The sequence below is a fragment of the Vanacampus margaritifer genome, chromosome 18 (genome assembly GCF_051991255.1).
Source record: "Vanacampus margaritifer isolate UIUO_Vmar chromosome 18, RoL_Vmar_1.0, whole genome shotgun sequence".
In the NCBI taxonomy this organism is placed as follows: Eukaryota; Metazoa; Chordata; class Actinopteri; order Syngnathiformes; family Syngnathidae; genus Vanacampus; species Vanacampus margaritifer.
In genome coordinates this window covers 15,798,878-15,943,056 of record NC_135449.1, presented here as the reverse complement: position 1 = coordinate 15,943,056, position 144,179 = coordinate 15,798,878, and the positions used below count along the sequence as shown (strand labels likewise).

The 144,179-nt window shown below is 39.1% G+C and overlaps 3 protein-coding genes and 2 long non-coding RNA genes across 7 annotated transcripts; 2 read left to right on the top strand and 3 right to left on the bottom strand.

Annotated features, from left to right (window-relative positions):
- The first annotated feature begins 24,622 nt into the window (after positions 1-24,622).
- LOC144038746 (uncharacterized) lies at positions 24,623-35,085 on the top strand. The gene is made up of 6 exons (XR_013289278.1): positions 24,623-24,785; positions 31,359-31,415; positions 31,494-31,637; positions 32,043-32,108; positions 34,208-34,364; positions 34,470-35,085. It is a non-coding gene; the product is annotated as an uncharacterized LOC144038746 (long non-coding RNA).
- On the bottom strand, positions 32,897-37,299 carry cyp26a1 (cytochrome P450, family 26, subfamily A, polypeptide 1). 2 transcript variants are annotated; one of them, XM_077551458.1, is made up of 7 exons: positions 35,680-37,292; positions 35,366-35,590; positions 34,392-34,673; positions 34,154-34,303; positions 33,942-34,076; positions 33,720-33,866; positions 32,897-33,651 (listed from the first exon to the last, which is right to left on the bottom strand). In XM_077551458.1, exons 1-7 carry the CDS (start codon positions 35,866-35,868, stop codon positions 33,313-33,315), a joined length of 1,467 nt encoding a protein of 488 aa, XP_077407584.1. In that variant the 5' UTR covers positions 35,869-37,292; the 3' UTR covers positions 32,897-33,312. The 2 variants fall into 2 exon arrangements, with proteins under 2 accessions (XP_077407584.1, XP_077407583.1); XM_077551457.1 differs by having other exon boundaries at positions 33,720-34,076; positions 35,680-37,299.
- A 22,745-nt stretch (positions 37,300-60,044) lies between these two features.
- exoc6 (exocyst complex component 6) lies at positions 60,045-105,557 on the bottom strand. 2 transcript variants are annotated; one of them, XM_077550493.1, is made up of 25 exons: positions 105,457-105,557; positions 104,275-104,435; positions 100,116-100,287; positions 97,871-97,918; positions 96,837-96,927; positions 95,684-95,729; positions 91,860-91,913; positions 91,271-91,421; positions 91,042-91,197; positions 90,742-90,810; positions 90,507-90,590; positions 89,167-89,213; positions 88,883-89,003; positions 86,901-86,972; positions 86,721-86,818; positions 85,930-86,035; positions 84,999-85,108; positions 84,765-84,876; positions 84,552-84,686; positions 84,191-84,370; positions 83,507-83,536; positions 79,044-79,185; positions 77,821-77,894; positions 66,117-66,229; positions 60,045-64,158 (listed from the first exon to the last, which is right to left on the bottom strand). In XM_077550493.1, exons 2-25 carry the CDS (start codon positions 104,370-104,372, stop codon positions 64,032-64,034), a joined length of 2,436 nt encoding a protein of 811 aa, XP_077406619.1. In that variant the 5' UTR covers positions 104,373-104,435; positions 105,457-105,557; the 3' UTR covers positions 60,045-64,031. The 2 variants fall into 2 exon arrangements, with proteins under 2 accessions (XP_077406619.1, XP_077406620.1); XM_077550494.1 differs by lacking the exon at positions 83,507-83,536.
- Positions 105,558-106,195: 638 nt separating this feature from the next.
- On the top strand, positions 106,196-107,681 carry LOC144038489 (uncharacterized). Its single transcript, XR_013289231.1, has 2 exons — positions 106,196-106,301; positions 107,161-107,681. It is a non-coding gene; the product is annotated as an uncharacterized LOC144038489 (long non-coding RNA).
- Positions 107,682-135,812: 28,131 nt separating this feature from the next.
- hhex (hematopoietically expressed homeobox) lies at positions 135,813-143,041 on the bottom strand. Its single transcript, XM_077551030.1, has 4 exons — positions 142,489-143,041; positions 137,757-137,935; positions 136,572-136,622; positions 135,813-136,462 (listed from the first exon to the last, which is right to left on the bottom strand). Exons 1-4 carry the CDS (start codon positions 142,892-142,894, stop codon positions 136,190-136,192), a joined length of 909 nt encoding a protein of 302 aa, XP_077407156.1. The 5' UTR covers positions 142,895-143,041; the 3' UTR covers positions 135,813-136,189.
- Positions 143,042-144,179: the final 1,138 nt, after the last annotated feature.

Sequence of the window (144,179 nt, the reverse complement as noted above, 5' to 3'; positions counted from 1 at the left end):
GTTTGTAAAAGTAACTAATCCCAACTAAAATTTTAGCAAAAATGTTCATTACCAAAATGTCCTTCAATTTCGTCTTTGTCAATTAGTATCAAAAAGCTTTTAGGGTTCATTTTAAATGTGTTTTTTCCTGGACACTCGTACAGAAGAAGGAAGGTCAAACAAACCTTTGAGAATGTAGTTTACTTTATCATGCAATACTTAGTGACATCAAACAATATTTATAATAATAATAATAATGATAATGATAATAATAAAATAAAATAAAATAAAATAAAATAAAATAAAATAAAATAAAATAAAATAAAATAAAATAAAATAATAATCAATCCATCCATCCATTTTCTTAACCGCTAGTCCTCACAAGGGTCGCAGGGCGTGCTGGAGCCTATCCCAGCTGGCTTCGGTCAGTAGGCGGGGTACACCCTGAACTGGTTGCCAGCTAATCGCAGGGCTCACAGAGACGAAGAACCATCCACACTCACAATCACACCTATAGATAACTTGGAGAGTTAAATTAACCTGACATGCATTTCTTTGGAATGTGGGAGGAAACCGGAGTACCCGGAGAAAACCCACGCAAACACAAGGAGAACACGCAAACTCCACCCAGGAAGGCCGAAGCCCGGACTCAATCTCACGTCCTCTGCACTGGGAGACGGACGTGCTAACCAGTCATCCACAATGCCGTCCCAATAATAATAATAATAATAATAATAATAAGACCTATATAAACTCAACTAAAATTAAGCATTTTTTATGAACAATTAATTAAAAACTACTACTATCAAAAAACTTGCTCTAAAAACTAGTTAAACTAACTGAATTTAAATAACAAAAGTCAAAATTATATGAAAACTAACTACAGTACAATGAAAAATCTAAAACTCTTACTTGTATAATCCTGTTGTTGATGTCAGCGCGACAGCTAGAATTCCTTTCAACACAAAGGATGTGGAAGGAAAGTGACAATGTTAGCTTGGTTAGCATGTATCCATGTGGAAAAAGACATGAAAATGAGGTGGGTTATGTCACTACCGTTCAAAAGTTTGGGGTACCAAGAAATGTCCTTGTTCCATCGACTCTTCGTGCACAACATCTGCAACCCACTGCCTTGACTGTTAGATATTTAGTTATCTGTTTGGGGTTGCTGTTTAGTTTTACTCCTGATGAACTGACTTCTGCTTCCGGTAGAGACAATAGAGACATCCTGTTTTGTGTTAGAAAGCATTACTCTTGTTGCTGTACTGACCTGGATCAACGGACATAAACCTGCTTCTCTTGGTGCTCAATTTGTGTATTTATTTTAACTCTGATTCTGAAGCTTGGACGCTTGCGCGAGATGCTGTGACTATCGCGAGACCTACAGCGAGACCGGGAAACCCCAACATGGCGGCGCCCTGCTGCTAAGATAGAACTAGCTCTATTATACTAAACTAATCCGAATTTAACCATCATATAAACAGTCTTTCTTTTTTTTCTTCTCTTTTTCATCCGACAGATTTGGAATACCACCCAACGTGGAGGACCTCGAATGCTTCATCGACGGATATTTTTACAGCTGCGCGATGGAGAATCCTTCCGTCGAGAAAACCTTCGAAAAAGAGGAAAAATGATTCAGCGACGGACACGGACAACCTAGCCACTACGGAGGTTTCGGTCAGTATGCTGGAGTCCATAAATAAAAAATTAGAGGTCCTCTCCCTAATCAGCGAGGACGTCAAAGAATTAAGGGTAAGCATGGAATTCGTCAGCCAACAGGTAAGTGACCTCCAACGCGATAATGCCGATTTACGCTCTTCACTCGCGGCTGCTTCAGCCGAGATGGAAACCGTTAAAAAGGAGAATAAAACACTAAAAGAAGCTGTTCTGGATGTTCAATCCCGTAGCATGCGGGAGAATTTAATATTCTCAGGAATATCCAAAAATACCTCTGACAATCCAGAGGTTGAGATAAAAAAAATTATGACGACGTCGTTAAAAATGCCTCAGGAGTCGGTAAATAACATCTCTTTTCACCGGGTACATCGGCTTGGAGTCCGTAGGGGCAACAGACCCCGTCCTATTATTGCCAAGTTTGAGCATTTTAAACAGAAAGAATTTGTTAAAAGTAAAGGACGGGAGCTTAAAAGGACCTCATTTGGAATGAATGACCAATTCCCGAGAGAGATTAATGAGCGGCGAAAGGTACTGTTTCCTATAATGAAACAAAATAGGCAGGAGGGTAAACGGACTGCGATGGTCGTCGATAAGCTATACATCGATGGCCAACTATTCCGGAACCCCAACTCCACTCCCTGGCTGTTCTAAATGGCATTGGTGGAACTAAACTTTGTTTGATTATTAGATGTATACATATACTGTATATGTGGTTATAAAACCTAAAATATGAATACTCATTATGTTTAGGCTATACTATAAATATATTATTAAATACATAACTATATCTAAAGTATATTTAAACAAAAAATCTCGCTTAGGTTACCAGTTACTGGTGTATTTTTATGTTTAATCCCCCGCTAACTTCCTTCACTTTCACCTCCCTACCCGTTTTTTCACTGTTATATTTACTTACACGTCACCTCATATTTTACACAAATAACATAAACCACCTAACCACTTTGATTCTATCCTATAACATGCCAATATTGACAAATGGCCTATGCAGATATATACACAGGACTGAGTCCATATTGTTTGTATGCATAAATTAGTTCTGGTTTCCTGGAATGTTTGTGGCGCTCGCTCACAAGCAAAAAGAATAAAAACTTTAGACCGTCTCTTAAAATTAAAAGCACATATTTGCCTCCTACAAGAAATCCACCTCCAAAAATCTGAAGAAAAATTACTTATTGATAAGAATTTTAGCCAAGCGTACTCTGCCCCTTATAACAGTAGACAAAGAGGAGTCTGTATACTCATACATAAGAATTTACTCTTTACTCTAAATAATACAATAACAGACCCAGAGGGCCGATACATTATTATTCAGGTGACTATATTTAATAAAATATATACACTTGGTAATTTATATGCCCCTAATAATGATGATCCAGCCTTTTTCCATGAATTTTTCTCTCAGCTGTTTGATTTAGCAGCGAACTCTACTATTATTATTGGAGGAGACTTTAACACAGTCTTAAATCCATTAATTGACCGTTCTAATAATACAACATGTATAAGGCGATTACAATCTACTAATGTAAGGTGTCAGTATTATATGATTCTCCTAAAGCTACAGTTACTACTAATGGGATTATATCTCAGAGCTTTACTTTACAGAGAGGCACAAGACAGGGATGCCCACTATCCCCTTTATTATTTGCAATATTTATTGAGACACTTGCATTAGCCATACGCCAGGAAAGAAGGATTCAAGGAATTTACTCTGGGGTAACAGAACATAAAATTAATCTATATGCCGATGATATCTTACTTTATTTAGAAAAGCTACTTCGTTAGGGGAAGTATTTAACTTAATAACTAAATTCTCACAGTTATCAGATTATTCTATTAACTGGACAAAATCAACACTTCTACCTATTACAGAAAGTTCATGGAACCCTGCAAGCCAGGACCCACACTACTCATTTCCTATAGGTAATTTAAAATACTTAGGCATAAAAATCTCACCTAAATTAACTGATTTAATTCATTTAAACTTTTCTCCACTTCTGGATAACATTTATAGTGACTTGGAGCGCTGGAATAATCTTCCTATTTCTCTAATAGGACGAATAGCCACCATTAAAATGAAAGTTTTACCCAAAATAAACTATTTTTTCTCAATGATTCCATTTAAACCTACGGCTAAATGGTTCCAGTTGTTGGACTCAGCCGTTACAAAATTTTACTGGAATAAAAAAAAAAGCAAAGATTAGTCTATCTACTCTTCAGAAAAGTAAATCCAAAGGTGGTCGAGAGGCACCAAATTTTATGTACTACTATATAGCTAACCAGCTACAATATATCGTTCTATGGGCACAACCCAACAGAAGACACTAACTGTTGGCTGGAACTAGAACAGAAGGATTGTAATAACCTCAGACTTCTAGATTTACTCTTTATTACAACATCGATTAAGCGACACAATTGTTTTAAAAACCCAAAAATTTCCGCCACCCTGACTGCCTGGTGGAAGGCACTAGAAATTACAAAAGCCCAAGTGGAGCCCTGTGGGCTTTCTCCCCTATGGCATAACCCCGACTTTCAACTTAACAACCAACCGTTTTATTTAGGTGTGTGGGAGCAGAAAGGAATTACACATCTCCACCATTTCTTCTCAGATAATATGTTTATATCATATACATCCTTGCTCCAAAAATACAAAATAAAAAACGGAAATTTTTTACATTATCTACAAGTTAAAAAATGATAAAGAAAAAAATTCCAACACTTCGGGGTACGCTCCAACCGCCTGTTTTAGCTAAAGATATTAACAAGCTTTCTCCGACAACAACAACAAAAACTTTCAAATATATAAGTTACTTTCATCTACTGATAAAATGTCTTTACCCATCTCGAAATGGGAGACAGACTTGTCTATAGCACCGGAATCTGACTTTTGGATTCAAGTTTGTGAAAACGTATTTAAAATGACAAAACACACAAATTTACAACTTATCCAATATAAAATTATTCATAGAACATACATTACTCAATATATGATGAAGAAAATGGGACTCTCAGACTCCGACATTTGTCTCCAATGTTTACAAAACACTACAGACACTTATGTTCATGCTTTATGGTTATGTATCCGGTTATGTATTTCAGGACTAAAGTCTTAGAAAAACTTTCCGCTATTTTGGACTGTAGGATACCTTTATCTCCAAACTTGTGTTTGCTAGGTGACCTAACAACAATTGACTTACCACATAAACAATTTCAATCTACACTTGTAGCCCTTACTGTCGCAAAAAAAACAATTCTTGTTAGCTGGAAAAATAAACAACTCTGAATATCGACCAATGGTCTAACCTCCTCATAAATCACATTTTAATGGAAAAAAGATCTGCCTCAAATAAAAAACAAATATCAAAATTTATAGAAACATGGTCTACGTATATAGAATTTTTTAACCTAATTCTGGTTACTTAATTCTGTCTGTTAGCGAGAGCCACCACATCGTGATAACTTACATTGATGTTTCTGCATTTGGCAATTTATTATTATCTTATATTATTAGTATGGGAATTTTTTTAATAGGCTTTAGGTGAACTGATGAATACACACACGCTCGCACGCACGCACGCACGCACACACACACGCACATACACATACTCACCCACATACCAAAAAAATATATAAATATATATATATATATATATATATATATATATATATATATATATATGTATAAAAAATTTTTTTTTAAAAAACAATTAATTTTTTTATTTTTTATTATTATTATTTTTTAAATAAAATAAATAAATAAATAAATGAAAAAATTGTGTATTTATTCAAGCCTTCGCGTCATTAGCATTCACCAAAGATGCGGAAGCACTCACCGAAAGGTGGGAATCCGTCATGACAGGCCGATGCCCACCTCTGCTCATACACTAACGGCATTGGCATTTGCGGCTCTTCTCCATTGATGGTTTTTGGATCAGTATCCATTTGTTTCATTTACTACACAGCCTGTTGTCGTATGCATTTGAAAATGACAGCTAACAGAAGTTTTCATTTTATGTGAGGTTTTAGAGCCCAAGTCTGAAATTAAGCGAATGCAGCTGCGATCAAGTTTGATATGCAGGAAAGAAAAAAAAACCTGAATACAACCGCAATGTCAACAATGTAATTTCTCTCTCAATCTCTCTCTCTCTCTCAATCTCTCTCTCTCTCTCACACACAGGTTGCCATCTCATTGACATAATTTTTTTAATTTCTTAGCCCCTTCCCCTAACCCCAACCATTAAAAATGATTGCCTACCCCTATTCCTTACCCTAGCCTCAACCATAACCCAATTGAAACCTAAACTCTAAAACCAACTCTTGACCCTCAAAAAGAGGTCTAAACTTGTGGGGCCCAGCAAAATGGCCCCACATGGACGGGTCGGCCCCACAACTCTGTGAAATCCCCGATTGTTGGCCCCATTATGTAACAAAAATAAGACCACAAACACACGCACACACTCACAAGCCGATGTATGTTGCATGCTATGTCAGGCTAACCCTAACCCTTACCCTAACCCTAACCCATAGCCTTGAACAAAGGTAACAGAGGGACAGAAGTAAACTACAGGACAGAGAAAGCGACGGATGGACGAATAGAGAACTGAGGCATGAAATCAGGAGGAGGTGTGGAAGGGAAAAAAGAAAGGAACACTCAGCACTGTTTTAAAATGTAATCTCGAGAAAATGTTGATGTCATCTATCTGTTGAAGTGAACACTGTGAATTACCAAAATACACTTCTTCCATGCTACGTCGTTTGGAATCATCACATCAGGCAAGCAAACAAGCAATTCCTAGGAATTTAATTACTGGGAACTCTCCAAAGTAGATGGTCAGTCTCATTTTGACCTAAATTGGATTATTTTTTTAAGCAACTGTTTTTAGAGTGTGAAAAGTGATGCTTTGGGAGATCAGATTATTTCCGCCCAATTGCCACAATAAATACAAAAAAAATCTTCTCTCAGTTTGGTTATGAATTTATTTACTCAGTGTGTAGCGCCATGACCAATTTCCTTTTACGAATGGCAATAGTGGGATATGCAGACAAATTATGGACTTTGTGCCATCTAGTGGGAAAGCATTAAATTGTCCTGCCAGTCACTGTAAATCGCTGGCATAGACAGTGTTATGTGACACGTGGGGTTGAGGTCCCACATGCATTAAATCAGTGAGGCGAGGCAGGAGTGCAAGGATGTTGTCAAACAAAAAATAGTTTATTTTCAAAGAAAAACTGAAAGGCAAACAAGATTATTTGAATCCAAACTAAGACCCCAAAAAAATTGATTCAAAGTAACAAACAAAACACACTAAACTTCCCCTAAAGAGCATACGTGAATGTCGTCATTGAGTCTGGACACTGAAGACATTTAACATTAAATGTCTTCAACACCAGCAAATGTTTGTCATCCAAGTTTCAATGTTTACCTTCTAAACCTTCCGCGTACATCTTCTTTACACAAGTAACGTTAGAGGAAGCTGAGGATGACATTATCAACGTTTGGTGTAATCACAACGAGAGCACGGCTGAGAACGCTGTAAACTAGACACACCATTTGGAGTTGACTCTCAAGATCACGTCAACACGTGATGTCAGCGAATACTATCTATAGCAGTGTTTCTTAACCACTGTGCTGCAGCACACTAGTGTGCCGTGCGATACTGTCTGGTGTGCCTTGGGAAATTGTCAACTCCTACCTAATTGGTAACAACAAATTAATTATTATATACAAATAGCGTCGTTGTCAAGTAACTCAAGAAAATCCAGCGAAATCTCAATCATACGCAATCGAAATGGCTCCGTGGACGGTAGACAAAAGTCCTCACATCAATGCTGAACTCACGAAGAAGAAAGCTACACGTTACATCCTGTTTTAGACGCTAGCAAACATTGATATCTATGCTAGTGAATCTGTTGACATTTACAGCAGAGAAAATGTGAAGCTTTTACCATCTAAAAGCTACGACCCTCGTGAGGATAAACGGTTTGGAAAATAGATGGATGAAATCACGGCAAATGAAATGACCGTACATGCCAATATTCAGACTTTGCGGTGGTGAACTATAAGTCGTCCTTCGGCAAGCGTTTCACGAGTGCTAAATACATAAAAAGTGTTGAAAGAAATATACAGTCTCGGCAAATCACACTTAAGAAGCCATGGAGTCGAGGTCTGTCGGGAGCATTGAACAAATTAAGGTGAGAAACGCTGCAGTTATATAACATTTGTATGTGCAATTGTGAATGATGCATTTTAAGCCTGGAGTTGTGCAGTTTCCTGATGTAAATCAATCATTAAACATTTCTTTAAATGTGTAGAATTATAAACTGAAGATATAGCACCATACTCTCTTAATTGAAAGTGTACAAAAGTATGTTTTTCAGAGAGATCAAGTGGAAGTTGATGATTTTGAGGAGGAAATTGAGTAGTAGTTATAGCAATTTTGGCCATGATAGAATTAAGCACCGTATATTTCTTAGCATTGGCAATTTCTTTTAAATAGTTTGATTATATTGTGCATAATGCACCTATAAGAATATTTGCGATATTTATATGGATTCCAATACAGCTTATCGATTAGATTCTTTAAAGATTGCGTTATGGGTTTTTATTAGTTGAGGGAGACACTACCTGAGTTAATTGATATCATTGTTGTTATTTATATAATTACTGATATGATCATACAAAATATGTTTCTACATAGTTTTGTGCACTATAACCCAAATGTTATTTCTGTCAAATGTGATTTGTGCGGATGCCAGAAATGCAGACACAGATTAATGGTTTACACAAATTTATTAACAAAAAGTACAAACAATGACAACGTGTAAACAGAAAACGCTTACCAAAATGGCAAAGGGCAAAAATGCGGAATTGTCAGAATAAAACAAAAAAAGGGCTTGCAAAAAAGAACAAGGATGACTCAACCACAAAAAGTAAATCCAAAGAATCAAAACCAGGTAAAGCGAAGCGAGGTATTGAGGAGCGGAGTTAAGACTAACGTTTTCCTTGAAGTTTCCTTTTAAATTGATGGCCGTTTTCTCTCATCTTATCTTCATTTATATACAAAAGACATATTTTCTATTGAAAAACAAAGATGGGTTCTCTCTGCATCGAAAGGTGCCAGATCAGATGAAGTGGCCCGGGCGTCTGTTTAAAATGCCTCCCGGACGTGTTGAGGCATTACAGGCATGTCCAACTGAACTGAGACGAGGTCCTGGAGACAACCCAGGACACGCTACAAAGACAATGTTTTTCAGTTTTCTGGATATCTTGGAATGCCCTCAGACTGGATGAAAAGGCTGGAAAAAGCAGAGTCTGGGTTTCTCTGAGTGAGTTGCTGCCCCCAACAACACGACCCGATGATAAGCAAAAGAAAATCGATGGATAGAGGAACTTTTAGATGCTTTTATTATCTAGCAGTCAACTTTTGATAACATTTTTATTTTTGGCTCTTTTTTTTTGATAGGACATTTGCGTTTTTTCAATGGTTCGGATTGATTTCCCATCTTCTCCTACTTTCATAATTTCATGTATACCATCCAGAAACAGCTCTTTGGTTATCATGTCGGTTACACCTCCAACTAGTACAAATCTTCACCTATCCTCCAAACTCTGTGTTTTTCGAGCTCTTCACATGTGCGAAGGGCGTAAAATCACTTCCCGGGTTGAATCGGTTTTGACCCTGTCATCTCAGTAGGAGGTAGGACTGAGGCTCGAGCCGTTCCCCGGGCTAAAAGGTGAGCGCTGTCTCACGGAGACAGGCATGGACAGATGAGATGAGGAGAATGAACTGTTGAAGGATCCAGCTGGGAAACCAGTCAGAAAATAATAGTGTTACTCAAATGAAACAATCTATTTGCAGAGGGTAGATAAAAAATATTAAATCTTATAAATACATTCTCACCGTGGTGCAGATATGATTAGATTATCACAGTTTCTGGCATTGTATTGCTGTCATTCTATTAATGAGGCCAGTAAAACACGCACTACTGCACAAACACTCAAGAGACCTGTGGTCAACCTCTGTCCTGCTAACCTGTATTTATTGGTCATTAAAGGCCAATAGTTCATTCTCACTCTGACAAGTTTGATTAATTAGGTAGATTCATCACACCCTTTTACGACAACTCACACACTTTTTGCCCCTTGCTGCCACCAACAACATGGATGGATAGATGGAAAGGTGCACATAAGGATCATAGATAAATAGACCCAGTGAATGTTGCCGTCTTAATGTATCAACACACAATATCACACACATCAAAAATAATTACATCAATAATACAGGCGTATATATTTGACAGTTGGCAGTGGCTTATAACAGCTGAAAATACAGACACATGCAAATACAGAGAAATTGGACTACTTGGCATCGCTGACATTTGCAGCCTCAAACTTCCAAATGACCATATGCTGTTTTTGTTAGGGATTAAAGCCTCTAACTCTCCTTCTCATTCTGCTGAAGCCATTTCAAAACACGTTAATGTTACAAATCACAAAGTGCACGTCTCATTGGTTAGCGTAACATGGCCAGGAATAGCACATCGCATCTCATTGATGAGCATGGCAGGATGGTAGGGTGACAACATAGGTCTGTAAAATTTTAATGTTTTATTTGATTATTTTTATTTTCGGCTTTTTATGATAGGACATCTGCAAAAAAAACTGGTATAACAGATCCTGGGTTAGTAAGGAGCGCTGCAAAAATCTGCAGCTTTGATCATAATCTCCATCCATCCATCCATCCATCCATCCATCCATCCATCCATCCATCCATTTTTCCGCTTATCTGGGGTCAGGTCGCGGAGACAGAAGCTTTAGCAGTGAAGCCCAGACTTCCCTCTTCCCAGCCATTTTCTCCAGCTCTTCCAGGGGAATCCTTGGACATTCCCAGGCCAACCAGGAGACGAATAACAGGGACGCACTATTGTGGTGATATTTATTTTCATTTTATCTTGAAGATCTTAGTATTGAAGTAATCCAAAAGTAATCCAAAGTAATCAAATTACATTACAGACGCTCCCCACCTTACGAACGATCGTCCGGAACGTAACTCGTTCGTAAGGTGAATTTGTTCGTAAGTTGCTTCAGTGCTATATTTTGTATTATAATTTATGTTTAAAGCCTATATAAGTATATTGAAGGTTTATATAAGTATGTTTAAGGCTTGTACAAGTAACCTGCATTGGTTTGTACTGAAAAAAACTTACTAAAATGGAGAGAATACGTACAGTACTGTACTGTACTACGTATGTTAGAGAGAGAGAGCGAGACACACACACACAGTATGTACATGTACGTAATAAGATAAATAAAATGAAGTTTAACTTACTTTTGGAAGATGTACTCGATGCTTAAGGAGATGATGGAGGAGGAGGAAGAGGTGGATTTTATATCATGAGAGATTCTTCGTCGTCGCTGGAATCGGCTTCAAAAGTTATTTCCTGCTTCATGGGGACCGGCGTTTTTTTCCTCCTCCTCCTCGCCACGTTGCTCAGCCTCCAATGAGCTCTCACAGCGCCAATCGTCGGTATTAGCGACGGAAAGAAGCACTACGCGCAATACAAAATCTAACTTACAGCATTTCTTTCCAAACATTTTTCGACATACTGTACGCGCAGAAATGTTCGTATGTACCGTTGTTTGCAACTCGAATGTTCGTAAGTAGGGGAGCGTCTGTACTTTAATATTATGGTACTTGGATTATATTACTAACTAAATTTTTAAGCAGGTAAATTGTAACTGTAACGGAATACATTTGAAAAGTAGCCCTCCCAACCCTGTCCCAAGGACAAGTCCAGTATTTTTCCCAAAATTACATGGGACTTATACTGTGATGACAAAGGACGATGCATTAATCTTGCAAGTAAAGAGCAGCCAGGTAAAAGCAACATTAGCGCACCATCATCCACAGACAGACTTTGGTGCAAAAGATGTACATTCTTCGACTTAATCCATCACTGGGGAACTGGGTCCTAGACTTCCTGAGCTACAGTACACATGCTGTCAGGATCCACAACACTGTCTCCATTACCCCAAGGTCTGTGTGCTGAGCCCTCTCCTGTTCACACTACTTTTTTTCTTCTTTTTTTTCTTGAGAGATCTCAGTATTGTTCATTCGGTAATCTTACACTCCCATCCACCTGCTTCCCAGAGAAGTGTTGGTGAGTGCATGTGGTGTTATGTGCCCTATGTGTCTATTTAAAAAGTGTATTGTGCAAAACTAGTGAAGTGAGTTGAGAGGAGCGACCAGCGTGGTGGACTTCAGGAAGAGCAGTAACAGAAAACGTCAACCATCTTCCAGGGCCCTCTTATGCTTGGTGCCTTTGGTATATGCCTGGCTTCTTTTGCAGCGCATCTACATACACACACGCACGTATATTATACACACTTGTGGCCCTTAGAGGTAAAATGAGCCAAGTTCATTTGCAGGCAAACCCATCAGAGAAATGGAGAGAGGGGCTAATGGCTTCTGCTCATGTCAGAATTTAGTCACACAAATGTGGACGCTTGGTGCTGATAATTGGGTATTCCTCACTAAAACATGCAAATTAGGTAAAGTGAAAATCCTAATTTCCCAATTGGTGTGAATGTCCTCATGTGATATACTGGCAAATATTCAAGGATGTAGCCATCACTCATCCAGTCACGTGGTTTGATCCTCAACCCTGGTGACCATGTTGAAGTGTCCTTAAGCAAGACATTGAACCCTGGTTTGCTCCCAGTGGGTGTGGCAGCAGCCGACCACTGCTGTGAGTGAATGGGTGAATGTGAGGCAATGTAAATAGAAGTCCATTCCATAGATATTTTTAACCAGATCAGTTCTTCATATTCTCCTTATGACTCTGTCTCTCGTCATCTTAAGGAGCTTTTTTTCCCAACGATAAAGATATCAATTGTAGTTATTATTTACAGCAGCCTGTCATCTGATTTTGTTTCCCAAACCTTTATACACGTTTAACCCCTGTTTAATAGCCCTGGCCCCAATCCAATGTTAGACCCATTTCATTTGAAAAAAACTGGAAAAAAAAGCTTTGTATGCTCAGTTAAAGACATTAGTGGAAGCATTGGATTGGTTTAAACTAACTGGCAGACAGAAATAAGTGTCCACTGTCTTCAACAAGGTTACATTTTTGGGGCCGCTGCTTTTCTAATTGTATTTACTGGCTCGGGTTCCTTCCTGAGAAAGCATGGGAATTCCTTACATTGCTACGATGGCGATAGTCAAATGTAGGGTGACATGACTCAGTGATAGAAGTTGTGCATTCCATCCTCAACCCTTGTGACCATGTTGACGTGTCCTTGAGCAAGACAATGAACCCTAATTTGCTCCCAATAGACCCGCTTGGTGTATGAATATGTGCGTGATTGGGTGAATGTGAGGCTTTGTTTTAACTGCAATTGTCCAAATCTGGAATACTTGACTCTAATGTTACTGTGAAAGGCTGCCTGTGTTGACCTTAAGTTCGTCATTCCACAAACTGTAGCTATGTCAAATTTTGTGGTGGGTTGGAGGGCTACTGGGAACATTCAGTACAACTAGAAATACACTTGCTTTTGCTCCAATGTTTCATCCACATTACGTTATCATCAAAATGATGATTAAAGAATGTGAATATTGTGCAGTTGCTTTTTAAATTTGTCAAAATAAAAGACCTCTCTAAAAACCTTTTTTCCTAAAACATTTTTTTATTAGAAAACTGACCTAAAGGGTCACATAGGGCGCTGCACAGTTCCCTCCCTCCTCGCCTCTCCCCGCCCGTCCTCGGCCTCCCTGTCCCTTCTCCCTCGTCACCCTTCCTCCTCCTCTCCCCCTCTCTCTGCGGCCCTGCCGCCGCCCCTTGCCCTTCTTGTCGTCTCCTTTCCCCGTCCCTTCCCCCTCCCCTGTCCCCCCCCCCCCCCCCTGGGCCGGGGGCTCCATCCATGGCCCGGGTCTCGGGGCTCCGGTGGCCGGGCTGGTGGGTGGTGGTGTTGTGCCTGCCCCGCTCCGGTGGGCCTCCTGGCACCTCGGGCGGGCGCCAGTATCCGGGGGCGAGCCCTATTGCCCCGCCGGGCTGGTCCCATATGCCCGTCGGGGTCCCAGTGGGGTGGGTGCTGGTGGTGTGGCGGTGTCTGGGGGTTTGGGAGCCCGGGGGCGGCTGGAGCTGGGTTGTAGTGGATGGCGGGGTGGATCGGGGGCGGGGTCTGTGAGCCGGTGGGGTGCCTGGCGGGCCTGCCGTGCCCCGTCATGCTGCGTTGGGTCGGGGGCGCGGGCCGTGGTGGGGTGGGGGGCGCTCCTGGCTCCTGGGTTTGCTCTCCGGCCGGTGGCCCCTGCGGGGCCCGGGGGTTTCCCTTGGGGCTGCCGTGGCCTGGGGGGCCCTGGGGGGTTGTGCTTCCTCTGTCCTGGCCGGGGTCAACGGCTCCCCTCTTTGGTGGAGGTTTTCATGTATGCCAGATCCACCACACCAGCATCTATCGAAATTCAAACACAATCTGCTTCTTCCTCTGGTCATTGAATCGGTAGAGGCTGATGTCTGTGGATCTCACTCTGCTTCATCTATCCTTCCTTCCTTTCCTTAGTCTCTCCTTTGGTCTCTTGAAGTCTCCCTAATTTGTTGGAATTTAGATGTTTCTGGGGTTGGTGAAAGACTCTGGTTGGTAACCCGGTGGGTAGTAGGTAATGTCTGGTCGGTGCTGGATTTCACTTTCCTTTCTTTTCTTAGATCCTTTCTCGGGTCTCCTGACAACCTCACGACTCAAGTTGGATTCTGAAGTATTCGACTTAGGTGAACGGTATGGGATTTTTAGGTGAACTAATGAGTACACACTCACACGCACGCACACATATACAAACATACACACGCACATGTACATACTCACGCACATACAAAATAAAAAAATAAAAAAGAGCAATGATGATGACATGTCAAATCGGTAAAATTACCGAATGAACAATACCGAGCTCTCAAAAAAAAAAGAAAAAAAAAAGAAGTAAAAAATATTTAACAAATGAAAATAAAGAGTTGACCAGGTAATTGACTGTGCCACTTTGGCCTGCAAATTTGTGTCTGCTTCTTCCTACACACCAGGATGCAGGCCAAAATGTCATCTTCCTGAAGTAATTTAAAATAGCAAGCTTTTGTAGTGGTCTATTGATAGTGCAATCATAAATGATCATGTCATCACTCATCAATGATAGAACACTACTGCACACTTAGATTCTGGTGTGTCTTTTCGTGTGTGAATGATCTGGAAACTATCCTCCTATGGCCTCATGTGCCACACCCCTACAGTATATCCCAGACAGGAAAGCACCTTCAGTGCCCTGCATTGAACGACCAGGACAGAAAAAAATATTGGCAAATTCCTACTACTGCCAATAACACAAGACCTGACACCTGATTTTGAGGGTGACAGTGACAAGCACAAACTTGTAAAGATGATTAATCATGGGAATACACTAAGTCAACAGAGGAAAAATGTGTTTGCACAAATGGAAATTTTTATAAGTGGGTGGGTGGGTGGTTTTTCATGTATATGTGACTCTGGGTGCGAGTGTGTGTGTAAGAAACTGTGACTAAGCCAGGTCACACCTATAACCAGAATATGTCTCCACTGAATGCTTGTGGTTGGGGTTCCCTTCCTCCTAGTATGAGGGGGCGGTACCACAAAGTGAAAAAAAAATTGGCGGGTGCAAAGGAAGAAAACATATTGTGCCAGCACTGAAAGTCTCCAATGTCTGGACCACACATTTTCATTTAAAAAAGAAGGAAAAAATAATAATAATAATAATAAAAAATCACATTTTAATGAAATAAATTTAAAATTTTTACTTGGAGACAGTAATGTCATCACCTTCACTTTAAGGTTTTGAAAAAAAAAAAAATTCTCACTTTTTGCATTTCATGAATCCAAGTTGCTAGCGATACGTAACTTTATAAATAATATATATATATATATATATATATATATATATATATATATATATATATATATATATATATATATATATATATATAAATGTTTAATTTTAAATAATTAAAAATAATTAAATGAATAAATAAATGACAAAAAAAAAACGAATATAAAAAATATCCAACCATGTCCTCCATATAAAGCTCATCGTTCATTCCGCTGTAACTCTTCTGAACTGTAAACTTACAGCAGACTTGTTTTCCATCTAAGTGTGTGTCACCAGCCTGCCCTTCCACGCTGAGTAGCAAGTCTTTGTCGAGGCTAACCTCTAAATACATTCCAGGCCTCTGCATTCTTTCACGCCTACTCTTGTGTTTTCTCCCATACTTTGCTTTGGTTTATTTGACCCTTACAGATTGGCCCACTAAGCCATTTTACTCCATCTTTTTACTATCTTGCTGTCCTATTTCTGCAGTGATTCGGAGGGTTCGATGCACGCTGTTGTCAAGTTTATGAATGAAATACAAATACATCCTCTACACATATGAACGGAGAGTGCAGAATCTGTCAGCCTGCATCTGGATCAAATCCAGCAAAATTGTATTATACCCCTTGCGCCACAACCTGACCTGCTTTTAGCTGGTCTAAATTGTAGTCTACCTTTTGTCATGAAATTAGTCAGGTGTGTCAGGGCTGTTATGCCCTTGGTCAGCTAGAACTCCCGACGAGGTGCAACACAAACTGCCTAATTCCCAGAAATAATAAACTAGACTTGCCCGAGCACAAAATATAGTTCTGCCAGATTTAATGCTGAGTGCACGTAAGCCTGTCAACAAAAATATAGGCCCAATATGTGTAGGTGTAAATGTTGACCGATTGGAAAATGGAAAGCTTTGTTTGTGTTTTCGTGTAATTTAAGGTTAAACCCCTGTAACCTTAAACACTCAATTAAACCATAATTTTGACTGATTTCACTGTAAAATATCTGTTCCGTGCTTCAGTAACGTCAATATATTTGTGTAAATATGTTTTAACCTAGTATCTGTTAAAAGCTGATAGAAACATAAATTGCGGGCTTGTGGCTTGCCTTCCTCTATGCTGAACTTTCAAAGACCAACAGGCGCATGTTTCTGTGGTAACCTGTAAAAATGTGGTGTGAACACAGGCAGTAAGTATTTCAAGCTCCATCTTGAAAACTGTTACCACGTAAAAAAAAAACAACAAAACAAAAAAAACTATTACATGTTTATTGCATCTACAGTTTGCTAGTTTCAAGTTTCCCATCAACTAGGATTCCATGGACTTGGCCTTTGGCCCCCACTGTTGAATAATTAATGATAAAAATGAGATTTTAACAAGCCACAAACCTTCTGGGAGAATGTCCTATGCACATATGAGACAAAAGTGGAACTTTTTGAAAAGACAGCTTAGTTAAAGTTAATTGACGCAAAAATGAAGCATACCAAAAAAAGAACACAATTCCTACTTGGGCTGCTTTACTGCATCTGGCACAGGATGGATTGAATTGTGCAGGGTACAATGTATTGTAGAGCGGAAAACATCCATGGCGGGTGATTCAAGTACAACACTGCTTGTTGAAACGTGGGAATAAAAAGCAAAATATTTTATGTCCTCTGCCTCATCCGCGAGGACGTTAAAGAATTAAAGGTAAGCTTGGAATTCGTCAGCCAACAGGTAAGTGACCTCCAACGAGATAATGCCGAGTTACGCTCTTTACTCGCGGCTGCTTCAGCCGAGTTGGAAACCATTAAAAAGGACTAAAAGAAGCTGTTCTGGATGTCCAATCCCGTAGCATGCGGGAGAATTTAATATTTTCAGGCATATCCGGGAATACCTCTGGGTACAATCCAGAGGTCGAGATAAAAAAAATGATGACGACGTCGTTAAAAATTCCTCAGGAGACGGTAAATAATATCTCTTTTCACCGGGTACATCATCTTGGAGCCCGTAGGGGCAACAAACCCCGTCCTATTATCGCCAAGTTTGAGTATTTTAAACAGAAAGAATTTGTTAAAAGTAAAGGACGGGATCTTAAAGGGACCTCATTTGGAATGAATGACCAATTCCCGAGAGAGACTAATGAGCGGCGTAAGGTACTGTTTCCGATAATGAGACAAAATAGGCAGGAGGGTAAACGGACTGCGATAGTCGTTGATAAGCTATAACATCGATGGCCTACTATTCCGGAACCCCAACTCCACTCCCTGGCTGTTCTAATTGGCATTGGTGGAACTAAACTTTGTTTGATTATTAGATGTATACATACTGTATATGTGGTTAGAAAACCTAAAATATGAATACTCATTATGTTTAGGCTATATTATAAATATCATATTAATACATAATTATATCTAAAGTATATTTAAACAAAAAATCTCGCTTAGGTTACCAGTTACTGGTGTATTGTTATGTTTAATCCCCCGCTAATTTCCTTCATTTTCCCCTCCACCTTATATTTACTTACACGTTACCTCATATTTTATACAAATTACATAAACCACCTAACCACTTTGATTCTATCTTATAACATGCCAATATTGACAAATGGCCTATGCAGATATATACACAGGACTGAGTCTATATTGTTTGTATGCATAAATTAGTTCTGGTTTCCTGGAATGTTTGTGGCGCTCGCTCACAGGCAAAAAGAATAAAAAATTTAGACCATCTCTTAAAATTAAAAGCAGATATTTGCTTCCTACAAGAAACCCACCTACAAAAATCTGAAGAAAAATTACTTATTGATAAGAATTTTAGCCAAGCGTACTCTGCCCCTTATAACAGTAGACAAAGAGGAGTCTGTATACTCATACATAAGAATTTATTTTTTACTCTAAATAATACAATAACAGACCCAGAGGGCCGATACATTATTATTCAGGTGACTATATTTAATAAAATATATACATTTGGTAATTTATATGCCTCTAATAATGATGATCCGGCCTTTTTCCATGAATTTTTCTCTCAGCTGTTTGAATTAGCAGCGAACTCTACTATTATTATTGGAGGAGACTTTAACACAGTCTTAAATCCATTAATAGATCGTTCTAATAATACAACATGTATAAGGCGACTACAATCTAATAAAGTAATAGGGGAATATATGGATGATTTTGGCCTCGTCGACAGCTGGAGACTTAAAAGCCCAAATAAGAAGGAATTTACCTTATTTTCCGCTGTGCACCGGTCTTTTTCAAGAATTGATTTTTTTCTTACAAATAACTCTATTGCTGATAAAACTGTTACAAAAATACATCCTATTATTTTTAGCGACCATGCACCAGTCTCCCTTTGCCTGCAAGTTGATTATACCTTTAAACCACCCCCGACATGGTGTTTTAACATCTCACTGCTAAACGACGCAGAGTTTGACAAAATTATAAGAAAAGAATGGGCAGACTTTTTGGAAATAAATGACTCTCTAGACTTATCTCCATCTCTTCTCTGGGAAGCTGGGAAAGCAGTAATTAGACGTAAAATTATATCATATTCATCTTATAAAAAGAAACAGGAGCAAAAATTAGAAAAAGACTTGGAAGATAAATTTAACTCTTTGACTGCCAGACGTTTTCAGAAACGGGATGTCGCCAGTGCCAGCCAATTTAAGCATTTTGACTGATCTTTCAAGGTCCACAGAAAATGTTGTGTTTGGACTATGGAAACACACATACTACCAAATGAAATATTGAACTCTTATCTTTCATCAGAAAAAAAAGTTTGTTTCTACCTTATTCCGTTCTTCAGTAATCAACAATAGAAAATGGTGAGTTTCACCGAAATGCTCTGTTTTGAAACAAAAAGCGGAGAAAAAGAGCTTTTTGTGAAACGATGTTATTTCATGCACTCTAGTGAATTCTACACTTCTTTTTGTCCATGAATGATGCCACAAACACCTAAATAGTGCTTTACTTCTGTAAAACGCTATCACCAACAATGAAAAAGTGTTTTTAGATTGCAAAATACGTTTATTTCCATTCAACAGTGTAACAATTTGACAAAACAATTTCGCAAACTATTTACAAATGTGTGCAACTGTGGTACTATTTACAATTATGTGGATGTTTCAAATACAGTTTTTCTTTTTGTAACACTCCCCTGCGTGCAAGGAGAGGGAGCAGGATTTGCACAACAGAGTAGTTTCACTGCAAATTGTCCCTTTCGCGTGCAGACGTTACACTTTCTTGACGGCTTTTTTTTCCGGGGAATAGCATGTAGCAGACTGTACCCATTCCAACGATGAATATGCATTGGACTCGGGGTACTCTTCGCGGTCCGATTGAACGTCCGCCTGTGCAAAAATGCTCGGTTGTGCTCCGCGTTTTCCGGTGTTAGCATCGCTAGCCGGTGAACCTTTATGATGTCGTCATAGCCGCCGCGTAAGCGCTTGCAACTTCAGCGTCAACCTCGGAGTCACCATCAGCATCATCGATGATGATCATCATCGTCATCAATGTGCTCTTTAGCGTTGGTCGATGCCTTTCGTCTTTGAAAAAAAATCCCAAGTGTGAGCTGCTTGCAACCGGTCGCCATTGTTCGCTTCCTCGGCCATCTAGCTCCGCCTCACGTCTTCTACTGCCGCGTCAATGCTTCCAACCTCTGAGTCACCATTATCATCATCGATGATGATCATCGTCGTCATCAATGTGCTCTTTAGCGTTGGTCGATGCTTTTCGTCTTTGAAAAAAACTGCTCGAGCGTGAGCTGCTTGCAACCGGTCGCCATGTTCTCTTCCCTTCCCCAGCCATTGTCCCCTCTAGCTCCGCCTCACGTCTTCTACTGACGCCTACCCAATCTTGTCAAAAGAGAGTCATTGCTGCCATCTAGGGGCCAAAAATTGTCATTAGGCTAACTAGATCTGCTGGCCAAGGCTTTCCTCCACCCGTTTAAAAAAAATTGGATGACGTCTCTTAACGTCATTGGCGGCCCTCCGTAGGTTTTTACTTGATGTCTTTTAACGTCCATGGCAGTCAAAGAGTTAAACAACTGATGGACGAGTACGAAATAAACCCAAATAACCAAATATGGACTGAATTACAAAATACAAAAATACAGTTCGACGATATGCTATCTAAAAAAACAGAGTTTATAATACATCAATTGAGATACAACAACTTTGAATATAATAACAAATCAGGTAAATTTCTTGCAAACCAACTTCAACGCAATCGGGAAAAATCTCTTATAACGGCTATTAAAGGGACAACTGGTGAATGCACACAATCACCAGAAGAAATTAATCACATTTTTTATAACTATTATCGCATTATTATTATTATACCTATACTCAGAAACTAACAAGCCTAACCCTGAGCATATTGAGGCATTCCTCAGTAGCTTAAATATACCTCAGTTAACTACTGAATATAAAGATAAATTAGATGTGCCACTTACTATAAACGAGTTGTACAGTGCTCTAGATAGTATGCCTAATGGCAGAGCACCTGGCCCGGATGGTTATCCGGCTATATTTTTTAAGCACTTCTGGTTAATGCTTGCTGCACTATTCTTAAGAGTAGTAACAGAAATTAAAACTAATGGTTACATACGCCCACACATGAATACAGCAGCAATTAAACTTTTATTGAAGCCAGAAAAAGACCCCACCCTTCCATCAAGTTACCGTCAAATTTCACTAATTAACACTGGTATTAAAATTATCACTAAGGCATCTAGACTAGAAACAGTAATCTCGACAATCATTTATAGCGATCACTCTACTAATTATATTAGGAGGCTCTTTAACCTTATTAGCATGTCACAGCGGCATGATAAAAAGGCAGTTATTATATCATTGGATGCAGAAAAAGCTTTTGACAAAGTTAACTGGTCCTTCCTCTTTGCTGTTTTAAATAAATTTGGCTTTGGGAAGTCATTTATTCACTGGGTGTCAGTATTATATGATTCTCCTAAAGCTACAGTTACTACTAATGGGATTATATCTCAGAGTTTTACTCTACAGAGAGGCACAAGACAGGGATGCCCACTGTCCCCTTTATTATTTGCAATATTTATTGAGCCGCTTGCATTAGCCATACGCCAGGAAAGAAGGATTCAAGGAATTCACTCTGGGCTAACAGAACATAACATTTATCTATATGCCGATGATATTTTACTTTATTTAGAAAAGCCTGCTATTTCGTTAGGGGAAGTATTTAACTTAATAACTAAATTCTCACAGTTATCAGATTATTCTATTAACTGGACAAAATCAACACTACTTCCTATTACAGAAAATTCATGGAACCCTGCAAGCCAGGACCCACACTACTCATTTCCTATAGGTAATTTAAAATACTTAGGCATACAAATCTCACCTAAATTAACTGATTTAATTCATTTAAACTTTACTCCACTTCTGGATAGCATTTATAGTGACTTGGAGCGCTGGAATAATCTTCCTATTTCTCTAATAGGACGAATAGTCACCATAAAAATGAAAGTTTTACCCAAAATAAACTATTTTTTCTCAAGGATTCCATTTAAACCTACGGCTAACTGGTTCCAGATTTTGGACTCGGCCGTTACAAAATTTTACTGGAATAAAAAAAAAGCAAAGATTCGTCTATCTACTCTTCAGAAAAGTAAATCCAAAGGTGGTCTAGAGGCACCAAATTTTATGCACATAGCATATAGCTAACCAGCTACAATATATCATTCTATGGGCACAACCCAACAGAGATACTAACTGTTGGCTGGAACTAGAACAGAAGGATTGTAATAACCTCAGACTTCTAGATTTACTCTTTATTACAACATCGATAAAGCGACATAATTGTTTTAAAAACCCAATGATTTCTGCCACCCTGACTGCCTGGTGGGAGGCACTAGAAATTACAAAAGCCCAAGTGGAGCCCTGTGGGCTTTCTCCCCTATGGCATAACACCGACTTTCAACTTAACAACCAATCATTTTATTTAGGTGTGTGGGAGCAGAAAGGAATTACACATCTACACCATCTCTTCTCAGATAATATGTTTATATCATATACATCCTTGCTCCAAAAATACAAAATAAAAAACTGAATTTTTTTTACATTATCTGCAAGTTAAAAGTATGATAAAGAAACAAATTCCAACACTTCGGGGTACGCTCCAACCGCCTGTTTTAGCTAAAGATATTACCAAGCTTTCTCCGACAACAACAAAAAAATTCTCAAAAATATATAAGTTACTTTCATATACTGATAAAATGGCTTTACCCATCTCGAAATGGGAGACAGTCTTGTCTATAGCTCCGGAATCTGACTTTTGAATTCAAGATTGTGAAAACGTATTTAAAATGATAAAACACACAAATTTACAACTTATCTAATATAAAATTATTCATAGAACATACATTACTCAATATATGATGAAGAAAATGGGACTTTCAGACCCCGACATTTGTCTCCAGTGTTTACAAAACACTACAGACACTTATTTTCATGCTTTATGGTTATGCACTCCGGTTATGTATTTCTGGACTAAAGTCTTAGAAAAACTTTCCGCTATCTTGGACTGTAGGATACCTTTATCTCCAAACTTGTGTTTGCTAGGTGACCTAACAACAACTGACTTACCACATAAACAATTTCAATCTACACTTGTAGCCCTTACTGTCGCAAAAAAAACAATTCTTGTTAGCTGGAAAAATAAACAAACTCTGAATATCGACCAATGGTCTAACCTCCTCATAAATCACATTTTAATGGAAAAAAGATCTGCCTCAAATAAAAAACAAATATCAAAATTTATAGAAACATGGTCTACGTATATAGAATTTTTTAACCTAATTCTGGTTACTTAATTCTGTCTGTTAGCGAGAGCCACCACATCGTGATAACTTACATTGAGCAGCCCCGTCCTGCTGCGTTGGGTTGGGAGCGCGGGCTGTGTTGGGGTGGGGGGCGCTCCTGCTCCTGGGTTTGCTCTCCGGCCGGTGACCCCTGCGGGTCCCGGGGGTCGTCCCCTGGCGCTGCCGTGGCCTGGGGGGCCCTGAGGTGTTGCGCTTGCTCTGTCTTGGCAGGGGTCGACGGCTCCCCTCTTTGGTAGAGATTTTCATGCATGCCAGATCCACCACACCATCATCTATCGAAACTCAGACACAATCTGCTTCTTCCTCTGGTCGTTGAATCAGTGGAAGCTGGGGTCTGTGGATCTCACTCTGCTTCGTCTGTCCTTCCTTCCTTTCCTCAGTCTCTCCTTTGGTCTCTTGAGGTCTCCCTGATTTGTTGGAATTTGGATGTTTCTGGGGTTGGTGAAGGACTCTGGTTGGTGGCCCGGTGGGTGATGAGTGGTGTCTGGTCGGTCCTGGATTTCACTTTCCTTTCTTTTCTTTGGTCCTTCCTCACGGCTCTGGCTGGGTAATGAAGTGTTCAGTTTAGGTAAACGGTATGGGATTTTTTAATAGGTTTTAGGTGAACTAATACATACACACTCACACACGCATATGCACATACACAATAAAAAATAAAAATTTATTAAAAAAATATATATATTTAAAAAAATAATAATAGTAAAAAAAGAGAGAGCAATGATGATGACATGTCAAATCGCTAATGAATGAACAATACTGAGCTCTCCAGAAAAAAAAGATACAAGACAAGACACACCTGGAAGACACAAGCGGCTGAGGGCACTGATAGGTTGACACACAGGGGAAGGGAAGACACACAGGCGGACGTGGTTATGCATAACGAGACGAGGGGAAAGACAAGGGCCGTTTCTCAATATGCATTTTTGTCCGTACTTACTTCCTTGTGATGTCTTGAAACGTCAACAGTTTGCGACCCAAGTACTGTTCCAATTGCAAGTACGCACAAAGCCATAAGGGTCGAGCAAAAGTTGTACTTTACACGATGAATATTTATTATTATTTACGCTCATAAAAGGGGAGGAATACTGTACTTACAAACGTGATGCTGGTGGGGAGCAGCAATGCACATGCCGTGCTTAGTCTGCCGGAAATGAAAGAAGAAAAAAGAAGAACAACAACAAATATGATGCTCCTCCGCTGCCATTTGTTCCTTGAAGTACGAAATGCATCTTGGGATATTTTCTCAGCCTAGCCTTCACCAAGCAACAACCGATTGATCCTTGGTTTAAGTTTGCAAAAAAGAACGACGTCCGGGAATTCCGTGTGGTCTTGGCTTATGCATACTTCCGATTGGAACGTTACTTGATAATCCACTGATGACGTCTCACGAAATCACAAGGACGTAAGTAAGGTTTTTAACCGATGTATGTTGTACAAGTATTTTGAAACATCAACATAGTAGTACAAATTAATTGAAAGCTAGTAACATGATAAAACTGTGATGAATTACGTAAATACGCCAGCGAGATATGCGTGCTTGGGAAGTATGTTCATGAGACTGGGCTTCTGTGTTCTTGATATTGAGAAACAGCCATGGAACACAAAACAAAACACTGAACACACAGACAAAAAGGAACATGAACACCCAAAATCAAACAAAACCCCAACCCCACAGAACTAAAACGTGACAACTTTTCATTGCGTCAAAGTGTCATTTCTTCAGTGTTGTCCCATGAAAATATATAAATAGCTGCAGAAATGATAGGGGTGCCCTCACTTTTGTGAGATATCATCATATATCGCACAACAAAGTCACCTATTCATCTATTTTATATGCTAATTGTGAGCTGGAGTCTGTCCCTGCTGACTTTGAGACAAAGGTGAGGTTGCCAGCCAAACATAGGTCACTTGTATTGCACAGCTCGCTGTACCTTATACTGTAAGTAGTGTCAGGGAGTGGCCATAAGATTGAAAGCGTGTGTATATATTTTTTTCTTTTGTCAGTCACTCAGGCTGATGGACTGTTAAATTGGGGTGAGCTCTGAGACAAAGGCCTTTTTTCTTCCTTTTGCCCGCATCAAAGCATTGAAATGTGACATAGACATGTTAGATCCTCTGGCCTCTCTGTGGCCTTGCAGCACACTATCAGATAATATACAGTAAGTACAAGTTGATGCATGTGTACATATGTTACACCAAAAAAGAAACAAGTTGGACTGGGAAATAATCATATATGGTGTGATAATAGACTCTTGGTTGAGCTTTATGGAAGAGCTTTTGAGTGGATCTGAGTGGCCTTAATAAGACATCAGGCGTGCATGCTGACCTATCAGTGTTTATGAGGCAGGGAGTGGCATTTGGATGTAAATGGCTTTGAGGAGACGTTAACAGCGGCAATTGTTGTCTGTCTTTTTTTCGTTTTATTGTCTTTTAGATGTTTGACGGTGCCATGGCACAATAAAGTGAGGAAAGCTTGTAAAGGTTCAGTGACATGACCTCTATGACCTTATCACCTGCTCAGACAAGCCTTATCAGCTTTTGTCAGCCAAGATTACGTTTTAAATGCAAGGATGCAAAATTATTCAGTTGGTGAAACACGGACTTAATATTTTTTTAGTTGGGATTTATTTTGTGTTGTAGATAACACATTATATCGTATTTATGAAATCAGGAGATAAAATGCATTGAGAAACTAATAGTACAACTAATTTTAAAGTACAACATTAAAAAACATAAATTAATGCAAGATATTTGTAGTATAAGTATAAGTCTGAGAAGCAGTTGGTGTGAATGCATTTTCAATCATTTTTCTACATTCTTGTGAAAGGAGATCATTTAGATTTTTTGTCATCAACACATTAAACTTTTTAAATACTGAATTTTTATTTCATTTATACTCTGATTGACTGATTGTCAATGTAATGTACGATAAACACACTACACAATCGCACCTAGGGACAATTTTGAGTGTTCAATCAACCTGCCAAGCATGTCTTTTGGATCCTGGGAGGAAACCGGAGTACACAGAGAAAACCTACGCAGGCACGGGGAGAATATGCAAATTCCACCCAGGAAGGCCAAATCCTGGACTCGATGCACACGTTCAGGAGAGGAATTTCATTCGGAAATTAAAAAAGATAAATTAACACAAGATATTTGGAGGATTGCTAAGTCCGAGACAGTTTGTGTGAATGTATGTAAACTTTCCTGGCAAAGTGCCATCCATCGCCCACTATAGACCTGGCATGAGTATTACAGAAAAGAAAAACCATAGGAGCATTCTCAATCGTTTTTCTACATTCTGGTGAATGGAGATCATTTAGATATTTTGTCATCAACACATTCAACTTTTCAAATACCGAAAGATACATTTTATGTCATTTATACTCGATTATTGGCAGTGTAATATATGATAATTTTCCAAGAATTATTTTAGGCGGGACCCCTCAAATTTTGTACCATTTGGATTAATGTGTTAATCAAGATTGAAGTATGTTTAATTAACTTAATATTGTGGGAAGTTATCTTTATAGTATCCATAATTTCCCAGAGAATAATGCATTAAACCCAATTACACAATTGTATATTTTACTTTTGTTCTGAGAGCACCTGCATTGTCCTCCAAACAAAATGATCTACCTCACAAGCCATTGAGAAATGTGTTATGCACTTTGCACATGTATGACCTTAATTTATTGCCCTGGTGAGGTGTGCATGAGTTATTTTCACTGCCTCCCTGATGATCTCTTTATCAGCTCATTCATATTATCCTGAGCAAGATCTCAGTCTGAACTACTTCCGTTTTCCAAGAATTGTCTCTTGGCCTCCTCAGCTTGCTTCTAGGCTCACTGACATGAGTTCAGGTTTGTGGTGAACTTTTGAACTTGGCACAGTATGTTTGAGGGCAATAGGCAGTCAGGAAAATCTGCACCCTGCACCTAATCGATTTTTTTAAATTCATTTTCCACCGTAATCAGAAGCTGTTTCAGATTTTCCCCAGAGCAATAGAGAGTTGTGTTTATTTTTAGATTAATCACACTATTAATTTTGACCACAGATGATCCTATAGTTTGACAGCAGATGGTTACATTAAAAGTAGCACAGGTTGTGTTGTGAGCAATAAACATAACTACATCAAGCATTTAATAAATCTTTACGTATGACATTCAGAATATTTGTTCATGTCAAACTATTGGGGTAATTTTTTCCCCATTTTAAATTAAGTAGTAATTAACTAATTAAAAAAGAGGAGGATGAGATTGCGCAGTGGATAAAATAGAACGCTTTGAAGACGTCCTTATTGTGATTAATCACAATTCGGAGTATCAGTGCCAATACCAGCCCTATTTTCGAGTATTTTACACACAAAGTAGTATCCCTCATATTAAAATATTAAGTTAAATATTAAGATCATGCTTGGGGGGGCCGGGGGGCATGTCTGGAATTTACCCCCCAACACACACACACAAGCGCTCCCGGCACACACGTGCGCACACACAGCCATTGGACAGCCAAGTGTGACTTGTCACAAAGGACTTTTGCAGGGCCTCCAATTTTAATATTGTGACATCTATATTGAACATTAAAAACACCACAAAAATCTTCCAATACATTATATTCTATTTTACAATTTTTAATACGTTTGAACATGTGCAAAAGGTTCGCTATGTCACCAAAAAACAATAAAGTAATTTGCTATAGATTTGAATCCCACTAACTGCACTTCATAACAAAAATAATTTATAGCTATAATCACTCATTCGCACTCAGCGAAGTCATTTACGACGCTCCTATAAGTCCAAAGTATAGCATTTGTCAGAAAAACACCTGTTTCCTTGTTTATTGTATCTGGAGAATGATCCAGAGCGCCTGAGCCAAATGCGATATTTGCTTTTTTCATTTGGCGTCAAATTCATCCCCTGAGGCTGCGTAGGCGGCGGGAACACGGAGAAGCCGCTTTTTGACCGCCGGGAGAAGCGACACGCGGCTGGAGGGTTGCTTCTGCGATGGAGCTAGCTGCCGGCAAATTAGATTTTGCTAATGGCCTGGACTCAAACCACGCCTATCACATCTCGTCCAATAGCTTTAACATCATGTTTTTTTTTGTCTTTTCTTTTTTGCGCGCCGCTTTAAAAAATATATAATTGTTTGCAAAGCATGACAGCGACGATGGCACGCACACTAGCTACCACTTTATTTTCAACTCGCATCACGTCATCGAGACTCATCGTGACTGACAGACTTCGGCATCTGTCAGTCATGATGAGTGAATAAATGATCATTTCCAACATCGTATTTACAAAATTACTCTGGCCGTTTATTTCCCCGTTTTTGTTCTTTCTTTCTTTTTTCTTTTTTCTTTCTTTCATGGGCCCCTGCGCTGTCTCTGGGCCCCGGTGCAACCCACCGGCTGCACCATCGATATTTACGCCACTGAGTGAGGCCTCCCTCCAGGGTGCTGACCTCCAGCTGACCTCGTGAACTTGTCAACAGACAACTCTCAGCTCTTCAATTATGAATAATCACAGTGAGATACTAACAACCATGCTAAGGACCCAATTAGCATCTCTTATCGAGCACTCATATTAGTCCACAGCAGGGACCAGTGAGCCAGCAAAACACCATGTTAAAAAATGCGCTTTTAGGCATTGACACTCCAACTGAATTACAATGGCTTCGCCATTACATATGCTGTAAGTTGATTGACTCTCAATGGCCTTGCTTATTCGATCAGATACCTTCCACTTACATTTATGTTGATTATCATTGAGACTGATAAAGTACCATCACCACTGAGGCAGCAAACTCATCACTCATCACTTAATTAGATTTTTTCTGATTTATGTAAACAGACACGCTTGGTGAAATATGAGCATGTAAACAGTTAACACAAAATTATCCATAGCCTGGCCAACTTAGTTAATGTTACTTTATTTTGTGTCTTGGGAGTGAAAATTGAAAAATAATGAAGACAGTGAGAAGTTATGTTAGAATACAAGTGAACAATATTTTCATAATCCTTCGCAGAGAATTATTCATATTCCAAATTTTATTGGACAGCTTCATGGAAACAAAAACATTTAAGATATTGTAGGACATCCTGATAAAATAAAACATAATCTTGTGCATTCCATTCTACTGTGTACTATATATGTGGAATTGCTGTCTTCTCCTATTGTTAGCCTCCTATTGTCCATAGTAACTGAGTGGTTCACCATAAATATGCATGGTGTATAGTAACAATTAACAAAACTCCTTTACCTGCACTATATTTACAATGATTTACTGTGGACCTTATGACCTAATACAAGGAGAGCTACTCTTGCTGGTCTTTCACACTATGTTGTAAATTCATGACAATAGTCACAAATTTTGACAAAAATGGTCTTGCCCTGCAAATTTTTGTCTTCACCGAGTGATAGAGAACAATGGAAGGAAAGTGATGTGCTTTAGAGTGAAAATTAGAGGCAAAGTTCAGAAAAGTTCACTCACATCGTTCAAGGACAGGACCTCCGGGGATAGGATAGCAGGACATAAAGGTGTCAGCTGCAATTTACTGTCACAATTTTGGCATTAAGCTGAAACTTGTATCCACAATGACTCGCAAAAGTACAAGAGTTCAACATTGGTGGATCCAATCATTGCAAGAAGCACAGTAATAAACATGGGCCAGGGACAAGAGTACAATGCTGGGTAGTCGTCATGGAGTGGAAGGAGGCTGGGGGTAAATCACAATGGCACCAGAAAGAAAAACAACTTGAGAATAAGGCCAAAGCACATCTTCCAGTGAGGATGCCTTTGGTGTGCCTGGATATGTGGCAAAGTAAGACAGAAACTGAAATAATTTACACTTTTGAAATTAAATATTCTGAAATAATGATAATTTGTAGATTTATATCCAGGAGATATCTTGAATTCATGAATGTGTCTATGGAAATATTATATGGCATTCCAGGTTAAATATTTATGACAACATATTAGGGCCACGTATAAATATATATTTTTTAGAGCGTGGGGGTAATATTCAGAGAAAAAATCTTGTAAATTTGCCACCTTTCTTGGAATATTGTATATATTTATGAAGTGGCAACCTCAGAAACTTACGAGAAATACACATAGCGTACTACTCTGATGTTTGTGCCAATATTTTTCGGTTGGGTTTTCAAATAAGGAGATAGTAATTGCTTTAGCAGAGATTAAACAAATCATGTTAAGCATTCGCTCTTTGGAGCATTGGGTACGGCCAGCGATAAAGACGCCTCGCTTTGCGAAGGTCCACACCCTAAGGATTAAGCATTTCAATTAATTTGTTAAAATGTATATTTATTAGTACATTTATGTTTTCAGAATTATTATTTACACTTTCATACATTTTAGTATTTTTTGTGTGTAAGTAGCTAAGTTGATGTGTCGAATTTTCTGCTCTCCATCATTCACTTGCATTTATCTAAAGTAGGCTAGCTACTGATTGGTATGTGTTAGTCAGCTGATTGGGGATCAGGAAGTGTTGTCACTGTAGCTGTTGTGTATTTGTTGTAAATTTACGATTTTTTTCCTCGCAAATCTACCACTTAATACAGTCCCAAATTTGCCACTTTATGAACTCACAAATTTGCCACTTTATAAAAAAAAAATCTGTAAATATTGTCCCCATCCTCTAAAAAAAATCTATTTATACGTGTCACTAATACGCCTTTGTAAATATTTAAGTCCAGTAATATGTTTATTTTTATTTAATTTAGTTTGTTTTAGTGATACTGGACTAATCTCGGCCAGTGTTTACATAACGGACAGCTATGAGTTTGGTCTTGCTCGTTTGATCTCTCTGAGAAAGAAAGAAAACAGCGGAAGTAAAATAACTGCCACTTTAAGTAAACTGTGGAACATCTTTGTTTGATCAGATCATGATTTGACACCGGTGTATTACATTTGCTGTCTTTCAAGTGATAATACACTTTTATGCCTGACCATCCAGGACACATAAAGTGCTGTACATCCAAGCTGCTGGACTCTTCCTGCCGTTGCACTGGAGGTCTGTATTGGTTCAGTGGCCTGAAAGTGAACTGATCAGTCTGAACTCTGTTTCACCCTCGGTCTGATCATCTGCCAGGGTCATCAGCCCCTCTGCTTTGCTTTATCTTCTTCTTCTATGGATTCCAGATTTTGCCACGATTTTTGTTTTCCTCTCAGTTTATTGATAATGGGATGCATGGTGTGAGGACCACCCATCCTCTGTGCAGGCAGGTTAAATATGGTGAGTATGCTCAAACATCTGATTTAGATGTTGAACAACAATATGAATTTTATTTCAATAAACAACTGGGCTACCTATTCTTTCACAATAATTATATGCAACCACATCCTGTTTTCATTTTGGTCTAGCTGATTAGTGTTTTCTATCACTCATTATGCTAATCTAAGACAAAGCCGTCACCTTTTATCAACAAAAATTGTACACCGTACATAATACCTACAGTTTGTAAATGTTTAACTGAGCAATTGTTAGGGATGTTCAATAAACTTTTTTCAGACTGATACTATTATAAGTATTCACTTTTTGAGTACTCACCAATACAGAATATCTCTAGTACTTTTGATATATAAAATTTCATTCAACACGACAAAAAATTGTGAACTAAGACTTTTCTTTCTGACGCAGATGAAAATTCACTGATGTGTCAATGTGCTGCAGCAGAGTGCCATCGACTGCCGAGGAGGACTTGAGGTCAGATTGTTGGCTGGTATCGGCAACCTCCAGGAGTATCCGATACCTTAAAATAAGGCCGGCATCTACTGAAACTCAAGCAGAATTTGCTTCTCCTAATGGTCGCTGAATAAGTGGAGGCTGGTGTCTGTGGATCTCACTCTGCTTCATCTATCCTTCCTTCCTTCCTTGACTCTTTCCTCTGGTCTATTGAGGTCTTCCTAATTTGTTGGAATTTAGATGTTTGTGGGGTTGGTGAAAGATTCTGGTTTTGTAACTCTGTGGGTGGTGTGGGATTCCATTTTGTTTCATCTTTCTTTTGATCCTTCCTCCGGTCTCCTGACAACTTCACGACTTTGGCGGGACTCTGAAGTATCAGGTTAAGGTGAAGGGTCTGGGATTTATAACAGGTTTCAGGTGAATTAAAGAGCACAAACTCACACGCACGCCAAAAAAGAAAGAAAAGAAAAAGAGAGTGATGACGTTGACTCGGAAAGGCTGGCAAATGAATAATACAGAGCTCTCAAAAAACTAAAAATAAAATAAGGCCAGTATTGGTCCAATGCCATACTACTAATTATTACCTTTCTTCACAGATTCTTCTGGGTGTATGATTCTTAATTCAAAGTTTGATTCTATCAAATATAATTTCTTGCTCTTTGAAGTGTTAAACCGTAGAAACAGCACCAAGAACCTCCTTGACTGAGGAAACATGTTCCTCATAACTTTTGTTCTCAACACTCACAAAATAAATACATCAGTGTATTAAGTCTTCTAACAGCAATTTCTCATTTGGAACGCCACAAAAGTATCCACAAAAGGTTTTTATTAAATAAAAAGCCAATACAATATAGCATCACTTAAATAAGTTGTCGTTAAGATACACAATTATATAACAAACTCTACATACATTATGTACATAAACCTAAAGATACACCACTGAGCTGATTAAAGTGTTCCAATGTGTAAATAGTGCCTCTTGTTTAGTTTGATCTCACATAAAAAAAATATACAGACACAAAAAAAAAAAAAAGTACAAATCCACCATATAATATAAAATGTTTTCTAGATATTTACAGTATATACAGGCCATTATAAAAATTAAAAAAAATCATGGGGTCAACTTTAAAATACGTTCCTTGCAACACCTGAGTGCTTCCAAATTGTTTGTTTTTCAGTAAAAACAATGATTTGTGACTACTGAATATTTAAACTAAAATCTTGTTTAATTTTGAACATAGTGGGTAAACTTGGTTGGTAGATTGTCCACAGGATAAACAGTAGGTCCTGTTTTCATCATGGGTGGCCCATTCAATAGAGTACAGTGACACTTTGTGACCACTTCTACCAGAAAGATCTTCAGCAGGACTTTGGCGAACTCCTTCCCGACGCACATTCTTGAGCCGCCACCAAAGGGAATGTACTGAAACCTCGATGAGTCTGTCGAAGCTTTTGTCATGAAGCGCTCTGGCTGGAAGTCTTCTTTGTTGGGGAAGATATCTGCCACATCATGGGTGTCACAGATACTGTAAATGACATTCCAACCTTTGGGAATTTGATATCCCTGTAAAAGGGAATTGGTGAGTAGCAGAAGACAGAATGAGATAGAAGCGTCAATGAGCTTGAACTTACGTTGAGTTCAAATGTCTTCAGTGCCACTCGAAAGCCTCCGGGGATTGGAGGGTTAATCCTTAGTGTCTCTTTAATCACACAACCAGTATACTTCAACTGCTCCAAAGACTCAATGTTCAAACTCTGGAGTTGCATTCCTTGCTCCTCCTGAACACAAAGGAGACAGTTGGGAATTAGACGCGATGACAGAAATTCAATGAGTTTACAACAACACGACATTACCTTGTCAATCAGTTCCTGCCTCAGTTTTTTCACCACTTCTGGGTTCAGGCCCAGGAACATAATCAGAGACGTGGCTGTGCTGGCGGTGGTTTCATGACCCCCAAATAGTAGTTCTGTAGCAGACTCCTTAATAGCCTGTGAAAGAAATGTGGGTTTGTTTTTCAAATGCCAAACAAGAGGAGAGAAAAAAAAACCCGTCAGTGTTGTGTTACCTGCATGCTAAATGTCTCCCCGCTCTTATTGCTGCTGTCTATGAGTTGCTGCAGGGCATCTCCATGTTTGGACTCTTTCTGAGACTCCTGTATCTTCTTCTTGATGTTCTCCTCTATCTTGGAATGGATGAAGTTTCGAGCTTTAAGGCCCTGAAGAATAAGACACAGGAGGGAATAAGAATATAAAATAGCACTCTATTGTAGGGTAAAGGTAAGAAGCAAAACTTGTTTTTCTTACCCTGTACAATCCACTGAATGGAACATCAATGGGCAGAGAAAACAAATTTTTGATCATCTCCTCAAATGCCTCCACCAGCTGCCGCTCGTCGGTCCTAATCTGCTCCGGTTCGAAGCCGAGAAGGATCCTCATAGCAATGCGGAACATCAGACACTTCATTTCTGGGTACACCAGCACACAAGAATCCCTCGCCAGCCACTCTTTCACTGCAGCTCGAACCTCCTCCTGGATGATTGGGATGTAGAGCTCCAATGCCTCCCTGGAGAATGCCCGCATTATGGCCTGGAGAGGAGCCAAGATTGTTGACAAATTTGTGATCAATTTTATTGTAACCTGTGCTTATATTTTTATTCAGTTAATTTCTGATTGACAGTTAAGAAAAGCAGTACAGTACTAAGTTTTAGTTTTATTTTTTTTTTAACAATATGTTGTAAAATATAACTCCAGGTTGAATTTAGTTTAATATTTTATCACTAAAACAAATATGTAGCCCAACATATTGTACCATTTATTACTTTAGTGTTTATTATTAATATTATTTAACAATATAAGACATGGGATGCTTATAGATATTTTTTTATAAAACAGCAATTCAGTTAACTTAAACCGCATTCCATTAATGAAATCCACCATTATTTTGGTTGTAAATCATTTAAGTCTATGTTGAAAATAAAACGTACATTTGATTATTGCATTTTGAACAATTACATTAATGTTAGTTAATATGGCTGACATTGATAACGTGAAAACAAGTAAAATTATGCTTTTAGGTCCTATATAGTTTCCATGAAATAAAAATAAAAATAAAAAATTATAAAAAGGTAACTTTTTTTAAATTAAGAAAAAGCAGTACTACTTTTCTTCTTCTTTTTCAACAATGTGTTGTTGAAGTTAAAATAACTCCAATAACCAAGTATTTTAATAGCTTATCACTGAAACAAATATGTAGCCTATGCAAAATGAGCCTGTCTTACCTTTTTTTTGGTTTTGTGCTGGGCTCCGTGCACGTTTGACAGCGTGTCCGAGCCCAGAATGGTGCGTACGGACGCAGGCCACTGGACGGACACGAGCTTGTGCTCTCCCAGGAGAATCTGCCTCACGTTGTCGCCCCCGGTCACGCGCACAGTGGGGTTCCCAAATAGGTGAGTTCGGTATATGTAGCCGTACTTCTGCCGCTTCATGCGAAGAAACTTCCTCCGCTGGACACCAGAAAAATGTACGCATTTTTAATCAGTGCAAGTTGGTGAACTTTTCGTATTGATGCAAGCATCTTTGAATGTTGCTTTACCTGCAGGATGAGCTGCAGCGTCTCCCCAAAGAAAGGCAAACCCATGGAGCCAGGAGGCAGCGGGCTGCTGCAGCTCGGATCTCTGCCCCTGGTCATGTAAACCTCCCACAATTTGACAGCCACCAGAAAGAGCAGAATCGGAAGCACGATGGTGCACAGCAAGGTAGCCAGCAGTGTGCTGATAGCCATGATGTCAGTCCAGGTAACGATCCGCTCAGGTGAATGTCTGTCGACCAAGTGAAGCTCTCGGATGCTCCTTCGGCGCCTTTTATAGGCTAACCGGGAAGTCCGCGCAGCCTGTCACCTTCTCCTCCCGCAGATAAATTAGTTCACTCAAAGTTCATCTTTAATTGTGGGTGTCGCTCGGCCCCGCCCCCGGCCCGTCCTGGCTGGCTGGCTTGACTCGCCATTTGTTCCGAGTGCCAGCACACATCTTTTAATCCTTACCTCCTGTTGCACGCAGACAATCCTCGGCAGATTTCACTGAGAAAAGGTGACGATTCCCCGCGAGACAAAAGAAGCGCGTCCCCAAGACGCCTTTGTTAGCAGGAAGGCAACTCGTTTACACACTCATTAAGTTGGGTTTAAGCCCTGCTTGTAGGATCAGCGATCTTGCCTGCTGGGTGAGCTGCATTCAAGAGCAAAGTACATTTTCAGACGCTTCACAAAATAAAAAAGAGGCTAAAGGTTTGAAGAATGTCTTAATCCTTCTCCGTGGGTGTTATTCACAGCCTAGATGTGTGTGTTTTTTTTGTCTTATGGTACTGTCATTTATCCACTTGTTTTGATTTCCTTCATCATAATGTAGACTGCAACAAGGCAAGGTGACTTTATAGCACACTTCATACACAAGGAAATTCAATGTGATTCACACAACCAAAAGTGCAACACAGAAAAGCATATACAAACAGAACAGCGCAAGACATTCTCAAAGTAAAGAGAACAAAAATAGCTGATTACAACTACTAAAAAAGTACATTGGCAACATTTAAACACACCTAAAAACAAATAAACAAAAAATTCATTTACACGCAAAGAAAATAAAAGATCATAGAGTGAAAATTATTTTTCTTCTGTTTCTTCCATTTGCAAGCAGCATAACAACTAAAAGCTATTCACCCATGTTTGCTTTGAAACCTGGGCTCCACTATTTGACCTGAGCCTGCAAGACCTCACAGTCCCACTGGGTTGATATTCAATTAGCTTTTCCTTCATGAGTTCAGGACCCAAACCATTCAGTGATTTATAGACAGGGTTGAGGAATCCAGAGCCATAAAGTAAAAACCGTGAAACAGTTTGGGTTTAGTCACAGGTGCTTCTACTCAAGAGGTGGAGACAACCTCGTTTACCTGCCAGTTAAGTAGAAGCACCTTTGGCCAGGTGCGGGCGGGCGGGCTGGCACATGGGGGAGCCGGGGATTTCCCTGCTTGGCCGGCTGGTCAGGTGGTCCAAAAGGGTAACTTTTTTCTTAGCTAGATACGTCTTTTAGCATGTACTCAACATGAGCTGAATTTAAATGAAAATACCTAGAATTATCCGTGGAAATTGTTAACTCTTTTATTGCCAAAGACGTTAAATGAGTTCTGCAAAAACCTACGGAGGAGCGCCAAAGACGTTAAAAGACGTCCACCCATTTTTTATTTTTATTTTTGAAACGGGTGGAGTAAAGCCTTGCCCAGCTGTGGTGAAAGTTTCAAGCAGGTCTAGTGAGCCTAATGACTATTTTTGGCCCCTAGAGGGCAGCGATGACTCTCTTTTGACAAGATTGGGTAGGCGTCAGTAGAAGACGTGAGGCGGAGCTAGAGGGGACAATGGCTGGGGAAGGGAAGAGAACATGGCGACCGGTTTGCAAGTAGCTCACATTTTTTTTCAAAGTCGAAAAACATCGGCCAACGCTAAAGAGCACATTGATGACGACGATGATCATCATCGATGATGATGATGGTGACTCCGAGGTTGGAAGCGTTGAGGCGGCAGTAGAAGACGTGAGGCGGAGCTAGATGGCTGAGGAAGCGAACAGTGGCGGTTGCAAGCAGCTCACACTTGGGAATTTTTTTCAAAGACGAAAGGCATCGACCAACGCTAAAGAGCACATTGATGACGACGATGATCATCATCGATGATGATGATGGTGACTCCGAGGTTGACGCCGAAGTTGGAAGCGCTGACGCGGCGGCTATGACGACGTCATAAAGGTTCACGGGCTAGCGATGCTAACACCGGAAAACGCGGAGCACAACCGAGCACGCTCAGGCGGACGTTCAATCGGACGACGAAGAGTACCCCGAGTCCAATGCATATTCATCGGAGGAGTGGGTACAGTCTGCTACTTGCTATTCCCCGGAAAAAAAGGCCGTCAAGAAAGTGTAACGTCTGCACGCGAAACGGACAATCGAAGTGAAACGTATCTGTTGTGCAAATCCTGCTCCCTCTCCTTGCACGCAGGGCAGTGTTACAAAAAGAAAAACTGTATTTGAAACATCCACATAATTGTAAATAGTACCACAGTTGCACACATTTGTAAATAGTTTGCGAAATTGTTTTGTCAAATTGTTACACTGTTGAATGGAAATAAACGTATTTTGCAATCTAAAAACACTTTTTCATTGTTGGTGGTGGTGTATTACAGAAGTAAAGCACTATTTAGGTGTTTGTGGCATCATTCATGGACAAAAAGAAGTGTAGAATTCACTAGAGTGCATGAAATAACATCGTTTCACAAAAAGCTCTTTTTCTCCGCTTTTTGTTTCAAAACAGAGCATTTCGGTGAAACTAACCATTTTCTATTGTTGATTACGGAAGAACGGAATAAGGTAAAAACAAACTTTTTTCTGATGAAAGATGAGAGTTCAATCTTTCATTTGGTAGTATGTGTGTTTCCATAGTCCAAACACAACATTTTCTGTGGACCTTGAAAGATCAGTCAAAATGCTTAAATTGGCTGGCACTGGCGACATCCCGTTTCTGAAAACGTCTGGCAGTCAAAGAGTTAAAAAAAAAAATAATAATTTAGACAACACATCACTTTTTATTAAGGTTGTCAACTTTGAAAAGTATCGATAATTACACGTATCCGGATACGACACTGGATATCGATTTCGAGTTTTTTTTTTATTTTAGTATTGTGACCACCCTACTTTTTACAGCGTGAAGTTTGCCATGGTGATATATACTAATTAAATACTCATTAAAAGGTTTAGCCAATCAGCGCTGGAGCTTGACCGGGAGTTTTTCTGAGCCAACGGAGTACCTTCCCTCGAGAGTAGGATCCTGTTTGGCGCCGTATAAGTCCCTGTAAGTTGCTTTATGGGGCTGACCCGAAATAAATCCTTGTGATGGAAACGGGTCTAATGACTATCAGTCAGGAAACCTCACTCCGATAGTCATGAACCGCTTTGAGAAGCTGATCATAGCACAAATCAAAAATTCCATCAACGTCACTCTGAATCTTCACTACAGGAAGAACTCCCCCACTGATGATGCCATCTCATGAGTGGTCTACACAGCTCTCACCCATCTGGAAAGCAGGAAATTATATCCGCCTGCTCTTCCTGGATTTCTCTTCTATCTTTAACATCATCATCTCACAGATCCTGAAGAAAAAACGGAGCATTCTTGAGCTGCGTCCATGACTGCGGAACTGGTTCCTGGACTTTCTGACCAACAGATCAACACTGCTGTCAAGATTCACGACACACACTGTGGTGGCTCAGGGTGTAGAGACGGTCGTTCAGTAACTAGAAGGTTGGCTGTTCAATCACTGCTCTCCCCAAGTCATGTGTCCTTGGGCAAGGCATTTTACACACATTGCCTCCAGTGCTAATCACACTGGTGTATGGAAGATGCAAATATTTGGTGGTGGTCAGAGGGGCTGTAGGCGCACACGGGCAGCCACGCTTCTATCAGCCTGCCCCAGGGCAGCTGTAGCTACTTATGTAGTTTACCGCCACCACAGTGTGAATGTGTGAATGCATGAATAATGTATCCATTCCTTAGAAAAGCGGTAATTAGGGTTTCAAAAAAACAAATAAGAGCATATTCGGGCTTCTGTATGTGTTTACATGGCCTTTCAAAATCTGAATATTGACAATATTTGCGTATGAAAGAATTATTAACTGCATGTAAACGTAGTCAGAGCCACTGAGTGGAAACAAACCCACACTAAAGAAGTCAGGTGAGAGACCCACTATGCTGTCAGTCACTATTGAAAAACAGTAAGAAAAAAAATGGCCAAAAAGTCTATCTTGCTTTCTTTATTTTTGTCCTTTTAATTCTCTGAAAATGTATTTGCAAATGAATTTAGTTAATATACTTTATTATTCAGAAACAAAATCAAGGTTAACACATCCTGGAAAGTAGTGTTGCCCTCAGCTTGACTCCCAGTTTTTATTAGTTTACTTTCAACAGTGAACTTCTTCCTAATCTCTAAGAAGACTTTAACCTACTCCCACTCTCAACCCCTGGGCCCCTCATCTCTCTCTCTCTCTCTCTCTCTCTCTCTCTCTCTCTCTGGTTATAAAATGATATCTGTGAGTGCGGGTAGGTTCAACTGTAGGTCAGCAGCGACAGAAGGAAGGATACACCAGCGCACGGGTGCACAGTCATGCACGCAAGGTTATTCCCGGTCTACAATGGAAGTAAACAAGGGTGCGCTCACTCTGCATTTGGAGTCAATATCTGTGTCCTGCAATAGCCTAAATAACTTGTCCGTCTTGAGTGTCAGTAAAGTGTAGCGTGTGTTGGGGTGGGGGGCATTGGTAGTGGGTGCATGAATAGTGGGCGGGGCGGGTGAATGCGCGTGTTTACGTATCTGCGCGGCAGGGCCAATCTGTCAAGAGAGAGACAGTCTGGCTGCTGCTTTTACAATGACTCATTACACGCATGGATCTGTCTATTCTGGCACACTGCGTGTTTTCATTTAAGAGGTCACCCCAGTGTGAAGGTGCTGCTGCAACCAAAACAGTCATTCAGCTCGAGTGGATTGATTGTATATGTACAGTGGGGCTGAGACGAGTTGGAGGAGATGGAGGGGCTTGTAAAAGTGAATATTACCCATTCCAGGACGCTGAAAGACCTCAAATTTGATCAGATCATTTGAAAACAAACTGACATTTGATTTAGCCTTACACAGTCATATCAAAATGTAAAATTGAAGGAAAAAAAATCCATCAATCCATTTTTTAAACCACGTATCCTAATCACCAGTCAATCACAGGGCAAATATAGACGGCTAACCAATTAAACTCAAATTAACACATATGGACAGTATAGACTAGTGATGAGGAGCAATGACCCTAACATTTTGGAATGTGGAAGAAAGCTAGAATACTTGGAGGAAATCATTGCAAAACATGCAAACTCCATACATGGAGGCAGAGTTGAGATTTGGACTGGAAAAGAGTGTTGGGTGGGTGTTAACGTTTGTGTGGCAGGGCCAATTTATCAGTAGTGAGACAGTTTAGCTGCTGTTTTTACAATGACTGTCTATTTGGGTACACTCATTGTTTTCATTTAACACGTCACTCCAAAGTGACAGTGCGGCCACAAATGAAACTATCATTCAGCGAGCAGAGTGGGTAGATTGATAATTTTAGGCTGTGCAGTGGCGCTTCTAAAACCCGGTTCACAAGGCAGAAGAATTAGCCAGATTTTAGCCACAAATCTACACTCCCGACAAGCGTAAGGACGCGCCGATATCCAAAAGATAATCTTAAAGGGGAAGCCAACCACCCAAAAAATTATTGACAATAATACGTTCTTTGCAGCCCCACTAGTCAAAATTCGGTATTCCGGTTAATATTGCTTTTGTATGAGTAAAGCAGCAAAATCCAGCAGTTTTTATTAATTTCAGAAGGTGGCCATTTTGCCACTTGCTGTAGAGTGAAAATGACATCACAGTTGCTCAACTCTCAAATAACCACCAATCATAGCTCAGTCAGCGTTAGAAAACAGGTGAGCTTTGATTGGTTGTTGCCTGAACCCTGAGTAATTGGGCTGTCATCTTCAGTGGACAGCAAGTGGCAAAATGGACTCCCCTGAGATGGATAAAAATGGCTGGATTTAGCTTCATAACTCATATTCCACACATGTAATATTAATCAGAATGTCATTATTGTCGAGAAATGTTTAAGGTTGACTTTCTCTTGAAAAAAATATTAATGCCATGTGTGGTGTGTTCAGACTGAAATCAGCCACTCCAATCTCAAATCGCCAAATTCAACATGTAGGATTGTTTTGCCCCTACTTCTCACATGTGTGTTATGCCCAGAGGACAAACAAGAATAAGCCTCTGTTGACAGTAGTCAGGTTTCCATCCAATTGTTTAGAATTTTTAAGCGAATTTATCGAAAATGTGCAAAACGGACATGCGACTTATGCCCATTTTCATCTATTCTTCTTTTGCGAATATTGAGAGGGGACTCCGCCGCTGTAGCAGCCACCATAGCTGTGTCGTAGTTTTGCGCAACCTCCTTAGCTTTTACAGCTAAATATTTTGCGTGATGTTGTTGTACTGGAATCACCGGCCATTGTCACTTCTCCTGTGTTCGTCTCACTGATCTGTATATATTACTGGATAGCCGATAGCCCATGGACGCCTGTGCAAGCCGTTGAAGAGACAGGGCAGCCATCTAACTGCTCCCATCTCACCAACAGTTAGGCTTAACCTAACCCTAAACCCAACCTAAACGATGCGCATACGTACAGATTGGACATATACAGCTCATAGTGTCACGGTGTGGTCACGGAGCGGCGTGGTGTCTGTCGGCGTGTGGAGTAGAGGACCCAAAATGCAGGGAGGCAGGAGAACCACAGCAGGAGTGCAGGCGAGACTGGCGTGCTTTATTGTACAAAATCAAAAATGACAGAACGAACTCCGGGGTTGACCATGACAAGCAGCAATGATCCCACGCCGACTGATCACCACCCGGGAATTAAATACACCCACACTAATTAGGAAACTAGTCACACCTGGGGCCAGGCACAAGTGGCTAAGGGCCCGGATTGGTCAACCCGCGGAAGGGCGGGAACCCACTCAGGGCCCTCAACCAAAGCCAGATCTTCCCAAACATGACACATAGGCTCTTAGTATAGGGCCGAGGGTGGTTACTATTTTTTAACAAGTAAAAAAAAAAAAATTAACAAGTGTATATGCTGCTTTGAAGACCCCCTTTTTTTATGGCTCAGTTCCTTAGACCCCAATATTAGATTTGGCATCTTTTGTTGAATTACAGTTATAATTCTTTAAAAATTTTAATTAAATAAATAAATTAAAAAAATATACAAGTTTCCTCCTGTAAACATCATTAAGTTTATACATGTATTTAAGGCAAGTTGAAAAATGTCTGACGTCCTCTTATTTATGTTTAACGAATGTAAAACATCATAAATCATGCTGTTTCGACCAAGTACTGTCTCAAATGTTCTCCAATTTCGATACTGTAAATGTATAGGATCATACCCTGAGAAACATTTCTTCGGAGGAGTAATATGGCGTAATATTAATTATATATATAAATATATATATATATATATATATATATATATATATATATATATATATATATATATATATATATATATAATAGTAATATTGAACTTTATTGGCTATCCAGTAATATATTCACATCAGCTGTTCGTCTTCTTTGCTGATTCTTATTCTACGCTTTTCGTTAACTCCCAGACTTGGCCTATATATTACAGCCGTTAAACGTCCTCAGCGTCTTTTTTTGGACACACGCATGTCTTGAAATGTTTCTGCGTGTACAAGATTTTTTTTGAGGAATGAAGCCAGCTTTGCTTCTGTGTGAACAGGGCCTCAGAACTGTGAGGCAGATCTGCTAACCAATTATCTCCTGTGCTGCCAAGCAATTAAACAATGACAAAGGTGATTTGGTCTAGGTCTGATTCGGGTGCCAAGGCACACTAGTAAAATAATGTAGTTGTTAAAGGTGAACTAAATCCAAGGTGTCAAAACTTTGTTCTATTTTTAACGTGCATATCTGATGCACAAACTATTTTTAAAATAATTTACTGTTACCACAACAACATCAACACGACACCATACCGATGCTCAATCACTAATTCAACATGCAAAAAACAAAAAATAATAAATTATTCTGTCATTGATTACAATTGTATAATACATTGACAGCTGACATAATTAGCCGCTAGTGACTAGCAGCTAAGCTGTTAGCTGGCAGGCAGAATGTGACTGTGGCTTTATTGTCACTTCTAGTCTGCGGCTGACTTCACTAAACATGTTAATGTTGATTAATTATCCTGTTTATTATTCTATGAACACCATATAAGGGAGACCAGCTCTAGTTGTATCACTTTTTATAATTTCATTATATATAAACAAAACACCTGTTTAAAAATATATGAAGTTGATTTTTTTTTACTTTGGGTTGTGCAAAACAGATAACGGGCACTCATCTCAGCTCACAATGTGCTATTCTCTTCTCAGACAGTACACAATCCCTGACCATTTATACAAAGAAAACAAGTATTCCACTTTTTTGTTGCACCCTCTGGTGGAGAAGAAAATTGCAATGTGACAACATACCCATGATACAACTAGCCCCCGGTCTCCCCTACTGTTTTTTGACTAATGCTGGACTAATGCAAAAAGATATTAGAGGTAATTCGGTTCCCCTTTGGTAACGCTATGTGTGAAATTGCATACTATGTATGAACAGTTTCTGTCCATTACGTGTGCGATCTAAAACTGCCACAATAAACATATGATCACATGTGACTCAGGTCACCTCACTAATGGACATCTGTAGTCTTTCCTGAGAATCTCTGTGACACAGAACCTTCGCCATTGAACTTGAACAAAAATGTTGCAAAGAAAAATTGGAAAGACCCATCCGTCCTTTGCGTCTTCCAATCAGCTCCCTCATCATTTGTGTCTTGTCCAGGTGTTTGTCATTGCTTGTTTGTTCCCTGGTTTCCTTCTGTCTTTTATGGTTCATTTCTGGTTCTGTTGAAATGTCCTGTAGGGTTTTTTTTGTGTACTTGGATCCTGTTCTGTTTGACTTTTGTAATTTTAGTATTTTGTTTGAATATATCCTATACCCTGCCTTGCTTATTCTGCTTTATTGCACAAGTCCCCTCTTACTTCCACCAACAATACCCTCAAAGATAAAAAGGGTACAATATTGTAAAAATTTATTTTTACAATATCAGTACTTGTAATTTTACGTGTTTTAACAACCGAGTGTTTGTTCCTTGAGTTAAATACAGAATGTGAGTACTTTTGCCATCCCTGTCGATAGTAGCATGACAGCCTTTCTTTTCTAAAACTACGGTAATTACAATATTTTTTTTTTCATCTGAAACTAGAACAGTCATCCTCTGGTTCCAATTGAAGTCACGTGACGTCAAATGTGAAGGTGCGAATTTGGGCAAATTCTGAATAGTATGTTAAATGTGGGCGGCACAGTGGCTGACTGGTTAGCACGTCCGCCTCCCAGTGCAGAGGACGTGAGATTGAGTCCGGGCTTTGGCCTTCCTAGGTGGAGTTTGCATGTTCTCCCCGTGCTTGCGTGGGTTTTCTCCGGTGTCCTTCCACATTCCAAAGACATGCATGGCAGGTTAATTGAACACTACAAATTGTCCATAGGTGTGATTGTGATTGTGAGTGTGGGTGGTTGTTTGTCTCTGTGTGCCCTGCGATTGGCTGGTAAACAGTTCAGGTTGTACTCCGCCTACTGCCCCAAGCCAGCTGGGATAGGCTCCAGCACCCCTGCAACCTTTGTGAGGACAAGCGGTTAAGTAGATGGATGGATGTTAAATGTGTCTTTTGATTTTGAAAGCAAAACTATTTATTGTGTCATGACTGACAAACCTAGCTGGCAAGCCTCCAGTGTGCTGGGTTGAACGCAGAGGTCAATGTGAGGTTCATGGCCTGTCTTTCCTGGTTAAAGAGTTCAGCTCACGGAAATTTTACTTACTCACTTACAGGAAGAATCTTGGCTCATCGGTTCTGCACCTGTCCTACCCAACATTCTTCTTGTCTCAAAGTTGGCTTCTATTCAGGTGGGAGTGTAACGTACCATAAAATCATCCCTCCAGGGTGAAGTCTGTCCTTTGGTTGTCCCCCTTAACTGTTACTTGAATTGCACGTTATTTTTTACAGCAAAACTAATCAGTAAAATCTCTTATGCTGTCACCGCTGATGATTATAAGTGGTTCGACTGTGACAAGTTCTTAGATTCTTTAAAAAAACAAACACAAACTATACTTACTGTGCTGCATGTGCTTGTTCAAGGCATGTGCATCGATGTTCTTGTTGGAATTATTGAAGCCAGGGTGCAATGGGCCCTGAGTGGGAGTGGGTTTCCACCTGGTTATGTTGTAGCTGCCCAGATTTTCTCATCACAATGTGAACATGTGAAACAGGATTCTGCAGTTCAGGTGCGATACAGGAGGAGAAGGGGGGAGGGGTGAAGGGAAGTTCAAGTGGTGAAGAGGATAAATTCTTGTCTGTTTGCAGCTTCAAATTTCAACATGTCACTTTGCAAACTAATTCTAATATATAGCGCTGACCCACTTGGACAGAAATTAACATTGGCAACATGCTGAAAAGCACACATTTATTGTGAGTCACATTTTTGTTTTTATTTTTTAAAGGGTTATATTATTCATCACAAACATGCATGTTTTCTGATGGTTTTCAGTTGATATAATAATGCCTATTTTTAGGTCCAAAATGCGTAAACCTGATGACATCAACATGAGAAGGACGCAAGCAGATTATAATTGTTTCCTTGGTTGCTGGGTGTTATTTACAAAACAAAACAAATGATGGACCAAATAATAGGAGTGTAATTTTCAGTGATCATTTCTGTGATTCTGACTTGAACGATGAAGTGTTTTTGTTGCAGTTTGGAATGAAATGGCTTAACTTTTAGCAGGATGGATGGCGGTCCCCATCACAGCAATGGATCTTTTTGGTAGTGTTGTCTCTAACATCTGGCGGCTCCTCGGGGTCGGCTGACAAGGCTCACACAGAGGACTGCCGACATTGCCTGTGCAGGGGTATAAAACGTGTCTGAAAACCACTACCGGTCATCACCAAAATTCATATGCACATCTCTGTAATGCTCACTTAAACCTCTGAAAATATAAAAACGATCGCCCCAATATTTTGGATTTTATGAAGAGCCTTTTCTTTATAGTGAGCTCCTATGAGGCAAAGGCTTACCACATGATATTAAGGGACCATATCATACTGTTTAAAACCCCTCCACAGTTAACTATATATGATAATATGTTACCTTTGGTGCAATGGTGAAGTAATTTCTTATGAAATATGAGTTATTTTGGTGGCTATTTTTCGAACCAGTAAGTCGACTGGCTCACTAAAATCCCACCTCCCCCCGTGTGGCTGCCACGGCCCTTTCATGACATCGACATCTTGCCCATTCAACTCCGTAGTTTCAGAGTCCAGTTATCTCTGGACGCTATAAATATATATATATATATGTCATTTTGTCATTAATGGAGGTACGATATTTCCAAATACATTACTATTTTGTGTCTGTGTGACTATCCTGTACCTCCGTCATGCTCTTAATTACAAAGACTTTGGCCTCTTCTGGCGCTCCATTCAGTTTGATAAATTTTTTGCAGTTAGTCACCTAAGTGCTTTGTATTTTCTTTTGCTTCCTCAAGTATCTGGCTTTTCTTGCTATTGCTGTATTTCCTTGTGTTAGATGGTAGTTCATGTATTTATTATCACTCTGTTTCATCAATGCATTCTTAAATTTTCTATTCACAAATTTTTTCACAACATTTTTTTATAACTGATACATAATACATGTATTCCGTTACTCCACAAGCCTGTATGTGTACATATATATATATATATGTTGTCTGGAGTCTTTTTTGGTGTTTTGGCTGAAACTCAAATGGATGGTGGTTCATCATGAAATTTAAGACAGTCCTGGAATGTGGACATACTGTAGTTCCAACAAACCTGACAAACAAAAAACGAGTTGCCGGAGGTGCATTTTTCATTGGCCCATTCTTTGCATATATGACAACAAACCTCAAAATGACTGAGACATATTGCCCCAAACTACCATGTTGGCTAATACTAGTTCTAGGTAAAACATAGCAGAACAATGACTAAGGCTTGACAAAATGCCTGAATCATTCCTCTAATGAGTCCACGTGATTTGCTGCTAAAATTGACCTATGTACGACACCTGTTTCAAAATAGTTAAAATATCTTACTTTAGGTTGTGCAAAGTAGTTAACTGGCGCTTATCTCAGTTCATAACATGCAATTATTTTCTCATACAGGACACATTGACCATTTATATGAAGAAAACTATTTCACTTTTTAGTCGCCATCTAGTGGAGAAGATTCAAGATAATATATAACACAACAATCCCCAGCCTCCCTATTTATCTTAATGATTATCACAAAAATCTAGTATTTGAACAGGGGTGTGTAGACTTTTTAAATTATCTGTAACTGTTTTTCAGAATGACTAGAATGTATATAATTGCTTAATGGATTAGATGGATGGATCCATCCATTTTTCTGAATACAACCCTTAGAGGAAAAAGTGTGGACACTCCAGATATACAGTATACCATAAATGTTACAATATTACATCGTACATGGACATTTTTAAATCACATTACAGTATATTGTAAAAGGGCTTGCAACACAATTGTGCGCTGTTATGGGCGTGATGAATAGCAGGATCCTGTTAATGATCTTTTCTATTGACCATCATGTTGACTGTCACAACTTGGGGTGGGGTGGATTATATCACTAACATCGGATTTGTCCCACAATATGCATTAAAATCAAGTGGGATCACATTGCCTTACTATCAAACTGGTGCATCAGAGGAGTAACGGTAGAGCCGGGAATAATCCGCCAGCGCTCACTGAAGTGGCAAATTTGCAGGTCAACTCAACCGCTAATCCTCTACTACCGCTAGTTGACCAAGCATGCATTAAAGCACACACAGGCAGCAACAATCACACCAATCAACTGCAGTGTGAGCAGGCATGTTTGTAGCTTGTATCAACAACCCCCCCTCCCACTCCCTGCTCCTGTGCTGCTGACCTGCTAGTGACCCTGACACTTCAGTGAACTCGCAACCAAGTTCATCCTCTTTCCCTCTGAGAAACACAAACTCCTCATGGCCAGCTCACTGTTCTGTTTGGAGAATTCCCCTTCTGGATCAGTATATAAAAAATTCGAAAAATGAAATGAAAATCTGACGAAATGATAAAATGAACAAACTAGCCTTTTCTCCTAGAAACAATATTCTATTCAGATGTATGTGAACGCTAAAACCATATTCACACTGATTGGTGCAGCAGATAACTGAAACAATCTTTCAAACAACTAAACAAAGTGCAATTTCTGCAGAAATTGTGTGGGAATGCTGAACGCTGAATGCTAATAAAAGCTGCATTATGTGGAATGTTTGTGAAATAATTTCAATGAAAATATAATGCATTTCCTGATATGCTAGTCAGTTGGTATACACCTAACATAATGGCCATGGATATATTTCCAATGTACAGTCAGAGGTGGGATTCAAACCCGCAACCTCATGGTTACTGGAGAATGCACTTTAGCAACTGTGCCACTGAGCAGTATCAGACAGCTGGAAATGATGATCAGTTGTATGTATGGAAGTGTGCATGGAAAGTGGGACTTCAATAGTTCAATGTCAGTCCCATTGAAAACAAGTAGGGAAAAGTTGATATTTAATTTATTTTTGAAGCACGTTGAAATTTGAACGGTGTAAATTGGAAGTATTATCTGGGAGTTGTTGCATTGCTAAAAAGTGAGCAGAATAATAAGTGCCTGCGGATATGTAAATGATATATTAAACCACGGAATCTCTACACTTTGATCAATTTAGATTATCTTGGGGTCTAAATGTCGGGTTTTGACGATCAGAATACTAAATACTAAACTGTAGACCAATGTGGGATGAAATGGTTGTAGTTGTTTTGGGTTTATAGTTGATGTTGTCCATGGCTGTTCATGTGAATTACCCTCTCGTCAGACCACCCCATTTTTCTGTATCTGTTGAATGTTGCATCTCCAAGTTGCGCAGATATTTCTCGTACTACAAAATTCAAAGTCTGTGTTCACTAGCATCCTCTTTCTGGTCTTGGCATAGGCCATAACGACATTAGGGGTGTGCCAAAAAATCGATTCTCATAAGAATCGCGATTCTCATTTAGAACAATTCAAAATCGATTTTAAATGCCTCAAAATCGATTTTATTTAAATTATTTTATACTGTCTTCCGTTTGTTTGTGAGCGCCTTTATTGGGAGCGCTGTTCATGTTGTACCCGATTTGGCCACTTAGGGGAAGTGTGGTTCCACGCAGTCTGATACACTGTTAAGTTGTAGCCACATTAGAGAGTAGAAGGAAAAAGTCACGATCAAGTTATTCCAATAAAAGTTTTTTTTTTTAGCGTGACGCCGTTCTTTTGAGTGATAAAAGTGCTGCGAGTAGAGCACTAATTAGCATTAGCGAGTCAGACTGGAGTAGATCATTACGATTCCTTGAACATCTATAAATTAAAGCAAAAATCATTCTCAATCATATATTTTTGAATTAAAAACCGTTCTTAATCGAAAATCGATTCTGAATCGAATCGTGCACCCAAAAATCGAAATCGATTTGTGAGACATTCAAAGATTCCCACCCCTAAACGACATACCCATGAAGATGGGACATGGGGTTTCACAATTTTTGGAATGCTTTTCAGTACATCGTCACACAAATGGTTCAATCAAGAGAAATGGTACTCCTCAATATCTTTGCTGCTTTGTTAAGAATCCTGGCATCACTGTAGTCAGAGGAGAAGACAACACCAGCTGTGTGGGATGTACAAGTTTATAGCTTGAGGTGCAAATCAGAGGTACATTCCCGAGATGAGGTCAAGGGGAGTGTCAAGCTGTTGGTTCAACATGAGGTCGCTTGCTGTTTTTCTACTAAACATTTACTCAGAGATGTTTAAAATAAAATAGCTCTAACCACAGTGATGGCCAATTTGTTTGCAAATAAAATGTCTGTTATAACACACGCTAAAAACAGTTAGGTCAAAAATAACCGAAATTGGGTCAAAAAGGGACCGGCCCAACGGTTTGGGTTATTTATTAAACCAAAAAGTTAGGTGGAATGAATAACACACAAAACAACCCAAAAATTGGACGTTAACAATGTTTTCTTCATTTTTTGTTGTCAAAATGAATAGGCCACTGAACAACCCCAAATTCAGACAACTCAATATATTGGATTTTGGGTTATTCTTTTGACCCAGCTTTTTGGTTTACACGCATAACCCAAAGAGCTGGGTCTGTCCCCAAAAAAAGTGAGTTGTTTTGTGGGTTATCCATTTGACCCAACTTATTAGTTCAAATAAAGAGCCCAAAATGTTTGGTCGGTCCCCCAAAATTGGGTTGTTTTTTGGACTCAATTTTTTAGTTCAAATGAATAACCTAAAATGTTGGGTCAGCTCACCAAATAGGGGTTGTTTTTTGGGTTATTCATTTGACCCACCTTTTTGATTTAGACAACTAAACCAAAACATTGGGCCGGTCCCTTTTATTTTATTTGTAGCTAATTTGGGTTATTTTTGACAAGTGTTTTTAGAGTGCAAAATCAAGTTAAAATAGTGATGTTCCACAACAGAGCAAACAAACTACCTCCAGTATAAATAATTAATAATATAATATATATAATATAATAATAATTAAACAGCTTCTTCCAAATAAAAATGTGACGAGAAAATTAACTAAACTAAAAGCCAAATGTTTTTTTTTTCCCTTTCTTAAAATCATTTGCTCATAAAGTTGATAATTTTTCCCTACTTCTGAAAGTGAGACCAGTATATGACATCCATCCATCCATCATGGCTGCGTGCTGGAGCCTATCCAAATTGACTTTTGGCTTAGGGCAGCCGCCATACTGGACTGGTCACCAGTCAGACGGAGAGGCTCAATACATCTGAACTGCTACCGGTAATGTTAATTAAGGCCAGACACAACACAAAGAACTCTGTGGGATTGTGGGACTCTGGGACAAAGGGCAAGAATAACAACGCTAAAAAAAACTATCTTGGGTCAGGTTGCAGGGCCACCAACTAGACAGAGGCGCAAACTTCTCTCTCCCCAGATTTACTTTTAGATCCCAAATAGCGAGCACCAAATTGCATGCTCCCTCTAACAAATTATACACGCTGTTGGAATTGGAATTGTTGGTGGAAGACAAAACAGTTACAGAAGATAAACCTATTGCTCTGACAATTTTGGAGAATCCAGCTACCACATTAAAGCCATGTTTTGTTTGACTAAACTCATCTCAAGTATGTGTAAATTGCCAGTGTGCTTGAATCAAATGACCCGAATATAAGTTAATGCAAAGTTGAAATGATGATATGGCATGACTCCTTCTTGTGATTGGTTCCATTGTGATTGTGAAGGGCAACCAGTTTGACACACATTTCTGAACTATAAAATATGCTTAAATGACTTTTATTAATAAGCTCTCATTAATGATTAATGCCATTTATGGAAACGGTATGGTGGACAAATGGTCAGGACATCCACCTGAAAAATCTGAGGTTATGGCTTTGAATCCTGTTTGGAGTTTGTTTGTTCTTTTCATGCTTGTGTGGCTTTTTCTCTGGCTACTCTGGTTTCCTCCCACATTCCAAAAATATGTTTTTTAGGTTAACTTAAGACTCCATAGGCAGGCGTGAGTGCGTAAATAGTTGTCTATTTGACCTGCGATAGACAGGCAACCAATTCAGGATGAGGCCGCCTCTTGGCCCAAGAGAGCTAGGCTCCAGTTTACCTGCAATCCAAGTGAAGATAAACTGAACAGAAAATTGATACAAAAGCACATTTTAATACTATTAAATTAATTTAATTAAATTTCAATAACACTGCAAAAAGAACACAAGTAGCAACAATAACACAATCAATCGTTGGCTTAAGAAGCTTCAGGAGATGAACTGTAAGCTTAATGAGATCTTCAGAGTTGTTTTTATGTTGGGGAGGAATCACCATTTTTGCTCTTACAGCTGTTGAGACAGAAACGTTCCTCAGCTTTCAAAGGGCTAAACTTTCAGATGATGGCCTTCCCTGCTATTGGAATTGACTTTCCCAGGGGCCTTTCAACTTTCCTGAAAGTTTTGGGTCAATATCTTTTCCTAATGTACTGGCTGCTATGGACCTTTGAAAGACTAACAACACATTTTCTCAAGGCTAAGGTTATCAACTTGGCAAGATTGAAATTACTTTAAGTTTGTCAACTTTTCAGATTGGACTGGGACTCATTTTCAGCCCTGGAAATTTAGGGCCGGCTCACTTTAGTTCACGTTTTAATGACCATATACAATTTTACAGTTACTGTATCGATGTTAAATAGATTCCCATTCCCTCAATGATATTCATATTTTATTTGATCAAAAATTAAATTTACCTTTGAATTTGCTAACAAAATCCCAATCAGTGTTTATCTGGAACAAGTATCTGAATATGAAATGGGCAAAGGGACAAAAAGGGACACATAGGAAAGTGTGCATTAAATGGGATAAGACATTTTACATTTACCAAACACTTTAAAACTGGCAAGATTAAAGCAACTAACACTGTATTTCCTGTTAGTGTTCATATTTTGAAACAACCTCTGGTGCACTACTCAGCTGATGAAGACAGCAAGACAGCAACAGTAACATTGGAGGCTTTTCCATCATGCGTGTTGCCATTATTAGTAACACTTGTGACTGTGTTATGCCTCTTTAATGGATTATTTTTGTACAGACAGGGTGTAATCTAGTTACGGACGGTGTCATTGTTCCTATTCATATAAGTTTTGTTACTGTTGGTATAGTTATTGTGACGTTGTGACACACTTAGTAGCAAAGATAGGCAGTCATTTTTATATATAACACACACAGTTGGGATTGAGCAGTGGTGTCCAAATTATGGCCCGGGGCCATTTGTGGCCTGTCAACCATTTTTCAGCGGCCCGTGGCATGAGATAAAAACTATATTTGTACAGTTGATGGAGACTACCACTACTAGTATTTAATTCATTGTAGATTCTGTAGAACCTGTCTATGAAAATATATAATTGAACTATTTACAAGTAAATTAGGAACATTTATCTTCCTAACACTGAGGTGAATAATTGGTCATTCATTTTTAGAAGCAAAAATTGTTTCTCTGAATAGTGAACCTATTACATTAATTAATTAACTGCTTTTAAAATGGTCAGATTACTATAGATTGCTCTTGTTTTGGTTCTGTATATAAAGATGGGATTCAGCTGCTGTTTAGAACAAGGGTGACTAATCTAATGGGATAAAAGGCTGGGCCAGCCTAATATTTAAAAAAGAAGAAAAAAACTCAACTATTTGCCTCATCTCATTTTACAATATATTATTTTTTCAAAGCAACTGTAATATATAAACAATATACAATTGCTTGATTGATTATGGCACAATTTAACAAATTAAAGTTTAAAATTTTTAAAGCAGCCCTTTGATTTTTCTGGATGTGGCCCTCAGAGGAAAAATCCCTGGGATAGAGCATTGTGGATATTTTTTATTTACGTATTTGAAAACGGATCCGCGGGCTAAAGTAGTGGCACAAACTGTATGATTGCAGTCTGGCCATGTGTGAATTCGCCAGAATGCACAGATTACTCAGTCTGGACATGGGTACCTCCATAATTTTAAAGGGAATTAAGTGTAAAATTCGAATACATTAATATCTCACTTTTTTTTAATTAATTTTTTTATTCTCTCTACCTTAAGTTTACAATATCTGATAAACACTGCAACATACATTTTATCTAGTGTTCCCCATAAATAATCTTTTGAACAAATGTTTTAATAAACTGGTTCAAGTGATTCAGTACAGTCAAAAGAACTGTCTGCCGTTCCTATCAACTTAACAGCTCTTTTTTTGTACAAACATTTAGTAAATAAGGCCAATATAGTCTCTCTAACATGTGAATATCCCTGTCTGCCTATTGTATTGGAGTGAATGTGCAACCTTTTACTGCCTTGTTAAAACCTTTGATCCCTCCACTAAAACATTTGTCACCCCGGTTAACACTCAGGAAGGAGTCCTTCTCCAACTCCTCTCTCTGCTTCTGACACAGGAAGGTAACATTTGTGAGGTGAAGTTTTGTATATCAGTGTTTTGCCTCATAAATTTGTTTGAACTTGGCTGGATTACAGAGCACGGAAGGAATGTTTTGATCATTGCTGTGTTTGCACAAAAGGTGGGGAACATTGTGCACTGGTTACCAGTCAATCAGATGGCACACATACTGTAAGAGACAGACAACACGTTCACGCCATCACTGAATGCGAACTGTACATACAGTACATCTGCGGCGACAGAGATCCTCATATTCAGACATTAACCCGGGCTAAAGTTCACTTGCTGTTTCCCAGTTAGTGTGTGTTGGGGGTAGGACATGCCAGAGGGTTGGCGAATTTAGAAACATTTAATTTATAATTGATTAGGGTTGGCTAGGAGGTGTTCAGGTCACGTTAGAGTAAGTAACCCTGGAATTTGTTTGTGTACCAAGGGTGTTTGTATGCTTTTTTTGAGACTTCTATACAGTAACATATTTTAAGTCCGTCCGTCCGTCTTCAATTCCGCTTATCCGGGGTCGGGTCGCGGGGGCAGCAGCTTTAGCAGGGAAGCCCAGACTTCCATATTTTAAGTCAACATTATGATTTCATTTGAGTTGTTTTTTCTCCAGACTAAAGACTAGAGCTGTCAAAATTAATCGACAAGTAATCAATAACCAAATTAATCTGCAACTGTTTAATAATCGAGAAATAGTTTAACGCCATTGTTTCAAAATAAAATCGTCCAAATCCTGCACTCTCTCATAAGTAAATATTCTCCGATTTCTTTAGTCCTTCATCAAAGTAGACCAGTTATCTTTTGCACTTAAGACATTTGCAAACATTTACTTTTACTTTGGAAAACAATGACCAAATCAGTGACTGAATTAATTAAAAAAAAGTTGGTAAGTACATCAATTCCTCTTTTTGATATTGCTGAATTGATGTTTTGTTGGTTTTTTTAACCAAAAAATACTAAAGGAACAACAGAAATTGTTTAACAAACAGTAATTCGGGGAAAATTTATTTTGTAATACACTTTAATGCGAAATAAAATGGAATAAAGTACAATTGTATCCCATTATTTGATTAATCGATGGAATAATCAATAGAAAAAAAAATCATTTTTTTCTGATCTCCAGAAGAAAAAAAAAAGAAAAAAAAAGAAAAAGAAAAAACAATTCTAAAAATAATCGAGTGACAGCCCTACTAAAGACTTTGTTTTTCTACTTAATTTTACACACTACTGCAGTGACTCGTTTTGACTTATAAATGCTATTCTTCACAATGAACTGTACTATCAACTCTACAAAAAATAAACACATTTTATACTGTGTCATGTTTTTTCAACCATTGGCCCATCAGATACTTGTGACTTGGTGAACTAATGAATACACACTCACACACACGCACATACACACACCCACACGCACATACAAAATAATAATTATTTAAAAAAATAATAATAATAATAAATAAATAAATGAAAAAAGAGAGATGTCAAATCGTTAAAATTACCGAATGAACAATACTGAGCTCTCCAGAAAAAAAAAATAAAAAATAAAAGATACTTGTGACTTTATTCATTTAAATCTGACTCAAAGTTAAACGTCAGGACACTCTTAAAACTGGAAGCCACTTTTTATTGTAACTGCTTCTGCTGTTTTGTTTATTTAGCAAGAACTTAGCTGATCAAGGTTACGTAAACAAAAAAATTTGGGGGTTAGCATCTAACTCACAGTTCTGATGTTCAGGGTTTGACCTTTGGGTATAGCCTTCCTTTGTGGAGTTTTTCCACAAATCTCCCAGTGTTTTTGTGGGTTTCACTGCATACTCAAACTTCCTCCCACATTCCAAAAACAAACATATTCTAAGAAATCAAAGAAAGCTTTGGAGGAAATGACACTTTCTTGCTGATGTTCCATTTGACCAACTTTTTAGACTTGAGGCAACATTGACAATGACACACTGACCACAATAAAGTTTTTCCTGTAAATGTGATTTTTTTATTCCACTGAACTTTTAAATGTCATTATCATTGACACACTTGCTTTGTATTTAACAAGAATGATCAGTTACTGATGAATTAATATTATATCACGCCAAATACATTTTAAAAAATCTTTTTGAGGATGACAAAATGTTTGTTTGTCTGGAATTGTACATAAAGTAAACATCTGTAAATAAACATATTTTATAGAATGCAAATCCCAACAGCATTTTCAGTTAAACCATGCAAATGAGTTGAACGTGATTACATAATTTTACTCCTCACTTTGCCCTTATGTTTCAGAAACGCAAAAAAATAAAACAACACACAAAACACAGTTGAGAGGTCAGGATTAACCAAATGTTTAAAATGTAAAAACTGCTTTCCAAATTTATTGTATGCACTACTCTAGCATTTACACTCACCTCAAAAGGTATTGGAACAATGGGGCCAATATTTTTTGTTGTAGACTGAAAACACATGTATTTCACAAAAGATCAACATATTAACTTTTATTTACATACATTACATCTAGGTCAGATTAACATTATATTATTATTATATTTAATGGAAGCAAATTCATAGGCAAGCATACGACGGCGTATTATGGCCCACGTATTCCCTGAAAGTACTCGCAAATTTGCAAGAAAAAAACTTACAAGAAATACACGTAGCGTACTACTAACTCGAATGATTGTGCCAATACTTTTCAGTCGGGTTTTCAAATAAGCAGATTAACCATCATGTCAAGCATTCACACTTTGAAGCGTTGGGTACGGCCAGTGACAAAGACGCCTCGCTTTGCGAAGGTCCACATCCTGAGGATCAAGCATTTAAGTTAATCTGTTAAAATGTATATTTACTTGTACATTTATGTCTCCAGAATTATTATTTCCATATTCCTACATTTTGGAATTACTTTGTACAAGTAGTTAAGTTGATGTGTCGAATCTGCTGCTCTTTGTCATTCACCTGCATTTACCTAACGTATGCTAGCTTCTGATTGGTTAGTGTTAGTCAGCTGATAGGGGATCAGGAAGTGTTGTTGCTCTAGCTGCTGCGTATGAGGAGAAAAGTTTAAATTCAGAACAATCAGTCTCCATCCTGCCTTTTCATTTTATAAACAGTAACCACCAACAAATCCTCACATTAGACTATAGCTACACTCGTGTATTTCTCTTGAGTTTTTTTCTTGCAATAATAAACTCGCAAATTTGTGACTTTATGAAGTGGCAAATTTGCAAGTTTTTTCCCGGAATATTACCCCCCTCAATGTACATATACATATATATATATATATACATACATATATATATATATATACATACATACATATATATATATATATATATACATACATATACAAATATATACATATATATGTGTGTGTGTGTGTGTATGGCCCTAATCAATCAAAAGAATACACACACACAAAAAAGTTAGTCACATGTTCCAATGCTTTTGCTCACATCAAAAATAGGCGCACTCAAACAAAAAGATAAATATTTAATCAGAAAGGTTATGCAGAAATACAAGCTGAAAAGTTGATAGCTTGTCTTATATTGATCTTTTGCCCCAAAGGTTTTCAGACAAACTAAAGTAATTGGCTACACTGCCCTATTCATTTTGGGTGGAGTGTACAGTACAAACAACTATTGAATATGCAAAACATCATTCTAAAAAGAAGCCAAATGCTACAATAAGCACAGAATAACGATACATGGCATTACAAAATTAGTAATCATCATCAGGCAGGATTCCGCATTAAACCTGCCTGCATGGCTGTAAAGAAGCCAAGTCATTATTGCTGTGCTTTATGAATATACAGATTCAAAAGCCGCATTTCACCCTGAGGAACAAAAATAGAGAATTCAAAATGTAAAATTTAAAAGTTCTGGAATTGTTAAATATACAAGTATACATCATTTATCTTAACATTTCAGTGCAACCCCTCCTCTCACATTGGCGCTTAATTTTTGTACAGTAGGTCATTTGACCGACAAAAATGCATTTAACTTCACATGTATAATATTGTTAGTTTTACTATTTGTACCATTTACAAATGGAAAGGGCAGCACACACAATAATTTTTGTTTATCAATGGAACCACATTGCTCCCATCTTAAACACAGGATCTTAAAATGTTTGTAACAATTATAAAATAATAATTATAAATACATTGTAGCGATGCTGTTCACTGATTTCAGTTTCTACTCAGTTCATGTATGATACTGCATCTGACACAGTAGCTAACATTCTGTATTTATCATCATACTTAGCCAAGAGAATTCGCAAATATTTATTATAAATATTTTCATAAATCATCAGGTGACGCATTTAGATACAGAAAACAAATTCAATTCATATACAGTAGGGCCATATTCTCCTGTTGGTCTTTCTTTAAGTGCTTACAGCGACTTCCACTCATTAACTGCTACCAGCTAATGTGTGCACAATCCCGTAAGTAGCGTGACCCAATGAAATCTGAGGCTGCCTGTAAATCATGGAGCATGTTTTCCTGAGACTTGGGAATGCTATAGACAAATCTGAAACAAAATCAGCAGAGTCCTACTATCGTGGAAATCCAGACTCACTCGCGGATTTACAGAAGAGTGAGACTTGTCAACTATCAGTCGCATTTCTGAGGCTGGGCAAAGCTGAGCTAACAGACAGAATGAACCAATGAGCGAAGAGTGGACGTGAAGTCAGAAAAGCGGCTCATTGAAGTCTTTTTTTTTCTTTAAGACAACATCCAGCCAAAGACAGACAGTAGTGAATGACTTACGCGTTGTTGCGGGAAAAACTTGAAGAGTGAAGAGTGACGTTGCTCACGAAGATGACGTCACGCAAATAGACAAATTTGATTGGCCGGCCTGTTTTCGGCCAGAGCCGAATCGCTGTCTATGGACGCCTATCCAGACTAGTGATGCACCGAATATTTGGCCACTGAAAATTTTCAGCCAAAAATGGCAAAATTTTGCACATTTAAGCGAATCAAAAAAAGACAGAACTGCCATGTACTGCAATACAGGTGAGCCACTCTTTCTCCTGCAGCGCCTTCCCTTTTTTTTTTTAATAAGAGCCACTCGAACGCTTCCACTTTTTCACCAGCATACCGGTGTCCGTGCTAAATACTTTAGCTAATGCTAGCACTATTGCTATCAACAGTTTTAAACACTTACCGCTATTTCCAGGTGGCGACAGACCTGTACAGGATGCTGTGTGTGACTTTGCTGTCCGTTTCCGAAGCCGATTAGCTGGTGCGAACAAATGTATTTATTTATTTTTAATAGTTGGTGACAATGTGAATGTGCCGATTTTAAGTGCGCCACACCTTGTCCCGCCGCACGCATCCGTGTCCGTCCGTGCGAACTACATTGACTATTAAGTGCAATCGCACCGCCAGAAAATGCTCAACCCTCATTTGGTGATTAATGTACCATTGGCCAACATGTCTGCGGTATGCTGTTTCAATTTATGCGCTTGGTTAAAATGCCAGTGCTAAATAAATATTTTATAATAATATTATAATTTTAATTAATTATAAAAAATGCAATAATAGTAAAAATTGGCATAATTTTTGGGGGGCTAAACATTTTCATTTCGGTGCATCCCTAGTCCAGACCCACTTTCTCTTTCAAGAAAGTGGGTGTAGCTTGCCAGGCTAGGGTACTACAACCAGTTTGTCCCACAGACTGCAGTCAAGTCACTTAAAATATTTACGACCAACATACTGTAAATGAGATAAAAATAAATGATTTAAATTTGTAAATCATAACTACACCATGACTGTAATTGTAAAAAAGAACAACAACAACTTTAGGCAGTCAATGCGCAATATGGGCTGGATCAAAATGTGCAAAATTATATTTCACCTTCACACTAGAGTGGTGTAGAGTTGATGTACACCTTTTCCCACTTACCCACATGGGGGAATATGGCCGAGAACAAGAAGTGATGCCTGGCTTGCAGCGCCTCATTTTTGTTGTCCCTTAAAAGTGGGTCGATATTAGCTTAGCTACGCCCAGCGGTACGAAAGAGGATTATTAGGGCCAGAGAAGAGAGGAAAAAAATAAGTTTGGCAGGATTCTCACTTTATTCACAAAATTCTGACTTTAAAGTGAGATCTCAGAAATCTCACTTTAAAATAATAATAATAGTAGCACTCAAAGTCAGATTTCTGCAAACTTGTTTCCCCCCTCTTCATTGGCCCTAATCGTCTTCCATACAGCAGTGCTACATTTTACTGCAAATGGCAAATTAAGACTTGGTGAATGTTATCTTAAATGTATTTTCAAGATATTTTTGTAAAGAAATTGTGAATTGAGTACATTCTCTAACATTTCTTCAAGTCTGTATTTTGGTGGATTTTATTGAAGCACTATTTCTCATATTTATTTACCATAGTTGTTATTTTACTATTAAAACTTCAAATCAAAATCTGGACCCTTTATCAGCTGTACTAACTGATTATAAGTGGCCACACCTTGTTGAGTTCTAAAACTTCAAATCCTTTTTTGGAAGACCCTTTTTCCCCAATCAATAAATATGCAGATGACAGTTGAAAAAAATACAAAAAAAAACAGATGTGATGCGCAGATTTAGCAAATATGTAAGACTCCGTTTTAATGCATTCGTCATCCATTCAGACAGGAGGTTTCCTAGTTTTAAAGGCCGATTTTACAATAAAACACAAAACCTCAAAATTTGGCAGTGAACTTAAAACATGAGCACGAAAGACAACAAACGGGCTGCTACTCTTTTTTTTATGAACATCAGTCTCTTCAGACGTCAGACGTCGACAGACGTTTTTGTGTGTGTGTGTAAATAATGGACATAAAAGACTGAACATTCTTCTAAACACCTTCCGTAGTGGTGGGTCAGAAGAAGAAAAAAAATCCATGTTTATGAGCTTTACATTAATGAGTCAACATATTTGTGAGTAACTTGGGTAAAAAGAAATTACAATAAAACATATTATTTCCATTAACCTGTGGTGCTTTTCCTCTCATCCATGTCATTGTCTCAGTACTTTTTTGTTTCACTTTTTCTGCAGTTATAATTATTGCACCCTTGAAAATATGAAATACTAAACTAGCCTGTATTATTATTATAGTAATTAAAAATATTCTCAAAAATTATGAAATAATCTGTCACATTTGTGTGTTCTGTATTATAATTAGGAGTTTCCAGTCATATATTTTGTGCATACAGAACTAGGAGTCTGTTCACTGCACGAGGGCCAGATTTGGTGAGGTGGAAATGTGAGAGGGCCGATCATTCAGCTTCCAGTTGATTTAATTTTTCACCGTGTTCATTCATTGTCATCATGTCATAGTTCGTACGTATTGTCAAGTTAGGCCTCTTGATATTGAATTCATTGAAAACAGCCACAGACTCTTGGCAAATTAAGTCAGATTATAAAGGGGAAAAGACCCCCCCCACACACACACACACACACATTTTTTGTATTGACAATAATATGTTCTCTGCAGCCCCACTAGTCTAAATGCGGTATTTAGGTTAATATTGCATTTGTGAAATACGAGTTAAGCAGCAAATACCAGCCGTTTTTTATCAATATCAGAAGGCTGCCGAGTTCTGTCGAGTGAAAATGACATCACAGTTGCTCAGGTCTCAGGTAACAACCAATAACAGCTCAGCTTCACGGTGAACTGTGATTGGTCGTTGGCTAATGCTGCATTCGAAGAAAGTGGGAAGTCTGACTTTTCCGACTTCAAACCAGGAAGTGTGTACGGGAGCCCCCTTGAACTCGGAAATCCCACTTGCGAAGTCGGAAAAAAAAGGACCCCGACTTCACCGACCGACTACAATGTGACGTCACTCTACAATGGCGACCCCTATGGGAACACAGACCGTGAATGGTAAAACACAATTTAACGGTACTTGAATATAAAACTAGATAGCTTTCTTCATTCATAAATATTCAACATAACTTCACAAAACAAAACTTACATGACAGTATGCTGCTATCTCCCTGCATGAAACTATACGGTGAACTACTGAACTCAACTGTATGGAATCTTTATGAAAAAAGATAAATACATAAATGAAGCTAAACTGTGAGAAGGCAAGTTTGCTGGAGGCCAAGATGTGTTTTGATGAACAAAACAAAAAATAGTTTATCACTATTCGCCATTTTGGTTTTTTTTTCGCCTCGAACGCTTTCAGGTTGGAACTGAAAAAAACAACTGTGATAAATCCGACTTCCGACCTTCCTTGAATGCAGCATGAGCCCTGAGCAACTGTGATGTCATCTTCAGTCGACAGCAAGTAGCAAAATGGTCGCAGCCTGAGATGGACAAAAATGGCTGGCTTTTGCTTCAAAACTAATATTCTACAAATGTTATATTAATCAGAAAGTCACGTTTAGACTATTGAGGTCACATATATTATTGAGAAATGTTTAAGGTTGACTTCCCCTTTAAGGGACAAAAAAACAGTTACATTAGCCACAGTCTACATTTTAGAAATGAGCTGGAAAGGGTCACACAATAAGGGTTGTGCAGCTAGGAATGCGTTTGGAAATTCACTGTTGACGCCTAACATGACTGTGAGAGTGGTGCGTTTGGAAAGGCAAGTGCGCTCGGAGCATATTTTTGAATGCAACCACAAGTTTGCTCCCATCTTCAGGTGAAATATAAAGGTTTTTTTGTACATGTGTTTTTTCTACTGTGGTCAACGGTGCTGATGGGCCACACAATACTATTTTTATGCCAGAGGCTGCAGGCCGGTGGAAATTTGAACACGGTCCACATTTGGCCCTCAGGCCAGACTTTGAACATCCCTGCTCTAAAAGATTGTGCATGGTGTTGGCAACAGGTGTAAAAGTGGTAGGGACCAATATACTTGTGATATTTTAGCACGTTAGGTACCTCTGATGGTTTTCACTGTGCAACATTTGGTCGAGCACTGCAAGCACAAGATGGAGATTAAAGTGATGGACAACTGCTCTGGGAGAGTAGGACAAGATGCTGAAAAGATTATATATGGTGATAAATCTTTGCTTGGTTAGAAGATCATCTTCCACATCTGTTTCAGGGGCCGGATTCAAGTTATGTGCTTGAATATTCCTGGGAGTGGGTCATTTCATTCATTGGTTGAAAGCGTTGGCCTGACTGGGTCTTGGCAGTTTCAGTGTATGTACATGTACTGTATGTTGAATGAGTGGCACACATGGCCTTAGGAGGACATGCCGTTGACCAGGCTCCTTAGCTGTTTTACCACAGTCTCTATCAGCTTCTGTTTGTCTCTGTCGTTCTTCCTGAACTGAGAAAATATATTGTTCTTCTTACTGGTGTCCTTCATCCTTAAGAAAGGTGGGAGCAATGAAGGGAGAGACAGTTATTATACAGTTTAATTTGCTGTTTATTACTGTGTGATTCAACAAATTTTGTAACATTTTAAGTTGAAATTTGAATGAAATCTAAAACCATAGCAATTTTTATTCCAGGTTCACCCTTGGCTTAACTTTAGTGCCTGTACATTCTTAATAAAAAAATATTTGAAGTCAAATTAAATATGTGAAAAGCTGGACCTACCCTCTGTAAAGTCTGGTGGCACAACAGCAAAAGAGAGAAAAGATTTAGATAATTTCATACACACATTCCTAGAGATGTTCCTAATATTGTGGAGGTGGGGGTGTGGAAATGTAAACCTGTTAAATAGTCAATTCTACATGGACAATCAGGTGCACATCTGTAACCCAACTTTTGTGAAAGAGTTATTAGGAATTGGCATGGTCCTGGAGATCTATGGAAAATTCATCTGTAATGGTATGAGTGCAAAAGCTTACTGAAAGAGGTAGAATGCAAAATGTTGGCATGGTGACATACATAGTGTGCTTCATCTCAATATGTAACTTTAGAAAATTTCATATCTTAGTAACTGGCAAAAGCAGCAGGATAAAATGTATTCAGTGGGAAAGTTTTACCTACCGCAATTTTTTGCTGCAGTAGGTTTGACAGACCATTGTTACGTCACAATCAAGGTTTCAGCTTTTTGCGTAAAATGACATTCCTACTGATTTGCCTCTTCCATCCATCCATCCATTTTCTGAACAGCTTATTCTTATTTGCTTAAAATGTCTTTTACTAGAAAGCAGAAAGTCTTCTAACATCCGTGGACGATGTGAAGATTTAGATAACTGAGGCCTTGATAACCATTGATCTCGATATGCTTGTTTGAGTTTGGCAAGAAATTAAATGCTTTTTTCGATGTGTACCATGTAGCCTTGGGATTGCATTATGAACATATGTGGAAAGTTTAATAAAATTTTTATTTATTGGATTTTTGTGTTCAAATCTTTGCTGCGTGAACTTAAGATCATTAGTTCTGAGAAAACAAGTTTGGTTTTCATATCTTCAACAGATATGTTATCATAAAGTAACATACTGAAATGAAACACCCTGTATAGCAAGATATCAGCATGTAAAGAAAGTGTTAAAATAGTTTAACAAGTATTTAACAGCTTTCCCTGTAATCCAGGTCTTTTTCAATTCAAATGAGAATTGAAAAAGAGCTAACATGCTAAGAGTTGGTATGCTAACTTTTACTAAATAGCAATTTAAATACAGAAAGTGATTCGACACTGTGCCCTGGAAAATATATCATAACAAATGAGAAGGGCTAAAATGCAAACATGCTAATTGTAAAATAGAGCAACGTACCCACGTACATTGTAAAAGTGCCACGGCAGATGGTTAAGAATTCTACATTTGACTAACTTTGTAGTCTGATAACACAAAAAATGTAAAGGCACTTGATGAAATGCTACTAAGCTAGCAGTTGCTTTGTTAACATAGCAATATAGCAATCTGAATAGATGAAGTGCTAAGACAGATTGGTAAAGAATTTAAATCTTACTGGGTCTGCAAAATTAACCCAAATGTACAACTTTTTCGAGTGTTAGCATTGACTTATAAGCAATTCATTGAGTTGTAAAAAACTGGAACGGATTAATAGCATTTCCATTCATTTCAATATGGAAAGTTGCTTTGAGATATTAATGTTTTGAGATACGGGCATGGTCCTATCCAGGGTTGAGGAATCCAGGTCCAGAAAGTAAAAACCCTGAAACAGATTGGCTATTGCCACAGGTTCTTTACTCAACAGTTGGAGACGAGCTTGTTTCCCTGACAGTTGAGTAGAAGCACCTGTGGCTAAAGCCAGTCTGTGGTGGGGTTTTTCCTTTCTGGACCTGGTCCTGGCACGAATTAAACTCATAAGAGAGCTTGGTAGTGAAAATTCAGTGTTGGATGCACTCACTTCTCAAGTAGAGTCAGGGCTGTGGCTGGGTTTACTCGAAGGTATTTGGAGGTCGGCTGACCGTAGTCTGCGAGGTAAGTTGACCAGTCCCAGACCATGAACAGGTCCAGGAGCTGCAAACCGCACATGGACACACACAGACAAACAAACAAGAAGAAAACTGAGACTCCATCTGGAAGAACTCAGAGAACACAAAACGGTGGAAGATTGGTTGAGATGAGATAGGGTTAAGAATTAAGAAGGGACTGCAGAATTGCTTTTGAAAGGGGAATATGAAAGAAGCTGTATAACCCATGGATGTTCAATGTCCATCCATCTATCCATCCATCAGAGGAGTCAATACAACTTGATTAAAATAGCCCATGTTCAGTTCCGTAGACAGGCATAAGGATGCGTGTGAGGAGTAAAAAAGCAGCCGTGTCATGGCTGAGGTGCACTGAGGCAAAGCACCCATACGTCCTGTACACCACATCTTTAATTTAATGTAGTACAAATGTATTCCCTTCTTGGTTGGTTCGTTAAGGAGTGTGTGTGAGGAATGTGGTTTTTGACCTGTGCGTATGGAAGAAATCTTGAGATAACCTCTGTTGTGAAAAGTGGAGTCCGTAAAAATCTAAGGATAGCAGCAAGGAAAGAAGCAAGCAGGTTTACTTTATAACATATAATTGGATCACAATCCAAACTCCACTCCAGACATGTTGTTATTCCGTCTTGCATAAAGAGTCGCCAATGTCAGGGTCATTAAAAAAAGATTCCTGCTGTGTCAACAGTTTAATGAATTCCTCTTGTACAAACAAGGGGAATTCATTATCATTCATTCATTTGCTACGTGTGAAGCAGTGAAATGCTTTACTGGCTTTAGATGATGTTTCAATTATCCTGGTTAATTGGGTAACACAGAGACACCAAGAAAGGATAAAAGTGAACGATTTTGAGAGAAAAGTGAGTTCTTGTTCTAAATGTTGAGTTTTTACATCATTTTAAATGCAAACCCCCCCCCCCCCCCCCCCCCCCCCCTCAAATGACCCCTGTTTAACCTGATGGACTTCGCCCCTCTCCCCTTGCGCACCCACACACACTGTATGCTAATGTCATAGGGTGAAACAGCTGGGTGTTTAGCTCATGTTGAAAGTGCAGTGAAAGAGCAGCTTAAGGATAATACGATTATTCAGCTGAGTGAGTAAAGCTCGACAACAATGCGATTATTCTCACCTGAAGCTTAATGAAGAGCCACAAGCCAGTTCGCTTTAGAATAAACCTCTCCATATGCTAATGTTTCCAACAGCGCTTTATGAGTGACTAACTTAGCTATAAGCCTGCAAAGGATGGGCAAACGGATGTAGGATGTGCCGAGGATGTGTTGTCGAAAGCTGGTGTTCAGATCCTTTCATGACTGTGTGGACTGTTTCTGGTCCTGCAGCGAGGATGTGTCTGGCTTGACTGAAATTGACTACCTTTAGCTAGCTATAAGCTAGGCAGCATCCTCTTGCTAGCTATTGGCAGCGGTGGCAGCGAGATTCATATTCACTCTGGATCTGCAACATGCTGTGTCAACAAGTTCAGAAGGAGCTGTAGGCAGTATGGAAGTTCCCACAAAAATTCTGATGTGTTTTATAGATTTGGAGAAGCCGTTCGACTTTGGGGAATACAAGGTGCTCTGGGAGTACAGGAAATCAGAGCCCCTGACATGGGTCTTTCAGTACCTTAACAATTGGTGTCAGTAATAACTCAACAGATATCCCACTTCTCTGTCAAGCCCTAAAAGCAATAAATTTAGAGTAATTTTGAGGGATTTTGTTGGGCGAGCTGAGTCATGAAGTAATAATCACTTGTGCTTTGAGTGAGATAGAGAGGTTTTGTGTAGTCACCAGCTGTCACTGGAGGGCATTGGATTTGTGTACATTCGGAAAAAGCACTAATGGGGTCACCAACACTTTGACTTGAGCGTAAAGGTTGTGTAAAGACTGACTACAGACTGATTTCACTATTGCTATATTTTGACCAAGCAGTGCAGCTCATTCACTTTACATAACCGTGGTATGGTCGGTAATGGCATAACATTTTCGGGCTGTGTTTACACCATGGTGCCAGGAGGTGAGAGGCGATAGTTACATAGAAAGAGCTACACAATAAAATTTGAGCAAAAAAGGATGAATATACTTGTATTTTGGTTTCCAAATGTGATGACATATCGTTTGACTACTACAAGAGCTCGTCCAAAAATTTGAATATCCTCGAAAAGTGAAATAATTAGTCAAACTTTCATAGATTATAGATTCAGGGCCCACAACTTAAGTTTGTTTATTTTGACATTATTTGGGCTTCCAGCTCATAAAACCCACTAAAACAGGATGTAAAAAAATTTTGAATAATGTGAAGAAATCACCATGCATACTTCCCAATGTTTTGCATGGGAAAAAAAAGATGGGTGGATAGATGGATGGATGGTATTTTTAAAACAATGTCAATCTTCAATAGTTGGTTGGATTCTCTTTGCCTTAGCCACTGCCTCGATGCGCCGTAGCATTGCCTTGGGGGTCCTGGAAGCCCAGGCTTTATTGACGCTTGCTGTTAGGCCTTTGTTTTAGGGTCTGGTGGCTCTCTTTTTCCTCTTGATAGTACTGTATTGTGGCGCTTGTTTTCCTCTTGTAATGCAGTACTATCAAGAGGAAAATGAGGGCCACCAGACCCCAAAACAAATAGCTGACAGCTAGCACCAAGAAAGCCTGGGCTTCCAGGACCCCCAGGCAATGCCACGGCGCATCAAGGCAGTGTTTAAGGCAAAGGGATTCTCAACCAACTACTGAAGATTGACATTGTTTTGAAAATACCATCCATCCATCCACCCATTTTTTTTCCCATGCAAAACATTAGGAAGTATGTATGGTGATTTCTTCACATTATTCAAATTTTTTGAAATCCAGTTTCCATGGGTTTTATGAGCTGGAAGCCAAATAATGTCAAAATAAAAAAAATAATACTTGAAATCACTTAAGTTGTGGGCCCTGAATCTATAAACTATGAAAGTTTGACTTTTTCAATGGAATTACAGAAATTATTCAACTTTTTGAGGATATTCAAATTTTTGGACGAGCACCTGTATTTGCCTGGTTTGTATGCTAGTCACAGGCAAAAGCAATACAAATATGTCATTTGTTTTCACTGTGTAAAGTGCAGAAATACTGGAAATGCCTAAAATTGTCTATAGTCGCACAGTATGTAGAGGCCTGTTTGTGTGCCATTCAACATAATAAACTCAAAAATGTTTCTCAAGTAAAGGAAGACCATTTAGTCAAAGTAGGTGTCCATGAAACCCTTCAAAAGTGCATCTTGATTACTTACATGACTGTTTTCGTATACACCTATTCTACCAAAGTACAATTTCATGTTGCCTTCTTCGAAACACTTTTGACAACTACAAATCAGAAGCAAGTCTCGCCCATAGCCAGCACTTCACATTTAACCTAATTACAATTAAAAAAAAAAAACGAATATACTCATCTCTATAAAGCTAAACGTTTCTTTAGAACATCAACAGAAGTATGATAATGGGATAGTAAATGGATGGCCTGAGTGTAACCTCAGTCAGTGAGCCGGGTTTACGTGGAGACCATTTTGTCATTCCGATTGAAGATCTCAAATCCCTTCACCTAAGGCTAGGATTAACATGTCACGCAAGCAGGTGAATAAAAGGGTGCACACACTCATCCGTCAATCCATCAATTTTCTTCTGCTTATCCAGGCCAGGTTACAAGTGCAAAATAAGTGCAAAATAAGGCGGACTTCCCTCTCACAAGCCACTTTGTCTAGCTTTTTTGGAGATGTTCACAGGCCAGCCATATGATGGTTTCTCCGGCGTGTCCTGGGTGGTCCCCGAGTCCTCCTTCTTGTGAGGCATTTCTGGAGCATGTCACCAAGGAGGTGCCCAGGAGGCGTGCTAACCAAGGTGACTGAGCCACCTCATTGGGCTCCTTGCGATGCGAGGAACAGTGGCTCTACTCCGAGCCCCTACCAGATGACTGATTCACCCTATTTCTAAGAGAGCCCAGACATTCTTTTGGCCACTTGTAACTGCTATCTTCTTTTGGTCAGTAAACATGTGAGAGTGAGAATAGGATTTAGCTTGGCCAGGAAATTCATAGCTGTGCCTTTTGTCTCTACTATGACAGATCAACGCAGTCCGCATCACTACAAAATGATGCTGCACCGATCAATCTGTCCATTTCCAGCCCCATTCTTCCCTTACTCTTGAGCAAGAGCCTAGCCTAGGTTCACAACAGTCATATGTGACCCAAATCGCTTTTTTTTTTTTTTTGCCTTCCTGTATCAGATTTTTTTAATGAAAGTCTGAATGGCTCAATTCCAATTATTTTTCAAACCCGACCTAGGTCACTTTGATATGAGGTCCTAGATCAGTTACGCATCCAAAGTTTTGCAACGTGACCTCCGTTCGTCAAGCCAAGTCGCATGTACCTGACCTAAGCATCATCAAAAGCCAAATACAGTATGTGCTCCTCGTGGGCATTGGGTCGGGGAGCGTCCTCGAGAGACTACTGTACTGTCAATAGTCCATGAAATTGCAAAGTTGTTGCGAGTAATTTACTTTATATTTGACTTGAATTGAATCACACTTGAAACATGAAGCATAAAGTGGACATTTGTGATAACACTCCTTTAGCCCCACAGCGTGCAGCAATGACGTGACATCATCATTTGTAGACGTCTCCATGAAATGTGATCGAAAGCTTGGCTTTATTTCCTGAAAATATTTTTACCGCGTCCTGCATTGCTCGTATGTAGATATGAAACAATAAAAAGATAAGCCTTTACATGCTTTGACCATACACGTCATGAGTAGTTTTGTTCCGATACCGTTTTTTGGCCCCCGATACCGATTCCGACACCCAGCTTTGCAGTATTGGCCGATGCCGATACTATACCGATACCTAAGTTTGTTTTTTCTCAACATGAAAAAGCTGTCCTGCCATTAGTTCAGAGCATTCAAGGGCCAATAGGATATCTTAGCTTGGCATGCAGTGACCATGTCACACATCAGTGAATGTCGTGCATGAGCAAGACACAAGATGCTGCATCCAAAGTCCTATATTAGCGTCAAAATGAATGGTATCAGCATGTTACTTGTTAGTGCTCACTGATACCGATACCACTGTTTCAATGCAGTATCGGGGCCTCTGCCGATACCAATATCGGTATTGGAACAACACTAGTCATGAGTGACGTTGTCTTTTCTTCTGCGCATATGGGTCAATTTAGGGACGCATGTGGTTCACACCCCAAAAAATAAATAATAATAATAATAATAATAAATAAGGATTTCACCAAAAATCTGAATTGAGCATCAAGACTTCTCCATTAGAGGTTTTAATTCTGACTTGGATGGGGCATGTCATCTTATCTTATTCTGACTGAGGTCAATGGGCTCAGACTTTGAAGTGCTGCTTCTCATCTCAATTGTTGAAAATCATGATTTGATGATGCCAACAGAACCACATTCTCTATATAAAGCAAAAACACAATACTGTGGTCACCAAAACCAGATTTCTTCAAAGCCTTGCCTGCACCTGGAAATTCTGTCTATTAAAGTTTTGGCATCCAAGCATTACAGTATGCTGCATTTCCACCAGGCACGAAGCAAACTATCACCTTGCGTTACTTGCACGAGTTTGATTACGGGTGTTCATTTGTTCATTCCTGCCACTCGCACCACCTATGAGCAGAAGCATTCCCTTTTGGAGGTGGAAATCACAGAAGAAGAACCAGTTTCTTCATTTTGCAAGCAACCATGGACGACATAGAAACCGGGTGGATACCACCTACAGGCATTTCTGCCCAGCGCACAGTGCCCCATCCATCTGTCTCTAGAAAGTGACTGTTTGTGAAAACAAGCATGCAGAATAAATGCTGGTGTCCGACAAACAAGCGTTCTCTGTCACTTATTTTGTTTGCTGTTTACTGTAAGTGACAAATGACAATAGACACGATAGGGAAAAAAAGACACGAAATTAAGTTTTGTTATCGTCTCACAATAATATTTTCATTACTTGACAGTTATGTCTGTCATGTAAGGATGAATAAATCCAGCTCCAAGATATTAATCCCAAAAGTAACCCACATTTGTTTTTCTTTTCAATTTTTAAATTACGTTTAACAGATTGGGTGATGATGGGTACTGTGTACTCACTATTATGGCCTCGATTGAGGTAAACCTTTATCTGTACCAGTGAAAGTAATTAACAAGAGGGCCGAAAAGACATGTCAACTGCGTGTTACATAATCACTGTTGTACTTTTGAGTAGTTATCTACTCAAAATTCAGATATTATTAGAAAAACAGTATTGTGACATCGTCTACAGTATATGAAGTGAACTTTGGCTCAGAAAGGTTGTGACCTGAACTGAATGAACGGCCAAGCCTGCACCTCAGGCCCAGATTAACAGGTCAACTTAGACAGAAGTTAATGAGACCCAGCAACACTTTACATACCACTGGTGTTTACAAAAAAGCACGTTGAAGAGATCATGTCTGGAAAATGGGGAGTAGTTGTTTTCTAGAGCAGGTGAAAAAAAGGCCAGAGAAAAGTTGAAAAGGTTATACAAAGGCACACCATTGGAATAAAAAGTCAATATACGAGTATTAAAATAATATAATTTAAATTAATATCCTGATTTGGCAATAAAGTAACGTACCAACTATATATTAGCAAATTCTCATGTTTTGCATTAAAAGATGACTTTTCAAGGCAAAAGCTGGTAAATAATGTGCAATCTGTAAATAGCTGTCAGATTTACTCTATTAACTTTCTGGATGAATTGAATTTGTCAAAGTAGTTTATATGCAACATACCTGTCTACCATTACTTAAGTATTTTTTTATTGAGATGAACCAGTGCTTTCAAACCATTACATCACACCCACTAATTGTATTGTATTTTCATCTACAGGTATTTATCATTTCCTGCATGATATATTTTGGTTCGTATGACAGACTTGTCATATGCCTCTTTATTTAAACTAACGTAACTACTAGTGATGAACACACACACAAACACAACCCTACACAAAAGCAAACATTTCAAATGTTATGTATGGCTCAAATCACCCGCTACCCGAGTGGGAATTGTGGTTTCAAAAATGGATGGACTACAAAAAAGAAACGCTGTGTCATTTTATTCAAGTTTTGTTATTATTTAATACAAATTTTTATAAGAATATTACTTATTTTTAATTATAGCAAATAATTATTTAATATACCGTCCAAAGACACCTGGGATAGGCTCCAGCACCCCCACGACCCTTGTGAGGAATAAGCCGTTAAGAAGATGGATGGATGGATGGATGGATGATTTATTACAACTTTCTTAAGATACAAACAGCTTCTGAATACTATGGAAAAATACATTATGGTATTTTGTACATTACTTTAGGTGTTTTGAATTCATATTTGCATATATTTAAGTTGATAAATAATTGATTGTTGGTTCTTTCTAGTTTAAACGATTAATAATTCAGATTTTTTTGTAACTTAATGATTGGGTGAGTGTTGGTTTTATATGTGTTGCCCCATATTGCCCCACAATAAATCATTTATGGCAGTAACACTAAACAGTAAAGTATGCATGATAACTTCTAGGTGTGTTGCAGTATTTATATCACAATCTTGCGGTAGTACAATTGCCTGATATTGTGGCGGTTGATTAGTTTTGGGTCGGCATGCCGCTAAGTAGGGGTGTGAATTGCCTAGTACCTGGCGATTCGATTCGTATCACGTTTCATAGGTCACGATTCGATACCGATTAATCCCGATACAAATCTATAAATTGATTATTGCGATTTTTTAAAACTAAAATTTAGAAAATACTAATCAGTAAACATGTACATGTACACTGTAAGATTTGTATGAAAATGTATTTATTTATCTGAAAATTCAGGTTGCAGTCTGTTTCATGTTTGAACAGCATTGAAATAAAAATATTAAGGCTTAATGTTCCATTAATATAACATTCTTCCATGCTTAATGTGTAAATCCTAACCCTAAGTAAGATGTTTTTTTTAAATATTCCAATAAAAAATTGATCAGCATAGTTGTTACAGCACTCTTTCCACTTTTAACAGTATACACACCCGATTGGCTGCATAACCCATTGACCGTCTCACAAGAAATACACTGATGACTGGCTGATTGGCCCACGTGACCAAAAATAGAGGGAAACTAATGTGAATTGGAAGACATATGGATCATCAACACTTGGAACACCTCGCAGCCAGCTGAATGGGACCAGTGAGTCAGGCCAGTCAGACCGTTCAGAATGCTTGCTCGTCAGCCGCGGTGTCACAGGGCAAAACTCTAAGCCCTGGAGGTGGACTGCAGTTTAAGTGGGAAGAGGGAAATGAGAATAATTAAGGAGAAGCCCTTCCAGGGGCTAGACTTGTCTGGGTGTAGTGATGTGTCAGTTGCGTACGAAACAGAGATGGCTCTTTGAAGTGAATGACTGGAGCCGGCTCCTTATTAGGAGTCAAAACACCCCCACCCTGCCCCCCGTTCTCTATTAGTTTTTTTCTATGTGAAGCATGTAATTGCTCATTGCACAAGTGCACAAGGCAGGGAAGAGGGGCGGGGCGTGATGAAGATGAAAGTAAAAGTAAGGCACGACGACCTTAACCCGGAAGTTAACACTAACATTATTTGTCTTAGTTTAAAAAAAAAAAAAGTTTTCATCTTTGTTTCTCTTATAGTTTATTGCAAAGACCTTTGTTCACACTTTGTATTTTGTAATACTTTATTTATGTTTGTATTATTTATACTTTATTATCCTCTTTTGTTCATTTGTTTTAAACTCATGAGGTTTTGTTAATTGACAATTTTATCCGTCCATCCATCCATTTTCTGAACCACTTATCCTCAACTACAGCCGCAGGCGTAGTGGAGCATATCCCAGCTGTCTGAGGCCAGTACGTGGCCAATCACAGGACAGACCAGGACAAACAACCATTCACAATCACACCTATATGGGCGAACTAGTGTTGGGATGCACCGATTACAATTTTCTGTCCGATCACTGATTTCTGATCTTTAAAAAGCCTGACCAGCCGATGCTGTTTCTGCAGATCCTGGTTTTCTCCATAACCAACAGAATATACACTTTAACTCTTTGACTGCCAGACGTTTTCAGAAGCGGGATGTCGCCAGTGCTAGCCGATGTAAGCATTTTGACTGATCTTTCAAGGTCCACAGAAAATGTTGTGTTGTATGGAAACATACATACTACCAAATGAAAGATTGAACTCTCATCTTTCATCAGAAAAAAAAAGTTTGTTTCTACCTTATTCCGTTCTTCAGTAATCAACAATAGAAAATGGTTAGTTTCACCGAAATGCTCTGTTTTGAAACAAAAAGCGGACAAAAAGAGCTTTTTGTGAAACGATGTTATTTCATGCACTCTAGTGAATTCTACACTTTTTTTTGTCCATGAATGCCACAAACACCTAAATAGTGCTTTACTTCTGTAATACACCACCACCAACAATGAAAAAGTGTTTTTAGATTGCAAAATACATTTATTTCCCTTCAACAGTGTAACAATTTGACAAAACAATTTCGCAAACTATTTACAAATGTGTGCAACTGTGGTACTATTTACAATTATGTGGATGTTTCAAATACAGTTTTTCTTTTTGTAACACTGCCCTGCGTGCAAGGAGACGGAGCAGGATTTGCACAACAGATACGTTTCACTTCGATTGTCCGTTTCGCGTGCAGACGTTACACTTTCTTGACGGCCTTTTTTTCCAGGGAATAGCAAGTAGCAGACTGTACCCACTCCTCCGATGAATATGCATTGGACTCGGGGTACTCTTCGTCGTCCGATTGAACGTCCGCCTGAGCGTGCTCGGTTGTGCTCCGCGTTTTCCGGTGTTAGCATCGCTAGCCCGTGAACCTTTATGACGTCGTCATAGCCGCCGCGTCAGCGCTTCCAACTTCAACCTCGGAGTCACCATCATCTTCATCGATGATGATCATCGTCGTCATCAATGTGCTCTTTAGCGTTGGTCGATGCCTTTCGTCTTTGAAATAAATTCCCAAGTGTGAGCTGCTTGCAACCGGTCGCCATTGTTCGCTTCCTCAGCCATCTAGCTCCGCCTCACGTCTTCTACTGCCGCGTCAACGCTTCCAACCTCGGAGTCACCATCATCATTATCGATGATGATCATCGTCGTCATCAATGTGCTCTTTAGCGTTGGTCGATGCTTTTCGTCTTTGAAAAAAACTGCTCGAGCGTGAGCTGCTTGCAACCGGTCGCCATGTTCTCTTCCCTTCCCCAGCCATTGTCCCCTCTAGCTCCGCCTCACGTCTTCTACTGACGCCTACCCAATCTTGTCAAAAGAGAGTCATTGCTGCCATCTAGGGGCCAAAAATAGTCATTAGGCTAACTAGATCTGCTTGAAACTTTCACCACAGCTGGCCAAGGCTTACCTCCACCCCCCCCCCCCCCCAAAAAAAAAAAATTGGAGAACGTCTTTTAACGTCCTTGGCGGCCCTCCGTAGGTTTTTACTAAACGTCATTTAACGTTTTTGGCAGTCAAAGAGTTAATGTTCCAATCTTGTTTTATTGTAAAATATTGAACAATACAACCGTGTTGTTTTAACTGTACATGAAGTAGTTCTCTCAATTAAAGATGGAATTCCTATTAGTAATCTCACAGGAGAAGAGTACAGTGGCTGACTTTAGACTTTGCAGAGGGGGATTAGATCGGTCGACAAGGTCAGTTTTATTTTAAGGGATCAGCTGATCACCGATCCCCCAAACTTCAGCCCCGACACCGATCGATCGATCAGTGCACCCCTAAATTAGAGTGTTCAATTAACCGACAATGCATATATTTGAAATGTGCGAGGAAACCGGAGTACCCGGAGAAGACTCACGCAGGCACAAACTCCACACAGGAAGGCCAAAGCCTGGATTCAAACCATAGCCTCTGCACTGCGAGGCGTATGTGCTAACCAGTCAGTTAACGTCCAGCCTTTAGTTTATATATTGAAAAAAACTAATATTACATGGAAAATTTCAAATAAAATTACTTTTATTATCACAAACACACACACGTTGAGTATCAGTATCGACTCCCAGATACCGGGAATAGGCACTCTACTGGTTTAAATCTCGATGTATCAGTATGAATGTAATGAAAATTGTATTATGTGAATATGAGGAGGAATTATTATGGTGTATGCCTATGAATTACACGTACATATGCTACTGGCAAATGTAAGTACATGTCAAAGTGCAGTTGTATACACAGGTTTATACATTTTCTTTCATTGAAATATATTAACCTATTATTGTAACCTTTTTTACTTCAACTTATATTTTATACTTGTAATGTGTTTTATGTTTTTCTATGCTTATATGCTCAATAAACCAACCAAACAATAAACCAACCAAATATGAAAGGTACCCATACCTAGCAACAATACAATGCCACTGGGCAAAAAGAGAAAAAAACTTATATTTGGGCAATTAAGTCTTCAGTTTTTGGAATGTGGGAGGAAGCTTGAGTACCTTGAAAAAACCCTTGCAAGTGTGTGGAGAACATGAAAAATTTACATAGGAAGGCCTACTCTGAAACAGCCTCCAGAATGTGAGGCAGAGATGCAAACAAATAATCTACTGTTCTGCCAACCTTACCTGTCTTAAGTCGATAAAAGCCAGTTGCAGTGTGTCTCCTTGAAAGCCTGGGACTGGCTCAGAACTGGCAAACACTGAAAACAACAAAGACACATTTGGACATAATCATAGCAAATAATCAACCCATATCAATAATATATCGCAAACACAAATTGTGTTATGAACTCTGTCTCAAAATAGAGTTAGAGTGTTATGACCACATACATTAAGTCAAACAGTTTGGACTTCACTTTCATACTTTGTTTTAATTTTTTTTTATTTAAATTATTATTTTTTTAGAATTTTCTGCTTCTCTGTCAAATTTCTTACCTTTACGTTTACGGACATATGGTAATTGTCTGCATCTTCCTTTTTTGGGACATTTTATGGCTATTCTTTGACTGATTTTCTGCTTTTCCTCTTTCTTTTTCAACATTTTATGGACATTAAAAAGGTAATTCTAAAAACTTCTTCATTTACCTTCTTGTCTCTTTTTTTCCCGACATCTTAAAAGAGCACAACTTAAAAAATATTTTATCTAAAAATAAAATAAATGTGTAAAAAATAATATCAATTTATACGCAGGTACATTTATGAGCACAACTGTATGTCTGCTTCCAGTATGCTAGGTGGTAATGAAGCTTTCGACTAATTTTGTCGTCATAATTCAACAAGGAATACTCGTTGGTTGCTCCTTGCTAACTGGTACAAGTCAAGTGGTAAAAGGGATAACATTTGCTTGTACAAATGCCATTCTGATGGCTTGTTTTTATTTAGTGTTGATAGACTAACCACTGCACAATATTTTTAGTACTATCTATTGATTACTATGTTTATTATGTCTAATTGTTGTATATGTATACAGTATTCTTATTTGGCCAAATACATTTAGATTAAACAGATGTCCTATTGTCCACCCCCCCGCCAAACACACACACACACACACACACACACACACACGCACGCACACACACACACACACACACACACACACAATCCTACTGTGTGTAGGGCAAACTTAATTCGACATGGCAGAGATACAAAAAAAAGAAAAGAAAAGTAAAACAGTTTGTTACGGAGTGAGTAATCTGTCCATTATTTGTTTCACGATCCATTATTTTTTTCCCGATCTGGCATGAGAACAATATAGCGCAATTCTCTTTCATTCACTCACAAAAAAAAACAATCCAATTTAAGAATATTTTAACAGTAGTGTATTATTTTTATTTTTTTTTTGCACTCACGTTCACACTGAATGACATCTAAGTTGAATTGCTGAATGGCACCCATGCTGATCTGTTTCAGTTCTGTGTCCAGCAGCATCTGCATCAGAGATGTGGACAGATGCTTGCATGCTGACATACAAGCTGTCTGGGCCACTTTACCCTACAAAAAAAGCAATAGAAGGAAGGGAAAGAGAAGATGAGGCAGTAACAAATAAAGAGGATTGCGTATGCAATGAGAAGAGTTAGGTTAGGGGGACAGTAGAAAAGAGTGCAGGAGGAAAGGTAGTATGAGGTCAATAGAATGGTAAATATGAAAACAGAGAGATAAAGAAATTAGAAAGTGTCTTGAAAGGAGGATAGTATTGGGGGAGAATAGAATGTATAAAATGGACAGGAGGGACAAGACAGTCTCAGGATTTGTTTACGATTACATCATGCCAATGTTGTGTGAGCTGTTGTTGCTTCTACATTTGTAAATTTCCTCCACCTTATCACTGCTTTCACTGCAGATCACAATGCAATTTGTAAACATGGTCCATGGGGAGTCCAGTCTAACCTCATCTGTAAGTCTATCCATCACTATTGCAAGGAGGAAAGGACTTCAAGCTAATTGCTCCAGTAATGCAGCAGTTAAAGGTACTGGAGTGCCTTCGCGTGTGAGCAAGGACAACTACAGTGGCCCTCAAAAACAGCTGCTGAAGGCTGCCAATCATGCCCAGACACTAATAAGAAAGCAAACTAACTCCAACTCTTGGTGCCACTCACCAGAGAACATCCCCCCCAAGCAGAGAACAATAACGGACTGGCTGACAACCTCAACACCCCAGACACCCTCCCATGCCCTGACAATTCATGAACAGGACGTGGGACAGCAATTCAAGTAACAGAAGATCAAGAAGGCAGAGTTGGATGGATTGTCTCTCTTCTTCCTGAAAGTCTGCACTGACCAACTGGCTCTAGTCTTCACACAGATCAACAGAACCTTGGAACTGTGTTAGGTCCAATTCTGCTTCAAACGCTGCAAGAACCAAGACAAGGGCAGGCAAGATCCTCTTGGACCCTCCACACCAGGGTCACTACCTCTTCCAGCTCATTCCCTCAGGTAGACGCTATCAACTTATTCACATTAAAACCAGCAGACATACAACAGAGTCTTTCTTTCCTCTTGTTATCAATTCCCTAAACAGCTACCTCAAAATTCCATAGTAGCACTTTGCAAATGTTTTGCCAATTTTGCACACACCTAGGTCGTACTGTGACTAGCTGACACCTGACACGTGTCATTTATCATACCTGCATGTCCGATGTTTGTAACCAATCAATTCTAATGCATGGCTTGCTCTATTGTTAACAGATCCATGGTCTCCGCAGCGAGCTAGTGCACCAAGTAGCATGCTCACTCATCCAGTTGCAAGGACTATTTACTAGTTTTACAACACCAAAGTGTGCATTAACCGTCCCAGATTATTTACAATAGCCTTTTTATTTATTTGACTGGATTCAGGTTTGAATTTCTCGCCCCGTCATGTGACGTCATGCGCTCATTGTATACGTGAAGCAGGGAGTGTGCAGTTTCATTTTTCATCCACACGTGGCAGTAGCAATTCAAAATTCTATTTCCTACATTGAGAAGCTTTAAAATAACTTGTTTGCAGTTAGAAAAACGCGGCAGCAATATGTCTGAATATGTTTTCAAATAAATAAATGTCGGGCTTTGTAAAAGTGTTTGGACAACGTATGGTGTAGATAAAGCGTTTATATAAAGCTCTACTATTTGGATCGAATTTGATTTATTTTCTGATAAAAAAAATTTTTTTACTCGGAAACCCTTTTATGTATGTGGTTCACAGGTTATATGGTTTCCAATAGTCTAGAAACTTTTTTGTAAGCTACGCCCCAGGTAGTGTGTTGTTGTTGGCATGGTTACGGCTGACAGTAATCGTTATGAATTGTGATTAAAGAGTTGTTCGCCGCTTGGTTTGATTATTTCTACAATGCTGCAATACTTTATATTAACTTACGAATCCAATTTTGTTTGCTGATGTTGGTATGATTAGCGACCATTAACTAGACAGACTTGTGGTGGTCAGCGCTAATTGCAAAATAAGTCAAAAATTTGTGACGGCATTACCGCATACCTCAGTGTAACAAGGAGACTGTAACACAATGTCAAAATGTTAATACTGTACGACCCTAGTATCGATACACACTGCGGCATTTGCACCATAGAGCTGTGAGTGGCACGCCACTACAAAGACCAAGATTCCTTGCGAATAGGAATAAGTGAAGAAGAAGAATAGAGCATGTACAGAAATCAAATCAATGCCCTGTTCAATTGGGGAATTCCAAATGTGTTCATATCAACAAGAATTCCAGTTACGTAAGGGGTAAGTCAGGGGTTTTATTCAGGACTTAAAAAAAAAAAAACTGAATAAGAGCATATTCTGGGTTTTGTGCGTGTTTCCATGCCCTTTCAAAACCCGAATATTGCCAACATTTGGGTTTTAAAAAGGTTACTGACTGCATGTTAACATACTCAATATGATGTTGGTCTGCCTGTTTCAGCTAAAACAGCTTCAACTCTTCTGGGAAGGTTGTCCACAAGATTTAGGAGTGTTTTTATGAATGTTTTTGAATATTTGACAACAAGGGCATTTGTGAGGTCACAGACTGATGCTGGATAAGAAAGGCTGGCTTTGAGTCTCTATTGACTCCGCACATCATCATGTCTTTATGGACCTTGCTTTGTGTACTAGTGTATAGAGTCATGTTGGAAGAGGAAAGTGCCAGCTATCCACAAAGTTGTGAGCATGGAATTGTGTAAAATCTATTAGTATGTTGAAGCATTCAGAGTTCCTTTCACTGTAACTAGAGGGCCAAGCCCAGCTGCTGAAAAATAACCCCACACTATAATCCTCCTTCCAACAAACTTTACATTTGGCACAATGCAATCAGACTAGTGCTATTCTCCAGGCAACTGCCAAACCCAGGCTCATCTGTCAGATTGCCAGATGGAGACGCATGATTCGTTACTCCAGCACGTCTCCACTCCTCTATAGTCCAGGGTCGGAATGCTTTATACCATTTCATCTGACACTTTGTATTACGTTGAGTGATGTATGGCTTGAATACAACTGCTCGGCCACGGATACTCATTCCATGAAGCTCTCTGCGCACTGTTCTTGAGCTAATCTGAAGGTCACATTAAATTTGGACATTTGTGGCGATCCGCTGACCCCAGTTTGTCAGTTTACGTGGCCTACCACTCGGTGGCTGAGTTGCTGTCATTCCCAAACACTTCCACGGTCTTATAATACAGCTGACAGTCGACTGTGGAATATTTAGGAGCAAGAACATTTCATGACTGGACATTTTGCACAGGTGGCATCCTATCAACAGTTCCACGCTGGAATCCACTGAGCTACTGAGGGCGACCCATTTGTTCACAAATGTTTGTAAAACCAGTCAGCATGCCTAGGTGATTGATTTTATACACCAGTGGTCACGAAAGTGATTGGAACATCTGCTTCCGATTATTTGAATGGGTGAGTGAATACTAGGGGTGGGAATCTTTGAATGTCTCACGATTCGATTCGATTCCGATTTTTGGGTCTGCGATTTGATTCAGAATCGATTTTCGATTCAGAATGATTTTTTATTCAAAATGATTTGATTGACAATGATTTTTGCTTCAATCTATAGATGTGAAAGGAATTGTAATGAGCTACTCCTGTCTGACTCGCTAATGCTAATTAGCGCGCTACTCGCGGCACTTTTATCACTCAAAAGAACGGCTCCACACTGCAAAAAAAAAAAAAACTTTTATTGGAATAACTTGATCGGGACTTTTTCCTTCTACTCTCTAATGTGGCGACAACTTAACAGTGTATCAGACTGGAACCACACTGCCCCTAAGTGGCCAAATCAGGTACAACATGAACAGCGCTCCAAATAAAGGCACACAGACAAAGGCAAGACAGTATAAAATTATTTAAATAAAATAAATTTTGGGACATTTAAAATCGATTCTGAATCGTACTAAATGAGAATCGCAATTCTTATGAGAATCGATTTTTTGGCACACCCCTAGTAAATACGTTTCGCAATGAAGTGTAACTTGGGCACACAGTGTATGACAAAATCAATGCCTGAGTAACTATTTCCAGTTTAGTAAAAGCAAAAAGTGAAACTAAGCCAGGTTACAATCGCTTGAGTGCTTGGCATAAAGGCATGCAGCCAAATAGACTATGAGCAGCTTTTGTCAGTTGATGCCACATTTTTGACACTGAACACTACACATCTGAAACCAAAAGTCTTTCTTCAGGGCAAGTCACGAGAGTATGCCTTGGGTCAGTTTCAAAAAGTTCCAGTAGAAACTAAACAGATTTGGTGCAATGGCGCTTCCACTGTCAAAATACTAGCATGCTTTTCATCACTCCCCTGAAACGGCAGTACAGCAACATCCAGGTAGCAATACTCACCGACATCGATGCATGGTCATTGTTGTTATTCTGAGCAGACCCCAAACCAACCCAAAATGGACAAAGGGTGGGGAAAAAGGGAAAGGACAGGAAAAGAAATGCGGCAAGAATAAATGGACAGGAGAAGGAAAATTTCAAGTAACGCAATATTACGTGCTTAACACAAGTCAAATCAGTCAAGGAATAAAACAGGTAGGAAAATATTAGAAAAACAATTAGTTAATTAAAAGGGTGTTGGTGTGGAGACAGTATGTATTCTTAATAAATAAAAAATAAAACAACTAGAATGAGACAGAAAGGTGGATTTTAGGAAGAAAGGGCTTAGTAAAAGGGAGATAAAAGGATGCAATTGTAAAAGCATAACATCTGAAAAATACCTAGTTACTATGCTAATATATTGCTAAAATAGCATAGTTACAGATGACATGCAAGAGCTTGCCATGAATATTGACAAATCAACATAACAAGCTCCAAATTTCCCCATTACATGCGGACATCATGTAGTTTTTCGTAAGAAAAACAATGTATGAAAAAAATATATGTGAAGAACAAAAATGGTGGGCTTTTCAGCTAAACAAATACGCACTGTCAAGAAGAAGGCAATCAATGTAAATGTGCTCTCAACAGAATGGCTATGCAGTTAAAAAAAATATGTCCACAGGTTAAAAAGTGGGGTCTACTCACCGGTAGATGTGTGAAGACTTGAAATGTGGATCGCAGAAAATTTATCAGGTCCATGAGATAACCTGAGGCCCGACCGTCGGACTCAGCCATACTCCATTCATAATCTGCCAGCTGGATAAACTCATCGATTTTCTGATTCAGTTTGGTATAGATTTCTCCTTCTGCAGAATGTCGGGCATCCTGAAAAACATCTTTCAGATAAGTCTTCATAAAAAATTGTAAAATTTTGATAAAACTGAATGTACATACAGTATATACACATTCAGTACAATTAAAATGTAATGAAATATGTACAGTGACATTAAAACACTCAAATACATAACATAATATAATCTACTAAGGAATGATGACCGGGCCTTACCTTGAAAGTAGACAAGCCATACAGCCTTGTTGTGTGCACTGTTTCAGGGGACACGTTGGTGATATTTGTTATAAATTCCTCAAGATACCTGCAGGCCTGCTCTAGGTGGGTGGTATTGATGATGATCTGCACCAACTTTAAAGAGAAGACAAATTCAAATTCAGTCTACATGAAGGTAGAGAGTAACATTTTCTGGCACTGTTTTGTTTATACCTCAGTCAGTCCTATATGTGGCTTCTTGATGAGGTTTTGCAGACAACTGCTGAGTGTTCTTGTCAACAGCAGGTTAGTTGATTTACGCAACATATCATCAATCTCTGTTGAACTGGATTAAAAAAAAGTGATAACAGTTGTGTTATAATACTAGCTTAAAGAAGAATGTCTACTTTTGACAGAGAGAATTACTGAAATAATTGTATGCTATTATAATAGTTGATCGAGGTTTACCTGCGATGAAGTGACTCAGAGAACTTGAGGCTGGCATAAATGAACTCTTTTACTTGCATATATATCTGTGGCACAGACTGGGACATTGGCAGCTTCTTGGGAAAATCCTGCTACTCACAAAAAAAATAAACAATACAAAAATAGTTTTAATAATACAATATTGAAATTCATCTGTTCTTCTAAAGTTTGCGTTCATATTCTTATAAAATGGTTCAGGGATGATAATGGTTTCAATCATCCAAATTTGTTCCCCATAGGCTGTATGTTGAACTTGAAAAATTTTTTGGGAAAAAAATTATATATCTGATGTCAAGTTTGAACAATATCAGATTGTCTTCCTGATTCAATAATTCACTAAATTAGATTTATACCCTGGTAGGAGCAGCTAGTTGAAGGGGACATTTTGTAATTATTATCAAACATGTATATTATTATTATTATTATTATTATTATCATTATTATTATTATTATTATTATTATTATTATTACATCGCTGCTTTGTGAAAAAACACTTAGGTCTATTTCAGTCTTTTTTTATTTTATTTTATGTTTTTGAGATGTGCCCTGCGATTGGCTGGCAACCAGTTCAGGGTGTATCCCGCCTACTGCCCGAAGTCAGCTGGGATAGGCTTCAGCGCCCCCCCGCGACCCTTGTGATGACAAGCGGTTAAGAAAATGGATGGATGGATGTTTTTGAGATGAAACTGAATGCAGAAAAACTTTTAAAAAATAAAAAAAAAATAAAAAAAATGATATAAGTGTTTTATTAATGGCAGCGACGATTATTATTATTATTATTATTATCATTATTATTGCACACTTTGGCAATAAAAGTTTCTGAGCATTTTTGCTTTTGATTAGCTGTCTGGCTCTTTTTTTAATGTACCAGTAAGTTAGCATAATTGTTACATGGAATAGAATTCATGTTTACCTTCTCTATCTCTGCATCGTGAAATGGAAAGCGACTCACAACCAGTTTATACTCGTCTTCTGTTTCCACTGGTATGGGACTATAGTTGTCCAGTTCGAAGATCTCCCTGCAGAAATATACAGTAAAAACAATTATGCCTTAAAATGCAAGTTATTTAAAAAAAGTACATCATTATGCTGACTTGCACTTGTACCCAGACAATATTCTGGTATTTAGCACCGCAATAGAATGGTTATAAAGTTGAAAGCATTATCTCAGACGTTTTTTTGCTCCAGTTTTTCCAAACTTTAACCACTGTAGTCACAGTTGAAAATGTGTTATTGAGCAGAGCTGAACGGTAATGGCTGTGTGTCTTTATGGGTGGCCAAGCGAGTGACATCAGGAGATGGTTAAAGGAGTAAGCGTCTGAGTGTGAGTTAGCAATCTACAGAAGTACCTTGCGAGTGTTCCCTATGGTTTCCCCCACTTATTAACTCATTCACCATTTTCACTGAAGCAACCCCCTTCGCTCCTGGATGTTTTACTGGATTTTGACTGATTTTGCAAAGCTCACAGAATATTGTGTTGTATTGCTATAAAAATATGGAACCTGACCAAAAAAATATTAAAATGTTCTTAGTTGTTACTGGAAAATATTGTGGAGTAATGTCACTACCAGCATGGGAGGATACATTTTAATTAAAAAATAAAACTGCAACAACATGGCCTTCCATAATTGGTGTATGTCTTAAATCAACAATATAGTGATAAAAACAAGTACCAGTAGTAAACAGAAACATTGAAATACACACCTGAATACCAGCACCCACTTCTTCAGTAGAGTTTCATTGTACTGGTCTCGAACTTCAAACAGCAGGTCAAATAGTCGATTCACAGAGAAACCAAAACCCTTCATGTATGCATGCAAATAAAAAAATTCAGTCACATAATGAAGTTAAGCAATTGAATTAGGTGGGAAACAAAACAATAACCTGTAGCGTGTCCGCAAAAATGACAATAAGGTTCTTCAGCTCCAGGACCAGGTCTGGATCCTCACAGTAAGACTAAGGGAGAAAAAAAGGATCAACACATTGGGCTCTATTATCGTTCCCAGCGAAAATCTGGCGTAAAGCGCAGTCTAACAGTGCACATGGGTGGAGTTTTCTGTCTATTGGTGTTTTCGTAGACATTCTGCCTGAAGAACTGGTGTAATGGCAATTCCCGGCCAATCGTAGCTGCCTCCCTCATTTGCAGAGGGATTGCTTGGAGCGCAGACAACCGGAGTACACCAGGCCTGACATTGTGTAAAAAGAAACAACCTCAAAACTTCAAGATCTCCCCTTGCAAATGATGTGATGTGGACAATTTGAAACAAACTTGAACCCACGTATGTGGGACCCGTGTGGGACAGCGCAGAATAGTGTTGACCTGCCACGAAAATTCAGATGCTCCCATTTTTGAGCCGATCGCAGGTGTGTCAGTCTACAAAAATAGAGCCCATTATGTAGGTCTAAATGACAGAAGAATTGCTATGAATTTAGCTTCAATTGGATACGCGGTGCAGATAATAGATGGATGGATGGATGGATAAAAAAGTAACACACACCAGAGTAAGCTTGTAGGCTTGGAGAATCCAATTTTGACTGGAATTTCTGGGTTTTTAATTGCGTATTTAATTTTCATTTACTTCACATTGCAATGATTTGTCTGGCATAGTAATTATGATGCATCATAATTGCCATCAACCAATTACTGTTAATTCCCAAAACAATCTGCAAACCTAACATAAAAAATATATAAGTACCATGTTGTGAAGTCAACCACTTAATGAAAGCTACAAAAATTTTAATTTGCAAAACCATTTACCATTCTCTTTAAAAATGGCACTACAGTATAGTAAAATTATAAACTTGACATGAGTAGCTACAAAAGCAAGTGCATTAAAGATTTAGTAAAGGGCAGTAAAGAATTCCTCCATTTTGTCATGGTTGAGATTGATTTATGAGCTTTGCACCATTGTGTTGCTTAACCGTGATACTAGGACCCCATCAAACACAGGAGTTTGTAAATCAACACGTAGAATGAACAAAGCTTGAGATTTGACATGAAGCAGCACTTGAATGACTCTTTATTTACTCAGACACAAACTGGACACAAAAACAAATTAGCATGAGATTTGACTGAACAGCAGCAAAACGCGGCACATGTACTGCAACATGTTCATGTAGTTTATTTGCTCAGACAATATTCTTCTCAGTCAGTTGCACACCAGCCCAGAGAGAAGCTAGTCTTAAAAAATGTTATAGCGATAGTGACAAGTTGACAGAAATGTTTTTATTTCCTGACTCATCCTGAGTCTTATGTGATAGTTAATCTACATCTAAGGATTGGGGGGAGGGGGATTCTTATTTTGGGTTTACCATGTATTAATTGTAAATGTGGAGCTGCCTGTGTCTATCCCCGGAAAAAGGGCAGCCAGTAGGAGGGTGACCCGGGGCTTTTGTCAAAATCACCCCTCACTGTGCGGCCCATTCTCTGGCCTGTTAGCATAATCCTCCTGGTAATTTACAAGTGACTGGAGCTAAGTGGTCAGGAATATGCCATCTTGAACTGCTGTTATTGTTGCAATCTGTCTCTCATTAAGGCTCCAATGACCTACTCTTTGACTGTTTGTGTTTTGACCCTTATTTTGAGAGTGACATCATTAGTGTGTTTGTGGGTGTGCTGACTTCTGCAGTTTGTGTGTGTGTGTGTGTGTGTGTGTGTGTGTGTGTGTGCGTGTGTGTGTGTGTGTGTGTGTGTGTGTGTGTGTGTGCAGGAAAAAGGCCAGTGAAATAAGATTCTTCCAGGGTAAATAGATCAACAGCAGATACTATTATCTCTTTTAACTCAGAATGATCTCATCTGAATTTGCAGTGAATTCAACAACTCACTGCTGATGTGTAAGTGTGCGTGCATGCGAGTGTAAACTTACAGAGTGTGTGCGGAGCACAGCGATGATCTTGGACAGGGCCATGTTCCACAGTTCATCAGTGAAAGCTTTGGTCACCAATCCTTGTGTGGCATGGAGGATATGGTCCTCCACAACAAAGAACCTGAGGATGTATACACATAAAAGTCATGAAATGCCATGCCAATTACTTTTAATATTCTCAAAATGGCATCTGGTTGTTCACATAGAAGAGCTTCTACAGAAAATGAAACGTGACAAATATATTGTAAATTTTAGGGGGAAAGAGGGGGGGTGGCACAACTTACCCTACAATCTGATTGAAGTATCTTCTGTAGCCCTCCACTGTTTCATGCTAGACACCCAGACACAAAGTTATGTTGATAAATATTTATAAGCTGCAAGTAAATGATGCATTTTCACAAAATCAGGCTTATGTCTCCAAAAATAAAAATTGAGATATTGATGTATTCTAAGTCTGGATTCACACTGCAGCTCAATTCCGATTTTTTCACAAGTACCTCATTTTATCATACAGTGTGAACGGTACAATTCCGATTTTTTCACACCAGATCTGGGCCTCTTTCGTATGTGGATACAAATCGGATATGTATGCGCTGTGTCTGCACTATGAACGCTCATCCGCACGCACCCGATTCATACGTCATCAAAAGCCTGATATGCGCTCTGCGCGGGCGGCAGAGAGTACTTGGAAGGGAGACTACTGGCATGTCTGTGAATATACAAAGCTGTTTTGAGTAACAGTGTTAACTTATTACTTGTTTTTAATTTAATCACACTTGAAACATGAAGCGTGAAGTTGACATTTGTGCCGATAGTAGGAATTCAGCCCTGCACGGTTATTCACGCATGACAACGATGCGACGTCATCCTCCGTGAAGATGGCTCAATGAAATGAGGTCGCCTCATTTCCCCAAAATATTTCTACCTCTTCCAACCTTGCTACTCAGGCGATATGAGATGAAAAAAAATGAGTCTGACGGATTTCTGTTCCTGTTTGTAAACACAACATTCAAAACTGACGCTTGTGGAAGCCGAGGACAGCAGCCAACCAGGAACGAGCGTGAAAACAGTCCACCAGTTAGAAGCAGACGATTGCACATCTGAATTTGCATAATTTATGCTGACAAGACACGTGAATCGAACTCCTAACATCCGCGAAACGAGTCCACCAGTCCACCAATTAGCAGCAATTGTGCATCATGTCCTGCAGTGTGAACGTAGCCATAGATGTCGCCAGAAATTCGATGAGTGATCAAAACATTACATTATTTACATTAGATTGTTACATTATTTTATTCCACTTCAACCCAACACACTGTACTGTTATCTACTCGTATGTGGGAAGCACTCGCATGGAGCATTTAATCCCCTCGTGACTGTATTGTGACATACTCCACATTAAAGTCCTGATAACTTTATTAATTAAATGTTTTGCGACACGCAATGCATTCTGGTCTCTATTTGGCTGCAGGCAGGAAAATGATCGGTGGCAGATCGCTCAGAACACCGACATTAAAAACTATTGGTATTGGCGATATATGGCTCTGTATTTACTTGGTAAAGGCTCAATACCAAAACATTGCAGTATCAGACATTATTAACTTTTAAGTCAAGTATTACTTACCATATTAGCCTGTGGCTGCAGAACTAGCCTGGCCTGTTTTTTTCTCTGTTTCCTGTAGTAATTCTCAAATGTTTCTCGGTCTCCCTGCAGATACATAAATCTTAAGGATTCTCAAATTTTGTCCAAAAATCATGAAAGGAAAAGATAACTTTAGTGCCTTCATTAAAATAAAATAAAAAGGATTTGGCACAATTAAAAAGAAAATTGAAATGGAATATGGTGTTGGATAACATACCAGCACAGCGTAAATGTGCAAACATCTGTAAACAGGTGAGAAGTCCACAAGATCCTGAGCTGTGAGAACCTGTTAAGATGTAAAAAACACAGCTAAAATTTCAGTTATTTTCTTAATTCATCAGTTCTGTGCTGAAATTTCCTACAAAATCAATAAAAACATGGTAATGTCCACAACAATCATCGTGAATGTAATTGTAAAAAATGAAACAGGACTATATTCCAAATACAATGACTCATTCTATACTTTATTTGTAGTCATTGTAACTAGTATGACATGAAAACCACGCAGTTTCATTACCTCCTCATCAGCATCGTCCTCGTCGTCTGCGTCATCGTCCATCATGAGATTGTTGTGTGTGTGCGTTTGACCATTGAGAGAGTACAAAGGCTTAGTGTAGTGGCCCACACTGGCCTGCTTTGCTACTGCACTGTTAAAGGTTCTGTGTTGTTGTGCCTGGATGGACACACAATCAAATCAGCAACAAACACAGATTTGGGGTTATGAGTGAGAACACAAATCCTAGAACCTGTCTCATAGCAGTCTCTCCAACTTTGTCTGAGTGTTTTCTTATGCTCTCCAGGAAGTCCTTTAGGTCAGACATAGAGATCTCCTTTATCTCCTCCCTCAGTCTGGGCAGATTTTCAGCCATGATCTGACAGAACCTATATTGGCTTACTCTGCATGAGAGACAGTATAAGCATTGCTTAAATAAAAAAGCATACTTGTAGTGCATTTAAGACTCTTTAAATCAAGAAATCAAAACAATAACTAATGATGACCATTGCAATCAGCCAATGAATCAAACTTTATATAGAACTTTTCATACATTAAAATGCAACTCAAAGTGATGTCTAATTAAAACCCCATTGTATAATGGATCAAATCAAATTTTATTTATATAGCACCTTTCATACATTAAAATGAAACTCAAGGTGCTGAACAATGAAAACATCATACAGATTGATTGATTGATTGATTAAATACCTTTATAAACACATTGTGCCACTTGCTGTCAACAGAACCTTACTTTAAAGAACCTTTGTAGCATCATAGTTTGCAGACGGCTTTACTGGAGCATTATTGCCAGAGCAGTGGAGATGTAGTAAATTTCTTACCGAGGGATGTAGACTTTCTCCAGTTGTTCCATAGTTTTCAGCGCAGAGTAGTATCTAAGGAGATAAATCGTACACAGAAAGGCGATAGCTAGTTTAAAAACCCATGATAGCTTCTTAATCATTGGCAAATTGCTTTTAATAGGGTTGTAGTGCTTCAGATTTACTCAAGCAGTGTATGACTTTCGTGTAAAGAAAGTGATTTCAAAAAATAATAATAAATTAGATGCAAGAACCCGCAGCTTGTATGCAAACCCAATGTGAGTTATTTCTAAAGAAATGCTAAATTATACTGTATAAACATCCTGGGAATGTGGTGACATGGTATAGGGCAGTGGCACACTGGAGGAGATGACACCAAATCTTCCCTGTTAAAATTTGGATATCCTCATGAATCAAACAAATAATGAAAAAAGTGTTTGATTTTTGCCACAATAACTTGAAACTTGGTTGAAAGTTGCAACTTGCAACACGTGTGACTTAATTCCACCTCTGCAAATTAGCATATCTCCCTCGAATTATGTATTTAATGTGGTTCTAAACTAGTGATGCCAGAGCTGTCTCCTACAATGACTAAGGAATGCTTCTTTTGTAACCAATAAATGAATCCCCACAAACTGAGGCGGGTAGAGCTAATTAAAGCTGTGGAAAAACTGAGGTACTATAGTGGAAAAGGGGCTTTAAAGACTAAAATTGCGGTCTTTGGTAGTGAGCACAAACCAAAGGGGTTCACCCTCAGTTCAGTGTGCTGAACTCCCATCATTAGGCTGATAGGCAGGCTGTGAGGGATCTAATTGGTCGGTCAGTGAGTGTAAAATGTGTTGTACACACATGAACAGAAGACAGCCGCATAAACTGTACAGTGAAAAGGTCTGTCAGAGAGCAGCACACCAGGAAGGAAAGCACAAAGGCAAGAAGTGGCAGGACCGTGACCTGCCCAGCAACCACATTCAGTCTACATAATGATAAGTATTTGAGCAATACATGCTCTTGTCGGTTTAAAGTAACAGCAGGAAAGTCATGTCATTAGTCCTGAAAGTAGAAGCCCCTCCCCAAACACATACATATATCCCTCAAAGTAGCCAACATGGTCTAATTGCCTAAGATTGGCAGTGGGCCTTGACTGGACTGCAACGAGGGGGCCTTGTCGCAAACAAGGGCACATTGAGGGTCAATTGTCTTGCCAGTGAATGGCCTGTTCCTTTGGTACACAGTAATGAACAAAAAAGGGTCATTATTTTTCTGTCAGTGAAGTTCGTGGGGTAAAAAATGAAGTTCAAGCAAACCCACAAAGTAAAGACTCCTTGGTGAATTGTAATACTGACAGAAAAAATCATAAATAAAAATATATTTTTCATGATATTTTTAACAGATAAATAATAATCTTACAGTATAATAAGAAAATTGTTGGGCTAACTCTTTGCTTGCCTAACTCTTTTTAGTTTACTTTTTTACTTACTGCGGCTGGCAGATTAAAAACTTGCATTCCCAAAGGTCTGTTTCCTCAAGGCTAAAAACATACAATAAACACTCATTGTACATCAAAGTATTAATACTGTAGAATACTAAAGGCCTTCATTCTGTTTAACGGCATGATAATCAATGTGGTGTTGCATGGTTATAGCCATAACATGTCCAACAAATTTTCTCATGCAATTATTAAATACACAATTGATTTTATAGCACAAATAACAGAGTAATTATTCTTTGTAGTGTGAATTTGGTATGTTACAATTACATTATAAGCCAGATTCCTTTGTGAGCACAAAAGCAAAATTACAGCAGTTACTTGCGGTTCGGAAAATGGATGGATGATAGAACATCCATGATCCATGTGCCTATTCTCTGTACAGCATACCCTCACTCGGGTTGTGTGTATGCTGGAACCTATCCCAGATGCAGGGTACACCCTGAACTGGTCACCAGCCAATCACAGGTAAATGGTAAATGGGCTGTTTTTTATATAGCGCTTTATTTACACCATATGATGCCCAAAGTGCTCATATGCACCCATTCACACACATTCATAAAACAGTGGTCGGTTGCTGCCAGGCAGAGCACTGCCAGGTCCAATGGGACCAATTTAAGTAAAAAAGTATTTGCTGAAAAGGATACAGACGCTCCCCTACTTACGAACATTCGAGTTACGAACAACGGTACATACGAACATTTCTGCGCGTACAGTATGTCGAAAAATGTTCGGAAAGAAATGCTGTAAGTTAGATTTTGTATTGCGCGGAATGCTTCTTTCCGCCGCTAATACCGACGATTGGCGCTGTGAGAGCTCATTGGAGGCTGAGCAATGTGGCGAGGAGGAGGAGGAAGAAACGCCGGTCCCCATGAAGCAGGAAATAACTTTTGAAGCTGATTCCAGCGACGACGAAGAATCTCTCATGATATAAAATCCTCCTCTTGCTCCTCCTCCATCATCTCCTTAAGCATCGAGTACATCTTCCAAAAGTAAGTTAAACTTCATTTTATTTATCTTATTACGTACATGTACATACTGTGTGTGTGTGTCTCGCTCTCTCTGTCTAACATACGTAGTACAGTACAGTACTGTACGTATTCTCTCCATTTTATTAAGTTTTTTTCAGTACAAACCAATGCAGGTTACTTGTACAAGCCTTAAACATACTTATATGAACCTTCAATATACTTATATAGGCTTTAAACATAAATTATAATACAAAATATAGCACTGAAGCAACTTACGAACAAATTCACCTTACGAACGATCGTCCGGAACGTAACTCGTTCGTAAGGTGGGGAGCGTCTGTACTCAACTACTGAGTAACTGCTTGAGCATGAAGTCTCATTTATTAAAAAAAAAAATACGTCATCAGCAGAGGTGGCAAATCCAGGTCTAGAAAGTAAAAACCATGCCACAGTTTGGCTTTAGCCCCAGGTGCTAGCTAGTGAGCTCCCTAGCTAGCTCCCCGGGTGCTCGGTTACCTTTAGCCCCTTGTGCTAAGTGGCAGGGTTTTTACTTTCTAGACCTGGATTTGCCACCTCTGGCATCAGACAGACAAAAACATAAAATTGTGTGCAAATGCGGGCATGTTCAAATTATAAAATAAAAATAAAATAAAATGAACTTTTTGAGCTCGAACAACAGTACAAGCAGACATGTTAGCACCAGCATGCCCAATCCATTCACAAATTGTGGCTTAATTCGCTTGGCGCTGCCATGGCAGTTTCTTAAAGCGAAAGCACCAAGACGTCATCTTTCAGTGGACTCTTTCGGGTCCTCATCATGCCTGCCAGTCTTCAACAGGGTGTGTCTGCGAAAATGCTCCCACACAGTCAGTCAAACAGAGCGCATATGTGAAAATACGGTAAATCTAATGAATGGAGCGGCGGGTAACAACTCTAGTGTCGCCCAATATAGCGGAGAAAGAGTAGCATTTGTTCTTCACACATCTACTCAAGTAAAAGTAAAACGTAATGTGTGGTAAAACTACTCTTTTCAAAAAGTTATTCAAGTAAATCTAACGGAGTAAATGTAACTCATTACTACCCACCTCTGAACATAGATAAATGTCATTTGAAAAAACAAAAATTGAATGGCATAAAGAATGTTATATACAGTTACTATTTCTCAAGTAAACTCAAAGTGCATTTGAATTAGCAGCAGATAAAACAGGCATTGAGTCTACAAATGACAGGGGGTTCTTGTTTGCGGTTGATGGTGAAGGTGGCTTTATCCTTGACAGAGTAGATCATAATTTCGTAAAAACTACAAGGTACTGTGTGTCAAATAAATGTTGAACCAGCACTTTAAAAAATCCACCCAAATCTTTTACTTTGTTCTCTAAAATTGATACCTTTTGGACTCGAGCTGCTCCTTCAATTTGCTGTACATTTCTAACACTGGGAGAGAGAGCAAAAGAGGAAGAGAGAAAAATGAATTAGCAACATGTTTTTAGGTTTTCACTAAGCAAACCCTACAAATTCAAAATCCAACTACAAACTGGGAAATATAAACCAGTACCAAAGGTTGGTCAAGCAGATTTGTCATTGGAAGTAGGAGTCATATGCCAGGATGAATTAAAGTGGGACAAATACATTGTACACCAGTATACTGCATTGATAGACATGGGAATTTAGCATATCTTTGAAGGTAGTGGACGTGTTTGGAATCGGGTACGTGCATTGTGTCATCATTGGCGTACACGACAATGTAGAGCCTACCAGTTTTTTTTTTTAAACATACCAATCTACAATCTAACAATCTATCAACAACAAACAACACACAGGAGAGAAATAATAAAAAAAAATGTCAGGGGTCTGAAAAATTAAGTGATATTGAAAAGATTAAAATGGGAGCACAACTTCAAAGAGCGTTGTTTGTAGTACCAGGTATTGAAAGTAGATACTGAATATATGTCTAGTTCTTTCAAAAACACACAATGGGATTTGACTTAGCAAATGTACATTTGTGAAAACAGAACTTATAAAATTAGTGAGGATAAGTGGTATGGATAATGAATGAATAACAATTTAAAGTAGGGATGTTCGATTCCACTTTTTTTTTTCCAAACCAATACCAGTATGAGTACTCTTGAGTAGTTACTGATACCAATACCAAGTACTGATACTACTAGTACTTTTAATACATAACCCCCCCCCCCCCCCCAAAAAAAAAACAATGACAGACAATTTTAAAGACAGAACAAAATATCTCAATATGGCATTTTCCCTATGGCATTGAAGGAGTGGTATTGAGTTCAGGAAGTAGTGGATTTGTTTAAAGAGCCCATTACAAGCACATAAGAAGAAATTTGGAGCACAAAAGCAAATTTTGAGTGCAGAAGGACAGACTTTGTGAACATTGTCCGCCGAACCAGCGAAGAACGAGTGTCGCATACGTACTGGTGAGCTATTTTTAGAACAGCCTTGCGACTCATGTTGTCCTTGGATGCTACCTGGTGCCTGCAAGAATCATGTTGGTGACCCCTGTGTGATGTATTGTGCTACCTGGTATGCAGAGCTGGAGTTTCTCCACAGTTGTGGCCATGTTCCTCTGCTGGATCCGACAGCGAATCACCTCGCCAGTTTGAGCTGTCACCTGTCAACCATCCCAAAATCAGGTCGTGAGATAGAAGTCCCAAAATTGAGCGGCTATCACATGTTAAAGCGGGCATACGTGCAAGATGTAATGTTATTTTCTTTACGTCAATAGACTTGTATGTGACAAACACATAAATCAAAACACATAAGTAATAACAGTTAATAAACAGTATATATAGCACACATTACAATCACCAGTTTGAATAAACCAGGGGTGTCAAACTCATATTAGCTCAAGTACCACATGCAGGAAAATATATTACCAAGCGGGCCAGATAGGTAAAATCATGCTATATAACTTAAAAACAATTGCTGTCAATAATACGCAGATTTTCGCTATTTGTGGGCCAGCCCTACATTACGGGGCTCAACTGTTATTAAATTGTTCCATAAAATAACATGAATGCAAATGGAACGCAACAACACTTTACCTGTATGAGTTCCGGGCGTGTTGGAGCTACCTGTTCTGCATATATATTGTTCCCAGAATGCATTGTGTGGCGCAATTAATGAAGTTATAAGGACATTAATCCTTGCCATATGTGTTTATGTTACCAGTAATTAAATATGTGTCGTATTTTCGTATTTAACATGTTTCTATCGGTCTATGATTATTATTTTTTTAAACAAACCGTAACTTTAGGTTGTGTGTAAAATAATGACATCCAGGGCAATTCCATGTACAAGTTGCATTGCTCGTCTGAGGATTGCTTGTGAAATTACTAATTTATATGTTTTGATTGTGGCCATCTGTTTAATTAGTCCAACTACTATTTTTTTTTACTTTACAAAATCATCTCGGGGGCCGGATTAAACCCCTTTGCAGGTTTGACACCCCTGGATATGTTTGATGAACAATATTACTATGTTTTAATGTTTATATTACCAAACCAGTATGGATGATTGGATGGATGGATGGATTTTTCTTTCAAGCACCTTACCTCCCTCCCAGCTTCTTGTAGTCTTCGATTAGTGTCTGTCACTTGGCCCTTTAAAAACACACATGATGTTTAACTTCAACATTTTTAAATACACAAGAAATTCAATCTGTAGTAATATCCATTCTCCTAACAAGACTAAGTTTTCTTTGTTCCTTCCTTCAAGTCCTTTTGTACTCGATGACATTCTGTGTAATATGAAGTATTCAAGGATTCACAGTGCTCCACGGTTCTCGCAATTAAATGGTAAAAATCATAAATATTCATCCCATCCATTTTCTTAACCGCTTTTCCTCACAAGGATTGCAGGGGGCGCTGGAGCCTATCCCAGCTGGCTTCGGGCAGTAGGCGGGGTACACCCTGAACTGGTTGCCAACCAATCGCAGGGCACACAGAGACGAACAACCATCCACACACACAATCACACCTATGGACAATTTAGAGTGTTCAATTAACCTAGCATGCATGTCTTTGGAATGTGGAAGGAAACCGGAGTACCCGGAGAAAACCCACGCAAGCACGGGAAGAACATGCAAACTCCACCCAGGAAGGCCGAAGCCCGGACTCGATCTCATGTCCTCTGCACTGGGAGGCGGACGTGCTAACCAGTCATCCACCGTGCCGCCCTACAATATAAATTAATTAATTAATTAAACAGCCCACAATGACTGAGCTATTTTTTTTTTTTCAAACCACATGATCAATCAGTGTTTTCCCTTAAACTTATATGATGGCAAACTTGATATGATGGCAAACGATTTCCTCATCCTGCTGACTCTGAAACAACTATTTGAAAGGTGAATAGTGCACAGAACATGTTGACCCTTTGACTGACATCTTCAACAGTTTCTTAGGTACACATAATCAATTTGTCTCCTCTGCATCTGCCCTCCCCCCTTCATGCCCTCTCTTTTCCCTCTCCACTACTCTTCCTGCAGCTGCTCAACCTTGTAATCAGCTCATTGTCCATGAAGGACCAAGGACAAAGACAGGCAAATTCAGATTAACCAGGCAGCAGGGACCTGAACCCATCATCGGTCCACTGGGCCTTTTATGGAGTTTAATGGCTTGTGACAGGCTCTTTCTCACAGATTCAGTGACAAACTTCTCGATTCTGGATGGGGATTTTTGAACTATCTGCTCCTGTCACACGGCTGAGAGCCATGACCCAATTGACCAGTCGGCTTTTTATGCAATCCTTTCAACAAGGAAGTTTTCTGACTAGCATGGCAAACTATATAATCACTTTTTTTCCACTGCACAGCAAAAGACTCCACAAAAAGAGAGAAGGTATAAATGACAGTTACTGCTAATAATCTTTTACTCCAATGAGTTTTAGAAATTTCCACAAACGCAGTGTATATAAAAAGCCTACATACCGCTCTTCAAATGCCAGGGCTTTATAATGTAAATAAAAAGCTCAGTCAAAATGAATAGTTTCAAAACGCTTTCTACCTTTAATGCAACCTACTGTTATCTGTAGGGGGGGGACACAATATGTGATGGATAGTGACACAGAGTTAATAATTCATGCATTTGTCACATCTCGCCTTGGCTAATGTAACGTGTTGCTTTCCGGTCTTCCCACATCTAGTATTAAAAGCCTGCAGCTTTTGATCATATTACCCCAATAATGGACAACTTGCATTGGGTCCCGGTCCACCTGAGATGCGATTTCAAGGTTCTGTTACCTACTCCTAAAATATTGCACAGTTTAGCACCTTCCTATCTGGCCGACTTTGTGGTAGCGTACATTCTATCCTGACATCTTCAATAACGACACACTGTTTTATTGGTGATTCCGAGAGCCAAAAAGAAATCCACAGGTTCTAGAGCATTATTTGCTCGGCCTCAATAGTGCTCTGGAATGCTCTACCTGCAGAAATTAGAGATGTTACCTCAATAGAAATGTTTAAATCTTGCCCTAAGCGTTACTTTTACATTCTTGCACTTAGTTAAACTCAATTAATGCCATACTGATTCTGCACTGCGGAACGGGACAAGTTTTGAGGTGGGCCACCTTCCCTGAGGCGTTGATATGACGTATTCTGCATCAACCGACCAGGCAGAGTTTTGAGGAGGACCTGTTTTTTTCTTGTTGGGTCCCAACTACTGTACATTGGAATTGGGTTTTTACACACTGGTTGGAATGGCCACTTAAAAAAGATAAACCCGAGTACAATCCAGAAAGAATTATATATATATGTAGTATCAGTTTTGGCCTAAAGAATCTCAAAAGCTTGCTTACCATAAGTTTCTCTGCATCAGTGCGGACTTTGAGGAGCTCTGTGATAGCATCCACAAATCCTTGATGGTGGAAATTGCACATCTTCTCAATCTCACGATCATGATTCCTTATCCTGGCATCCAGTTTCTCCATGAAGCGCATATGGGCATTTGGCTGGTCATCATAGATTGATCTGGCACAGAAAATCACAGTGAGGACAAAACAACAGAAAACTTAACCCAAACCATCTTATGATAGGGTTAATTAACAGCTGATGGGGCACACATAAAAAGTACCAAAATGTGAATAAGTGATCAGTGTTGGAGCCATGACAAACATGAGGAGTGAAAATATGCATTTCAACTCAGAGAGCAGGTTAAACAACCTATTAGAACTTTTTTCCAGACACCAAGCCACCTGGCAAGTTAGATGAAAAAAAAAATCCACACCACTTGGAGGACGAAGTAAATCGCATCTTTATTGCCAAAGAATCCATATGTCATAACAATGATTTTTGCGCAATGCTGTCAACTTTGGAGTCATGATACACCATCATGTCAAGACCCACGCCATGGGCTCTTATTTGAGTTTTCATAGCACAGTGAATTCTCCATATTGTGCAAAAGTAAGCAGTTTTCCATTTTAAAATGCACAAAAGTATTATATGTATGTATTGTATGATAATGATGGTTATTATAAAGGCAGCTGCTTGCTGGCAAAATATGCTGCGATTTACATATGATCCGCTTAGTAGTCAACTAATTGTGATTCGCAACTACTGTTGGTGATTAATCGACTATAAAAAATAATTGTTTGTTGTAGCCTAGTAAACATATATCTAGGTTTTTTTTAATGGGTTTGTGTTTTTGTCAAAAACTTTTGTTTCTGGTTGGCTTTTTACAATACTGAGAAACAGCTATTGGCAGACGTTACATTCAAATACACCACTATCTTCTTTTAAAAAAATACGTTTTTTTTTATTTATAAATCTGCAATTCATTGTAATCATAAACTATGATCCACTGCAAATGTTTAAAAGTAGGGGGAAGTAAAAAACAATACATAGAAAGAAAATGTGCATCAATTGAAGGCGCACCGATAATTGGTCATTTATTTGAATTCCCCTGAACCATAATCAAATCTTGAGGTGGGTACTGGCTAGAGATTCATTCCCAGGTTCACTTCAGTGAGTGACTTGAGTCGAGTGTGAAAAAAACAAAAATACATCAAACAGCATTCTGATCATGTTTGATCACAGAAACTGTGCATTTAACATGAATTACTTATTGGACATGAGACAAAAAAGGAATAGCAGATACTTAAAACATATTTTATAACCCACTCCTAAAGGAATATAACAACTTACAACTTACTAAAGAGGGTTCCATTTTCCAAGGCAAGTGCTCCCTACAACCCAGCAAAAGCTTAACAATTGAGTGTATTACATTTTAAACCATAATAAATGAAGGATACAAGAAAATAGTTGGGGTAGGTTGATAGGTTTAAACTGTCGGCAGGATTAGAAAAAGAATCATTATGGATGGGACAGAAGCACCAACATTGTTTTCTAAAGTTATGGCGCCATCTATGGGCGGTGATATAAAATGCTACATTTGAAGAAACTGAGTTGTGCCTGTAATGTATTCTCTCAAAACTTTATTTCTCAAAGAAGAAATATAGGCTTAGCTGCATCCCCTCCATCAAATAATCATACCACAGTAAATTTAAATGTTTACTTCAAAGTAAATAAAAGAGTATGACAACCAAGAATGTGTATAGACAATGTGAGAAGTCCCCAGGCCACATCACGTAACACTCAACTGGGCAGCTGCAGTAAGCATGTACATACAGAACCAAAAGTATGACACACATTCTTGCTTAATCATGCTTTGAAATTGTACTTTTTGAAAAGCTAGAGAAATGTGTCCAAACATTTGACTAGGAGTGTAATAACACATTATTTTGGATTTAGTAGGTGTTTACATCAGGTGGACAGTAACTCAAATCAACTTTATTTATAGAGCACTTAAAAACAACCGAATAAAAACTAACTCTAATGACAAATACTAGACTATTACAACCCTGCACCGTCGTAATGCCAAAGACCCACTTAAATATTGGAATAGCAGGGAATTATTGACATGTTGAAAACGTTTTACCCAAGCTGCATGCTTCTAAGCCACACATATTTTGTAGAGGTCTACATGACAAAAGCCCTTGGGGGGAGTGCAGTATCTTGCTGTGAGTTTGCTGCAAGTGTATGCATGGTCCGATATTAAGCCTTTGTGGGAAACTTTAACCAAGTAGTGGTGGCCATGTTATAACCAGTAGGGCCTACTGTCTCAAAGAATAAATCAATTACAATATTATGAAAATATTTACTGATCTTAACATTTCAACAATACACAACATAAAATGTGTGTGTGTGTGTGTGTGTGTGTGTGTGTGTGTGTGTGTGTGTGTGTGTGTGTGGTAATTGAAATTGATGTACCAGAGAAAAGTACCAACTTTGCTACCCATTCCTAGAGTTAAGACAGTAGGCAATGCGAGGGCCCAACCGATTAATCGACCAGCTAATAGCTGATATTAGGCCTTATAGTAATTGGCCGATGTTTTGCTAATCAAACACAGATAAAATCTGGCTTACTTGCTTTATAGTCACTTGGTTCATTGTAAATACAACAAACGTTTTTGTTGTCTTTAATCAACTTTTTTTTTTCTAGAATTATCCTAGAAGAATTGTACTTTAAACTACCGGTATATGTTTACACTCAAATTCTCATATAGCTTATTGTTGTATGCAAACAACTTTCTATAACTGTACCATTAATAAAGCTTAAAATCTCATTGGTTTACAGAGGCATTGTCAAACTCTTAACAGTTTTGTCTTATGAGTGACTTATGGGTGATGGGAGGTATTCAACTTCTGATAAATTGTTTATCAACACTTGAAATGGCTCTACTCCTTTTAATATACTATTATGCAAGAAAAGTGGAAAGCCAGCTACAGCTAGTTCAAAATCAGTATCATCTTTATTGACAATTCCGAGCATACGTCACAAGTCAAAATGGCGGTCTTGCTCGGTGAAATGACCCTCTTTGTCCATTGAAAAGCACCGGACTTCAGATTGTTGTAATTTGATTTGTGACGATTATTTTGGTTTGAAAATGTGATGAAATGTTATTTGACTACTATAACTATCTGTCTGGTTTGAATAATAGCCACAGGCAAAACAATACACAATTTGTTTTCAATCACCGTAAAAAAAAAAGGAAGCATTTGCACTCCGCTGCATTGGGGAAATATCAGAAATGCCTGAATGTTCAGAATTTTTAATTGGCCAAGTACACTATGTGGAAACACACAAGGAATTTGTCTCCAGTAGTATGAGCCACTCAAGTATTTCAGAGTAAGCAACAATTACACAAAAAGAGTATTAACATGACACGTATCTACAGAGAATCTTTACATGTGGTGCCATTAGTGCTGTAGTACCGAACAGCGACAGCTGTGCAAATGATGTTGTGAGTCATCAAACAAAAATAGAGTGAAAATAAGTAACCAGTTAGTTACAGTAATTACAATGCAATAAGAAGTTGTGCAGATGATGTGGTGAATCGTCTGACAATTTAAAGTGTAGTAATTATGATACAACGACAAATGTGCAATGATGCATAAATCCTTGAGCACTTATTGTCCAGCTAGCTCAAAAAGCAATATATATTATTCATCAATTTCACTTGCAACCGTTGCCCACGAGTAAAAGAATGTTAAAGTAAAACGGTTACAAGTGTAATTAAGTATGTAATAGATAGAACCGTTAGCTGACAAAAGTAACATTGTTAAGACAGATAGCCACACCCACAATTCATGTTTACATTTTGACAGGTCACCGGTCAATTACCACATTTCGCAAATGTCCACGTAGGCGGTACACTGAAATACGCACCTATTAAACCAAAGTGCCGGTCGATGATGTTACCCTTCTAGCTAATGCACCGGCAATTGTTGATTTTCAACATTACATCGCCGTTTAGCTAAAACTGCTAACATACCCTACCGGTTGCTAAGACAGCTAACGAATAAACGAGCTTACGAACAAAAGGTACAATAGGTGAACGAAATACATTTAATGGCACTGCCAATTGTATTAGATTATAAGAAAACAGATTTTCTTACCGAAGCGTTGGACCGACGCAAGCCGTATCTGTACTTTCAATTTCCTGTAGAATCCGCTCGTGCTCCGTTATACACTCCAGGGTTTCATTCTCCGCCATGATTATGTGTGCATTATGGCTGTGTATAACTGCAGCTGAAGGGTAGTACGTCGAGGTACTCGCCTGTGGAGGGCGCGCGAGATCCATATTTAATTCAGAAACAACCGAGTCTACCCGGAAATAAAACATTGGCTACACCAGGGGCACCCGGAGAGCCCAAAGAGCGCATGAGTTGTACGCTTCAGAATTTCCTGGGAATGTTGTAGTGGTGATCATTTGAAATGTTAATACTTGCAGATATCTATAGAAATAGTGTTTCATATTATGTTGATATTCCAAAATTATTGATGAGAATTATTGCGAGATTATCGTCACATAAATATATCTATAATTTGTGCATTTCTTAATGTAATAAATGTTTATCAAATTGGTAGTAGCCCTTACCATTAATAACCACCCAAAAAAAATTGGTGACTTCTAGGCTACACAGTATTGTACATAACGGATTTGATGTTATGCATTCATAACTATAACATATTACACAAGTAAATTTTATTGTGCGCCCTCCCTGATATTTGTGTTTATGTATTTTACATTGTTTTGCATGTGATGTGCACTCAATTAGAAGTTGGAACAAATTAAAGCAACAAATCTGCACGTGTGTTGGTTCAGATCCTCTTGAGTGAGTTGTGCTCTCTTTTTCACATGTATACATTTTATTTTATATGCTTATCAAAGGAAATACAAGAAATGCTTACCAATGGAAATAAGGACTTAGAATGTTACTAAAAACTTGTATTACTGTATATGTGTTTGTACATCTGTTACATAAGCAGTGGTTTCAAAGCTCAAAAATGTAAATTTAAATTTCTCATAAAAATATTTGGTAATTAACAATTAGAGCTTAACAAACAAAATGATTTTTCTAGTAACAGTGTACCAGTTCAGTTTTCAGTTTTTTTAAATTATTATAATTACCTTTCTTGATTGATCAAAATTTTCAGCATTATTATAAATTCAAGCTTGTGTTGATATTACCAAATATGGTTCAGCCATAAGAGCTACAGTTTCTTAAACAATGTTTTAAATGTCCCTATACAACACAGCTAATTGTTTAACTACTAACTGTTGCCATGTATGATACCTTAATGTGGTTCCCAGAGGTAGAACCACAGATTCCAGTTCTGCAAAAATGTTCCCAAAAACCTTTTCCTCCTCTTCATTGTCGTCTCCTCTTTGACTAGGAGGGTCGGGTAAAGCCGCATGGACCCTTTTACTGTTCATTTCTTTATTCAAACTCTCTTACTGTGTGACTACAAAATGTCAGCAGCACGGGAAGTGTGTGTGAGTTTGAATGTGTGAACTTTAGGTCACCTGCCAAAGTCAGCAGAAAATGACCAACAGGAAAAGGAAACCTTGTGATTCACTGAACTTTGAGTTCAGTAAAACTTCACGAATAGAGTAAAAATGTATTTCTCATCAAACATTTTATTTTATTTTGAACATATATATTAATTAATTAAATCAGGCCTGAAAATCATTGTATTTAGAAAGGCCTATGACATTTAATTATGAACATTATTTTATTGTATTTTTCTCTGTAGCACTTTGAGTGCATTACAAATAGAATTTCATATCATTATTAGTAGTATTATTATTATTAAAAACAAAGAGAATAGAAAAAACAGACTGGTAATAAAAGTACACTTGTGAAGACAAAATGCAAAACACATTATCCAGCATCATAAAGTCCTTTAATGAGCATCATAAAGTGCTCTTCACATCCTTGGAACTCCAAACAGTTTTCCGTTGTGAAAAGGAACTTTAAACTGATCCACCCCTTACCCGAATTTGAGCCTGCTCACTGGGCTTCATTAAGAGGTCACAGATTAATAAAGCATAACATTCAATTACTAAAACATTTTACGTTCAGGAAATTATGCAGAGATCAGTATTTCATAATGTGAAGTACTATATTCTCATTTAAATGTAAGTACATTTGTAAATTCATAGCTAATAAAATGAACTTTATAACATTACAAATCTAATTTTCAGAAAATCTTGGATGTCAAAGTTTTGTACAGTTTTGTAAACTAATTATTGAATAGGCTGGATTTCAGCATAAAAATTAGGTGAGCGATATAATGTGTATAGTAAGTGTAATCAAACGCATCATACGTAGAAAAAGAAAGTGGTATACCTCAGAAGATCAAAACTAGTAAACAACCGATATTTTTGATTGATCATCAAGACTTTGTTTGACATACAGTGTTGACACTTGGCATACTGTCAAACTGTGAGTCTGTATGTAAGCAACTTTAAAACAAATATTGGAGTTGAATAGCTGTTGTGGAACTGTTGCATTTGTGAAGTAGCAAGCCCCTTGACCAGCTTACACAACCACTTTCTATTTCCTTCTATTCTTCTTGAAATGGATTGGCCAATTGGAAGTGTGGCTATAGTGTGTTTTTACAAAAGACCTGACTATGAGTTTCCTTATTACTTCACCAAAAACAAGAAGTGGGTCAACACGCACACAAAGCTCATACTAAAAGCACATAGACACAAAGCCCGCAAACAAAACAAACTCACAGCAGCAGAGCTAGAGCTGCATGGACACACAAATTTCAACAATGGAAGGGAAGGATGGACATTTGGGATGTATGTTTGGCAGATGGAAGGAAAATGCAGTTTTATGTAGCATTTTTACAATAAGATGTTAGAAAGAAATATTACATTCATAGATAGCAGAATTAATTGTGCTATGAACAGGGTTGGGTATTCCAGGTCCAGAGAGAACAAACCTTGAAACCGTTTAATTTTAGCCACATGTGCTTCTACTCAACAGGTGCTTCTATGAGCTTGCCACCTGCCATTTGGATCCACCTGTGGCTAAAGCCAATCAGTTGTAGGCTTTTTACTTTCTGGACCTGGATTCCCCAACTCTGGCTATTAATCAGAGCAAGTCATCCAAATCCTGAAGTAGCAGAGCAGACCATCACACTGCAACCACCACGTTTGACTTTTGTCAATACTCTTATATTTTACATCAGAAGTAATGGGTGACACACACTCCAAAATGTTAAACTTCTCTCATCTGGTCACAAGATATTCTCCCCGAAAGACTTGGGGACCAAAAATTATTTATTGTCAGCAGTAGTTTTTGACTTGGAACTTGGAACAATACGTAGTGTGGCACCCCGCCACAGGCAGGCGCCTCCTTGTTTTTGTTGTGCCAGCAATTTTTCGTCTTGGCCATCAATGTATTTGACGCCGTGAACATGTACAATTATTGTGACGCATGCTAGCGCCAAGAAGCCCGCTGCTTTTGTGTCTCTTTTAATAAAGTAAGCCTGTGGACTTCCAGATCTTCTGTTGTTCTCCATTTTTGTTATCCAGCTGCGCAGTCCATGGCTGATCAGTCATCGCACGTTACAAACTCTCCCATGTGTTTTTGCCCAGTGTCTTTCTTATGGTTGAGTCTTGACCTTAACTGATGTCAGTGAGGCCTGCAGGTTGTTTGTTTTTGTTTTTTATTTGTTTGTTTTTAATGATCTCGGAATGATTAATTGTGGGTTCTTTTATGACCTCCTATTCGGGAGGGCTAACTGTTAATAGCCTATACAAAATCATGATTTAAAACTGTGTTTTGTGTTTATTTAAGTTGTCTTTGTTTTTTTGGCTTGTAATGGGGTTGTAATCAGGATGGGCAGATATTTTCATGGCTCTTTATGCGCATGTGTTGTTTTGGAAAATTAGATTACTCTATGAGCTCTCATGTGACCATGAGTTCTTCCTTTCCATGCCTGCCAGCTTCCTGCCTGCTTCCTCTGTCTCTCCCGACCACAGGTTCTGCCGTACAGCTGCTGACCTTTATTGTAAGTTACACTCCAAACAAATAGCACTGAAGGACATCCTAGTCTTAAAGAAAGTCCATTGCTCAAAGGGGGTTTCTTCCCAGAAGAACAGGGGTCAAATAGACAGCATCATGGCAACAATAATGATTAAAAATATATATAACCGAGCAGTTTCAGTCTTTATTAAGGGACCAACACCCGAGAATCTTAATTCATTTTAAAGTCATATTAAATTACTTATCATTTGTATCATATGATCACTTGTATGCAATTACAAGCTATTTGCCACGACCATTAAAATGTGTTTTGTTCATCCGATAAAATTTCACTTATTTTAATAAATGATTGTGATGCTGTATTGCCGCTTGTTTGCCTGCAGAGGGAATCCTTGAGTATAGAAATAGTAAAAGATAGATAGATGCACAGTACACGACAGACCTCTTAGAACACTTCTTTTAATCAGTTAATATTTAGAAACTTTGTATTCATCCAGAACTTTGTGCTCAACTCCTAGGGTAGCATACTCCACATTAATTTAAAACAACTACAGTACATGATTTTTGAATTATATGATTCCAACTTGGGGAAGAAAGCAGTGTCTCAACCCCGTGCAAGCCCCAAAATGGTGCTGTACTTATTATTTTCTGTAGATTTAATAGTTTGGTCTCAGAATGCCATCTTGAAACCATTCTGCAATTGGGAAAATGTTGTTGGACATTGGTGTTACCCTTCAAAATGCTTTGAGATGACTGTCTCTGAGAAGAGTTCTCGTCTGCGGAACAAAAAGAGCTTGGGCATTTAAGTGTCTATAATTTCCAGACACATGCACATGTTACACAGGAACACTCACACATAATACAAGTACAGAGAGAGAGAGAGAGAGAGAGAGGGAGAAAGAAAGAGAGAGAGAGAGACGTGGGTGATCTTATCTGTGCCCACATAAACCTCTCAGCACTCTCTCCTGTCTCCTTTAAGTGGGAAGGCTCAGACTAAGAACCAAAAGGAATGTTAACATTCATATGCCCCACTTGCTTTTTGAGAAATCACATTGAGGGTAAATGACACAACATGTTGAACACACATGGCACATATTTAAAAATTGTACAAACTCTCAATATATTGAAACAATTGAAAAACTCTCAGTATATGGCCACTAGTAGCCCAAAAAAATAATGGCTTCGTAATGTGACGTTTCCAAATGTTTGTAAACAATAGGCAAAAGGTCACTACCCGATGGCAGAATGCTTGACTACTGCCGACCTGAACTGAAACAATGACAAAAAGTTGTGGATGTGCTGCCAGATGAGCGGCCAAAACCTTCTTGGAGGTCTTTAAAAAAGTCAAATTAATTCATAAGACCCAGTGGGTGTGGAGGTTAAGGTGAATGGACATTTTAAATATTTGTACAGTACATAGAAGATAGAAAGACATGCCTGGTAGCGTTGTAGCCACTTCTGAAGGAATGGACTGGAACCAAATCTTCATCATCGGCACGTGGAAAGCATTTTCTCACAGGTATGTAAAAAATGTTTGATTGTGTCATCTTTGAGTAATTTAGCAAAACATAAACTAATAAAGGCTAGCCTTCAAGTTAGCTCAGTTACAGTTTCACCAGTGCTAATGCATTCAGTCAATCTTACCAGCAAACAAGCTCCAGTTATTATACCTTTTTTTTGTAATTTACTGTACATTGCCAATCCCTCTGTGATCAAGTCTGAATTTCCACCTTGCCTGCTTTTAATCAATTCGTTTTTTATCAATTTTAAATTAAATACATTTTTTAACATGAATAAAAAACAAATCCAATTATTTGCAAATCATGTTCAACTTAATTGAATACAGTACACTACAAACACAACATATTAAATCTTCAAACTGATACACTTTTTTAAACTATTATTATTTGTTACCTTAACATTTTATAACTGCAACACGTTCCAAAAAAGCTAGGAGAGATGGCAAAAAAAGACTGAGAAAGTTGAGGAATGATAACCAGACATCTGTTTAGAACATCCCACAGGTGAACACCAAATGGGGTACCGCACGAATGCTATTTTTAGACCGCAAGGTCACGTGACTTCAGCAGCTTGAACCGGAAGGAGGTCAAAAATGAAGCCGGCTTGTTAACTACCTATGCTAGTAGTGTTTGTTTTGTTCTCCTTTATCTCGGGGGGAAAACATGCAGCGTAAACACAGCTGTTATGGAATTTGCAGAAATGACTCCAGACACTACGACCGTCCACATATGAAGGATGTATTCTTTATTCGTTTCCCAAAGCCAAAACTTCAGAGGGATAAATGTTAACGTAGATCAACTTGTGCAGACGTCTAAAAGAGCTGTTTAACGTCAGTGAAGTGAAACTTTTCACCTTCATATGTGGTAAACATTTTGTTGGGGGCCATGCATGCATGCTCCTTTGATGACAATCATGTGTTGTGAAATTGGTTCAGTGTTCATTATGAATTAGGAAGTGAAACCAAGTGAACACACCTTTGCGCACATAAATGTGTACTTGATTGCTGAAGTGTGGAACATGCTGCAACTGGTAGGCAAGCTATTTGGCTCTCAACATTCATGTGAAACCACTTAAGAATGTGTTGAAGAACCTTCCAGCATTGAAGTTTGCCCAACTAGTCTACTAGCTTTGTGGACTTGGAGAAGCCGTTCAGCCTATAGGGAACACTTTGTTTCTTAATTATTATTATTATTATTAGCAGTTTATTTTCATGAATAAAGTGAAACTAACGAATTATTTCAAGTGGTCTGAAATTGAAATATGTCGTTAAAATTGGCTTCATTACTAAATATCCCTTTCAGTTTAACCTGAATCTTTGTTTTTATTTATTTGGCTTAGACGGACAATTCTGTGTTTTCCCTGTGTCCTTTTATTGTCATGTCTTGTCTGCCTCGTTAAGTTTTTGTGTCCACCTGTTCTTGTCAGCCTGGTCCCTTGTGTCAACCAATCAGTTGCCTCAACCACGTGTGTTGTCCATGTATTCCTCGTTGTCTCGTCATTTTGCTTGTATTGAGTTTCCTGGTTTCTTTCAGTCCTTGTCAGTTCATTGTTTGTATTAGCTGAACATGATTTTTTTCCCCCCAGTGTTAATTTGGGGATAGTTAGACCCTTATTTTGGACTTTTGGAAATTTAGTGATTTTGATTCAAATAGTAGCTCTTGCTTGCTATACCGTGCTTCACTTGTATGAATGCGCCTAAAATAAAAGCACAACTTTCAAAATAAAAGGCACATATTTTAAGTTTGACTTTATGGTCACTGTGAGGATGGGTCAGAGATGGTAGGACTGTGAATCATGAGATTGCGAAATTCTTTGCACATGTAAAAATTGTATTTAAAAAAAAAAATCCCATCTGAAGACAATAAGGGCCCTATTTTGGAAAATTGGCATCCGTGTGCTTGGGGTACTAACTGGCGTGTTTAATCTAGTGTTGCAGATGGTGTAACGCAATTTTGATGGATTAGATCAAGGCGTACATAGACAGATTCGGCGCTATCTATTTCATTCCTAAACATGACAAAAACATAGCACAGTCCCTCTGAATCATTGTAGAAATCAATTCATTGAACAAATTATTATCATTATCATATTAATAGCAATGATCGCGCGGCACAACTGTAAACACCGACAGTCGTGGGTGCAAGGGGGTCTCCAATTGCCCACGTCACATGCGCATCCGACTACATCATCCGCAAAGGGAGAGCTTGCATTTCACCTGCAAATATCATGCACAGGCCCCATTGAGGGTATTACTGTATATGCAATGTCAAGCACAGCATACTTGGACATACTGCACTCCGAACGCTCTGATTTTAATGCAAATGCGGGATGCCGCCACGATTGGGAAAGGCTACATTCCGCCTCACAGCAGCGTACTAAACGCCCAATTCAATCTACGCACTTCACTCCCGTACTGTCCCGCTCCCATTCAGAATTACACCCACTCTCATTATGGAGGTCAACTGCATCATTTACAAAAAAAAACAGCTTAAGGAGTGTTGGAATTTATTTCTAAATCAACATAAACTCAAGTTAGTAATCTGACTCCAATTTGTGACCTTACTTAACTGCCACTCATCCAACAATATGCGCGCTCGATAAAATGAAAATTAAAAATCAGTAAAAAATTTCATTCTAGTAGAAAATCAGTAGAAAATTTCATTCCCTCCTCATGGCCTCAGGTCCCTGAGGCCACCTTCACATACTCACATCCCGGACTCCCGGAGGGCCACAGCTGTCTCCGCCTCCTGGGGGTCCTTCTGAGGGATCATCATGTACTGGCCACCCGGAGGGAGTGGCCCCAACGTGCGTTCAATTGTCTTAACAGTTAATGATCTGATACATGGAATACAGCAACATCCGCATAACACCATGATAGCGGCAAACACAGCGATAGAAATCAGTACTGATGCAATCAAGCTTTTGTATTTGCCAAAGACGTTTAACCAGTCAGAGTACCAACTGGTGTCCACACCTGAGTGCTCCTTCATTTTGTTACTTAGCGTGCGCAGACCCTCCAATGCCTTAGTAAGGCGACCGTCAGGAGACGTATTGTTGGGAATCAGAGTACAGCACTGATCCCCAAAAATACCACACACTCCTCCTCTTTCAGCTAACACCATATCTAAACCCATTCTATTTTGGAATGCCATAAGAGACGTGGCTGCTAATTGCTCATGCACTGCCTGGAGTGCCGAGGTGGTGAAGTTCGCCAATCGTTGGACATTGTAGTGGACATAATTAATCCGGTCCACATTTTTGTTCACTGTAATGAACAGGAAAATACTCTCCCATCCTGCCGCCACTTGATCCACCAATTTGTATTCATCTGGGACCCCTCTCGGAACTCCAATTGCATCTATGTACGTGGGGTCTCCTGCATTCAACCATTCTTGCATGTCCCTTTTCTTCCTCACAAGGAAGGGGAGTCTTCCCCACCGTCCAACACTTTCCCAATTTATTCTGGCCATGTCTAATGCTGTCACACTAATTGGCATGATCAGCGTTACTAGGGCGCACTTACCTGAGGCATTGGTGGGAAGCCTATCGTACAACACTTTTGCTCCACACCACAGCCAAACATCAGCACGAGCGAGAGGGATTCCTGCTGGCAAAGACACATTTTCATTACACCATGACTCCTGGATATTTCCAATCCCAGGGCCAGTCCCATTTAACTTTAGGCAGGTGAAATTTTGGTGTCCAACATGGGTGTCAAAAATGGGCTTTTTCTTTTCCATATCTGTCAGTGGAAAGGCCGAGTCCAATTGGCTGCACTCTCCTTGGAGAGTCTTGTTATACAGAAAACCAAAGAGACAGGTTTTGGATACAGCAGTTGCTGCCATGATTTTCAAAACTGGTCTTGCACCTAAACATACCAAACAATTCTCGTTAGTATTGTTAGCGGCCTGTTCAGCCATCAGTAGCCAATTATTAGTGACCATAGAAATACCTGTGTGACTCATAAACCAGTCATCCACTGTTGTCATTGTTTTGGCCGTGGTACCCGTTTGACGGGTATAATTATTTAACACTGGTGCTTCCCCTTTTGTCATAGTCCCATCTTCACAAATGATAATTGGAAAATATGGATCTTTTCCAGACGAATATGCCCACAACTTAAACCCCCAACATGATGTGTTTAGCACTAACACTTCTTGGTGTGGTGGCGCAATTGACTTATTACCCATTGCAATTGTCAATTTCAATATCTCCCCTTCTTTTCTTAGGAGAATCTTATTATGGAAATACTTAGCAATATTATTCTTTGACGGTGTCCAATAATCACCCGCCTGTGTGGTAACCAGGGAATCCCATCCCCACATTGTCACATGTCCTGTTATATACCACCAATAACCCGGGAACATGTCTCCAGTTACTAATGACATGTCTGCCCACACTGATGTATACCACGCTTCCCGAAACCCTCTCAGTGCCTTTATTGGTATATTTACTTGGGTAGTTGTATTAGGGGCCACTGTTACTCTCACCGAATTATTGTATGCCCAGCCTATTATCCAAGGCTGGTAGCCCTTTTTCTCCCACTCATTTTCTGACTTTACCTCTCTTCTCCTTCTAGGTTCCTGTGGGCGTACCAAGGGCCAGTCCTGGTACCATGGTTGATAATTGTCCAATTTATCTAACAAATCAAGCCATTGTTGAGTCCAGTTGAAAATTGGCACCCAAGCGTTCACCTGTGTCGGTTGTTTACACTTCAGATTTAGCAGTAGTTGTTGTGTCTGTGTCAGCGTCTTACCACCATCTTGCTCTGCTTCATACCATACCGTTTCATTACAGGAATGATACACCATCACTCGTTCTCCTTTCGCTCCATCACTTCTGTCATCCCGCACCATATGTTCAAACACAAAGCACAAGCCAGCAAGCAAAATAGTCAATAAAGTTAAACATTTGCATCGTCGTCGTCTTTGTTCAGACACTTTCGAGTCCGACTTTGATCCAATTCTCGCCATCGTCACATTCCCTCTCTTGACCTGCCCGTCCGGGCGGTCAACCTTTAAGCTCACCATTGGCAGGCACAAATTCTGGGGCCGGGCGCAACTGTGAGTAATGGTACCACTTTTGTCCTTTAGTTTCCAATTGGACGGCGTGTGAAGTTCTAGCCAAAACCCTAAACGGTCCTTTCCAACGAGGTTCAGTCCACTTCCGGGAAAGCACCCGGAGGTAGACGTACGGAGTGATGTCCGACTCCGGTGATGCTGATGACGAATCTGCAACCGCCTTGCCTGCGACCTGTGCAGACACACTGGATACAAGTGAATGAAGGTACTTCCAGTATGCAGCGTGTGATAAATCAGGTGTCGGTACGTCAGCTGGCGGGACCAAGGTGGAAGCAGGCCCTGGCATTAGGCGACCAGTTAACAGTTCGAACGGCGCAAAACCTGTTATTTTGTGAACAATTTGGCGGACGACCAACAGGGCTAGGGGCAAAGCTTGCAACCACGTCATTTTTGTTTGAGCCATGATCTTAGCCAACTTTTCTTTCAAATTCCTGTTAACCCTTTCAACTTTGCCTTGGCTCTGGGGGTGGTACACACACCCAAAGCGATGCTTCAGCCCCAACAGCGCCTCCACTTTAGCCATTGCTTTGTTGTTAAAATGCGTCCCATTATCCGATCTGATCAAAGCAGGAAAACCATGTGTCGGAATATAATGATTCACCAAAGCTTTAATGACTGACGTGGTGTCTTCCCTTGCACACGGATACGCCTCCGGCCAGCGTGAATAAGAATCCACAATGACCAGAAGGAACCGCTTCCCGTTGACCCTGTCAATCATGTCCGTGAAGTCAATTACAATTTCTGCTCCAGGCCAGGCCACAGGGGAGAATGCTCCTGGCTTGGGTTTCAATGTCGGTCGTGCATTAAATGTTTGACATAATTCACAAGTCGCCATAAACTGCCAGGCCACCTCCTGCAACCTTGGATGCCACCACTGACGAAGTTTTGGAAGCATTGCCTGAGGCCCCACATGTGCCACTGTATGGGCCTCAGTCAACACCGAGGTCATGAGTTGTCCTTCAGGGAGGACCGGCTGGCCTCTGGGTCCCACCCAAAGACCATCCGATCGCCTAACCGCCTTTGATGCGATCCACATAGATTTTTGTTCCGGCGACGACTTACCTTGTGCGTCCATAATGTCCTCCAGTGTAACCTCGGGTGCCACTGGAAGATCCGGGGGTTCCCCATCCCAGACCACAGCCGTGGTTGCTAACATCATCTCGCCCTTAGGGGTGTACCCAGCCACTTCCTTCGCGAGAGCATCCGCCCTCTCATTACCCTTTGCCATCATGGTGTTGGCCTTTGAGTGTACCGGGACCTTTACAATTGCCAATTCGTGGGGACCCTTAATTGCTTCATACAATCGCTCCATCAAAGTTCTATGAGCAATTTCTTTGCCTTTCGCTGTTAGCCAGCCATTGTGCAGCCACCCCTTTAGGTCAATCAGGGCAGCCGACGCTGCATATGCCGAATCAGTATATACAGTTAATTGCTGTCCTGGACACTGTTCCAAGGCCAACACCAGAGCCAACACCTCAGCCGCCTGGGCGGAGGGTTTTATTGTCAACTTCTGAGCTGTCACCGGGAGGAAGGAAGAACCTTTCCACTCCACCACTGCCGCTGCCGCGTGGAGTGTCCCATCCTTGGCACGCCAACAACACCCATCCGTGAACATAACCCGTCCACCTTCCAATGGTTCCGCATACAAGTCCTCACGGACCTTTTGATCTTTCTGTACTTTCAGAGCACACTCATGTGCCCCTTCCAGGAGGTGATTAGCCATGTTCACACCATCATGCACATACGTAACGTTTGGTGCCGTCAATGTCTTCATCATCCGTGTTTGTCTTAGGGGTGTCAACGTAAATGCCGCCGATGCGACAAAAGCTGACACCGCATGGTCTGTTAACACCTGGACGGGATACCCCATGACCACATGTGCCGTTTTCTGTAGGACCTTTGCCAGGCCCGCTGCGTACCTAACGCAGTCTGCTTGTTTCTGTTCAATTCCGTCTAATGGCACACTACAATACAATAAAACTGCCCTGTTTGTCCCATGTCTTTGGTACAATGCCGCATTCACTGTCTTCTCACTACTGGCCACATCTAAATGAAACACCTTAGTGTAATCTGGGGTAGCCAAAGCTGCTGCTGATGCCAATTCCTGAATTAGTTGCACAAACAATGCATCATCCTCAGGGGTCCACTGCAATGTGGCCTTCAAATTTCGGACCCCTTGTTGTTTGACCAGGGCCCGCAAGCCTGCTGTTTTATCCACAAAACATGGGATGTAGGCTCGGCTGTAGCCACACAATCCCAAGAAAGACAGCATGTCTTTCACTGTCTCTGGACGTGGGTGTCGCAAGATGGAGCTGCGGTGATCCGGGGACATAGCCAAACCGGCTGGTGTGATGGCACGCCCCAGAAAAACCACAGACTTACGACAGCACTGTAACTTTTTCCTTGACACTTTGAAGCCCATGTCAGCAAGCTTCAACAGCACTGCTCGTGTGGCTTCCACACACTGGTTGGATGTTTCGGCTGCAATGAGGAGATCGTCCACATACTGCAGGAGCACTGAGCCTTGGGGTAGTTCACATGAAAATAACAAGTCCTTCAATACCTGATTAAAGAGTCCCGGCGAATTCTTGAAGCCCTGTGGGAGTCGTTTGTACTGCAATTTCACCCCTTTGTAAGAAAATGCAAACACGTGTCGTATTGACTCAGCCAGTGGTAAACAGAAATATGCATTCGCCAAATCAATTACCGTATACCACTGTTTCTGAGGATCCAGGGAGGACAGGATGCGATGGGGGTCAGGAACTGGCAAAACTGGAGTTATAGTTATGTCATTCACTGGCCGCAAATCGTGGGCCATCCTCCATGTCACCCCATCAGCCTTCTGGACCGGCCTCAGAGTTGTGTTCCAAGAGGACGCCGACGTTTCCAACACCCCCGCATCCCACAATCCTGCCACTGTGTTCTCCATACCTTTGTCTGCTTCCTTCGGCCATCGATATTGAGGACGGCGAACCGGACTAGAGCAATCAACTTCCAATTGGATCGGCTGAACCGTATGACAAAAACCAACATCAAATGGACCCTGTGACCACAAGGTCTGTGGCATTTGATCCAGCATCGCCTGTGCAGACTCATGGTCCGTCTGTTCCCGCCCATGCTGGCGGTCCAGGAAGACCAATTCAAGGTCTGACTCATCTACCATTTTTGCCATTATCCTGTAACTTTTGGTTGCGGCCGTATGCCACACATCTGGAATCTCAGTCATCATCCAGTCATGTTGTTGTGTTAATCGTTTCACCATGGGCCCCAATTGGCGGGGCTCATGGCCTGGCGACACAGCCAGCGACACGTGAGGCAAACCTTCCTCACTCATTCGATACCATTGCTCTTGCTCCGGCGACAACTGTACATATGCTGCCACCCCCCCGGGGGCCCACAAAGATGCATGGTGATTGTAATGTCCAATCATCTCCCTCAATTTCTTCAAACGCATCTCTATATATGTCATCTGATTCTCTATCATAATATAGAGTGCAATGCAATGGATCCACTGGGGGGTGGTACGGTGCCAATGCCTGGATCCACGGTTTCCACAAGAGGTACGTGGAGTAGACACCTCCCCCAAATGGAGTCTCAGGATTCAATCTCGCCCAGTAGATTCGTGCCGTTTCCGGTACTGTGGGGAGTGGTGCCATCAACCACTGACCCCGAGGTGTCACAGGCTGGGAGCATTCCAGAACCTGTCCGTCAGGAAATGTCACTGTAAGTCCCTTCTCGCCGCACAATATCTGGGCTCTCAATGCTGACAACATGTCTCTGCCCATCAAATTGATGGGTGTGTCCATTGCATGAACATATGAATGATATAGTTTCTGTCCGGTGTTTGTGATTTCCGTTTTCAATGGCCAAGTAAAGGGCAGAGTCTGAGGACGTCCCGAGAAGCCGACCAACGTTGTAACTCGTTTCGACAACGCTGTACTTGGCAGTGGCATGTTGATCGATGAATGTGTTGCTCCAGTGTCCACCAACATCTGGACCGGAGTGTCCGCCACTGTCAACCGAAGCATTGGCTCTGCCTGGCCAGTGCTTCCCGAGCTTCCCAGGCCCCCCTATTCGTCCGGGCCGTACCACGGGTCGGCTGGGTAATACTGCCCCTGTGGATTCGGCTGTGGCCACGGGCGGTGCTGCTGCGGTCCCCTTTGGTGTGGTGGCCCTGCTTGCTGGTTCTGCTGCTCTGCCCCTGGTGGTGATGGGTTGCCATGACAATCTCGTGCCCAGTGATCAGGGGACCCGCAGTTGAAGCAAGTCCCTGGAGCGAACCCATTCCGCCCCCGTCCTGGGGGGGCGCCACGACCACGCCCTCTGTATCCACCACGGAACCCTTGGCCTCGGCCCCGTCCAGCCCCCACTGGAGTCTGATACATCTGTTTTTGTTTAACCTTTTCTTGTTTTGCATCACCATGCAACTTCGCCAACTGTAGTTTAACCAAACTAGTCGCCAGAGCGTCAGTTTCCTTTTGATCTTTATTTGCTTTTTCCATGTAGATGCGGCAATGGTGTATCAAATGCCTCTTGAATCTCGGTTCCGGACAGACCAAAATGTCCGGATCAATTCTCATAATCGCTTGCACTTCATTTGGGAGGCCGTTCAGCATCGCCGTCCTGAACATCATCTCAGCTTTAGGGTAGCTGCCTGGGTGTTTACCTGTGGTCTCAATCCACAGCTCCAATGCCTGAGCATAATGTTGCTCGGGAGTCACATCTTTTCCATAATTAAAAATTGTTGGCACCACATCCACTGGGGAGGGAAAGGCCGCCCTCAGCTCCCGAAACAACGCCTCTGAGATCTCCGCCAGGGGCGTTTCTCTCCCCAGCTGGCGGGTGCCAGCTGCCCCCTCAATATTCTGTAATTGAATCAGGGAACATGATCCCAAAATGGCTTGTCTAAAATCCCCCAATGCTACTCCCTGTCCTGACATGGCAGCTAAGAATTTAGTAATCCAGGCTCGTGCCCCTTTATGCAGGGGGGGCAATTTTTCCACCAATGCAGCCACATCCCGAAGCACCAAAGGCTCATAGTGACGGCCAGCATGAGTCACCACTAGGGGTGCCATTGTTTGAGGCTGCTCCTGCTGTGCCATCATTTTCCCTTTACTACGCGTATTATAGCCTCGCTCCGCCCTGGACATGCTCTCCTCACTATCACCCAGCCTCTCTCCTTCACTCAACGCTCTGAGCATCTGCCGCTGTTCACATAACACCACCTCGTCTTCCTCATCACTTTCCACTTCCTCCTCGCGGTGATCAGCGTCACTGGGCGTTGCCTGCCCATGTCTCCGTGTCCCTGTCATCACTTTCTCTAACATCTCTCTTTCCTCACTCTGCACCCTATGTCCATCAAACAACTTCCTCGATGCCTCCTCCCTCATCAGCTTCGGAGTCCTCTTACTCCCTGCACTAGTGGTGCCCCCGTCTCCTGCTAACGCCGCCCCTGGCGTCCGCACGGGCGACTCCACATTCCCCTGCTGCTCTCCGCGTACTCTCTTTCTCTCATTATTCACAGCCTGTTCAATCAACTGTATGGTCGCTGGCGTCATCCGTGAACCGTCATCTTCCACATCTAAAACCATTCTGCCCCCCAAAGTGACTACGGGGGCCATCACTGGCGCCGTCGGATACGGTGGCGGCTCACACACATACTGTCCCGAACTCGGCAACTGTGGATAAATGCCTCTAAAACATTCCGTCTTTTCTTCCACCTTTTCAATCACTTCATCCTCCTTCTTCACTTCATCCTCACTCTTTTCCTCTTTTATCGCTGCCAGCGCAGTAGCAATAGTTGCCAATTGGTGAATGCCTCGTCTATCTTTCTCCACTTCCTTCACTTCCTTCTCAAGTTTATTACGCTGTCGCCATCCGACTTGGCTCTGTTCCTCCTTCATATCTCGAATATTTGCCAACATTCTGCTTTCCTTTTTCTGTAACTGCCGCGCTAACTTCGACATGTCCCATGTTCCAGGTTCTCCGCGAAACAATTCATCCTTCTTTAATTTCAGAAACAACTTCTGACACCGTTCTTTTTCCTTCTTAATTTTCTTACTTTCTATTCCACTAATCAACTGTGATTCCAGCTTAGCGTAATGACCATTAATCTCCGACCAGACTTCAGTCCGTTCGTCTGAAGTACCACACCCGAGACCACTATCACACTTCCTCTTATTCGCCATCTTGAAATCCACCCGTGCGTGTCCCAACCACTTTTTACACAGAACAATTTTAGTTTTCACACTCACACCGCTTCCACACTAATACGTAAATCCCAGATTTTAAACCGTATCGTAACCACGAATAGTTCCAAACTACTCTAGTAGGTAAATCCCAGATATACCCTACTAACGTCCACACTATTACACTTTTACGCCGTTCTGCTCCTCCTTCCTCTTATAATTTAGCGTTGCCAATGTGCAGGATTTGAAAAGGAATCTGCTTACCTTGTTTCACTGTGGGCCCAAGAGGAAAGACGGTCGGACGTGTGGCTCCTTTATCAGGTCGTCACCTGGTGTGGACGTGGGTCCCTGACCCGAGTCCCAGACTCTTGTGGTTTTCCTCGAAGTCCCGGACTTCTTTTACCTCTCTTGCATCACGTCGGGGTCACCATAAATTGTTGGAATTTATTTCTAAATCAACATAAACTCAAGTTAGTAATCTGACTCCAATTTGTGACCTTACCCAACTGCCACTCATCCAACAACTTTGCGCTAGACTTGGCAGGGAACGAAAATAGGGCGCTATGTGCTTTTTTTCATATTGTTTATCTAGTAAAGGAAAAAATGTTGGTTAAAAATAATATTCATCCAATCACTCATGAGCTTTGCATTCCATTTGCTCCCAATGCCATACATTTTACTCTGCCTCACATCCCTTTTTTTTTGTTGCTCTGCTCTTGGTCAACATTCCTTCATCTATTATTGGCCTTTCCTGTCTCTATGGACACCACTGTTTTCACAGTCCTTTGCCGGAAACCAAACAAATTAACACTACATTGTTCTGGCCTGTTGCATTGTGACTGGAAACATCAGTGCTGCAATAGTTTCCTGAAACTTCGCATTAATAAGATAAGAATGCCACTGTGGAAGTGTGTGTGTTGTATGAACCAACACTTTAGGAACTCGATCCATGGACCCCCGCATAATATCTGCACATTAGTGTAATTATGTCAAGTGATAAATAATTTAGGTTTCTCAAAATGCTTTCGGTTTAGCCTTTTTTAATCACTTATTTATTCATGTGAGTAGACTCAGATTAGAGCCAATTTGAATGTCAGTGGGCAGAATTTGGGTACAACCAAAAGACAGAAACTACAACAATAAGGTGTCAGGTCATATTGTCAGGTATGTTTTAAGAATAGTTTTTTTCCCATTGTACACTATTCAGTGTGTTAACACTTTTGTTGTCGTTAAGATGTATCCAGTTTCCATGTGTTTATCTCAACACTCTTGAATGATCATCAAGTGAGTCATTGTTTTGCACGGGTCAAGATGACTCTCTATTTGGGATGAGAGAAACAATCAAAGTCACCCAACAAAAGAAGGAAAACAGGATAACCTCAGTTTGTTCATTGGCAGGATACAGGGTGGTAGCAAGAGCTAGGCCAAAGACCAAAAACAATAAGAGGTCAGTGTCTCAAAGAACTATCAGACATCCATGTGGGATGTGAAGTCTGGCAAAGTAAAAAGGTAGCAACTAATCAAGATTATTCAGGGTTCTGGAAGAACATTATTTGTCATAAATCTAAGAATGTTTGCAAATTATTACAGTGATTGCATTATTTGCCATTTCTTCAATTCACAGACAACATGTGTGGACATACAAATTAACACAATGCCTTACAGGGGAGACCGGGGCTAGTTGTACCACTTTTTATACTTTTATATATTTTTTGGATTCAATACATCATATATCAACAACATTTGTACCAGATGAAAGACTAAAGTCATAGGTATATTTTTTTGTATCCATGTCATCTTCATATTTTGTGTCAGTGGAGAGTTATAAGCCATCAAATAGAGGTAGTGAACATGTGACATGTTGCCCCACCGACGGGTAAGCTATCACACTATACGGGGTAAGATGTCACATTGGATTTTGCAACCAAAATTATCCTTGTTCTCCTGTTGTTTTTTGTTTGTTTTTTTACAACCAGAGAAATTATTTATCATTGATCTTGAAAATTTAACATAGTCATTGAGCAAACGTTAACAAAATATTATGAAACATGCACTGGATTGAAGTCCTTAGGAACTCCTGGCATGTATGTCTTAGCCTCAAATTAATGTTTTGATTCCCTTAAACTGGAAATTTGAGATTGAATTGATTTTAAAAAAGAAAATTTTTTGGTTAATAGACGGTTAAAAACTAAACTTGTTAGGTTTTGAGTAGTGGTGGGCCCAAGCACACAAGAAAGCAAGACAGGCATGTACTTAAAAATAGTAATTTATTGCAACAAAAAACAGTAGGTACTCGAGTGTCTCGAAAAACACAAAAATAATGGAGTGTAAGATCATTTATTGATCCCCTGAAGGCAAATTCAGGTGTTACATCAGTTTAAAAATAATAATAATCATCATCATAACCATAGTAATGATACATATTCCTTTTTCATAGAAAAATACACCACTTTAAAAACACAAACATTTTAGCAGTGCCTCCTCTGTGTCTTTAGATCAAAAGTTTCACAGTCCTTATGTTGGCCGCCTCCTGTTAGCGATTTTTTGATGGTCTCAAGGTGTATGAATTTGCAGATTCCCCTGAGCAGGAAGAGATGTATAGCCCTAGGACGGAACATGATTGTAGTCTCCACTGACCATTATGAGGGCTCCAGTACATTGAAATTGTAATGTCGCTATCACAGCCTTCCCAATGTCGTTCACATTAGATTTAGTAGCTGATGTTGAATATAAACAAACAACTGCATTTTCTATCAGCTATCAGTTTGTCCGTTTGTTTGCAAGTAAATTTACAAATCTCTAATCTTCTGCCCCATTCAGTTGTCAACTTATTTCATTTTAGTCCTCTCTCTCACTCCTCTTCATATCTTCTCTGGGGTGAATTTGAAGCCGTCAGGATGTTTTGCCCCTTTTACCTCAGCGACCGCAAAAAGCTACATTCCGCTTGGCCACCCGGTACACATCAGCTACCTTTGGAGTCCCACATGGCAAAAAAAGCCTGACAGTGTCAATTTAAAATCTAAAAGAAAGGGAACCACATTCATTCAGATAAATGTTTTGAATTAATAAGGTTTTTGTAATTGTTTGCAGGCCCCCCGTTTTAAACGTGTGCTACAATGTACAATTTTTTTTGCGGGGGGGGGTTATAAATAATTATTACTAGTGCTGTCAAGCGATGAATTTTTATTTTTTAACTACTTACGCACAATTTTCTGTAATTAATCACAATTAATCGTGATTAATCACATTTTTCTACTTCTGCTTCTATGTTTTTCGTCAAAGCATGTAACAGATATTTACTTGAGTAAAATATTGGCATTAATGTAAAATCATCAAATATTAAGTATATTTTGCATTAAAGACTGTTCTAATAGGCCCAAGGGGCTAATTACGTTTGCAAAGTTCTTCTCCTTTGGGTATCCATAGCAGGAAGGTGGCAGCGAAACATATCAGCAGCACCCTGTAAAGCACAGTGTGATCTATGTAATTGTGGGAATGCTGAACAGCATTTCCACAATTACACTTATGTTGTTTCTAACATTTATTATTATTTCAGGCCCTTTTTATTCTCCACACTTTTTTGCCATGCAATAACTTCCACATAATCCGATTTACACCGTTCAAATTTCATTTTGCTTATAAAATGTACGCCTCCCTGGGCATATATTGTCTGATTTCCCATTGCTTATAGTATTTGCACAATTCAACTTTTCCCCATTCATTTTCAATGGGACTGACACTAAACTTTTTCTAAATCCAACTTTCCACGCCACTTACATACATATTTCTCATCATAACAAGCTGTCTGCCCCACCTCTGACTGTACATTGCAAATATAGGCTATCCATGACCATTATGCTAAGTGATATATATGTATACCAACTGATTATTATATCAGGAAATGGATTATAATTTCTCTGAAATTACTAAATACCACTTGAGACAGATTGAAGTTCAACTTTTGTTTTTTCATTTATCATTCAAATCTACAATTGATCATTTGTAATTTTTACATAATTTAGCTTTCATTATCCTTTGTTTAACACATGTTATCTATAATGAATTTAATTACATTTTCAATGACTCTTTTAGGCACAAGAAGACACCCTTCATTACCATTTCACAACACTTCAATGATGACGTCAAATCCACTGTGGCTCAGTGGGTAGCGGCGGAGCTTTGACCGGTGGACAGGAGGCAATGGTTTGTATCCCACCTTAGACAGATTACAGTTCAAGTTTTATTTTTATTCACTTATCATTTAACTACAATTCAAAATTTGTAATTTTCGCATATTTTATCTTTTAATTTACTTCATGAGCACATGCATTCAAATCTTAGCATTCAGCTAATAGCATTCAGCTTTTCAGCATTCCCACGCAATTTCTGCAGAAATTGTACTTTGTCAAGTATAATTAGCAATTACAATTATATAAGAATACGTGTGTTGATGTAATAGAATGTATTTTTTTTGCAGGTTATTGAAATTAATAGTGCATGGGTTTTTAAATTAATGATTTATTAGTTCACCACTAGAAGGCGCTAGATAATGCACAATGCCGATTTATTTATTGTATTAACCCTTAATGAATCACCTCAAACAATTTTCTCAAACCATTTGAGTTGAATTAACTCATCAGGTTTTAGTATAGGAGACTTGGGAATGGAAAGGCTGCATATGCAAGGGAAGAAAGACTGTTTCTTCTTTTTCCACCAAAACGTCTGAACAGTGGCAGTGGCTTATTGAACACATGACGACTTGCTGTGGCCAAAGCCAACCAACAAGGGGTACATAAACTTATTAATAGGGGCATTAGTCTGGAATCAGCAATTACTTACAGTCAACAACAAAAAATCATGAAATACAGAGAAAGCCATGGCACACATGGCATCGGAGGAACTGAAAACAGAGGGAGAATTTAAACACAATAAGCCTGAAGCAAAAACACTGCTTGTTAATATGTAGTGAACCTACTGTTTACACATGTTTAAAAATATGCTTTTCTCACATTATTACTTGGACAAATGGACAAGAAAGTATTCTAACATGTGCAGTTAAAAGTTTACACTTGAGTAAAGAGTTAATCAACTTGAACAGATCACTTCAGCGGCTCCAATATAATGTATCACACAAAGAGCTGCATCTCTAAAACATCTCTCACATTGATCCAGAATACGGCATATCACTGAACACAAACATACACATACATACACACTTACAATCTGTCCGACACTTTGCTGTGAATTAATGCAGTTTTACAAGGGGTCTGCTGTGTACACAAGCAGTAAAAATCAATGGTGTGGTGATGAAGGTAACGGCACAGGCATGTCATAAAGAAACTAGCAGCAGACTGATAAAAGCTTATGCTACGTTAATACTACATTCCCGGTGACGTAGCACTTTAAATTAAATGAAATAAAACAAGCGGATGCAAGAGCTCAGCTTTTTTCCCAATATTTTCAAGAGTCAATGCTACATATTTAAACTGCACAACTCCTCACTAAATTACCATAATCCACAGGAACCGCATCTCTTCACCAGGAACAAATCTGATCAATAGAGTGATATGAGAATTCAACAAAGTTGACCTCAGAGTGAATGATTTAGTGTGTTGCCTTGTATTACAGTGACATATTTCCAGTAAGAGGTGGAGTGCTTACAAAATCCAAGGTGAGTTTGTATCTCGGTTTTGCGCTCACGGTTTTGTGCTCACGGTTTTCGGCTCGGTTCGGTATTTTGTGACTCTTAGAAAAATCTGTTGTATAATAGTTAGGTTAAAAGTGAAAGAATTAACACAGGAAGTATGTTTTACAGCATTGTTATTAACTCCTTCAAACCCAAAAAAGGGGAAATAAGTTTTTCAATACTTTGTCCTTCACTCCCCAAAAACATTTAAATATTTTTTTTGTGGGGGGTTTTATGCAAACATAAGGCTTCGATGCAGCTTATGACATGAAGAGATCGCTTAAGGCAATGGCAGTTATTACAAAAAACGGTTGGCAGGTGGCAGCAGAGTATAAGAGATCAAACAGGGTCATGTTGCAACAAGCTCTTTTTGACAGCGTTTTTACCAGTAATGTGAATATTGATGGGGGAAAAAACGATATTGTAATGCTAATTGTTGGAAAATGGAAACAGATACAAATATTTTTTTTTCCTGATGGAAGAATAGACTCTACTCTTTCTTTTAGTAGGTTCCATGTTTTTATAGCAATAGAACACAATATTCTGTGGGCCTTGCAAAATCAGTCAAAATCCAGTAAAACGGCCTGGTGCGAAGGCTGTTGCTTCAGTGAAAGTGACTGGGAGTGAATGAGTTAATGATTATTGCTAATGTTTAATTATTATATTAATCAGATCTTTATCTATTTATAGAATTGTTGTATAGTGACAGGCAGAAAATATAAATGCTCTTCCGATGTTAGGCAAAAGGTACAATCATTTATCTTTGATACAAAATCATGCTTACTTTATGAGATATTGATAAGCTTACTAGGCATGCAGATACAGTATATCACCATACACTGTATTGTTTTTTCTAAAGTATTGTTTGTGACCCACCCTATACTACCTTTATTTTGTTAGATATTCGCAACATTAGCCCATAAGATTTATTATCATTATGTGTGCTCTGCCAGAGGATGTTGTTTGAACAGCTAATTGTGCAAATGGACTCTAACTAAATTGGAAGGTGAGGCATAAAATCCTGTACTCTTTTAACTACCATGTGAATACTTTTAAAACCCCCCTATCGTCCATTTGGATATGGCCTAATTGAAAAGTAAATAGCATACATGATTGCATCCGTGAGTCACTGAGTGACATCTCCTTAGCTGCCACAGGAATGGGTTTCAGCTACTGAGCCCTCTTACACACCCTCCAATGTTTTCCATTATTTTAAATGACCTTGTCTATATGTTGCTGTAACAAATTTTGCTATTGCTTTGGGCATCGTTTTTTCCAGTTGCATAGTAGGTTAAGCAAAGGTCAATGATGCAGGAAGTGAGTGTTCAAGTCAATGTTCTCTGAAGTGGCGTTAATGATGCTTTTGTTAGGTGTTGTCTTTTAATGATAGCAAAAGATTTCAATCAAGCAGCAAAAACATTCATCAGAGGCAACTGTTTGGGGCAAATCCAAATGTGTTTTGTGGCATGAGAGGGAAGTTGATGCAGGGAGATGGGTTGCTATGCACAGAAGTCAAACTTCCGTGATACTCTTCGGCTTTCAATTTAAACCCAAAACATAATTTCACACAATAATGTGTTTCCCATTGAGATCCATTAAAATTGAAAAACAAAAAAAACATAATCTAAATGGGAAAATCTTTCTGATTGAGAAACAACATAGACCAAAAAAAAACTATTCAGAGTCACTGCATGTTTTTGGAAAAGTGCCACTCAACTCTGCATTTTCCTTTTAAAGTCGTTGTTGTATCCATTTCCTTGAGAATTGTGCTGAACTGTTGCTTGATTGGTTTTAAGGATTTATGCATCTGCACCTCAATACCAAAACAAAAGTTCATGCTACATCCAGAATTCAAAAGAAGGAAGCGGTGGGTGAGGTAGATAAACATATTTTTCCCTGCTGTGCATTTTTTATGAGTTATAAGTTACAGTACTATTGTTACATGAGAACATATACAATAGCAATTATATATTAACAGGTAAAAAAAAATACAAATAAAATGGAAAAAAGGAAAAACAAATCAAATAGAAAAACAAAACCCAATCCATTCATTTTTTTATAGTGCCAGTCCTATCCCAGAAGACTTTGGGCTAGAGATGGCGTACACTTCAGACTGGTTGCCAGCCAATCACAGGACATATAGAGATCAACAAACAAAGATAAATAAATAAAAAATGTTTAAAAGCATTCAAACTTATTCACAGAATTTCCCTCCTAAGGACAACATGGCATCTTCAATTAACCTAACATGCATGATTTTATACTGTAATGCAGAAGAAGCCAGCTTAGAAAACCTATGTAAGCACAGGCAGAATGTGCAAACTCCACACAGGAAGCATGCACGGACAACTGTGAGGCAGGTATTGCCAACCACCTGAATTACAATCTGATGATGAAAATAACGGAACAGCTACAACCAATATCATCGTAGCTATCATCCTGAAATGAAGAAACAAGGGGGTGAAAGTCCAACACCTCCAGTCAGCCATGAATTACAAATATACTACTGTATTTAGCTCAATATACACACAATGCAGGGGTCCAGCATTAATGAGAGGTTAACGGTAAGGGGAATGGCAGTGTGTGACTCACAGTGTTCTCCACGGAACAATCATTTGTCATCATTAAAAGTCCTCCGGAAGCTGCTTGGGCTAGTGTGCCAGCCTTTAAGACATGTTTGCACAGTTTCGCCACAAATCAGCTCACAACCAATTTAACTTGTAGTTCCTCTGCCATTGAAGGTTAATACATGAATAATGATCTCACACTCCCGTAACTGCCTTCACCAACTGTTTGCATAAAGTCCTGACGTGTGGCGCATCTTTTATCTATTCATCTACGCGTTCATTCAAAGTGAAGTCGATGTCTTTACATGATCTATGCACCTCCCACTAGTACACGGGATTCTGATTAATATTGCACTTGTGGAACAGGAATTAAGCAAAAAAATCACCTGATTTTATCCATCTCAGGGGGCAGACATTTTGCTTTGAACTGACACATGCTGCCAACTGAAAATGACATCGCAGTGCCTAGGGTTCAGCTAGCGAGCGTCACATGACCCAGTAAACAGGTGAGCCTTGATGGCACGGATGTACACTATATATGCATTAAAACTAACTGAATTTGAAGCCAAAATTAAATAAGAAGCAACTGAGAGCCATGTTTTAAACACATAAACTTATTGAAACACATTCTTTAAACTTATTAAAACACATTTGAATACCAGGTGCAAGCATAAACTCCACAGAAAATATTTCATGCTTTTGTGGTTGTGGTATCTTTAAGCGACAGAGCCTAGTGGTTTGGGATGTGACGGCTGAAAATTTGTGTTGGAGTATCTGAAAATGAGCTGTGGTCAACAACAAGTTCCTGCTTGAGTGTGCTCAATGGTCTCTATTTTCATTACCAGCGCAAGTCTGGCCTAAAGCGGCATATAAATCTTCGCAGGGGCAGGCTAAACTTTGCTTTGGTATTACACAATAATTTATTGCATATAACTCTTTTTCTGACCCCCAATTACAGCTTGCAGACCCATAGGTGTATAATAGGTCTCAAACTCCTCCAACACACCTGAATCGAATGATCAGGACCGTTATCAGGTTTCTGCAAAGCATGCTGATGAGATTATCCTTTAAATTAGGTGTGTTAGAGGAGGGAAACCTCTAAAACATGCAGGACTATGGCCCTCGATGGACGAGAGTTTAAGACCATTTTGTGTCTCATTGTCAATATGCCACTGATATTAATCTCTTTCTTTGTCTGTCTCTGTGTTTCCTCCTCTTCCACCTCCCCACCCTCATCTCTGTGGCTGGTGGCGACACTATTATCGATGTAAACAGTGTTTTCACTCATTAATTTATCAGCTCAGTGGACGGGGGGAGATAATGGCTTTCATTTGGCCAAGGTCAACAATCAACACATTCCTCAGTCGTTTAAATATAACCACACATTAACTTGTGTTCTCCAATACACACAAACACACACACACACACAGACACAGCTTATAGCTTGTCACAGGGCTGTGCCAATACTGTCCTGCAGTCATATGAAGTTTTTTTTTTCCCCCTGTTAAAGAGGTAATACAAAGTAACTGATCCCTGGCCAGAATATTGACAAAACCTTGGACTGGTTAAATATAGCCCTAGTCAGATGAAGTACCCAGTATCAGATGACCTCTGATAGTTGTGTCTGTTTAAAAGATGGAATGTTTCTGCAACTAATGAGACTACAATAAGTTAAAGAGCTGTATTAAATTTTGCCTTCACAAATGCACTCCCCTCCGCAAGTATTGAAAAAGGCTGGCCAGTTCCTTTGTTTTTGCTTGTGACTGAAAGCATTCTGGTTTGACATCATTTCTTTTAAATTCAACGCAGGAGAGGAGCTCACAGTCCTTGACATTGACTGAAATATACTCGCTGCACAACTGAAATCTTAAGTAAGAAATATTTTTTTAATTTTAACCTGTATTTGCTTCGCTTGCTCTGACATTATTCTTACTTTAAAAAAAAAAAAAGATTGTCAGGCAAGATAATTCTGCTTATGTTAAGATACTTATTACTTAATTATCTTATTTGATAAAGCAGTCTTGGCATTGAGTGTTAAAAGCCTGTTTTAAGTACTGTAAGGCTCAAAACAAACATTTGCCACATTTTAAGATGATTAACCTAAAGACCCTGAATCTAGTACTGGTAATAAGATGAATGGAAGAAATAAAAGTCTGGAAACAATCAGACAAAAGTCAATATAGCTCTTTATTGTAAGCATTTTTTTCTTGTAAAAAATTTGTTATATTTACTCATCTTATTTTTCCTATTTCCAGTATATACACTACCTGCTCAGTGGTCTAGTGGTAAAGTGTCTACCATCAGACTAGGAGGTTGTGGGTTTAATCCCTGGCTGAGTCATATCAAGTGGGACCTGTTGCCTCCCTGCTTGACACTCAGTTATCCAAGCGTAAGAAAGTTACTTATGCATTTTAAGAAAATAGTTCTATTTATTATAGCTTGAAAAAAAGTCAATATTACTTGTTTTTAGTCTAAAAGTGCTATTTTCAAGACTGCTGTGGTTGATATGGGCCTAGTATTATTTTTTTATTTTTTCAAAATCTTACAGGTAAATTTAATTAAAACTTTCTGGTTCTGTTGGTGGATAATTTTGCTTATTTGAAATAAGAATTTACTTTTTTTTTTTTTTTCTTAAATTGTCTACTGTCCTTTTTGCAGGACATGGGGCTCATGCAGAAGATCGAAATGCACAAAGTATGTTTATAAGGAAGAGCAAGTAAACCTCCATGTGGATGACGTACAATTGGCCAGGAAGACCAGAGATCACTGCTGTGAAGTTAGTTGGCACTTGACCATGTGTGACAGTGACAACTCCGCATAGCTGTGCAAGGGCCACTTTGAAATATAGATCAGTCAATCAAACAATTGCACATTGTTTATGTATTTCATTATTATTTTATAAATACTACTATTTGAACAGCTTTCTATTAAGACACATTTTACAAGATTTTGGGGAGACCCTTTAACCAACCAGAAAATATGTGGTACTGCACCAAACAACAGCCCATCTCTCAATTAAGAACCAAAAAAGTAACTAATTGGTTGAACCAGTAGTTCAGAAATAAAACAGGAGCAATTTGTTAAAAGCTGACCATTTTTAAAGCAGTTATTTGTGTCATTCATGTGATATGGTCACAATTTTGACTTTGACACACAACAGAAAGTGGAGAAAAACATTTTTGCTTGTATAAATTTACCACAGTGTTATGAAGATAAATGTTGTTGCTCATTTAATTCAAAATACAGCACATAAAGCAAATGTATTATTCATAGCGAATTAGTGATTTTTAGTGTATGCTGCGGGCCACAAATGGCCCCTGGGCCATAGTTTGGACACCAATAAATTTGAACTCAGAAACTGGCAAACTGTTACGCATCCTAACCTCTAATTTAACGTTCTGATCTTGGTTATAATCATGTTGTTGAAATATCGTAGAAATGGCACCTTTTTCAACACAAATCTTGTTGTGAATCTCATTAGACAATCCCCAAGTATTCTGTGAATGCCTGTGTGTGTGCATGCTGGCTATCTATTGAACATTTCACTGTCAACTGTGTGTATTAATCTTCCAATTGTTGACTTTACCCTGAGAAATTTGTGAAGCATTACACAATACAGTGGCCCAGATCAATGAGCATACTGTTGGTTTTGGACGAGTCATACGTGTGTGAGGCCATTGAACCGAGGCAAATTTATTGTGTAAATGCAATTATGACCTTAAAACTACCACACACACAGTCCCAAATAGTTTCTGATTCTCCAAAGACATCCACCATCCTATCAATATACACTTTGATTTAACTGACATTTCTTCAACAACTATAATTGTCTGCTAAAAAAAATATATATGAGCAAATATTGTATGATCAATCAGTTGCCCTCCTATCTGTCCCTGCTGTTCTGAGAGTTCACTAAATTATTAACCTAATCTTCTTACTGAAAAACTCCCTCTCACAGTGTTTGCATGAGGTTTCAATGATAAGATATTTGAAGTTGAATGTGGTGTTGGGACAACCATTCACATAATAGTTTGCTAATCGGCTTTGATTTCATACAAATCTGATGTTAAGTTTTGATTGCATACAAATCTGATGTTAAGTGTAACCTTTGTGTTTCCAACTGGTGTCCTTTATCACTATATACTTACATACTGTGCAACTGTGTAAACGTAATGGGCGACCATTAGATTACCATTAGATTAGCTGTTTTTAAATAACATTACTAGGGGTTGTGTGTCATATTAGGGTTAGAGTTAGGGTTGTGCAAGGACTTGGCCTTCTCATACATACAATAGGCTACTTTAGTAGCACAATTTTCACATCATATTGACATTAGTGTACCTGCTTGGTGTATAGCAAAAAAATAAAACTGTGTAAATTCATATTTAGCAGTCAAGTGCCAATATAGAAGATCTATGGCCTGTTAACACACTATGGTAAAGGGTATGTCGGTTTCAAGGACATCCCTTTGAGCATTTTTTTTCCCATTGTCAATTACTTAACAAGCAAATAGCTGGCCATTATATCCTGAAAAACTCCTTAAAAATGTTGGCACAGGCAAAAAAATGCATATGGTTTCCCAAAAGTTTCAATTCAAACTTCGTTAAGGGGGAATTCAAACTCAACCCAAAAGTTTTCTTTTCAATATGATCTGGACAGCCTCACTGTTCTAAACATGATATTGTGTATGTGTGTGGAATATGAGTTAAACAGCCAAATCTAAGCATTTTTATCCATCTCAGGCGGCAGTGGCCATTTTGTCACTTGCTGTCCACTGAAAATGACATCACAGTTGCTCAGGGCTCAGATAAGGACCAATCACCACTCACCTGTTTTCTGTACTGAACTGTCACTGGTCGTTACTTGAGCCCTGAACAAAATCGATGTCATTTTCAGTTGACAGCATGACAAAATGGCTGCCCTATGAGAATGATGAAAATGGGAGTATTTTTCTGTTTAACTGCTGACATTCTACAAATGCAATATGAATGGTACAGTCAGTGAACCCTAGTGCCAGTTAGTGGTGAACTAATAGTTTATTCATTTTAAAACTCACTATTTATGTCAATAATATGCAAACAAATATATGTTCAATCACATTAACGTACATTTTTTGTATATAATCGTAGGTCTAGTAGTCACTAATTATATTACATGGCTGTAGGCTCACCTTACAAGAGGCTGACATGTTTTGCCGCCATCTTCCTGCAACTGATGCCCAAAGAACACCTTTGCAAACGTAGTTAGCCCTGGTGGTGCTTGCAGAGAGTGTTGGACCCAATGGGTCGACCGCCGCTTACCTTCCACAGCTGGGCCCTGCAGGTGGTTGTCGCTGAGTCGCGTGATTCGGGCTCCCGTCACTCGTCACCTGCTAACTTCGCTCTCACAAACTTTTACTAGTTTTTCGTTTTTTACTAGTTTCTCCCACCAGCCGCTCTTGTTAGCCACTCCAGCCTATGGCTGTGACTAACTCTCGCTAGCCACTCTTGTTAGTTGCTCCAACCAAATCCAGCTCGCTCCATCTTTCTGCGCCGCTTGCCGGGCTACCCACCAGCTGCCAAGTCGCCGTAGCTCGCCGAGATGTTCGTTTTCTCACCCAAAATAAGAATGGCTAGGCTTGTGAAGTGTGGTTTCTCTGATCCACTGTAGTGTGCATGCTTCTGTGGGCTTCTAAATGCATGCATTTTGGTTGCATGCTATGCTATGCTATGCTATGCTGACATAGCTAGTGGTCACTTATTACACACTGTACCTTTAATCAGAATTCTGTGTAACGGCAATATTGCGATAATAAATTTGCCACAGTATTGTTGTCGTCATGTTGCGGTATTAAAATAAGTCGTTTAATTTTAATTAGGCATGTTTTGGCCACTTACTTTTAAGATCCATGCTAATGGCCAGATGAAGGGGAACAACACATTTGAGTTCCTCTACAAATTGACTCGATTCACAATGTGTGCGGGCATTAGCAAGTATGTGCCTCAATATTAAATAGTATAATAATTGTAGGTCATTTATGTACATTTAAGTTAATGTTACCTGTAGCCTACTATTTTAACTATATGTATAATTTTGATTTCAGCTAATTAGCATTGTATAGACGAGACATTTACAAGCAATTGTTCAGAAAATGGCTGGATCAATGGTCATGTTTATTTGGATTTGCATTATTTGTTCTACAGAAACCACACACCCACGCACACACACACACACACACACACACGTACTGTAGCTTCTCGTGTAATGTGTCAGTTATAATTTAACAATAGTCTTTAGCTTAATATTTGTTCATATACTCCCTTTTGAACATGTAAATTATGATGATGACCTGTGTGTAAAACATTACTTTTCTTTTAAATATTTTTCATTTTTAATTACAATATTTCTGTTACTGGTTTATGTTCAATAAACAAACAAACAAATAGTCAACATGATGTGAGCCTACTTACTGTTTTTACTACTTACAGTTTTTCCTTTTTGTTTTTTCATTATATAGCCACGTGAAAACCTGTTTTAGGCTATTTATATTAGTATAGCATTATTTGCAATGTACTGAAAGGCATCTGTTGTTATACTAACGTCATTTTACAATTCCACAAATTAATCAATTTGAATAGTTTATTAGACATCTTGAGCTTGTTCCTGCGTCGATTATTTCAATAAATCTCAATTTTAAAATGACATACAAAACAGTCCTAATCTAATTTACAGTAGAAACCGTATAACAATCATTTCACAAGCATACAAAGGCACTGGCGCAAGTACATACAGTATGTGCGCGTGTACGTGTAACATGAAGTTGAGACCGTACTGGACCTTTTTTTATTCTTACAAATAATGCATTTGTATGTTTTTCTTTGGAATTTGTAAGTTAATTGTCAGTTGTAATGAATGTTCATTTATCTCATTAACACAATCAGAAAAGCTGATTCTTTTTGCAGTATTTTTTCCATATGACCAGTCCCTTATGCGTCTTCACCCTCAGAGGTGGTGGGTCGGTGTGAACTCATTATCGTCCTCTATGTCCAGGTCTGTATCGTCTGAAAGGCTCCATTCCGGTTCCGCAAAGGACTGTTGTGCAGGCGACATGGATCGTACACCGTGTAAACCCGCTTCAACCGCGTGGGAGTCTGCCACAGTCCGTGTCTGCTCCGTGCACAGGACTCCAGATTGCTCCAACGTCCCGTCTGCCTTGTCACTCCTCCTAGCCGCACTAGTGACCTCCTCCTCCGGCTTGCCTCCTTGTGGATTTTCCTGAATTATTCAAATATTGGGCATACAATTAAGAACGTGCATTAAATAACAGCCTAACTATAATTAATTTAAATACTCGGAAAATGTAGGCCTATTTGTATGAACCAACCTGTTTGAGTCTTCGCCATTTTGCTCGTCGATTTTGGAACCAGGTTTTAACCTGAAAAAAACAAAACAGTTAATAAGCAAACAATATATAATTTTACCTTTTTAATCCTTTATTATTATTATTATTATTATTATTATTATTATTATTATTATTATTATTATTATCAGCATTGATTAATTTAGTAAACGTCATTGCATGCGTGCATTTAGTGTGTAGGCCTAATCCTTTTTCTTCATTTGTTATTCCATATCTATTAATGTTGTTATTTAAATCATGTTTGATAAATGTTAAAAGTCACACATAGATAATGTCAAAAGAAAAATGTCAAAAATTATAGGGATACTCTCTAAAACTAAGAATTTCCTGAAATCCTTATACACATTATATTGTTTATTATAATTACCATATCTGACCTATTCAGTGGAAATCTGGGGAAACGCATATAAAACAAATACTGATCCTGTTTTCAAACTGCAAAAAAAAGAGCCATAAGAATTACTAATCGAGCAAAATATACAGAACAAACTCATTCTCAATTTTTTAAATCAAATACAATGAAAATTTACGACTTAGTTGAATTTAAAATAGCACAAATAATGTATAAAGTACACAACAATCTACTCTGCCACAGAAGCTGTTTGAAATTAGAGAGAGTGCTTATAACATAAGGGGTACAAGTGTCAACAAAAAATAAAACAAGAACAAATATTAAACAATGGTATGTATTTCTGTAAAAGGTGTTAATTTGTGGAATGATTTTGGAATTGACCTGAGATGTCAGTCACTTGCTGAATTTAAAAAAATGTTTAAAAGTAAAGTTAAAAAAAAAAATACACTAAAGTGCACTTGTATATATGACTAGGTTTATACTTTTTTCTTTTGTTGAAATACATTAACCTAATTGTTACATAAAACGAATAAGGGGTAGGACTACATACGTTTTTAACTTCCTCTTACCCCTTTTAAAAATATAAAATATTTTCTTTCTTCCTATTCTTGTTTTTAATTTCACTTCAACTTATATTTTATACTTGTAATGTGTTTTGTGTTTTCTTCATGTTTATATGTTCAATAAAGCCAAACAAAAAAATGTTGAATTGTTAATGAGTCAGTCTATTCAAATGCGGTGTCATATCTCGTTAATCTCAGTGAACTTTTTGTTTGTTTGTTTGTTTGTTTGCTCACCTGTCGTTCGCTTAGCTGCAACATCTTGGCCAGTCTTTTCCTCTCCGGAGGTGAAAGGTACTTCTGGGTCTCGAACTTCTTTTCCAGTTCGATGGTTTGGTCGTTGGAGAAGCGGACCTGACCGCCTTTCCGCTTATGTAAGGGCCGCTGGATAAAGGGGGTCCACAGCAGAGGTTTCCCTATAATTGGAAGAAGGCACATGGATATTTTATTTATTTATTTATTTATTTATTTATTTATTTTTGACAAAAAAATAATAGCAGCATGTGCAAACTGACTTACGCCAATGAAGCACAAGTCTTCACAAGTATCACAAGTTTTACAGTGCAAGTTACCGTATACGCATTTGCGTAAAATTACTTTTATTTTCCATGAGCTGTCGATTTGGTAACGTAACGTAACGTTGGTTAATGTAATAATAATAATAAAAAATACATCAATGGCCGCGTATAGTAACAATTGTCACATTCCGAACTCGTTCTAATTAGTTCTATTGTAAGAGACGCCTCACTATTTATTTATAATTAAAATGAATGGATAGATAGATAAAAATGACTAATGAAAAGTTTTATAATCGTTAATTACATTATTACAGACACAAGATATTGGGGGAAAAAAGGTTAGACGAGAAGGTCTTAAATTGCGGCCGTCACCTGCAGTGGCTATACTGTATATGACAAGAATCTCTGCCCGTTTGGATTAACTGAATTTGTAAGTATAGGCCTATTTCTGTATGCTAAATGAAATAAATTATAAAAAAAAATAACTTATATTTTAATGTTATTTTAATGTGAAATATGCAACCAAAACATTAAATATTATTCTGTTCAGATGCGTCTATATCTTCTTTTTTCTTTTTTTAAACTTCATTAGGCTATATATATCGAGTTTTTGGGGGGGCTTTTGAAGGATTTTTCCTGATGTTTCCCGCGCGGCTATATTTCAAAATAAAGATAAACTGCTCAACCTGGAAAATTATCAGCAAACAGCATTGCAATAGAAGTGTCTAGTGTTTTAGCTAGATTCAAGTCTGGTTTCCCGTCAGGTTAATAGTGAGGAACAAACAATAGTTGTTGCAGCTGTGCACTGCCATGCACGCTTTCTTTTTCGGGAAGGTCGTGACAGAGACTAAACTATGGCCAAATATCCGCTTCATGTGTTTCCTGCTTCGTGGCGTGATTATGGCCGACAGACACGCATGTCCTCTTCTCATTTACACAATCAAAGTGCACTCATGGGCGAAAGTGTTTTTTTCTTCTTTCTTCTTTCTATTTTTTTTTTTTTTTTTTTTTGCTGTCGGTCTTGGTTGGAACCAAGCATGAGCAGGGCTGAGATTTTGACCCAAGCGAAAAACTAATTTATAATTTTGCAATGAAACGAACTGCAAAATAATTTGTATCCAAGTTGAGTTGATACAAACATGTATTAAAATTAACGCTTTGATTTCACATGGATAATGACGAAAATGTCAAATATACCGAGCATGATTTGGGATGAGTCGAACCTAAATTTACCATTGAGGCTATATTTTGGAGCAAAGTTTTGCATTCTTGCACACTCATTCAGAAGTGACACTTTTTCGCAATAGGTGCAGCCCTGTTTGTAATCATAAAGAAAGTCAGTCACATCCTCACTGGCCGTGCAGAGGAAGTGCAACAATATGTGAAAAACGGATCCCGGGCTATCAGAGGCTGAGTGTTTCCTGAATATGTCTGTATTGAGGATGTCGATAAAATAATCAGCAGCGTGCAGCGGGCTCCCGAGGAAGCGGCTGGTCAGAGTGAGACAGGAAAACATTCAACAGCTTCTGAGACCAGATTTACTCCTATCGACAAGCTCACGGCTTCCGCAAGGCAACGGAACAGGCCCCGGAGCTCATTCAGCACGACACCAAAGTCACATGACCTGCTTGTCACGCTCCACTTAAAAGAACTTTATCGCCTGCAATATCACACCCACGGAGCTACAAGACCACTAAACAATTCTATCTATACAACCACATGTGTCCACTGGCCTCAATATAGGATAGACGCCATTAAAACTTTACAGTTTCCACGCAAAATAACAAGTGATTTAGGGGGCACATATGGTTTAGTCACTTGTTGACTCGCTGTTTTGATCTTTCCGAACAATAGAAGACCAGGAAAACAGTCAAGGTCACCACATAGCATAGACCCATCCACAAACAAACAGTCCCATCACCACCAAAAGCAGACTGATTGGTTAGGGCCCTCCAGGGGCGATTCTAGGGTCATAGGTTATAGGGTGGTGGGCTCCAGGCAAGATAAATGTAACGATTTTGTCAATTTGAACGCTATTTCATTCTTACGTTGATGGAAAACCAAGCTTAGCACATTTTGGTCAAGCATTCTTCCAATTCATTAGCTTGTTAGTGACATCTTGGCTTTAATATTAACACTCCAACATGTCAAATTTAAACAACCGTATTAGTTGTCTTTCAAAGCACAAAATTATTAGCCTGGCAAGCCACACCCACTTTCTTGACAAAGAACAGGTGTCCATAGACAGCGATTTGGCTGTGGCCGAAAACAAACTGGCCAATCAAATTTGTCTTTTTGCGTGACGTCGTCTTCATGAGCAACGTCACGCTTCACTCTTCAAATTTTTCCGTAACAATGACATAAGTCATTCACTATTCTCTTTTTTCGGCTAGTAGCCATGTTGGATTTTTACTCCGTCTCGAAAAACAAAAACACTTCAACAGTTGCTTTTCTGACGTCACGTCCGTCCGCTCTTCGCTCATTGGTTAATTCTGTCTGTTAGCTCAGATTTGCCCCACCTCAGAAATCCACTGATTGGGGGGTTGACCAGACTCACTCACCCGCAAAGCCGCAAGTGAGTCTGGATTTCCAGGCAATGAAATTACAACCCCCCCCCCCCCCAACAGCTCCCTCTATGGTGACAGGAAGAACAGCACATTGGTCCGTTCTGTGCATGCTCTGTCTTAACTTTGGTGCACATTCTTGTCATTGTTTCCACATTTAAAGGGATACTTGACTCATCAACAGTAAAAAGTTCAAATTGTGTCCAGAATTAATTTGATAACTTCATTATTTTTCACGAACAATTAATACCTTTAAAAACATTTTTTTTCCACTTGCTGTCGACTTAAGATGACATCACCTGTGCTGAGGAATAGGTAACGACCAAGCATGGCTCACCTGTTTTCTGAGTTTGGTCAGCAAATTGAGCCATAATTGGTCATTACCTACTTCTTCAGCTAATGTCATCTTCAGTCGATAGCAAGTAAAAAAAAATATTTTTGTAAAGATATTTTTGTACATGAAAAATAATAAAGTTATCAAATTAATTCTGGACAAAATATTAACTTTATACCATTGAAGATGGCTCAATGAGTCAAGTATCCATTTAAACTTTGTTTTTAATGTTGCTTTAATAAAACTGTAAAAACTACCACAACTACTGTGCTTAGATGAATGATCACCATCTTGATAAATCACGTCATGTTTACATCGACTCCCACGAGCGGTTTAGGACGGTTGACACCCGTTCTCCGAGCTGTGATTTTGTTGTTAAAACATTATGTTTCAAGTTTCAAAACACTTCTCTATTGCTTATTTTAAAAAAGACAGATAATTTAAAAAAAACACAACAAATAATCACTTAAGTTTTAGGGGTGAAGGGATCCAATTTAGGGGTGTTTGAACACCCGCAAAAATGGACTAGAAACGCCCATGGGGTTCTCATATAGGCTACATTAGTGTGTGTGTGGTGTTTACTTTAAGGGCATTTAATGCTTATGTGGTTTCTTCAAAGTGCACTGCACCCAGTTGATATGCATGCATGATCAAGCGTGATGTTCTTATGCAAAAATAGTCTTGTTGGCAACGCAGCAAAGTCACAAGGGTGAGTTTGGGCAAAGTCATTGGCACATAATAATCATCATGGACTTTTATCCATATATGATACAATGACTTTACCAGCACATCAGTCCAATGTTTGGACACAATTTCAGAAAGAGAGAGTTTTACTTGTAGCCTACCTATAGGGTAATTATCAGAATCCATGGGTAAATATTTTATGTCCCAACTGTTCTCTGGCTCAAAAGTCAGGTGCCATTTAAAGGCCGCTGAATAAAGGGAGTCCAGAAAGAATACTTTTTGTTACACTTCTGAGTGTATGTTCTTTGTTCAAGAAGATGACAATAAAAATCAAAGTTCATAACAGTGAAGAAGGATGACAATCTTGTTGCCCAGGACAGTGGTCGAGGTAAGACTGTAATTAAAACTATATGCAATTCTAACAAGTTGACAGCCAGATGCATCACAATTACAATTACCCCCCCTCCCCCCTCCCCCCATCAGGAGGCATATAGTGCATTCTGAAAATTATATTAATCAACACTACGTTGTGAAGGTAAAATTATATTAGCCAACCATACGGTAGTAATAATAATATGAAAGCAATGCATTGTGCCTGCGGTAGTGTTGTTATGTGCTGTGCAAAGTATAGTAAAGTGGTGCAACAAACAACCGGAAACGGGACAATTGCTTTAAACATATTTGGAAAATACGGATGACTTAGACTCTCGTGGCAAATATTTCACACAGATTTGAAGATTTCAGGAGAATACTGTCAGTAAAACATGCAGCGAAAAATAATAATAAGGCGCCAAAGGTTAGGCTATAAGTCTTAGGGTCATATCGGTATTCGCCGAAATATAATGACACAGTTCTTAATACTCACTCACCGAGATGGTCGTGTCTTAGCAAGGTATGTGCATACTCTCCCAATGCTCGATGGTGCTGCTGATGGTGGAAGGGGTACACGGAGCCCGTGAAAGCCCCAGCCGAAGCGTACGTGGCGGTGAAAGCTGCGGTCGCGTGGTGGTGGGACAGCGCTGGATGGATCGGCGTCGGTTCGTAAATTGGCGTCCGGTAAGATGAGATGAAGTTTGTAAAGGAAGAGTTCGGCGATGGGAAAGTCGGCGTGGGCATGATCGGAGTGGAGGAGCATGACGAAGTGGTGGAGGTGGAGGAAGAAGAAGACGAAGAGTTGCCGGTGGTGTTATCAGTCCTCCCTAGAATGTCTTCGATGTAGAAGGGAGTCGGGTGAGCTTGCTGGATGGCAGTCGGCGCGTAAAGAGGGGCGTTCATGGTGGTCGTATTGCCCTTCTCTATAGCAACCTGTTTTGGACGAAAGCTCAGTTTCCCCCCCACTTTTTTAGCACAACAATATTTGCTGTGTCCGTTAAGTCAAAACAATTTCAGTGGCGTGGAGGAGGTTGTATAAGGAGGTCCCGATCCAACTGTTGGACTGTTATCTGGCTGCAGGCGCAGAAGGGAGGAGATAAATGGACGAGTCATTTCCTCCAGGTGGACAGCGAACGTTTCTCATTGGCTCCCTCGTCTCCTCCAATCGACCCATGCAGACGTTCAGTGATCAGATGACAGTTGACAAAAGATAATTGCCACTCAACAAAACAAAGACGCTCAAATAGTCTGTTAGTTAATAGGAAAATATTTTTTGTACAATGCTAAATTTTGCTATATTTTCTTTCATATCAGGAGAAACTGGGGCTATAATTCCAGAATATGATCTGTGGGCCTATACAAAAGTGATAAAATTCTGTTGTCGAAACTCAAATTTGAATAGGCCTGACAGAGTAAATGAACTCATGTTGACACCATCTTAATTCACAGTGATTATCATGCCTATTACAGCTTTAGTGGGTGATTCACATGCAGGATTTGACATTAAGAGTATAGACATATTTTAAATTAGCGTCAACAATAAATTAAGGCACACATGAAGTCATCTCTGATTAAAATGTTCTGTTGACATTAGGAAATTTAGTATAATAAATATCTTAAAGGGTTACGTTATCTCTTTGGTCATGGTCCAGAATCCCATATGCAAGCCTCAAACCAGTGCCACATGTAATTTTAAGATGGTTCTATATGTAGGACCATGCATGTGATTCCTTGCAGCCAGTCAGCAATGAGCAAACAAAGGCAAAACGTTGAGGTTGTTGTTTGTTTTTGTTGTTACCACACTGTAAACCCAAGCATTCAAAATAATCAAATAGATTAAGTACACAATTCTCAAAGTTTTATGAAAACTACTACTAACTTAACTTTTTTAAGTTGGTGTAACTTTGTATGCTTTTATGAGTAATTTGTACTAAAACGTTTTGATTAAATTGAACTATACTAGTTTTTGGGTAACTTAAAAACACACATTAGCCGATGTTTAATAATTTATTTTACTTATTAATTTGTAATTGTATTTCAGCCCTATAGTTGACATTGTAAATTATCATTTGTTCTTAGTTTCCTATCTGGTTTAAATAAATTAAAAATAATTTATGTTAGATTATAATCATATGCCCATAGCAAAATTGCACGTTCTCTACGTTCCTGCATGGGTTTTTTTGTACGG

What these genes read in the sequence shown, in the direction of transcription:
- cyp26a1 (XM_077551457.1), bottom strand. Translation starts at nt 35,868, where the DNA reads ATGGCTATCAGCACACTGCTGGCTACCTTGCTGTGCACCATCGTGCTT. An exon ending in CGCTGCAGCTCATCCTGCAG is followed by an intron (nt 35,591 to 35,679) that starts GTAAAGCAACAT and finishes TCTGGTGTCCAG; the next exon opens with CGGAGGAAGTTTCTTCGCAT. An exon ending in TGAAGACATTTGAACTCAAC is followed by an intron (nt 33,652 to 33,719) that starts GTAAGTTCAAGC and finishes TCCCTTTTACAG; the next exon opens with GGATATCAAATTCCCAAAGG.
- exoc6 (XM_077550493.1), bottom strand. Translation starts at nt 104,372, where the DNA reads ATGGCGGAGAATGAAACCCTGGAGTGTATAACGGAGCACGAGCGGATT. An exon ending in GAGCAGCTCGAGTCCAAAAG is followed by an intron (nt 91,914 to 95,683) that starts GTATCAATTTTA and finishes TTATCTCCTTAG; the next exon opens with ATACTACTCTGCGCTGAAAA. An exon ending in CTTTTATCGACTTAAGACAG is followed by an intron (nt 66,230 to 77,820) that starts GTAAGGTTGGCA and finishes TGCGGTTTGCAG; the next exon opens with CTCCTGGACCTGTTCATGGT.
- hhex (XM_077551030.1), bottom strand. Translation starts at nt 142,894, where the DNA reads ATGAACGCCCCTCTTTACGCGCCGACTGCCATCCAGCAAGCTCACCCG. An exon ending in GCTAAGACACGACCATCTCG is followed by an intron (nt 137,936 to 142,488) that starts GTGAGTGAGTAT and finishes TTCCAATTATAG; the next exon opens with GGAAACCTCTGCTGTGGACC. An exon ending in AATGGCGAAGACTCAAACAG is followed by an intron (nt 136,463 to 136,571) that starts GTTGGTTCATAC and finishes TGAATAATTCAG; the next exon opens with GAAAATCCACAAGGAGGCAA.